We start from the raw sequence: 123,653 nt of genomic DNA, 5'->3' as shown, positions 1-123,653 counted from the left end.
CTCTGCACATTTGTCTGCAGAGACAGAAATCGTGTTACAGAAAACATATACAAAGAATTACTGAAACGTGGCAGCACCAATCACTCTATGGAATTTAAAAACAGTTGAAAACCATACAGACTAAGGAGTTTCTGTTCTAATGAACAGCTGAATGAAGACATGTGCAACCACAAGGGGGCGCTCAGTCCCTCTAGCTCACACTAATCATCATCAGCACAGTTCAGAAAAAACACCATGTAATCTCCACATATCAACTGATTCTGGGTCAGATCCAGCTGCATCTCTTTAAATCTGAGTGGCAGTGACTTTCGGATGGGAGAGTCTGTACCAGAATTTGTCCAGAGTTCTAAATGATTACAGCTGGTCTGCATACACTCTGAAGACCCGGCGCACATTCGCCTGACCATAAACGTACGATCAGTCACTTACCAGATCCGGCACACATTCGGTCAAAGATGCAGTTCCACTATACAGTGTTATTTTATCACTTGTCACCCTCATCTTCATGACTCCGATTCTTAGCCAACATTTTCTACGTGCCTCTCCAGGAGGTTTGAAGTACCCAGCTATGAAGACCCACAGTAGGGCTGTAGAGCATTCTGCCCAACAATATGGATATGTAAGCTACTAGACAAGAAAAGAAGGTGATTCAGCTGTTAGGGATGTGGACCGATGACCCGGGGATGCTCTGAGTAAGATACTATCCCGCAGTGGACCATCCCCAGTACATGGGAGCTGCCTCAGGCCAAAACTTCAGCCACACAACTCTGAGTACAGGCCATCTGTCCAAACAACAGGCTTTAGGAAAGGCCAAACCCTGATATTGAGCTGCAAGAATTGGGACAGCGCCATCTGGCTGTAGGGTTGACATAGGGTCTTAAATACTGGCAGAAGACAATCTTAAGTAGAAACATCTCTAGTGTCAGTCATCTGAGCTGCCACATGCTTTCCTGATTTGGAAAGTTTCCATTTATAGAGTCAGAACTGACCTCATGGGCAACTGCATGACAAGCAGACACAGCCTGCGGCCTCTTGGCCCCCACGCAGCGCTGCAGTGGATAGCAGTGGCAGAGAGAAGGCAAACGCTCAACAGACTTCTTGGCTTGGGTGTGAAAAGAGGGGCAGCGGCATGTGGTCAACTCACATGCTGAGCACGACATACTTTCATCAATATGTGCCACATGGTGGTCATATCCAACGTGAAAGGTCATCAATATGTGCCACATGGTGGTCATATCCAACATGAAATGTCATCAATATGTGCCACATGGTGGTCATATCCAACGTGAAATGTCATCAATATGTGCCACATGGTGGTCATATCCAACGTGAAATGTCATCAATATGTGCCACATGGTGGTCATATCCAACGTGAAATGTCATCAATATGTGCCACATGGTGGTCATATCCAACGTGAAATGTCATCAATATGTGCCACATGGTGGTCATATCCAACATGAAATGTCATATGTGCCACATGGTGGTCATATCCAACATCAAGTGCCTTCAATATGTGTCACGTGGTGGTCAGTTCCAACAGGAAGTATCATCAGTTTATGCAAAGTGGTGGTCAGAACATGAAGTGTGATATGTAGCCCAGGACTCGGGGAAGGAATGAGCATGAACTGTATTATTTAAATTTGTATGTCATTAAACCCAGTATTGCTCTGGACCAGGGGTGGCGAACCTGATCCACGGAGGGCCGGTGTGGGTAAGGGTTTTTGGGATGACCTCTCAATCAGCCAATAATAAATCAGTGGTTCTCAACTCTAGTCATGGGGACCCACTGTTATTGGCTGATTAAGAGGTCACCCCAAAAACCTGCACTCACAGCGGCTCTCCATAGATCAGGTTTGTCACCCCTGCTCTGGACGTTCTGGAGGAGTTCTGCAGGTCTGCCAGCTTCCTGCTGGGCTTGCCTCTGCTGACAGCCCTTAAGGCTCAGGTTACCTTTGCCTGCAGCAGCTAAATAGGGCCCCCGCTCTGCTCCACCCTAAAAGCACAAGCCAAACTGGGCCCAATGGCACCCCAGGGTGAGCTGATTGCACTGGCACCGGCATTGTCCCTGGGTACCTCCATTGTACATGGCCAGTCTTCAGTTTCATCTCCACCTCGAGGTCTTGGGGTTCCTCCAGAGCTCTACAGAGCAAAGTCCACACACTGCCCTGGAAGACAGAGATCCAGGTGGCAGGACTGCCGACTTCACAGGACAGGGACAGGGTCGTGATCGTGGCCCTTCTCAGGTCGCCTCACTGCGTGTGGCTGGGGCTGCTCCATCCCAGTCCAATGATGCCACGCCAGCTCACCACAGTCAGCCTATTGTCAGGTTCTTATGAAGCGACCGTGTTTACCTGCATACTAATATTTCAATGACAATCTCAGCAGAATCCTCATCTTTTAGTGATAGCAATGTCACGGCAAAGTTACTAGAAACACCAGAGCATAATGAAACTTTCCAGCCGGGAACTCCAGGGCACTGAGGCTATACATACTTCTCTAGGGCAGCTCTATAAAGCCACGATGGGTTTTGACAGGCCTAAGCATGACTGGGTCACATTGCTGGAGAACAGCTACATTCTCCAGTCGAATGAATCACTGTGATTCACTGGAAATAAAAAAGCACAAACGGTACCTGGAACAAACAGATCCGAGACGGAATCGTGACAAATCCAGAATCTGGACAGGAATCATGTCCGGCCTCAGATCAACTCGAGAGAAATACAATCAAGGATGACAGCTGAGAGACACGGAGCAAAGCCAACTGACAAAATGGCGGATAGAGCAAACAGGGAGAAGGTACAATGAGAAAATGCAAATTAGATTTTCCATTTAAGCATTAAAAAAAGAAAACAAGGCCACTCACCCTGACATGTGGATTTACGATTAACCAGTATACTAATGCAAAGGTGTCAAAATGTAGTCAACAGAGAGGACCTGAGACAGGAAGGTTGGACAGGAAGTCCAGTCGCCCCTATTTGCACAGGCATCCTTCCAGGGCACCCAAAAGTTCACTCCTACAGCCACACTCCCAGGTTTGGGTTCTACAGCACCGTCAATATGATCTTTATGATGATTCTGCAGTCACCATGAAGCAACGGTTTGATGCATTGAAGACACACCTTTGGAAATATAGTCATTTACAACCCAAATAGAAAATCTGTCATTTAATGCAACATAACTGTGATTGTATTACAGTTCAAATTGGAGGAAACCAAACCGTCAGAGAACTTTCATACAGGTCATATATTACAGTGTGCCTTTTTAATACAGTAATGTTTGTTTTGAAAACAAAAACTTATGGTTCTGCAATACAACTCTTTCTATAAATTCTTGAACATTTGCACATTGAAAAGCTCTGGCCTTTATTTACCACTTATTTAATTACCAAGCTTGCCCTGATGTTTATTCCCCAAGGTTGCTAGCAAGATCATGTGCCATGTCACAGTGCCAACCTGTGCTGTGCCAGGACTGGGAGGTCGCGGGTGCGGTTCACTGATGCCACAGGGCAGAGGAACGGGAAGGGTGCGAGTGTGCAGGTGTGGAGAGATGAGCGGCTGGGTACACGCGTCGCCTTAACCCTACACTACACAAGACGCAAGTTCGTTAAAATAATCTTTATTTCTCTGGGCTTAGAAGTTCTCGTGATTGATTAATAAAAAGTGTGGTCTCACCCCCCCCAGGACTTGTGCCTCAAGGTATGATGCACATAAAATTTCCCGACTGAACACACAAAAGGAAAAAAAGGCATTATTTCATGTGGAGTATGATGTGACTGGAGGAGTGGCAAATTAATTTCATAATAGAAAGTGGCTTTTGGTGTGTAAAATGTTTTATGTGAGACCACAGCTTTTATTGATGATGTCACACGACATGCTGCTCCTAAGCATTCTGCATCTCTTTGCCAATCTTGTAGCTCAGAATCTTGTTCCAGTCGATCTTGGTGCGCGTCACAGGAAGCTGCCGGCGCAGGGCTTTAAAGGTCGTGTCCGACATGGTCTGGTAATTCTCGTTAATGGCAGTCTGAAGCAAACCAGGACAAAGCCTTAGCAACCTTCGGCATTGACAGGAACAGCAGTGTATCCATGATAATACCAACACAACTGCAGGTTGTTACAATCGTACCTGGTAGTCATTCTCTGCTGCTTCCATGATCTTGATGAATTCCTTTGCGGTCTGAGCCTCATTCTATATATGAACATATATATGAGCATAAACTTCAGTCTGAGTGCTGTTAACCAAGACAGATTCATGTTTTTCTGTATACACACACATACACACACACATATACATACATATATACACACATACACATATATACACATATATACACACATACATATATACACATATATACACACATACATATATACACATATATACACACATACATATATACATACATATACATATATACATACATATACATATATACACACACACATACATACACACACATACATACATATATATAAACGTACTGTACCACTGTTATTGTACGAGTTACAGGGACGAATAACTGTCACCACTTTCAAAGGAACTTCTGGAAGTTCCACCAAGAGACAATCAGCTGCCAAAGCAACCTTCACATGTGAGGCCTACAGCCCAGTGCCATCATACATCTTCCTGAAGGCCCAGACGGTCTGTGTACTGGGGTAATGCACAATACACCCCAAGCCCTCCTCATGAGGTTATTTGGGAGTAATGAGGGTTTTTAATGAGTGCTAAAGAGCCCAGTTTGTTGTTAGTACCTAGAACTGGGTTTAAGAGGAAATGACCTAGTCTGGTCTGGAGAATTGATCCAAAACAGAAAAATCTGCCAATGAACTAAGCTGGACAATATCGCAGAGTTAGGTAATCATATAGCACTCATTCCAATACTGCACCCCAATTGGTCCTACACATCTCGTCATATTTCACCGCAATTTGTCCTATGTCCCACCCTGCACCTATGGCATAATCATTTCTCTGTTCTTTGGAACACATAACATAAAATCATATTTGAAAAATAGGAAAGAATCCCTTTAAGGAGGGATTGCAGCTTAAGACCCACTCACCGAAAGATTCATGGGCTCCTGGACTTCCTTGTGGCTCACCAACTGCACATTGCCATCTTCATAGTAGTGAACCTGCAGATCACAGACAGCTGCTCATCCTACTCCTTCCACATCACCTCATCCAGTGCACCATCCATTCCCTCTCTGAACACCATTCTCTGCTAACACTGCATCCCACCTTCAGTCAGAGATTTTCTACATATGAAAAAATGTTTCACCAACATTTCATCAGAGCCAGGAAGCTATAGCAAGCTTCAGCATCCACCCCAATTGACACAACCCCCCCCCCCCCCCCCCAGTGAAACAGAACATGCCAGTACCTGGATCTTCATGATCCCCACAATTTGAGTAGAGGACGGGGTGATGGTGAACTTCCATTCCGACCTCCAGCGTCCATTCCTACACATGAATAGTGGCACAGTTCATGGACAAAATCATGTGATGGTCAGCAGTTTTACCTGATGGTGAGATGGACAACTCTGGCCCACCTTATGCAATCTGTCACCATCAAAGACAATCAGGCTGGATTATGGCCACCTACTCAGGCATCCAGAGAGCGTGAGGGAGTAAGAAAGGCACATACCAGAAGTTTTTTGGTTGAAACTGATGGCACTCTATGCACACAATGATGGTTTGATGTCCATCGATAGTCTTCCCATAAATCTATAAAACATTTTAAAATTGAACTTCCATCTACGGACAAGCGACCAAAAGTAGATAGTAAATGCCGTGCCCCCAAAACAACCATGCAAAGAAGCAGATGTTTCATAGATGGCAGAAACTCAGCTTTTGCCTTAATGAGGACCTTCCTGACTAAATCACATTTGTGAGGCACTTTACATGAAACTTACTGCGCAGACGCCGTAGGGATAGTGCTCCTTGACGTAGGCTCGCACGGCAATGTCCACGGCGTTCCTCCAGCTTTCCATGCCGCTGTCTGCATCATGGGGTCGCGGGTCACTTGCCTCTTTCCTCAGGTGGTCAAACTTGAAGGAGATCTTGTTCTTGGGGTCCAGAACGCGGCCGTTGCCCAGGTCTCCATGCTCTGTGATTAAGACCTGAGGGAGAACACGATGACCAAAGAAACAGCAACATACTGCATGCAGTAAGGTCAGAGATCTCAATGTCCTCCTGAAGGTATCCTCTCAACCTTCTAACTGTTGCCTGCCCATTACTCATTAGCCAACTAGACTACCCCTAAACTTCAGCAAGCAACATAGATCACAAGTCTAGTCCGATCTGTTCCTCACCATTTATGAAGGTAATTAAGGGCGCATTTTTATGCCTCACCTGCTCATCAAAGCCTTCGATTTTCACTGGCGTAAACTGATCCAAGTTGTACTGTGCAAATGCACTGAAATGCAAAAGATAACGAGTGCCGTTGTGATTAAAGGGCACTTTATGATCTGCACGGGCGATATTCAAGGAGAACCTCCAGAGTAAAGTGAGACGTACTGTGCTGCGCCTTCCCTGAGCAGATTGTCATTATTAAGCAGCAGCCGCACATCTGCAAGACAGAAAATCCAATTCACAAGAGGTCTAGCAGCTCAGTGCTAGCTGGCACACATGCGGGACCCGGGACTGTAACAAGCCAGCGAGAGGATGGCGGAATGGTGCTTCAGCGTGAGGAGGCCCTCCGGGGGGAGGGTGTTGGGGACGACGCTTTCCACGAGAAGATAAATCCAGGAACAGTGAGCATTCCTGCTATTAGGACAGAAAAACTGACCAAAAGAAGAAGAGCAAAGACAACAGGTAACATTCATTTTCAGGGGATGCTGTCATTCTCCCAGTTTAATAATCAGAGTTCTTTAGCAGAGCTGTGAGGAGACAAACTGGGTCTCTAATTCCCTCTCTCACTGGAACTAAAATAAAAAAGAAAAAAGAAAAAAAAAATTCAGCATTTTCCCTAAACTGTAGTAGTACAATACAGAACCAGCATCAGCACTTCCTCGGTAGCTGGCTGGCTTGGCTTCAGCAAAATGAACCTGGGTTTGGCTTCAGTCGCCACACACTCGGGAGACCTCCCCCATAGGCACCCCAGGGGTGACAGAGAAAACCTCCCCCCCCCCCCCCCCCAAGCACTGGTGGTGACAGACAGGGCAGAGCCTGCTCTCCCATGAACCACACTTTGGTATTACTATGGTTTCATGCTCGAAACTCACCATTGAAAACTTCATTGAATTCTCCAGGAGGGGCGTGGATGACGAAGTTTGCAGCTATGCGCACCTGCAGTGAGATGGGGGAGGAGGTTAGTTTCTGGGCAAAAGAGAGTACGAGGCACGATCAAAAAGGGCAGCTGACAACGAGGAAGACTTTTCCTGCGACAGTTCAACAAGCTCAGCATGCTGTGAGACTTCCTGCTACTGCAGCCAGAAGTGAAACCAACATCACAGCTGCCGGTTTGCCGTCGCAGGAGCTCAGCACCATAAATGGTCATGAAGACGTTCCCAGGAATGCGACACCACTAGCACGTGGCAGGTAGGTACGCAAAACACACCACACGGCTACCGGCAGCGTCGCGCTAGCTGACGCGTCTCTGGAGCACTTCCCACCTCCATGTGCCTAAGGGCTGATTTAGGAGTAATGACCTATACAAATAACTTGATACATTAGTAGATGACATCTGACCCTCTGCCCAGGTACAAAGCAGATGTCTGCTGTGTCAAACTGACTGTGGTGCCACAGGGAAACGCTACAGAGCGTGTTTAGGAACACCTCATATAGGCTTTGGTTCCAGAAAGGGAAAAAAAATATATCTGAATAGTGTGGGTGGGAGACCTCATGGATCGATAGTATATCAATGTTTGTTTGATAGGGTCTGTACACATTTGCGCATTCAGATTAACACCATACTGGACTCACACATCAGGCCCTTAAAAATGAGTCGTTAGCAACTGGACTAATACAGGATAACAAAAATAACTAGAGATGCACCTATACCATCTTTTCAGACTGAATGCGAGTACAGATGCTGATACCGATTAAGGCCGTGTAATGCCTAAAAAATAATTTTATTAATAAATGATGATGAAATCCCCTCTACTGCAGCGGGGCACTTCACATTTTATCAGCAAAAAAAAAATTAACAAAATGATACATAGACAAGCCAGTAAACAGTCAGCATTAAGACCTGCTACCCAGGGGTGGGGGGAGGGCTGATCATGGCGGTGCTGATCGTTTTTTAGTCTTTGAGGAATACGATGGATCAGCGGGTTAATTATGATTTAAAAACGTCACTAAAATCTCTAAAGCAGTGGTTCACAATCTTTAAATTGCGCGCTACCTCAAAGAATTATACTCTCCGCATTCCACCATCTGGACATTTTGTTTGATCAATGCTGGGTAAGAGCTTCTGTTATTTTCACTGAGCGAGGTTTTGTCATTTGACCTTTTCCATCAGTACTAGTGTTTCCTGCATGTTATTGCAGGTGTTGCTGTTGGTGACAATATTGTTATTCTCCTTATGCTTCGTTTTTAGAAGTTTAATTACATTACTAGTGTTGCACAAGCCTAATTTCACACCTCCTCTTGATAGTTTAGTAGAGCGCAGTTTGCACCCTGCTATGCTCTGCAGTATTTCCACTCCGCAGATATTATTCCAGTTTATTTTAATCGTTAATGATATCTAGTGGTGTAGCGGTTCTGAAACAGAGATCGAAACCACGGCACATTCATGATCGTGTTTCGGTTCTGGAACCGCGATTTCCACAACCCCAACCCCCCAACCTGCTGCCCAAGATGCAGCCTGTCAAGTTCTGTTACATGACTAATGTTTATTGTGAAATTAATTTTACAACACTATAAATAACATGTAAATCACTAAATTATCATTCTATTTAAAGTTAGGGAAAGCTATAAATCAAATAGGTGAGGTGTTCAAACCCAGGTGTGAGGACTCTTCAGCCAATCAGTCGTCTAATTTCATTTCATGATCATGACAGCCCTAACTACACCTATTTTACCATCATAACTGTGTGAGTCACGTGATTATTTTGGTCTAATCAAGACTAAGAGATCACATCTGTAGCAAGGGCTAGGCTAGTTTCATTCGATCAAGATGGATAACCCTGGGACTGCAGATCGCCTAAGCACATTCCGGTCAGCGTTGTCAGAATACTTTGGTCATCCAGTAGAGGACAGTATTTTACTTTATTTTTGTTTACATGGTTATTTACACGAAGTTAATCTAACATGTTCTTTAGTTGTCTTCTGTTTAGGGTTGAAGTCGTTGATAATTTATATGAAGTATTATCCGAACTAAAAATCGAGGTCTGAACCGAACCTTGAATTTGGAGAATCATTACACCATTAATACCACCTAATCACAAATCAGAAATGTATCAGTTATAGGCAGGGATTGACATAACTTGTATGCAAATACGCATTCACCTTTAAAAGCGATACATGCGGAAACTGATTGTTGTAACGGTGTGAATGCATACATATTTTATGCACTCACTCTAACAATCGATTTCCGCACGTATAGCATTTAAAGGTGAATGTGTACAAGTTATGTCAATCCCTGGTTAAAGACACTGACACATAGTCATGAGGACAAGTACACAAGCACGGTGTCAGACTCGATACTGGTGCATCCCTAGAAGTAGCAAGCGTGCCGAACGTAATTGCAGCAACCTAAATATTTTAAAATTGATTTGTGGCAATAGAAAAACTGCCTCCTCAAAATATGACAATTTGCAACAACCGATGCCCCCCACCCTTAAATAGATTTTGTATACTTCAGGGTATAACGCTTATTCAGCTCAGTACACTTTCGGGATCCCCTTCCAGACAGGAGAGACACAGTACTGCCGATCTCTGATCAGGTCATCACAGCAGGATTACAAAACATATTCCTACCACCAGAGCGCCAGGCTGTGGTTCCACTTAAATGACATTAAATCCCCAGTTAATGTGCCTTCCAGCTGACATACCACCTCACTCACTGTAACAAAATGCTAACTGGTTCTTCACCACATTCTCGAGTTAAAACCTATCCCACAGGAGTGCAGACCAGTTAAGTGTCATCACAAGGCCGAGATATTCTGCAGCAAGCAACCAGCAGCTAAGAAACTAAGAAGCATCATCATGCACAGCCATCCAGCTGCAAGTTTACACACTTCCTGCACAGCTGCATTCAAGTCCAAAGTTACACCACACCCAGTACAGCGTTTGCATTGCTTGTCAGGTGCTTCAGCGAGAACTGGGTCAGCATAACACACCGGCAGCTGTCTCGGGATGAGACTGGCCAAGGGCTGGGTGCTTGCTTGGCTGGGGAAGTTGCTTTGATTTATTTGGGCAAGGAGCCCTTATATACACAATGCACTTAAAGGCAAGTGCTTCGCTTGAGACAAGGACTCCCCCGTGAATAACTTAAGACAGGTAAATGCCAGGCTGACAGTCCATTCTTCTAGTTTCTGTCAGATACACATCTGACATGATTTAAGTCAAATAGCATGGCCACTTATGAATGGACACATGAAACTGCAGAAATTCCAATCATTTATGGAGCATGATACACCTAAAATACCAAAGCCGAAAAGAAGCCAAGCCAACATGAGAGATTAGATGACATAGCCGTGCCTTTACGTGACCTAATTTAGTCATGCAAGTTCATGTGCGTATTACTAGCACACGTTTCTAATATGCAAAAGAAATCCATACAAGAAAACATCCACCATTAACACAGGTTTGCCACAAGCTCTGTATGACAAGGAAGCAACTGACCAATAACATAATCCATTAGACACTTTTAAATATTCTCAGTGTGTTTTGCAGCATTTAACGCTATTTAACGATGCTCCCTGATTAGTCATTACTCCTTTTAGACTGCCAGTCACTGTCAGTGTGTGGGAGCTGAGCCTGCAGCCAGGAAGCAGCCCGTAGCCTGACAGAAAGACCGGCTTTGTGGTGCTGCACAGGGACAGGAAAGGCGATGATCCTGAGCTGCACGAAGGGTTTCAGAGAAATTACCGAAGTGCATGACAGCTCCGTCCTCAAGTTAACATCCGGAAGAGAAGGCGTCAAACTCATCTGCCGATGGGCGGTGTCACAAAACTGGCCAGATGTGTGCACACCCCAAGGGTGAGGCGACTCCCCGGGCCACTCTAAACCCCCCTGCAGACCTGGTGACCCCGAACCCCCCGGCCGGAAGGGGGCGATGCCTGTCACCGCGGCGCGGCTCCTATTTCTGCCATAAGGCCGTACATGGATAGAGAGAAACCAAGCGGGACGAAACCGGGCTGGGCCTTGCCGAACCGGAAAGAGCGAAACACAGCAGAGCCGAGTGAAACATGCCGAGCCGGGTTAGGGTTGTGTAAGACAGTCGCACGGAGCCCCGGCTGACAGACGGAAGTTGGGCAGAGACTGCGGAGCTAAAAATACCAGCAAGCCCAGCCGTCTGCTTTCTTCAGAACCTTCTCCGGTGGATTCAGCACGTAATACTCCACACGACAACCACTGTCCTGAACACGCTTTCTTCGCCGTCAACGTCGCGGTGCGGTAAAATGACAGACCGCGTCCTACCTTCTCTTCGTCGGATATATGCTCCTCAGGATCCGCCATCTTTCCCTTCCGGCATAAGCGGCTCGCCCCAGCCCTCGTGACGTCAGCGCGTGCTCGTTCGGCGCACGCAAAGCTGTGTACACGGCTTTGCGCGCACGTAAAGTCTTTATGCATTGCGGACGCGCGATTTTGATTGGACCCCGCGTCCACCGTTCTTGCGTTGACCAATTGGGCTACAGTGCGCGCAATCAGGAGGATAAAAGCAACGCGCGGCCTTTATGAGGGAATAATTCGATTGTATGTGAATTGTATGGAAGGGTTCGTACGTTTAATCGTATCCACTCTATGTTTAAAAAAGCATATATTACAGTTTTTCAATCATTTATAAGCCTACCCATTATAGGAAAAATCTATCTATGTTGTTTTTTCGGATGCAGTACCTTGACTTTGAGCTGCTGATGGAATTCGGGCATCTAGTAGCTACATTTGTAATGAATTAGTAAACCATACATTATCTACGGTTATCATCGGCGTAACTTAGATTTCTTTCTTAAATTTTTCTTTTATGCTGGATAGTTTTTATTGAGGCGTCTACATGATGATTGTATTTGCACAGTGAGAATAAAAATATATTCTTTATTGTAGTTTTACAAGTTACTAACTAGCAGGATGCCCCTGTACATTCAGTGCTGTTAAATTTCAAAACTTTACAAAAATGACGGTGTAGTGTGATCATTCAGACCTCCTTCCTGTCGTTTCATATTCCGGCCATTAGGTGGCACAAACATCTAATATTGAAACACCGGGGTTTAAAATAACGCAAGAATAAGCCAATATATTAACTAGACTTTAAACTAGTAACTCACCCTACTTCCACTCCCGAACCTTTTCTTAATGGCAATAGGATGAGATACGCTCAAGAAACACAATAACATTGTTAATTAAAGAGTGATTCAGTTCTTTCTGTTAAACTAGCATGCATGCATACTTTGGCAAAAACATGCAGCTACAGTAACACGTTTTACAGTCACCTTTAATTTGACTCCAAAGTATCAATTCTCAGATTCCCATAGTTCTCAGTATAAGAGACTAGAACTGACTGTAGGCTGATCAAAACCTAAAAAAGTAGCTAGTCATCCTTTGTGTCAGTTCAAGGAAGGATTGAAAGGATTTATATCACAATACACTGATAAAAGAGGGTCTTTCTCACACATCTTCATGATATCTCTACACTCTTGAATAATGGGATGTTACATGGGCAGCTGTTCAAATGGCACAGGGGGTCATTTACACTGCACATGTGCCAGAGCTTGGAGGGGCTTTGAATCACCCCCAGGCACAGGTGTCATGTGATCTCTTCCATGCTCCCATGATAGCCCCTATACCTCAGCATGACTGAGGCACCATGCAGCATCGCATGATCTCTCCCACACCCCGGCAGGACAGAGCCACCGTACTACATTGCATGACCGCCCCCCATGTTGCTGCGAGACAGAGCCACCACATGACGTAGTGTGACCACTCCAACGCCCCAGCGGGATGGAGCCGCCACATGCTGTATTGTGATTGCCCCCATGCACTGGCATGACAGGGCTGCCTTGCAACGTCGCATGGTCTCTCCCCGGCACAACAGAGCCACCGTATGACATTGTGTAATCGCCCCCACGCCCCGATGTGAGAGAGCTGCACGGAATAGTGCAATTGCCCCCACGGCCCAGTCTGACAGAGCATTGTGTGAAGGAGTGATGGAATTACAGCCGCAGGAGTGCCCCCTCACTGGCTCTCTCAGCTCTGTAGCAGTACTCCTCTTTTTTCTCCTTTGACATCTCCCCCACCCCTCCTGGGCAGGGATTGGCGTGCCTCGGCTACCCAGCTTCACACGCTCAGGCCCCACAGAGACAAACAGCTGTTCATCTTGGTAATGCTGAAGAGAAAAGCTGTGAAGTCCTGAAAGTAAAGGGGCCAATGCTAAGAAACTGTAAATTACTGGGTATGTTATCAATTTTTCAGATGTGCAGTTTAAGCAGGTGGGAATTAGCTTAACATTACAGAAACACATGGCCCACCTCTGAACAGGGTGATTCTGCGTGCTTCACTTTTTCTTTTCACCAAATCCAACATACTGTCTATGTGAGAGAGAATCACATTACATTGACACAGTCATTCAAACTGAAAAGTCAAATGTCAGTGTATTACAGAATTGAAAAGCTCATTAGGAATAGAAATTGCATTCTGGATGCACATGTGGAGAGCCCCGGTCAGCCTTAATATTCTGGTCGGGCACAGAGCTGCGTCCTTCTGCCTACAACATAAAGGAGTTTGTTACTGATGAGAGTGATCAGGGCGGGCAGCAGAGCAACACAAAGCCTGCACAGCCTCTCAGCACACCCCTGTTAAACTGTCACAAACAGGAGCTATAGATCACCATAACAACTGACCGTGACATTAAGACACTCGACTGTTAAAGGTCAAGCAGTAACAGGAATGACAGAGATGTGCAAACGGACAGGGAGATAAGTCAGTGTGCACAAGAGCATTAACCAAAAGAAACAAATGTTAATGATGGATGTGAAATGTTAAGGTCTGTTTCCTTTGACCAGCACCCTCACACATGCACACAGACCTGTGGATTGTCAGGTGATATTAACCTGGGTACCTTTATACCACAAAACAGCACAGAAAGGACAAGGAGAAAAGGGCAGTTATTACAAAGAAGCTCTATTACAGTAAACCATAGAGCGCGTATAAGATAGTACCATCGATCACAGATCATCCCAAAGGAGGAGACAGCTCTCAATACAAATACTCCACGTCAATGTCCCAAGTACAGGGAATAAGCCAATGAACAGATTTACAAAAAGACACTTATTTCAAAAGAGTGGCACTTCAGTTAACAGTACAGTAGCTGTCCTTCCAGCTGTATACACATTCATACCATTTCACAATATACAAACTAGGAAATCAGACAAATCCCTGGCATTTTTCTCTAATTTCTCTCATAAAAGTACAGCACTTTCAGTTCATTGAAATATTCAAAGAATGATGGTCTCACAGCTACTCTATAAGCAGCTTATACAAACAGTATAAAAAACAAGCGAGAGAATACATATATTTTCACAAAAAAACATAAATTCCTCAATACTGTCTCACATGGTATTTACAGGACATCAAAATAAGTACAAACTGACCAGTGTACTGCAGGCAAACCTAGTAATATGCTTTTTCCAGGGATTCCAGTTTCATAAATACTACAGTCTGTACAGATACCAGAAGCACTGTGAGACTTGCGTCAGTACAATGGACTGGAAATGCATGCATAACAAGAATCTCACAGTCAGCAATACTCAGTAGACAGTACACAGTGACTGTAGACCACACAAAGAGGTTACATTTCAGCCCCTCCCATCCCCATACCCCTTACGATGGTCCCCCAAAAGTCCGGCACAGGGGAACAGCTCTGGCTCTGTGGTGATAAGTGCCACTCAGGCTGAGAGAAGCCCCACTCATGTCGCTCAGGTGCAGCACAGCCTGTCCAGGTTGCCCTGAGAGGAGATCAGAGAGGGGTAGGGTGTGACCTTGTCGATGTTGACATACGTGGTGTTCAGCGTGATGTAGTGCTCGCCGCTGAAGCTGGAGAAGATGCTGGCAATGCGGGACGCCAGCTCGGAGAAGGGGGGCCTCCGCTCCGGTTTCGGGTGCCAGCACTCCATCATCAGGTTATAGCTGTGAGGGATTGGATGCCATCTTGAGGGAGGGGCTAAGGTCCGGGGACATATGTCTGCCCGTCACGTTTTTAAAAGCTCAATGTGTTTGCGTGTTTGTGTGAGTGTGACCATGCATGTGAGCGGTTCTATGGTACTCACAATGTAGTGGTGCACATGTGTGACCATGCATGTGTGTTCTTCTGCGATACTCACAGTGTGATCATGTGTGCATGTGTGTGTGACCGTGTGAATGTGTAGCCCTACGGTACTCATAGTGTGACAGTGTGCGTGTGTGTGAATATGCATGTGTGTAGTCCTGTGGTACTCACAGCATGTCAGGGCAGAACTCGGGTTGCAGCAGCCGCCGCCCCTGTAGCAGGAACACGGTGATGTCGAAAGAGCTGATATCTGAGTAGGGTGGAGCTCCTCGAGTCATCAACTCCCATAGCAAGACGCCGAACGACCACTGTGTGGAAAAGGGGCTGAAGTCAGATGGTCTCTCATAGTGCGGAGTGCTGCAGTCTAGCCAGAGGTGTCTCTCACACAAACACACGCACACACACTGGCAGGCAGCTAGAGGCTCAGATGGTCTCAGATGGTCATTTCCTCACCACGTCTGACTTGGAGGTGAACTTGTGTGTTTGCAGGCTCTCCAATGCCATCCATTTGACGGGCAGCTTGACGCCGCTCTTGTTGTGCACGCTGTAGTACTCCTTCTCGTAGACGTCCCGAGCGAGGCCAAAGTCGGCCACCTTCACTGTGTAGCTCTCATCCAGCCTGCGAGGGGAAGAAGGTTCATGCCACTTGGAGTTGAGCCAAGCCGTCATCCACAGCATACACTGAAGAACCCATCACTTTATGTGAGATTGGTTAACACAAGAGACCAAAGGTAGCAGCTTAAATGCACTGCAAATGAAAATCAATCAATCAATCTATCTATCTATCTATGAAATCTGCCCACAGGATACCCAGTACTGGAAATGCTGGGAGTTCTGCTCACATGCAGTTCCTAGCTGCCAGGTCTCGGTGGACAAACTTCTTGCTGGCGAGGTATTCCATGCCACTGGCGACCTGGAGCCCAAAGCCCATGAGGTCCTTCACTGTGGGATTCTGTGGAGATGAGTAGAGGTGGAAAATGGTGAGGGGTCTCAAGACAGATGGCCATAGAAGGTACCAGCTAGTATGGGTCTTGGTGTGTGAGAGTGCACGTGCGTGTGTGTGTGTGTGTGGGGGAGGGGGGATTGTGAGCATGTTGGTGCCTCAGTGTGTGGATGCGTGAGGATGTAGCTGTGTGAGTGTGTCAGTGTCTCTGAGAGTGAGGCTATGTAAGACTGCGGCTGTGTGAGGGTGTGGGTCACGCACATGTTCCTCTTTGCGGATGAAGTTGCGCAGATCACCGTGCTTCATGTAGGGCAGAACCACCAGTGGCGAGCCCTGGGGGGGTAGGCAGATGCCTAGCAGCGACAGCACATTGGGGTGGCTGAAGTCCTTCATAATGATGCCCTCCCTGAGGAACTGGGTCACCTCCTCCAGGTCTGTGATACCTTCCCAACATGGAGAGGAGGCTCTGATTCAGGCTGGTATCTTAAAGACGGCAGCAAATACCACCATCTGGGCTGGCACTCACGGTTCAGGGACTTGATGGCGCAGTGCTGCTTCAGGCCGCCTTTCAGCAGGGTCCCGTGGAAAACACAGCCGAAGTGCCCTGAGGGATCCAGGAGAAACATCTCATAAACCCACCAGGGGCCCAGGCCATCACGTCCTTTCTTACCCCCTTATGAGCTACGGTGTGAGAGAGAACTAACAGAGCAGATGACGACACTCTAAAGCAGGAAACCACACTCTCATCTCAGCACCACCAGCTACTGTGCTCTGCTCTAAGACCCACAGCAACGAAAATCCGCAGCAGCTGTTTGCTATCAGTAGAAGTGATCATGTGATCCATACAACCAATCACTATCGTGTCAGTCACTTGTCACGTCGCTGTGACATATTCGAACTTTGAATGCAGCCTTAGAAGGATGCAGCCTCAAATTCGAATACAGGCAACGTGGAGGCTTTTCACCAAGCGTCTTTATGCATACCTGCAGTACTGCACAAAGGCGGCGTCCGCATTCGAGGGATGCATCTTTTAAAGGAAGTGGTTTATGAAAATGTAGCCTTTGTAGTATGCATTCTTCGAAGGTCGAACAGAAAGCGCTGTCAAATGGGACGGTCAGGGCGATGGATAGTTTCCTATTTGCATCACCAGCTGTTCCCATCCCTACCCTTAAATCACGATGTGCCACTTCTATCACATTACCAGGACACACCCAATTAACCTCTGCCCAATGAACCTTGGGATACAATATGCATCAGGTACATTCTGAGTGGAATATGGAAAGAAGGACGCATTTCTAGACTGCATTTGAAGGAGACTGCAAAATGGGGCAGCCTTGTCGTACTGCTGTGACGCATTTTGTCTGAATTCGGATACAGCTGTGGTCTTGCCTGGCCATGTTTAAGGCCGTTGTGGATACGCAGTATTCGTGCGATGCAGCTAAGCATCACGAGATACACGGTTGCCGCCATTGAAAAGTCATATGACCTGTCCGTCATTCAGCAGTAACACTGTCCGGCTATATGCATTGCAAATCATCGCACAATCACATCACATATCCTGCCTATTACGTTCCATAAGCCTCACACAGGCATTTGTCTAAATTATTAAGAAACAAACAGTAGCTACCTCAAGCTCCGGAAGATTTTTATGCATTTTTACCTGTGAAAACAATCAATATCATGGAGCTCGCAAAGTCTCAAAAAATATTTATTTATCTTGTGTTTAATGCTGTACACTGTACCACAATGAATGCTTAAAGTACAATGTGCTTGACATTTGGTTTTAGAGTTATTATCTCGTTCATTTATACAAATGCAAGCTGAATGGAAAGTGTTATTAGTAACCATATATGGAAATACATAATCTGAAAATACAAGGGGTGTGCATTGTTCCCCACAGTTAGCCCGCTCAAACACAGAGTACTGAACTGGATTTGTACTCTCTGCACCTGAAATCTCCAGTTCTGGTTATTACACCCTTTGTACCATGAATGGACACTCAGGACACCTGACTGTAAGTGAATGAACATGGATGGATGGATAAACATACAATGTTGTTGGTCAGCAGAAAGGTCCAGGATAGCAAGCTGATCTGAGCCTGACTGGGAACTCGGGGCTGATGCAGGCTCTGAGAGAGAAAGCCTGCGGTGATCACAGGCTGTCCGCCAGCTTGGGTTACCCTGACAAAAGGCTCACTGGAGCGTCTCACCCACAGCCCTGGAAAGTGCTTTGACATGGATCCGTGGCGGGAAGGATGGGGGGGGGGGGCAGCTTTGAGGCTCAGAAATGCTGCAGGGAACTGTAATTCCTGCCAGGTTTTCACCATAAAAGACAGATCCGTATGAAAGCAGGAGATTAGGTAAACATCTTTGTTCACAAGTACAATAAGAAAAGTGGTAACACGATCTGGCTTTATGTAAGCCTGCAGTTAAAGTTAATTAGGTCAGCATATTGTGGTCTCTTTGGTTCAGGCTTATGTCTGGTGATTTCTCCCCTCATTAGCTGAAGCTAACACCTCTAAGCTAGAAACTGAGTTCATTACCGGGGCTGTATGCGTGTCTTCGTTTACCTCGCCCAATGATCTCATGCAGGTGCACCAGCAGGTCCTGGTGAGGGATCCCCACGTGCTGCAGCGCCCCCAGCAGCTCGGGGTGAAGGCTGCCAGTGTCGATGTTCATACCGGCGTGCAGCAGGGTGGTGCTGTCATCTACCTCTCCGGCAGCTGGGGCATGTGCCGTGTCCGAGTGGGTGTAGGGGGGCGGTCCGCAGGACTCAGCCTGGGATGCTGGTGTGCTGGGGTCTGGAAGGTGGGGGTGACAGGTCAGCCAGAGCCAAATCCATGCCCCTTGTCATGAAGAGAGCAACTGAGACCTGCACACACCTGAGACATGCACACACTCCTGTAAGTGTCTGTCACACTATGACCCCAGACACACTCCTGTAAGTGTCTGTCACACTATGACACCACACACACTCCTGTAAGTGTCTGTCACACTATGACACCATACACACTCCTGTAAGTGTCTGTCACACTATGTCCCCAGACACACTCCTGTAAATGTCTGTCACACTATGACCCCAGACACACTCCTGTAAGTGTCTGTCACACTATGACACCAGACACACTCCTGTAAGTGTCTGTCACACTATGACACCAGACACACTCCTGTAAGTGTCTGTCACACTATGTCCCCAGACACATTCCTGTAAGTGTCTGTCACACTATGACCCCAGACACACTCCTGTAAGTGTCTGTCACACTATGACCCCAGACACACTCCTGTAAGTGTCTGTCACACTATGACCCCAGACACACTCCTGTAAGTGTCTGTCACACTATGACCTCAGACACACTCCTGTAAGTGTCTGTCACACTATGACCCCAGACACACTCCTGTGTCTGTCACACTATGACACCACACACACTCCTGTAAGTGTCTGTCGCACTATGACCCCAGACACACTCCTGTGTCTGTCGCACTATGACCCCAGACACACTCCTGTGTCTGTCACACTATGACACCACACACACTCCTGTAAGTGTCTGTCACACTATGTCCCCAGACACACTCCTGTAAGTGTCTGTCACACTATGTCCCCAGACACACTCCTGTAAGTGTCTGTCGCACTATGACCCTAGACACACTCCTGTAAGTGTCTGTCACACTATGACACCACACACACTCCTGTAAGTGTCTGTCACACTATGTCCCCAGACACACTCCTGTAAGTGTCTGTCACACTATGTCCCCAGACACACTCCTGTAAGTGTCTGTCACACTATGTCCCCAGACACACTCCTGTAAGTGTCTGTCACACTATGTCCCCAGACACACTCCTGTAAGTGTCTGTCACACTATGTCCCCAGACACACTCCTGTAAGTGTCTGTCACACTATGTCCCCAGACACACTCCTGTAAATGTCTGTCACACTATTTCCCCAGACACACTCCTGTAAATGTCTGTCACACTATTTCCCCAGACACACTCCTGTAAGTGTCAGTCACACTATGACCCCAGACACACTCCTGTAAATGTCTGTCACACTATGTCCCCAGACACACTCCTGTAAGTGTCTGTCACACTATGACCCGACACACTCCTGTAAGTGTCAGTCACACTATGACCCCAGACACACTCCTGTAAGTGTCTGTCACACTATGACCCCAAACACACTCCTGTAAGTGTCAGTCACACTATGACCCCAGACACACTCCTGTAAGTGTCTGTCACACTATGTCCCCAGACACACTCCTGTAAGTGTCTGTCACACTATGTCCCCAGACACACTCCTGTAAGTGTCTGTCACACTATGACCCCAGACACACTCCTGTAAGTGTCTGTAACACTATGACACCACACACACTCCTGTAAGTGTCTGTCACACTATGTCCCCAGACACACTCCTGTAAGTGTCTGTCACACTATGTCCCCAGACACACTCCTGTAAGTGTCTGTCACACTATGTCCCCAGACACACTCCTGTAAGTGTCTGTCACATTATGACCCCAGACACACTCCTGTAAGTGGTAAGTGTCTGTCACACTATGTCCCCAGACACACTCCTGTAAGTGTCTGTCACACTATGTCCCCAGACACACTCCTGTAAGTGTCTGTCACACTATGACCCCAGACACACTCCTGTAAGTGTCTGTCACACTATGACCTCAGACACACTCCTGTAAGTGTCTGTCATACAGCACTGGCCAATTAACCAGCTCCAATTCTTACCTATCTTACCTATCCTTTGCAACATTTGCATTATCTTTACGTTGCACTTTGTTTACGTATTTATTATAAATTGTATGCAAATTCATTATGTTTGTGTATTATTTCTGCTTACTGGTGGCTAAACAGAACATGAGGCTTGCATTGTATAGTGTAACAATAAACTTTCATGTCTTGAAACAAAATGTCAGTGGATTTAACATGGCAATGCAAGTTTCTCATGCCTTCAAAAGAAGGCAGTGGGGGTGGATTATTAAGATGATTGCCTATGGTGACAGAACACAGAATGGATAAGAAATGGAGCACATGAGAGCATGGGCCCTGACAAAGTGACACAAAGACATACCCTCAAGCAAGGTAGTCCTATAGTCCAAAGATTCATGGGAAAGCATCTCGTTGGTGGGGCTGATGCTCCTGGCATTTGCCAGCATGTCCAGGTGTGGGATGTGAGCACGCCCATCATACCAAACCATGCCCTCAGACACATCTACAGATGGAGAAGAAACAGAGGAACCTTCTCTGTAGGTAGACCTGCTCTGTACCACACAGAAAGGCCTCTTCCAAGTGGACTTTCTTCATAAACTCCACTAAAGCTACGAATCTCAGATGTCACTTGTACCTTTAGAGAGTGAAATACTGCTGCTAAGAATAATGAATCACATCTAATGGAGGGGTTTTCACTGCAACTGGTAGAGTAAAAGACACTAAGAGTAAGAGACCCTAACCATAGTCCTCCAGCAATACAGACCTTCCACGGTCTTCTTCTTCCGCACGCAGGCGTAGAGGGTGCAGAGCAGCAGGAGCAGCAGGCTGACGGAGGCCGCAGCCCCGAGCAAGAGCATGTAGCCCTGCTCCTGAGCCAGCAGCACCTTGCCCAGCATCACTGAGGAGGCGGCCTGCTTCCACTGCGTGCAGACATGCGTCGGTCAGACCCATTCCCATCAAAGACACTCCCAAGAAATGAAAAGAGCGGATAAATCATAATATCAGCCATCTGTCCTACACACAGACAAAATCACACACAACTGCAGCCCACGATTTTATCGCTCTGATGTCGCCAGCCTGACCTTGACCCTAAAACTGGGCAGTCAGAAGGAGATGAAACATGAAAAATGAGATTTCCAGCTTCAAAGTGACATGGCCACTGTCTGCACAGGGGCAGCATTGCCCCCCAGGCATCACGCCCATGGCTGGGGGAAATTTGATCATAGATATTGCTGCACTTTATCTTAGGAGACAGACAAGCTTATTAGGTTTGCTTTGGCGAAATTAGGTTTAGTTTTTTTTGTATTGGCATGATGTGGGGGGGGGAGATGGAGGCAGATGTCAGAGGGGTCGCAGGCTTGACACTGGGCTGGGCATTTTACCTGCATGGAGGGTGACCTCAGGAACAGGGAAGCATTTTAACGTTAAGGGCATTTCAATAACAGCAGACACTGAATGGAGATAATGTGTCAGTTAACATTTCAGTATTGCTTTCAGCCTGAGGAACGTCAACCATGAAGGCATTTCCAGCAGTACCTAAGGGGTGTGTGAAATGAGCAGCAGCAAGAGTGGAGGTGGGGAGTCAAGACAGGAGCCCATCGATTATCATGAAGGCTCACCTCCACCTGCAGCTCCCTGGTCACATGTCGGAGCTCTATGGGGACGGTGCACTCCAGAGTGTTCCCCACCAGCAGCACACTCTCACAGCTCTGGTTGGCCACCCAGAGGACCTCCCCCTGTACGGCCTCCAGGTCCACATGTGGCACCTGCAGAAGGTGGAAGCAAGAGCTTTACCTGAAGAGAGGAGCTCTGAGCCTCCCCTAACCCAAAGAGCGGAGCTCTGAGCTTCGCCTAACCCAAAGAGCGGAGCTCTGAGCTTCGCCTAACCCAAAGAGCGGAGCTCTGAGCTTCGCCTAACCCAAAGAGAGGAGCTCTGAGCCTCCCCTAACCCAAAGAGAGGAGCTCTGAGCCTCCCCTAACCCAAAGAGAGGACCTATGAGCCTCCCCTAACCCAAAGAGAGGACCTCTGAGCCTCCCCTAACCCAAAGAGAGGAGCTCTGAGCCTCCCCTAACCCAAAGAGAGGAGCTCTGAGCCTCACCTAACCGAAAGAGAGGAGCTATGAGCCTCCCCTAACCCAAAGAGCGGAGCTCTGAGCCTCCCCTAACCCAAAGAGAGGAGCTCTGAGCCTCCCCTAACCCAAAGAGAGGAGCTCTGAGCCTCACCTAACCCAAAGAGAGGAGCTATGAGCCTCCCCTAACCCAAAGAGCGGAGCTCTGAGCCTCCCCTAACCCAAAGAGAGGAGCTCTGAGCATGCCCTAACACAAAGAGAGGAGCTCTGAGCCTCCCCTAACCCAAAGAGCGGAGCTCTGAGCTTCGCCTAACCCAAAGAGCGGAGCTCTGAGCTTTGCCTAACCCAAAGAGAGGAGCTCTGAACCTTGCCTAACCCAAAGAGAGGAGCTATTAGCCTAACCTAACGCAAAGAGAGAAGCTATGAGCCTCCCCTAACCCAAAGAGACGAGCTATGAGCCTCCCCTAACCCAAAGAAAAGAGCTATGAGCCTCCCCTAACCCAAAGAGAAGAGCTATGAGCCTCCCCTAACCCAAAGAAAAGAGCTATGAGCCTCCCCTAACCCAAAGAAAGGAGCTCTGAGCCTCCCCTAACCCAAAGAGAGGAGCTCTGAGCCTCCCCTGACCCAAGGAGAGGAGCTCTGAGCCTCCCCTAACCCAAAGAGAGGAGCTCTGAGCTCGGAGCTTCGAACTTCACTCCAACTCCATACAAACAGTTTTATGAAGATAATCTGAAACGCTAACAGGCTGCAGGACAAAGCAAATGAAACTCATTTGAAGGAGGACAAAGAGAAGCTTCTCGCTGTGGGGCCATTTGGTCCTCGCCTCTCACGCTTTCCCACATTCCGCTACCCCGGCCTAGCTTGGACACACAGAGCTGCACCTGCTCCCACACCGTGAGTGGGCCTTGCACCCCCACAGAGCGGCAGCCACACGCCAGCCCCCGCCGAGGCACATTTGTGGATTTCACAGACCCCACCCCCAGCCCGCACCCTCTCCCCCGGCTGTGTTCGTAGAGTGATGTGTTTGCCAGGAATCGCTGTGTGCTCAGTTTGTGAGACAGATAAATGCATGCAGAGTAATTTTAAGCTTGGAGGCTCCATACCATCTATACTGAACAGCTTTACTTCAATTCTATTGATTTCTAATTAGCGTCTTTCACAACTCAGTCACCCCAAGCACATCATGTGTGGAGAAACAGGGGTGGGGGGGGGTGAATGACCAGGGGAAAGTGGCCTGGAGGGAACAGCTAAGGGACAATAGCCAGGGTGAAATGGCTAGTATAATGTAAAAGAAATATAAAATAAACAACGATAATTAAGTAAAAATTCCCCAATTGGCTTGGGGTCAGCTGCTTTACCTTAATCTCTAAGACGTTCCTGTTGCCTTTGGAGGTAAGAGTTGGCTTCTCAAACTCCTCGAATTTGGGGTCCTCCACATACATGAAGGTCAGCTGCCCAGTGGAGTAGCCGTCCAGGACGAAAGAGACCTTGGTGATGACTGGCGGCTCAACTTTGAGGTCCTTCAGGGACGGCGTGATGCAGAGGATTGCCCTGTGATCCAAGCCCAGCGTGCAGCTCTGCACACATGAGATCATCAGCATTAATCCATCTCCAGCTTGACATAAATGCAGCATCAGACATCTTCATATGGCAGATGTCTGTGAAATTGACCAGACCAGAATCCATTGGAATCGGGCTAGGACATGGTCAGAGTCTACTGGAACCATGGTGGACCAGATCAGAGTTCACTGGAACTGTGCTGGACCAGCCTAGAGTCCACTGGAATGTTCAGGAAGCTGGAAGCAGTTTGTTTTCCTCTCCTCAACTGTCTCCTGATTCTTTTGTTCTTCACACAGACATTTAATATTAACATGTATTGTCTATTTGTACTGCTGGATGTCACTAGCTGTTACTAACGTGGTATGAAATGTGTAACTGGAAGGGAATCAATGATTCAGACTCAGCGCCTGTTCTGCTACTGCCACAGCTTGCTCAGCCCGCTCATCCTCAAGCTGGACCATCTGTGCACCAAAGTACCCGCCAAAGGAAACATGCACCACATTTGCATTTCTACCGACCCTTCGTGTCTCTGACTAACTACCAAAACAAATCAGGAGAATCAAGAGAAGAAACAGCTATGGTCAGCAAACTCAAGGCGACTTGCATAAACAGGGTCATAGAGCTAAGACGGCTTCCCAATTCTGCCTCTAACTTAGGTAATCAAATGAGTGACAAGGAGAAGGGCCGACCTGGCTGAATGTCCAAAGCTCTGGAAGCCCCTAAAACATAAGGATGAAGTGGAAAGCTTGTGAACCTCCTCTGGCATGCTGTCTGCCAAATGGCAGAACATTCTAGAACTTATCACCCGCCCATGGAAGATACAAGGGGCTGGACTATCTTCCTTTCTGTAAAGCACCATTGCTGTAGCCAGCGAAGAAGACTACTGTGCCAATGAAGACTATGTGTATATGCGTGCACACAGAAATACCGTGAAATATCTGTCCAGAGCAGATTACGCACCATTTTACAAACGCTGGCAGACCCCCCCTACCCTGATTGGTCATGCTGAACATGGGCAACACACACATCACTCAGTATGGGTCAGTGACCTCAAGTGGCATGGCAGAAAACTGACCATTCATGTGTCTCGGCACCTTACTGTGCTCGGAATGATACAGAAAGAGCATAGCAAGAATGAAACCCAATCCCTGATTCTGCAGATCCCTCCCAGCCAGCCTAACCCTAACCCCCACAACCAAACAGAAAAGCAGCATCCCTGGGAATCTGAGCGAGCGACCCAGGCTGCCTGAATGGTGCTGCTGATAGTGTGGGGTTCACTTTATTCTCCCTCGGCCAGGAAACAGGGATACAGGGAGACAGGGATACAGGGATACAGGGATACAGGGAGACAGGGAGACAGGGATACAGGGAGACAGGGATACAGGGAGACAGGGAGACAGGGATACAGGGAGACAGGGAGACAGGGACATAGCAAAACACGGAGACAGGAAGTAAGGAAAACAGGAAAATAAGGAAAGAAGAATAGTAGGGAATCAGTGAGATAGGGAAACAAGGAGACAGGCAGAAAGGAAAACAGGGAAATAGGGAGAACATTCTGCCCCTGGAACCCGGGGGGGAAGGAGGGCATTACCATGGGCCCCTTTTGACGTGATGGCAGCTGAGCCTGAGCATCATGTTTCAAAGCGATGGCAGGGAAACCTGACCCACACATGGACCCTGTAACAGCACCTCAGTGGGGGGGTGAGTGTGGGGGTCAAGGGAAGTCTACGTCTTTCCAGCACGGGGAGGTCTGAATATCTCCCCTGAAGGAAGCTGCGACGGACCCACTGCACTCACCACCTGGAGGACAGCCCTGTCAGACCCCAGGGTCACGAGCATCTGTGGCTGGCGGGCAGACTGCAGGTAGGCCCCGCGTGCCGTCACCGTGCTGCCTCCGCTGGGGGGGGGTGGGGGCAGAGCCACTGTTAGAGGCATCTCTGCAGGTGACTGTCTAGATGAAGTAGACAAATACCGCCCCAACCCCCTATGCTACACATCACTCTCTGCTCCCTGGCTTTTGCTCTCTCCATTGTCCTTCTTACACAAAAATGTTCTGAGGGCAGAACGAAATATGATTGGTTTAGAGAGATAACCAATTAGATTGCAGAGGAGGTGGGTCCAAGTAATTAGAGGAGACAGGACCATCTGATTGGTTGGCCTCCTATAGGGTTGGACACACCCCTTTGACAATTTGATTAGTTCTCTCTCTGGACCAGTCAAATATCATTCTGCCCTCAGAACATTTTTGTGTAAGTAAAACTCCCATGAACCTGTAGTTAGGGAACACTCCCCGCCCCCCACCTGATGAATGAGCGGGCAGGTTGCAGGCCGCTGATGTAGGGGTCCCTGTTGTACACGAAGGGAGAGGGTGCGTCATACTCGGCGGAGTCCACTGTCAACTGGATGAGCTGGCTGGATGGTGAGGGCTGTCCGGGGGTTCGACAGACAATCATGGTGGCTGCCATGCTGCAGGACCAAAGGAAGGAGCAGAGATCAGACAGGCAGGAGAAACAGACTTCATCTCTCCCAGGGGGAATTCTGGAGCATATAGAGTGAGGTATGTAAAGTGCCGACAGAGACAGGCAGTGCAAAGCAGGAAGAATTCAGAGTGCAGACAATGGAGTGCTAACAAGTTCCTCACCTTTTAATCTCACATGCTGCCCCGCCGATGGAGACACGCCTCACAGAACCGCTGTCTAAAAATCTCCCCCAGAGGGTAAGGACCGTCCCTCCTGATTTAGGGCCAAAGCCAGGGAAGATGCCCTCTAATGCGGTGTGCTAGGATTCAGAGAGAAGAGATGTCACACCACAGCCGGTATGGAGACACACTCCAACACAGAAATCACGCTCACGTCTGGGTTTCACAATCATACCACAAAGGAGAATCCATGGAACTCTGTGACCTCCTGCCCGCTGCTGACTGTAACCGTTTCCACCTTGGAAACATTCACATGGCTCAGCATGCAAACCAGACTAGAAGGGACGGAACAGATCATATAGCATCACATTAACAGACAGTAATCATATTAATGGTTAGCTGTTTTGCCACATTTCACTGCCATTATACTGTACAACTGCACATATTAAAAAACAAAAATAAACAAATAAAAAAGTCTAAAGCCAGGGTTGTAAGCATTTCTTTGTGAAGAAACCCACCCACTGTTATTAACACGGATGGGACTGTGCTAATACACAGTTTCGGACATGATGCCTTAGAGTAAAAATGATTCAGGCCAACGTGTCTAACTAGATTAGATGACTGACCATTCCAGAAAGCTTATTTTTCCCTACAATTAGTTATTTCTCAAAGTTCTTCCCAAAATGCCGAGTGAGGAATGTCCAGCTCACTACTTCCTCCCAGGGGCTGGTCAGTGTGGTTCCCTTGCTTGCGGGGGTAGGGGCATTACCGGTTACTGTTGCTTTCCTGCATGTCCAGCTTACAGGGTACCCTGCCGGCTTGGACTCGGATCAGTCCCGGGTCGAACCTCTCACTCTTGTTGAAGCCGAAGTCTCTCCCACAGATCGTGAGCCTGGTTCTTGCGTCCATGGGGGCTTGTTTTGGGGAGATCTGCAGTGTGAGCCGACACATGCAGACATGAAGGACCTGCATAGTTGGCGTCATCACATGCACTGTTTCTAAGGACCAGTAGGGGGCATCCCAAGAACGACGGGACAGCACTTCATAACAGCCTGCTGAGCAAGCATGAATCCAAGGTAACATGCAAGGCCAAAGGCCTTACACATGATCTAAGATTCTGCAGGTGTCTGAGATGGAGCCAACTGCATGATGAGAAATCTGTGTTTTACATTCCGTTGGACATAAATTAAGGTACAGAAGCTTCAAAAAGGAGCCGACGGAGGACCTGCCAATTTTCCCTGTGCAGTTAACTGCTTTCACACCTCCAGGAAATAAGCTGCACCAGTTTTTTGCCTGAATCATCCTTCTTTTTCATTAGGTATGAGACTGCTACCCAATAACCAATTTACTGGAATATTCCTGCAGGGATGAAGAATCATCCCCAACTCGATGAAACTTTAAAATGACACAAAATCACTTGAGAGACGCTCTGCATGAGCATGACAACAAGCAGAAACATTTGGAGAAAATATCTGTCAGGTTCCCACGTTCCATGACCCCTTGATAGTATGCGCCATTCAGTAGCGGTTACCATGGAAATGGCAGGAGGGCAGGAATTCCTAGCCCAGTGTGTGGCGCAGTCCCGTGGCCGGGTACAGCGGTCCTGGCACCATCCACAGCCCATGAAATCTGGGGCCAGGAGGCAAGAGCTGCAGGACAGCAGTTGTTCACAGCCTGGACCCACTAGGGGAACCTTGGTGATCTGGGAGAAAAGAGGGGCATGTGATCATTACCGAGGGGGGGGATCTGAACCTGACCTTGACCTAGACAGACCTAGGCAGGCAGGTAGACAGAGAGACAGACAGGCAGACAAGCAGGCAGACAGAGATACTGACATAGAAACATTAAACTCCCATCTTACACGTGGTCTGTTGTAAGGTTGAAATGTCAGAGCTAAAAAGCCATTATTACAACGAGACAGATCAGGAGTGATTCATCTCCCATTTTCATACAGCTCACTGGTTCAAGGTTAGTCACATGGAACACAATAAGTTATTTAAAGGCAGACAGATGAGTGGCTCTCCCTGAACATGAACACAACATCTGTGTGCTTGCAGCCAGGGGTCATGCTTCATCTGATGGCCGCACCTCCGTGCCGCTAATCAAGGCTCTCAGGACATGCCAGGAACGCTTGGCCCAAGGCCAACCCATTCACCTTGTTTCCCGTCACCAACAATAAGGAGGCATCCAGCTGGGGAGCGGTAATCAGGGCCACTTCAGGGGACACGGGCCGTGGGTCAAGGCGGAAGTCCACATGGGGTGAGGTCCTCTGCCGGGAGCGGGAAATCACGACCTGTGAAAATGCCAGGTAGCACTGTCAGACAGACACAGGGGTGAGAGGGTGAGACGCAGCCTCAGACCACACTGGGGGTAAGAGGGTGAGACGCAGCCTCAGACCACACTGGGGGTAAGAAGGTGAGACGCAGCCTCAGACCACACTGGGGGTAAGAAGGTGAGACGCAGCCTCAGACCACACTGGGGGTAAGAAGGTGAGACGCAGCCTCAGACCACACTGGGGGTAAGAGGGTGAGACGCAGCCTCAGACCACACTGGGCGTAAGAGGGTGAGACACAGCCTCAGACCACACTGGGGGTAAGAGGGTGAGACGCAGCCTCAGACCACACTGAGGGTAAGAAGGTGAGACGCAGCCTCAGACCACACTGGGCGTAAGAGGGTGAGACGCAGCCTCAGACCACACTGGAGGTAAGAGGGTGAGACGCAGCCTCAGACCACACTGGGCGTAAGAGGGTGAGACGCAGCCTCAGACCACACTGGGCGTAAGAGGGTGAGACGCAGCCTCAGACCACACTGGGCGTAAGAGGGTGAGACGCAGCCTCAGACCACACTGGGCGTAAGAGGGTGAGACGCAGCCTCAGACCACACTGGGCGTAAGAGGGTGAGACGCAGCCTCAGACCACACTGGGCGTAAGAGGGTGAGACGCAGCCTCAGACCACACTGGGGGTAAGAGGGTGAGACGCAGCCTCAGACCACACTGGAGGTAAGAGGGTGAGACGCAGCCTCAGACCATACAGGGGGTGAGAAGGTGAGGTGCAACCTCAGACCATACCAGGGGTGAGAGGGTGAGGCACAGCCAAACACCATACAGCAGGTGTGAGGGTGAGACAGTCCCTGACCATAGCAGGGGTGAGAGGGTAAGACACAGCCCTGCACCATACTGAGTGTGAGAGTGTGAGATCCCCTGTCTGAGGGGGAACCACAAGCTTTGAAATGGCCAGACACTACAGTTGGGTACGCCCAGCCATGCTCTAGTGAAGTCTGACTAACATTCACTTAAGAGTCGTCTTTGTCACATATCATCTAATCATTCTTCCAAAATCGAAAGCCAAGGATTCTCACATCTGCTGTAAAGTTACACCCAGTCTATAACACTCTAATGAATGTGGATTATGTATTGAAATCTGAGACAGTGAAGCATCTGGCACTATTACTGGGAACTACCTGCGTAACTACGCTGCCTGGCCAAAAAAAATGTTTCCATTTGAATTTTCAGTTGGAGCGCCTTTAGCTTCATTATGGCACACATTCATCATGGCACTGTTTCCACAAGCTTATGCAACATATCAACATTTTTTTTGTCCAGATTTGCATAAATTTCTCACCAAGATCTTGTATCGATGATAGGTGAGTTGAACCACTCTGTAAAGTCTTCTTTAAAGTAAAGTCTGAAAATGATTCCTCACGCTCCTGAACCATTCTTTCACAGTTTAAATAAGATGAACCTGGGCATCACCATCCTGGAATACGCCCATACCATCAGGGAGGAAAAATCCTTGGATGGTGGATGAAGGTGTAACCTGGCCATTCAGTAGATTCAGGAACGTCACTTTATTGCTGTATAATGTTGCTGGGCTGTAATATTAATCCAGTCATTGGCTTTTAAGTATTTGCTGATTTAAATTCAAATGATGACTTTTTTTGACTGAGCGGTGTATGTCTAGCAGGACATGGGAAACACACCATTCTTGCCAAATCAAAGGAAAAGCAAACCGTTGAGACATATGCACTGAAGTTGAGGATTTCTGTGGATGAGTCATGAGTCATGGATGAGTAAGTTTGAGAAGTCTTGGCACAGAATAAAGGAAGTATGTTGTGGTTGACAGCAACACAGATCCTTTACACTCAAAATATAAAATTTGAACAGTGTAAATCAGGATTTTGCCATCTTGCTCATTGTCTGCTGCCCCCTGGGGAATGGGCTCCCCCTTGGAGTCTGGTTAGGGTTAGGGCTTCCTCTGCTGCCCCCTGGAAGATGTCCCCCCCTTTGGGTCTGGTTAGGGCTTCCTCTGCTGCCCCCTGGAGGATGGGTTCCCCCTTTGAGTTTGGTTGGACCACAGCTTCACAATCACCCTCTTAGACCATTGATAACGGAAAATAAATAATCACTGGTGAGTGTGGGTGGCCTGGTTTGCAGGGCCTGGCCTGCAGGGTGGCTACATGGGTGAGGCTGTGGGGCATCGGCGAGGACAGGACCTGGCGCTGCTCCCACCAACACCTTGTGGGCCAGGCCCACAGGACACCAGCGTGGTCGGGTCCCAGCCTGCAGGGTGTTGTGTGGACACGGCCCAGCCAATAGGGCGTCAGCGCGGGCAGTGCCTAGCCCACGGGTCCTCCCCCTGGAGGAATTGGACTGGCTGAACTGTGGGGGCCTGCGGCCCCTGCCAGCTGTGCGGGTGACCTTGCTTCCTGGGGCCAGGCCATGACAGTGGCAAGATGACCTCCGACAACTGGCTGAGATATGCGGTGCGGTGGCAGTGGGACCCTGTGGACCACACTCATACTATTTGGCCTTAAGTCCTGTGCCGTCCAGCTGTTTCTCTGCCTTGATCAACCAGCTCTAAGCAGGATTTAGGGAATTTATGGCGCACATTACAGAGGAATAATGTCATGCGTATTTATAACCTGATCCACTTGGAAATTGAAGAGGCTATGCTGAGTTTCAGTGTAAACAGCTGCTTTACATGTTCTGTCAAACTGCCCGAGATGCTGTTTGCTACCCTTTGGACAACATCCAAGGAATTTGTACAGACAGGAAATCCTAACCTGCATGGGAACCCTGCAGCTTCCTGCTGAAAAGGGGGGCCGTTCTTACCCCCAGACTACCCTCCCATTGGACTCTCTTGACAAAAGGTTCACCCCCAGGCAGACTACCCTCCTCCCAGACTCTTCTCACTAAAGGTCAGATACTCTGGACCACTCTAAACAGACTACCCTCCTGCCTGCAGAGGGTTGGACTCCAGCTGCATGCCGCTGGGACAGACAATGAGCTGCTCTCATATTTCTGTCACCATAATATAAACTCAGAATCCATAGCCCATGTGTGCCCTGTATGATGATGAAACACAGGAGATTACTGTACCTGTATAACCCGGCCCGTGGAGGTGCCCAGGCTGGCCACGGTCTGCCCCCCCATGGGGAACACTGCGATGGAGGTGAGCAGGACATTGCTGAACTGGCCGCTGAAGTAGTCAAGCCGCGTGATGGTGCTAGTGAGTTCCAGCTGGTAGTCATCACCGTGCTGCCCACAGCTGGACATGTCATACGCAGAGCTCTGTAAGACATGCCGGCAGGAAGCTGGGTTACTAGGCGCATTGAACACCCAAACCACGCGCACACATACACCATACATGCACACACACACACCATACATGCACACAAGCACACACACACATACACCTTACAAACACCACACCATACATCATACACTCACCACACACACACACACATACAAACCATACACACTCATCATACATACACACACACACACACACAGACACATACAAATGTTATTCTGTCAGTCTGCTTACCAACAAAGTCTTTGCAGAGGTCTGTATTCATTCACTGACTTGCCTCTGCCATTAACACATTACACCAAGTCATCCAGGCGATGGGGGTAAATCTCTCCAATTTCAGGAGAATGGCAACCTGCCAGGACCGAACCACTGTGGTCATTCAGGGGGGAATCCAAAGATTAACAAATAGGCCCATTCAAATGCTCTAGGACTCGAGCACAAACGTGACTAGAGAGAAGCTTCCAGAAGAGTATTCCACTGTGTCGGGGAAATTGCATCACTCATTTTAACGTGAAGAGGCATGTGAAGGTGTTAAGGGCATTTTGAGTGTCAAGCTCAAGAGCAGCTCTGCTTGCTTCAGTAACCTTAATGAATACGGCACATTAATGGGGTCATGTGACCTGTGATTTCACAGACAGGAATGAGGCAGGCAGTTACAAATGGGACAAGAGAACCGTGTAAACTGTAAACAATGTGGATTTCCACCTGGGGGCGGCACTGTAATGCCAGCTCATCCATGAATGATCACACTTCATGTGCCAACGTGCCCGGCAGTCATGGATTTTGACGTCAGACCTAGGTTGGCACTGTAGAGCAAATAAGCTCTTAAGTCATGTTTATGAAGTGTGGTATAAATGTTATATTAAAAAAATAAAATGTGAAAATTTTGACCAATATGAATATATTTTCCCTAATATAGCTGATGCTGATGACCAGCTAACCTCTGAGCCACCAGTCATTAGCATTGAGTCTTTAGTGCTTGCTGAGCTTGCTGGTGCAGATTAAATGAAAGATGTCACATTGTGTTTTATCCTCATGTCCAACATCTGTGATGAAAACTACATCAGCACAGGCATGCATGCAGTGCAGAGTGTATGAACCAGGTGTATCACTGCGGTGTCGAGGCATGTTACTGTCTGGGGTGTTTTCCTGCCTTGTGCCCCAAAACGCCCAGGACAGGCTCCAGATTCCCACAACTGGCTACCCAAGAAACAGCTGCACGATGGATAATTTCCACAAAAAAAAAAAAAACAGGCAATCACCATGCCAACCACAGCTCAAACAGAATTTGATATATAACCTTTTGCTTTAGACTACTGGCAAGCATTTCTGCATGTTTCAGAAGGTACCAGTGAGAACACAGAACCAGCAGAGTGTTAAAGCACCAAAGATGCACATCTAGCCTGCTTGGGAAGGCTGTTTCTGCCTCAGCCTTGGTCTCACTGGAGGAGAACTGCAGAAAGAGCCTTATCACCCGCAAATGGGTGCCAATGTGCCCTCAGTGCGGTGATGACAGCTTGCATGTGTCATCGGCAACATCAGCTCTAGAGAACAGCTGAGCGAAAAAGAACAAGGAGGCTTTTTGGTTGCCATTACCTGGTGATGAGAGATGACCATGGGCTGAAAATTAACTTTCTGATGATCAAATGTATACAAATAGAAGAGGGATAAGGTACTTTTTCACCCATGACCACAATAGGCAGTGATAGCAGAGGTCTGCCATCTTGATGACCAGCTGTCTCCAGACTGACTCCACCAAACACTGCATGCAGGCAGGAAAGGGCTGATCCCACACCTGGATCGCAGTGAGTGGCCTGGCCCCCACCCTTCTAACCACATTGTGTCATTTGGGATGTCGGCATGACCGCATGTTTACCTGCCATGTTTCAGCATGCCTGAGGGCTGGAGAAATAGCGGTATGCACAACCGGCCCCACCCCCACCCTGAGTCACCCACACCAGTCCCAACATGAACAGCAGAAGGTATGTATTGAAGACCATGCTTAAGACCATGCTGAAGACCACACTGAAGTCGGCGCTGAAGACCGCACTGAAGATGGCCCTCAAGACCATGCAGAAGATGGTGCTGAAAACTTCTCTAACGACTGTGCTGAAGACCACTATAATGACCACTCTGAAGACGGTGCTGAAGATCATGCTGAAGGAGGTGCTAAAAACCAAGATGAAGGCAATGCTAACAACCTCACTGAAGAGGGGGATTGAAGACCATACTGAAGACTGTGCTGAAGGTGGCTCTGAAGACCATGCTGAAAATGATGCTGAATGTAGCACTAACATCTGTGCTAACAACCGTGCTGAAGACCGCATTGAAGGCGGCTCCAACTGTTGTGCTAAAGATGGGGCTAATTACCATGCATTCCAATGCGCTAATGATGCTGCTAAAGATCACGCTGAAGGCGGCACTGAAGGCGGCACTAATGACTGCGCTGATGACATCACTGAAGGCGGCACTAATGACTGCGCTGATGACATCACTGAAGGCGGCACTAATGACTGCGCTGATGACATCACTGAAGGCGGCACTTATGACTGCGCTGATGACATCACTGAAGGGGGCACTTATGACTGCGCTGATGACATCACTGAAGGGGGCACTTATGACTGTGGTGATGACATCACTGAAGGTGGCACTTATGACTGCGCTGATGACATCACTGAAGGTGGCACTTGTGACTGCGGTGATGACATCACTGAAGGCAGCACTTATGACTGCCCTGATAACGGCACTAATAATGACGCTGATGACGACACAGAAGGTCAAACTAATGATCTCGCTGATGACGACGTGAAGGTGGAACTAGTGACCACGCTGATGACAGCACTGAAGGCATCACTAATGACCACGCTGAAGTTCTCTCACCCGACACTTTGTTTTTATCACATCACAGTGGCACCTGGAAACCTCTCTAAAGCCATCTAAAGTTTCCCTTTACAGGGCAGAGGCTCAGATGGTTGAAAACAACCCTGGAACACAACCAGTGAATGGTCAGCCAAGGTCCAAAAGCTCATGTTTCAGACAGGCACAGAACTCGCACCCTGACCTCGTCACAGCAGGACACTCGTGCTCGCAGGCCAGGTCACGGGCCAGGTCACGGGCCAGGTCACGGGCCTGATCTGCAATCAGTAACCTGTTTGTTTTTTATAGCACCACTGGGAATATTCTAATTTGGAAATGATGCGCGTATAATTAAACGACTATCAGCCAGGAGTCCCCACGTCACAATTGCATTACGCACTGTGATTCCTCATGTTTCAGATTCGATTTCAGACCAATTTGCTGCTGGTCGCTTTTCTCGAATCAATCGTAACACAATGATAATTCTGACAGTGACCGCAGATGTCTTATTCTGTATTGTCAACTTCCTTACAAATGACCCACTGTGTCCTGCAATTATGAGCAAGATCAGGCCAGTACCTCTGTCTGTTTAATTAACGGATGTGGCTTAGAAGGCGCATGCAGTCTGATCGATGGCGTTAGAATCCACCGCTTGTCACAGGGACCATCCATCTATCTTTGGTTAGTGTGTGGAGCACCTCCAGCTTTGTACTAATGAACTGCGGCCATATGTAACAGGAAATGGGGGCGCTTTGGTCTTTGTGCGTGACTCCACAGCAGCTCGCGAAAGCCGCCTCTCAGTGTAGAAATGGCGCCAAGTGAGGACTGTCTATTTGCACCATCACCTAAATAACAGCTCTACTGACAGCGAGCCCTGACACTTTCACTGGCTTTGTGTAACTGCCATGAAAGGAGGGTTTCACCACTTGCACTAGGAGAGAATCAAATCCCCATAGTGCAGCACTGCATATTATGACAGACAGACAGACAGACAGACAGACAGACAGACAGACAGACAGACAGACAGACAGACAGATAGGGGCTTAGGCTCTTACCGAGTTGTAGCAGAGCTTCTCGTCAGAGCCCCTGAAGTGATACAGCTGCCGGGTGTGACACCTCTGCATGTAGTCCCTGAAGAAGACGTTGACGTCCCGCAGGGGGATGACACAGACCGCCGAGCTGGCCGTCGGCTCCGGGGAACTAGGTCGGCTGCGGGAGAAGGCCGCAAACAGCACCTCCTCCCCTTCCGGTAGGCCCATTTCCTCCCTGAGAAGCTGGCCAGGCTGTGCCACGTGGGCGGCTTGCAGGATGTTGAAGACCTCGACACGGGCCTGGCGACGGCGCCGCTTGCGGGTCAGCATGCATTCAAAGGGCAGCTCGGCGTAGCGCCGCAGTTCCGACTCGCCGGCACAGGTGCGGGTGATGCGTGAGTGGAAGGCACGGGAGACGCGGTCTTCCCGCTGCACGGTGAGGAAGAAGGCATGTGGGCCGCTTCGGAAGGCGTGCACATAGCGCACTGGGAACTCCAACGCCAGCGGCGGCAGCACGTCCAAGTAGGAGCGTCCCGAGAGGAAGTGGAATCCATCCTGTGTCTCCTTCATCTCCCGCACGGAGATAGTGTGCAGAGGGGCAGCCCGTGGCGATGCCGGCGCCAAGGCTGAATTTGCTACAAAGAAGCGGACCACACCCCCACTCTCGACGCTCAGCACCTGGGTGCCCTCTGGACCAGCGATGCAATCCGGGCAGCCATACTGCCCCCTGTTGGACTTGGGGGAGAACATGCAGACTGGCTCAGCGTGCCGATGGCTACCGTCCAGCATGTGGCGCTGGCAGACGCCGCCCAGCGCCGTGCCACAGCTGAAGAGCTCTTCGTCGTAGAAGGTCTCCACCAGAAGGACCATGTTGGTGTTGTTCCTCAGGACGCCAGAGGATGTATTGCCGTGCTCTGGGCACGCCTGGCAGGGCAGGCAGCCAGGGTTGTCCAGCACTGGACCACTTTGGTACTCCCAGATTACCCGCAGGTCCTCACTAAGTGAGTAGATGCTGTTCACTGCACCCACATATATACGCCTGTCATGCATGAGCACGCTCTGGATTGCTGTCTTGCTCACAAAGGTGGGGAGCTCGTACTGGACCGAGAGATTGAGGCGGGAGCCAGCCGGAGGGTCCTCACATGGCCTGGCAGTGCCGCCTCCACGCCGCAGGGGGCCCAGGAGGAGGAGGACACCAGTCAGCAGCATGGTGGAGACCCACATGACGTTCCTAAGAGCCAGCACGAACCTGCACTTTAAAGCTAGTAATATATGTATATATAAAAAGGGGAGAGGAAATCAAAATATGAATGGCACCTTTTAGCATATTAATAATGGAAAGTCAGACTCTTGTGTACATAGCATTACTGAGACCAGAATAAGAGAAACAGACGAGTGTAATCTCCGCCCCCCACTCCCCACAGCGAGGACATGCTGACAGAAGCCTGGATGGCCCTTTGTTAGTCGGCTGGGTCTTTACGGGCCGAGAGCCTCTGTATTCCGAGGGGAGTCAGCGCTGACTCCTACTGACTCAGCGGACCTGTGGTTAGGAGTCGCTGGGCAGAGCTGAAGTGGGCACAGCCTGCGGTCCCACTGATCATCTGGGGAACTTAATCAGATACAGTAACGAACAGAAAGACGGGCCAGACATGGGGGGGCAGGGTCGTATTTACACTTCATTTACTTTCTGCAGTCTTACTGAGGACAGCTACAGACAAAAACAAGAGCTTTCATTGTGAAGGACAAGCAACAAGTACAGCAAGGGAATAGCGGGACAGAGGGACAAGTACTGTTTTACCTCTTTACACACCGCCCGTGAAGTGTGTTCAGGTAAATGCTGTTTTACCTCTATACACACCGCCAGTGAAGTGTGTTCAGGTGAATGCTGTTTTACCTCTATACACACCGCCCGTGAAGTGTGTTCAGGTAAATGCTATTTTACCTCTTTACACACTGCCCGTGAAGTGTGTTCAGGTAAATGCTGTTTTACCTCTATAGGCACTGCCTGTGAAGTGTGTTCATAACATAAGAAATGTACCTGATTTTACAACAAGCCGCTTCATCTTCTTGAAATAGACTGCGGTTAAAAACCAGCGAAACTGACGATATTACATGACAATCACCGTCATTTTGAAAAGCACATGGGGGAGCCGAAAGTCCCCCTCCGCTTTCATAAAAGGAGCCGAAACACCTAGTGCGTTTATTTTATAAAATGATTCTCCTCAATATCTAAGAGGCATAAACGAAAGTCCCGTTTTTTGCAATAAAAAACTGTTTTGAACACAATTTCACTGATCGATTTGCTTTTAGTCACGTTTTTATAATATTGCGGTGTTTAAACTAAATTATAGTAATGGGATGTACCAGGTGAATGGTGTTGAGTAATAAATGCGCTTACCAGGAACTTGCAGCCTTGAATCAGAGCATTATTGCTGCCGGTTCATCTGACGGTCCAAATAAACATCGAGAAACGTCCAGTATGGGGTCCAAACCCGCAAATCAGAGTCTCTCCGCCCGGAGTGGGACCAGTAGCGCCACTGGGACTCGATTCCTACCGCAAACCACCACCACCACCTCCTCCTCTCGCAACGAGCCGCGGCTCCTTCTGCCTCTGGCGGCCGCAGCCGCAGGTGAGATGGACCGGATTTGCCGTCGTATGAGTCACCGCAGAAGCCCGTTAACAGCCCACCGACAACAAAGACGGGGAAAAGGGCGAAAGTGGCACCATCCTGTTAGTGTCACATGCACTGCTGTAGTGTGTGAGGAAGTGTCGAGTCCACACTGGGATTCAGTATGTAAAACCGCGATCTCTGTGGTTAATCATCCCACCGCTAAATATATGACCGGCACTGGAAGTACAGTGCAAAACGGGTCACTTTATTTTGCGACGGTAAATGGTGCAATGAAGTACTTCTTTGCATATTGCAGGCGTCGATAATTACTAAAGACATCGCATGGTGAATATCTGACAGGAATTTCATATTAATTTTCCCAGTAGGCTACAATGATAATATCGTGGTTGTTATTGGCCGTGAGATTGTGTGTTTCGGCAATTTGCCGTGGCTGCAATGCTAGAGCTGCTATGTCTGCGTAAAAGTTTGCCTCTGTTATGGAAATGATCTCAACTTCGTTAACAAACGTCAAAATTAAGGCAAACTGCAGCTGGAATATACCAGTAATATAACGTTGCAACTGATTTAACTTCTCTTGTTGTTTGTACTGAACAGTATATAAATACATCCACAAGGAAAACAATGGTGGTGCTTTTGTTAAGCTCTGTGTGGCATGTAGCACATTTCAGTTGGCTGAAATCCATTCTACAGCCTGCCCCTCGTATATTTTGGTTCAGTTGCTGTATGTCCTGAAGATGACGCAATGTGGATGATTCCATCTTCCACCCACGCTAAGCAGAACCAGGGGCTCTGGGAATACTAAAGATATAACAGGAGTTTCAAAACACACTTTGAATAATGGTGTCTGATAAGCAACTTCTTGCGACTATGAACGTCTTCCACCGAACTGCCACAACTGCATTTCCACACATCATATACCAGGAATCTCCGGGAGCTGGACAGGTGCAGAAGCCAATTCACCGCAATGGATGGAGGAAAGAACCGGTACATCGACGAATGCCAGAGAAACCGCTGCCCTGCGAAAGAATAATCTTCAGTACTGGCAATATGCAGTATTTCTAAACGCGGCTTTGCTGCAACCTGCTGGACAGAGCAAGGTGACGTGCCTAAAGTACAGTGCGGCTTTCCAGTGTCAATCTATCCCTTTTGTTGCCTAGGATTAATATTCCCATTTATTTAATAATTTTAAGTCGCTTATAAGGAATAGAAATAAAATGTAAACTCTGGACATACAGATATGATGATGTTATTACCAACATTATTACCGGTCAGATAGAATCAGCGCACCCCGACTACCCTGGGGTGTGAATCTTATCACATACCTGCTACCCTGCAGAATGTTCAACATATTATAAAAATCCAATTTCTCTCTGTCAGATTTGATCAAATGACACAGATGTTTTGTCCTACGAAGAGCATAGGCATATTGTACTTTAAATTTCAGAGTAAAATTTAAAAAGCAATTTAAGTTTTCAAAGAGCGTGTAATCGCACAAAACCACAAGCAGTACAACTTAAAACAGTGCTGTCAGACTTGCTTAAAACATTAATACAAAATTATCTGATGGACTACATGAGCATGATGAGGCTCTAACTGTGAGATATAAGCCTGCTTACTGATGGGGTGTGATGAGTCTCTAACTGTGAGATATAAGCCTGCTTACTGATGGGGCGTGATGAGTCTCTAACTGTGAGATATAAGCCTGCTTACTGATGGGGCGTGATGAGTGTCTAACTGTGAGATATAAGCCTGCTTACTGATGGGGCGTGATGAGTCTCTAACTGTGAGATATAAGCCTGCTTACTGATGGGGCGTGATGAGTCTCTAACTGTGAGATATAAGCCTGCTTACTGATGGGGCGTGATGAGTCTCTAACTGTGAGATATAAGCCTGCTTACTGATGGGGCGTGATGAGTCTCTAACTGTGAGATATAAGCCTGCTTACTGATGGGGCGTGATGAGTCTCTAACTGTGACCTGTGAGGGGGCATGTCAGCAAGGACTTGTGGGTAATCATACAAAATTCGGGGCCCCTCAGTCTCTGAATTTCCCAGGTGATTAATACTTTATACACAATATTGTGATGATTTATCTGGATCATACTTTGAGGGGTTTTGTATGAAGTCTTCTCATTATCCAGGTGCATCATATAAAGCTGTCTTTTCCAAATCGAGTTGTTGTGGTTATCAGTCTAATTCCACATGGTTTGTATTAGTGATACCAAATGAAGCTTCACGAACTATTTGCTGTATCTTTGAGTCCTTTATGAACAGAGAGCAGTGAATTCAGAATAGACAGCAGATGTTTCATGAAGCTTCATTTGGCAGTCACTAGTTTCTATACCTAAACCCTGCCCGTTTGGCGCTTGATTTAAACATTGTTTGTGTTGCATTTCTGAAAGCTCACCAGAAGATGGCAGCATCAGCTACATCCAGCATATACAGAAATCAGAATCATTTTTTGTCCAATGGACGAAAAGTACAAGGAATTTGTTTTGGTGGTGGCAGGACTACATAATTTCATACTCTTAAGACAAAAAAAGACACAAAACAATAAATATGATAAAGGTAAAAAGAGATACAGAATAAGAAAATGTGCTGATAATTAACAGGATGACATACAGCAGGGGTGTCCAGTCTTATCCGCAAAGGGCCGGTGTGTATGCGGGTTTTTGGGGTAACCTGTAGGTCAGCTGGTAAAACTCAGGTGTGAGGACTCTTTAGCCAATCAGTCCTCTAATTAGTAATCTAATTAGGCAGTTGCAGCGAGAACCCGCACACGCAGCGGCCCTTTCTGGGTAAGACTGGCCACCCCTGACATATAAGCATATAAAGTAGGGTGAGCACAGTTTGGGATTGTGCAAAAAGGCTTAGCGCCAATAGGACTATAGAATACAGTTGGTAACTAAATATGGAAAGGAGTGATAGGGGCCAGTGAGCTTCTCATGCGGCCTGGTTTTGCAGGCAGTGGCCTGGGGAAGAAGCGGCTCTGATGCTGAGCTGTGCTCGTATTTGGTGCTCTTACTCAGCTTTTGCCAAACCGGGAGATGCTGCCAGAGGTAGCGACCTGGGTGTGAGGGGCCAGCCAGTATTTCCCAGCTCTCTTTCTCATCCTAGATGCACACAGGGAACTGGCAGCCAGTGATCTCCTATCCATGTCACACGAGTCATCGCAGTCTTTGCTTAGAGAGTGGTGATGCAGTGACAAACTAGACAGGCATGGAGAATGTGAGCAGCCAAAGCTCATACTGTAGGAATGTCTGAAGACACCTTTAGTAACTTTCTGCCCTGTAATATACTCTGTCACTGTCCTCACCAGGAACACCATGCTGACTCATGATCTGGTATCTGTTTATTTTGCAGCCCCCTTGTGTAACCGACGCAGCCGTGTCAAGCAAGGCAGCCTCCATCTGTCATGCTGTTTCTTCTCGCATGAATTCTTTCCAGGAATAAGGTGTGTGATCGCCGTAGTGAAAAGATGGGAATACTTATGGAGACATTAAGGTCCACTGCAGAAGATCTGGGCTTTAGAAAAATGCTCACCAGATCAATGCGGTTACAGGCTAACACACTGCGATAAGTTCTGTTCTGTCTGCTCAGTGGATTCTCTTGTTATAATACAGTACTGTGCAAAGGTCTTTGGGAGTCCAAAGAAATGTTTAAAGCTGTTTATCTGGGTAGCAAGTGTACTTTGGCTTAGAACAAAAAACACAATTTAACATTAGAACGTGTGCAAATTAAGAGTAACACAATAAAAACTAGTAATAATTTCTTCTGTTTTCTCAAAAGTTACTGATGTCTAGTTGGATGGCTAGATGAACACTGCTTCAGTTCCCAAACTGCTCCTCAGGGGCAACTCAGCTGTTCCATGATTTTGTTAAATTTCAACAACAGCTCAATTAAATAATTAAATATATTGGTTTAAAAAGTCAGTGACAGATTGACTAGCTGTATGAGGTGTGTTAGTGGCCAAGTCAAAAAATACATGGCTGCACTGGACGGTCACTGCAAATACTAGGATGAATTTAGCAGAGGTTCTGAAATGGCGAAGCTGACACACTTTGACAGGCATAATATCACAGCTTTAAATAGTTAATCCATGTTGTTGCTTTTTCTTTTATTTTTATTTTAGTGTCTTTTATTCGTTCTTTTTTAATTACTGCTACTTGAATCGAGTTTTACTTGTTTTTTAAATTTACATTTAATGATTACTTTTATTTGATCTTGTTTTATGCGAAGCACATCGAAAGGCCATATAAACAAACTTGGCTTCCCTAATTTCCAGGGAGTCTCTCAAATCTGAACTGAAGGTGAATTAAGTGAGACGTGAAGTGACTTCTGTCTTTCTGCTTCTTTGAACATTACGGTGAGAGCAAAACTGAGGTGAACGTGAGCGTTATCATTATCGTCCCGCAGACCTACAAAGCTACCATCACCAGAAACTCTCCCTGTATGGAGAGTCATCAGACATCAGACATGGGGGGACATTTTTAAATAGATTCATATGATTTTAACGGTGTTGTTACCCAGGCCATGCATCCAGCCACCTTCCAGGCTGCTGATCCAGAGCAATGCAAGTGTGTTTTAATAAAAGATATTTAAAGTATTTGACTTACAAGCCACTAGTAAAGAAGTGGAACAATCTGCTTGTGATTATGCTTTTAATGTATCTAGCTGTGATGCTCAGTAAAAGCACAGTATTAAAATAATCACTTTTATCACAAAACATGGTCAGATTACAGGAACAGCAGTCAAACAGAGTGTGACTCCTGTCAGATATAAGGCAGCCCCAGGTCACAAGGTCTGCACATGCCAGGTTGCTTTCTCTGACAAAGAGCTGCAGGTTTTCACAGTTGTTAAATAATGCTCATATACATGGTGGATTAGACTCAGTAAAAAGTAGCAAAAACTCATTTCCACCTTGCAGAGGTTTCACTGGGGGGAGGAATCTGGTGATTCTGGGGCTAAAGCTATGCTAAGTGGTCCTGAGCTAATGCTATGCCACTTAGTTTAGGACTAAAGCTATGCTAAGTGGCCCAGGCCTAATGCTATGCTATATGGTCTAGGGCTAATGCTATACTGCGTGGTCTGGAGCTAGCGGTACGCTAGGCAGCCCATGGATTAAGCTACACAAAGCAGTCCGGAGCCAATGTTACACTAAGCAGTCAGCATCAAATGTACCGTAACGTTCATGGAGTGCAATGGACACATGGGTCAAGCCAGGCCGAGGATACGAGCTTCCAGTTTGACATTATGGTGTAGAATGTAGCGCACAAACAGGTTCCTCTGCAGTGGCTAAATATGATCACAAGGAGGGAGCGGCAGGCACATGCAAGTGTGTGTGGGAAGCTAGATGGACAGCCCTGGGACATCCCAGAGTGCTCTGGATGGTCTGAGAAGACCCTAAGTCCCGTAGTGACAGCAGAGGAAAGAAGAGAATCAAAGGAAGCCATGGATTTTGCTCTTTATCCATGTTGATGAATTTAGGCAGAGAGAAAGCATTCACTGGCAAAGAGGGGCAGGTGACCGCTAGGCCCCACCTCCCTCTCAGTTGTCTGCCCTTGTGGGCAATACCAAGTGCTCTCTCTGGCAGGTGTGGTGCTCCTCATGGCTGCATCCTCCTCACACCTCCTTGGTGAGGCGCATGTGGATGCCACTGAAACACTTGCCAATGGCCTCGAAAAAGGGGTCGCAGAAGGTGTGGATCCAGATGGAGTAGACCCGGCTCATACACTGGATATTGATCAAGTAGCTCTTGACACATGGAACAGCAGCCCAGATGTGCAGGAAGGAGAGGATGGCGAAGATGATTCCCCAGACCAGGGCCAGTGGGATGCCCACCAATGCCGTCAGCAGCCGATAGCACCAGTACTTGGTGACGGTGAAGGTGGTGAAGCTGGCCTTCCACACGCCGTCGAAGCTGTAGGTGCCAGCGGGCTCGGCGATCACATCCTCAAAGTCCACCTGGAGGAGGAGGAGAAAATGTCATGGAGATGAGGACACCATCCAGCGATGGACACTGCAAACTGTGAGGCGCTCACATGGATGACAGCTTCATGTTGTTCACACACAGCTGTTAGAAGGTGTGACCATGTTGTGGACCATCTCTCCACTGGATCGGGCAGACAAACACATCAACCTGTATCCGCTGCTGAGATTAGGATAGAACATAGTTTAGCATATGCCTTTGGACAGCATGACCACGATGGCTCGAAGCTGGTGATACTTGGTGGGTAGTCAAATGTTACTTATCAAATAATCAAATTTTGCTTATCGAATATTCAAATGTAATCAAATGTTGCCCCATGACGTGACATGAGATGCAGCCATTTTGCTTCTGAATACACTGTGCAGCTGCTTCCACATCCTGAACTTCACAAAAACAGCGACCATTTATCTGTACCTCCCACTGCACGATCTTCATGGTCAAACAGTCATACTTATAAAATGATGTTTTACGCCACTGAATGTATGCTGGCACGACAGATGGTTCTCCTTGGCTGAATTTGTCAGATTCAATACCATGAAGGTTAATTCGCATGCAGCTGTGATTGTTTGTGCAAAGCCAGAGCCGACATGACGTTAGTATCTCTGGTGGCAGAAATGTTCTCGCTGCTTTGCACGCCGCATTACGATGGTCTGCACCCTGCGCAGGGTTATAATTACAGGTCATCCCTCATTCCACATACACATCTCTATGTTTACCACTTGCGGCTACTTCAGTGACATCATGTCAAGCAAACAGTAACTTTTCCCATCTGTCTTTCTAACAAAGCCCACGCAGCAAACACAGTATTTACTGGCTGTCCCTTCAACGAGCGGTCATACTGACTTCGTTTTTACTGGGGCGCGGTAGGCGTGATTTGGCGATTGGTGCGGGTTTACGGTTAAATCCCTGGGAAACGCAGCGTTAGCCGCTCGTGTGCATTAAATGTTATTTCTTTTATATATAGTGGTTTCTATATTCAAGATGCTGATCTTGGGATTTATTGACGCATGTGAACACCTTGCTTTCAAATGTCATCTGTGTTTACAGGATCTTCCAAAGCTAACTTTATTCCCATACAATATAAGCGTGTTGTAGATTAATACAATATTACAATACTACAATATTGTATTGTAGATATTACAATTAAAACTACCACAACCTACACTTAAGGAGCTCCGTTTCATTATTAAAAGTTTTTAAATTAGTTTTTTTCAAGTTTTAAAAGTAAAAAAAAAAAAGTTTAAAAGCCTTGTGCGTTAGATGCGTCCACATACCTTTACAACATGATCATTTAAGTGCTTGGGATCCCGATTTACGAGGTCTATCTCCTTCGTGTGCACATCTTGTAGCGTCTTCTCGCTCACGTCGCTATCCATGTCTGTTGTTTGCACTATATATGCTGACCCTTGATGAAGGACGAATTGAAAAACTATTTAAAAGAAAAGTGTAAAGACGGAGCTGCTGTAGGACTGGAACGCGTCCGGCTTTGGAATGCTATTAAATGCATGGAGGGGGACAGCGCCACACCCCTGCGCAAAGCGCAAGGGATCATCCGCAAACTGAGCTCTGCTGCCGCTAAATGTAAAGCCATGAGTGATATGGTTACAACCCGTCTGGATTATTTGGTTGAAGGAGCAAATGTGGATAACCAGGCGACAGTCAACCGGTAAAAAGCAACCTGGTAAGATCAGCGAATGACAGGATTCCTGTCTTAATTTGGCATTGCGTTTTGCCCTTGTGTTACACCTGCCAGTATGCGCCCTACTACAGGTTTATCCCGTTTCTTTCCTCTCTGCTCACAGCCTTCTCCTACACAGCACGCTATCTTGACCAAGAGAATCCAATTTGCATCTTTCAGTGGTTTGTTTAACTGACCAGACATGAAACTCTGCCTCACGTGATACTCAACATCAACTCAGGTATGGAAAAAAAAATCATATGTCGTGCAATAACACATTTCCTATAAACAGATTAGATAGATGAATGGATGGACGGATGGACGAGGCTACTTCTTTAATCCCAAGGGAAACAGTTTACAGTTCAAGCATGCTCTGTAGCTGCTGGTGTCCCTCAATTATAACTGTGCTATTGACACAGTCATCCAGTTCATTAGTAAACTTAGGTTTAGTTAAATGGTCAGGCCCATAACAGGTACAGATGAGCGCTCAGTACATGCATCAGTGCTGAAAACACACCCACAGGCTGTTTTCATACAGGATCCTTAGTTTAATGGAAACCGACTGTCCGAACACTGAGCATTTTTGCAGTTTCCATGACATAACTTCTGAATTGCAGTGTTTGACAAATCTTGACACAGTTCAAAATTAGTCACCGTACAGCAGTCTAGTCACCTTCACCTATTTTTATTTCAACTTTATCTGAATAGTGTGCTCATAATTTGTTGTAAAATAATTGTCAAAAGCAGAAATGATATCGGTGCAATGAACCAATAGCTAATAATGGAAGAGCAGCCTGGAGAATGATTATAGAGTCAAGAGTGCTGATTATATTAATGCCAGCTTGAGTAATAAATGAATAACACAAATATCAGGTAATTCAGTTAAAAACTACTGACTGCATAAAAACCGAGAAAGACAGTTTTACATTCATTTCACAGGAAAGGTGAAAATACAGGTCAGAGTTAAATAGTTTTGTATAATACTTGATATATCCAATAATTATAGAATGAATGGGTGCTCTATAAATATTTCTGTACTTTGTCTTCAGTACAAAATACGTCTTCAATAAGTTACGATTTTCTTGTTGAGGTCACACCTGTGATCAAAATGTATCAGCAAACTTTCGAGTCTTGTCACTTTGGTCATATACGGTACCAACGCGTTCCTGACGAACAGTCCGAGACAGAGACAGTCACAAAACGTCCGCTGGCTATTTTCTGGTGTAGTACTTGCGTTTGGTTAAGGAGATATGCACATTGGCACACTGTCAGATATTTCTGTTTCACAGAAATACAGTCAGAACTTAATTATTATTGCATCATTTTATCTTTACAATCACAGTCCTAACCATCTCAACTCTTTTCTATGATGAAGTAATGGAATGTTGTCAAACAGTTTGGTCACAAACAAATATTAGGTCAAAAATGAGCAGGTTTCCCTTGGCCTGCACTTCTGCCGGATCTCAGTTGGGTTTGGCAGTTTTCATGTCCATTGTAGACAGACATCTGGCCATGCTTGTGAACACAGGAGCCACAAAGGTGTCCACCAAACTTCTCCAGACTGTCTGGACCGTCGGCAGAGCCATAAACCACGCCTGCACCACTGGGATCAGTATCCTAGAAAATATCCCACAGCATATATGAATGATTAGAGTCATTAACTTCGCCAAACGCTTCACAGACCCTTTACGGCTAATTACCAGTAAGCCGCCTCCTACTTTAAATCAAGGCTGTATATATTATAATTGCGGCCTTGCTTTAATTAAAAGGCAGGTTAGCTTTATTCTTCATGACCTGAAGCTTCCACAAGTGGCGTATTCACTGGCCACTTAATTTTTCACGGTACTTTGGCGCATTAGGGACCGAATTCGCCAGGAAGTGCCATACCAGATATGAAGGCAGCTGAGAAGGGCGAAGAGGGATCCCGCAGTGAAGGACAGGAGGACGGCGAGCAGCGCGCTGATCAGGCGGTACGAAGCGTATTTAAGCAGCTCAAAGAGGGCACTGCTGGAGACCCACACCGAGTCAAAGCTGTGCAGGGCGGCGGGCTCGCCGATGATGTCCTCAAAGCTGATCTGCCAACGGAATCGAACTTACACGGTGCACGACTAATACAAAGCAACTAACTCTGAACGCAGAGCGCGTCGGCAACGTTTGCCGCTGTTGCGCTGCTGCTGCTGATTGCGGTATTTTAAGCGTTATAGAACAGAAAATCTTTATAGTAATTGCACGTGTATAACGAAACTATGTTTGCTTTCTCCACTAATGCTATACATGACGAAGTAAATAAAGACATGAACATAGTCCTAAATATAGATGTGCGCAATATATCCTCAATAGCGAACCAAAGCGAAGTAGTGCATCATATATTGGGTTCAGTTAAATGTAATAGTGTAGTTTTAAAAACACGAGCAGCAGTCATATTGCTTGAAAATTCGCAGCACTGTAAATATATGCAGTGCCAGGTAATTATGAAGCTATTCACTTCCATTCTCATCAAAAGTGAAACTACATAGCCTACGACAAAGCGGTGATTTAATAATGATTGATGTTCAAGCGCATTTACCTTGAGTGTACCCAATTTACCTTCATACGCATATTTACCACGAGTATACCCTGTTTTGTTTGCCTGGTTACCTTCAGGTGCGCGTTCATTTCCTGCGGATCCCGGTCAGCAGTCGCCGTGCAGTTTTTCTGTTTCTCGGCCAGAATCGGTTCCAAGGTCCGGCTGAATTCATGTTGGTCCATGAGGACGCTCGTTTCGGACCTCTCGTTCTCGAGCCCCATGTTAGTACAGGATAAACTGGGCTGGTCACTTGACACTGGCCGGACCCCCTCCCCGGGTCACGCACGACTCCCCTTGCGCTGTTTATCTTTATACTGTATTTAGAAATGTAATACTGGGACAACTATTATTATTATTATTATTATTATTATTATTAATAATGATAACAATAGTATTATGAGTAATAATAAGAACAATAACAAAATACGTATCTAAGAAAGACGTGGATGGATTAAAAATATGAATAAATAAAATATTGATACTTAAAAGGGAATTTGCAATGGAATGAGTATATTTTTACCCATGGGTACGTTGAGGCTCACCATAGGGCGGGGGGAAGTTAGAATGATTCCAAGGGCCTCTGAGTGACAGGGGGCCTAGAACATTCGGAAAATAACTGGATTGCTCTGGACTGGGGGACCCAATATGACATGCCTTTTGGGTACGTCACCAGTTTCTGTGAACTGCAGAAGTCACTGGTAAAGGTACCTAAACACGGCTGGTTCACAGACCCGCCCACATGAGATATTTGGGCCCCAGACGGCTGGAAACTCAGAGCTGTTTGTAATGTTACGCCAGCTGGAAATATGCAAAGCCATTTAACTGGCAGAAAATGTACTAAAGCTGCCAATAATTCCGTGACTAAGGAATGAACGCAGTACGTTAAAAAAATACAATCCCAAGTTTAGGTAATTTTTTGACAGAACACAGTTCTTATTTATTCCACAAATAATCAACAAATCAATAGTTCTAATAAGAACTTTCTGAATCAGGAAGGATTATACTGTATCTATAAATGGCAGCATTCAGACTTGATGGGATGGCGTTGCTTAGCAATAGGAAATATTTATCACAGAGAGAGCTGTGTTTCTGGCCAGCTCTGTTGGGGAACGCAGTGTAAATTTCACGCATTTGCAGAAGTGCACAAAGATGGAGTTATAAAGCTCAGATGAGAGACCACAGGCTGGACTGGGTGTGTCAGTGGTTATAAGCTAGGATGCTGGCATCCCTGTGTAAGACCCTCAGCATGGGGCGGGTGGGGTTCCCCTTACATCACCCAGGGGTGTCCCCCACTGCGGAATGCCAGACGAGGAGGATTCCCTCTCCAGACACCAGCAGGATAAAATTAGCCACTTAGAGTTAAAGATGAGGTTTTCCTTTCTTGAACTTAGAGAGTTTGGCTGGAAAAGAGCAGAAATGTCGGCTGGTTTCCCTGAACCACAATGTGTTTCACAGATGAGAAATGATGTAGAGCAGATATCGCAGCCTAGTGGTTGCATACCTGAAATATTGGTATATTGAGTTGGGTGTTGCTGACATGCTGTGAACTTGGAATAAGATGTTCATGTCCAGGGATCATGGTCAATTTGACTTTAGACTGAGGCATTTCCTGACACATCCCTGGGTCCCTCTGACACATCTTCATTGTTGGGAAGTAGAACAGCAGCAAATGACAGCAAAGCAAAATCAATGCACAATTAGACTGAGAATCACAGAGGTTTAACATTCAGTATGACTGTAAAAAGCAGCATGTTCAACCGATACAGAACAAGCAGAGCAGCCTGACCACAGAGCCTCTGAGGGGAACAGAGATCACAGGGAGGCAGCCTGAGCACAGAGCCTCAGAGAGGAGCAGAGATCACAGGGAGGCAGCCTGAGCACAGAGCCTCAGAGGGGAGCAGAGATCACAGGGAGGCAGCCTGAGCACAGAGCCTCAGAGGAGAGCAGAGATCACAGGGAGGCAGCCTGAGCACAGAGCCTCAGAGGGGAGCAGAGATCACAGGGAGGTAGCCTGAGCACAGAGCCTCAGAGGGGAGCAGAGATCACAGGGAGGCAGCCTGAGCACAGAGCCTCAGAGGGGAGCAGAGATCACAGGGAGGCAGCCTGAGCACAGAGCCTCAGAGGGGAGCAGAGATCACAGGGAGGCAGCCTGAGCACAGAGCCTCAGAGGGGAGCAGAGATCACAGGGAGGCAGCCTGAGCACAGAGCTTTCTGACTAATTTGCTTATGGAGTTAAATGCTAAACTAAAATGAACAAAGAGCATCCTAGCATAGATGTCAGGGTATTCTAAATGAGTTTGGACAGTATGAAGTGCAAGCGAAGTGGTGCAGTCTGTGGATGTTAGCTTTGTAAGCAAACTAATGTAAGCAAACTAATTTTAGTGTAGACAAGGGGTGGTGCAGGCCTTGATGTTAGATAATACCAGCCTTTCAAAGCATTTCGTGATTACTGCCCTGACAGCAATAGGCCGGTAATCATTTAGGCTAGTGATGGCGGATATCTCACACAGTAGCAAAATTCCTCACTGCTTTGTGTGTTTGGATCAGAAATTCTTTCGATGAACGACATAATGTTTCTCTATTGAAGAACTTACTTTGACAACATTTAAAGATATTGAAATACATTACAAGGTGACTCTGGTTAAATGAGTAGAAAGTTGTTTTTTTGTGTCTAACCCCACATGTGGCTGATTCAATTAGAATAAAGCCAAGCATGACAAAATGTGAGACACTCATTGTTCTGGTAAAGCTCTTCATTCACGCAGATCCACATGAGTTCATGAGTCCACACCAGCCTGCCGCTGCCGATCCACAAATGCCTCAGGAAAACCTGGAGTGGCCATGGGGGTCTGCAGGACTCACCCGTAAACAGAAAAGGGTCCATGTGAATCACCAGATGGGTTGGTGTAAAAAAACACCACCTCAGCCGAGGCAAAGAGCATGATCTGAACTCTCAGGAATTCCAGCAAATTCAGTGTATTTACATTTCACATTGATCCGTCAACAGCTGCTCAAGGCTCTAACCAAACAATACTACTGCAGGGACTCGAACCAGGAGTTTTCAAGTGTGTCCGTAACCATAACAGCTAGACTTTCAGGATCTGGAGGCCGGTTATGGACACCCCCTCTGCCAAATGTGGATAGTTAAAAGGATCAGATGTTTAATATTACACTTGATTTTGATACTCTTCTGACAGTGGGAAGGGGGCTTATCTTAGCCAATCAGGCGTCAGACTGCAGGAAGGAAGCCTGTGCTGCACCTAATCAGTGTGGGGTTCCCCTATTCAGACAGGAGCTGAAGGGCTGATTGCCTTTTCATCTCTTCATCTACAGTGAAACAATTGCCTTGAGGACACAATGGGAGTTGTGTGTGTGTGTGTGTGTGTGCGTGGGGGGGGGCTGCTGTATAATGTGGCCCCACTCTGATGATGCTGTGGATGCAGTGGCCTGCGTTTCATAGCACACTGGCTAAATAAAGCTCTCCACCATGCCCACAATGCTCCCCCCTCCCCCCCCCAACTAAACCCACACAGTTTTTCCTGGCTGCTTTTCAGGAAAGAGCAGGCGGCTGGAAAGTTAGAGTGTACAATAAAACACACAAATACTGAGCCGGTGAATCACAGGGCCAAACAGAACCTCCTTTATCGCGAAAGAGGCTCTGCTTATCGGGCCTCAAGCATAACGACCATCCAAAGCCAGAGCAGCCCCCCACTAGCCTTGAATAACTTCAGCCCGCCGCAGTCCAGTCACTCGGTTCGTCCTGGTTGCTTCGGCTTTGCAGAAAGGAACCTTTTCCATGGTTTTTACTTCGAAGCAGTAATGACTCATTTTGGTCTAGAAAAACAGACCCTACCTGGATTGTATGGCCAGCACACATCCCTACCCTCCAGGACCGCGATTCAATCTATGCAAATGATGACTTAAAAAACAACCCACCTCGCCTTGGATTGTACAACTGGTATGAATTCCCACTTCCCAGGACCACAATTTATAAACAGAGCCTCCCTGCCTCAGACTGTAAGGCCGGCACACATCCCCAGCCCCTAAGCCCACCATTTATGCTTAACAGAGCCTCCCAGCAGGTCCTCCTTTGCAGGAGCCTCCAGTAGAGGAGATCCCCACTCGCAGCGTATCCCGACAACAACACGCAAGATCTGCGTCAGTGAGAATGTGCGAAACCCATGGCGTGGTGTAAGGTTTGCGGAGAATGTGCCTCTCATATGCGACTCTCTGCATGTCAACTTTATTCTCCAGGAATGTCCCACCAAATGACAACACAGAGGCATAGTGAGAATCAGGCAAAGACGATGCAAGCATACAATCCATGAGCCCATTTCTGCAAAAAATTGACAGCTGAAAACAGTTTAAATGACCCACTGGACAATTGAAAATATATTAATAGGCAGTTTACATGATTTAATTAAAGCAGAGAATTCTCCTCAGAGCCTTGGAACCTGGCTGGATCCTGAGACACTCACATCTCCACAGGATGCCAGCGATGCCCTCTGATGTCTGTGGGGGTTGTTGTCAGTAGTTGTGTGAGATGATGTGTATTGGGGCTCCGTTTCCCTGTAATGTGACACGCAGCCACACAGAGGCGGGGCCTGGGGCTCGGTTTCCCCGTAATGTGACACGCAGCCACACAGAGGCGGGGCCTGGGGCTCGGTTTCCCCGTAATGTGACACGCAGCCGCACAGAGGCGGGGCCTGGGGCTCGGTTTCCCCGTAATGTGACACGCAGCCGCACAGAGGCGGGGCCTGGGGCTCGGTTTCCCTGTTATGTGACACGCAGCCACACAGAGGCGGGGCCTGGGGCTCCGTTTCCCTGTAATGTGACACGCAGGCAGAAAGAGGCGGGGCCTGGGGCTCCGTTTCCCTGTAATGTGACACGCAGCCACACAGAGGTGGGGCCTGGGGCTCCGTTTCACCGTAATGTGACACGCAGCCACACAGAGGCGGGGCCTGGGGCTCCGTTTCCCCGTAATGTGACACGCAGCCACACAGAGGCGGGGCCTGGGGCTCCGTTTCCCCGTTATGTGACACGCAGCCGCACAGAGGCGGGGCCTGGGGCTCCGTTTCCCCGTAATGTGACACGCAGCCACACAGAGGCGGGGCCTGGGGCTCGGTTTCCCCGTAATGTGACACGCAGCCACACAGAGGCGGGGCCTGGGACTCCGTTTCACCGTAATGTGACACGCAGCCGCACAGAGGCGGGGCCTGGGGCTCCGTTTCACCGTAATGTGACACGCAGCCACACAGAGGCGGGGCCTGGGGCTCCGTTTCCCCGTAATGTGACACGCAGCCGCACAGAGGCGGGGCCTGGGGCTCGGTTTCCCCGTAATGTGACACGCAGCCGCACAGAGGCGGGGCCTGGGGCTCGGTTTCCCCGTAATGTGACACGCAGCCGCACAGAGGCGGGGCCTGGGGCTCGGTTTCCCCGTAATGTGACACGCAGCCGCACAGAGGCGGGGCCTGGGGCTCGGTTTCCCCGTAATGTGACACGCAGCCACACAGAGGCGGGGCCTGGGGCTCCGTTTCCCCGTAATGTGACACGCAGCCGCACAGAGGCGGGGCCTGGGGCTCCGTTTCCCCGTAATGTGACACGCAGCCGCACAGAGGCGGGGCCTGGGGCTCCGTTTCCCCGTAATGTGACACGCAGCCGCACAGAGGCGGGGCCTGGGGCTCCGTTTCCCCGTAATGTGACACGCAGCCGCACAGAGGCGGGGCCTGGGGCTCCGTTTCACCGTAATGTGACACGCAGCCGCACAGAGGCGGGGCCTGGGGCTCCGTTTCACCGTAATGTGACACGCAGCCGCACAGAGGCGGGGCCTGGGGCTCCGTTTCCCCGTAATGTGACACGCAGCCGCACAGAGGCGGGGCCTGGGGCTCGGTTTCCCCGTAATGTGACACGCAGCCGCACAGAGGCGGGGCCTGGGGCTCGGTTTCCCTGTTATGTGACACGCAGCCACACAGAGGCGGGGCCTGGGGCTCCGTTTCCCTGTAATGTGACACGCAGGCAGAAAGAGGCGGGGCCTGGGGCTCCGTTTCCCTGTAATGTGACACGCAGCCACACAGAGGTGGGGCCTGGGGCTCCGTTTCACCGTAATGTGACACGCAGCCACACAGAGGCGGGGCCTGGGGCTCCGTTTCCCCGTAATGTGACACGCAGCCACACAGAGGCGGGGCCTGGGGCTCCGTTTCCCCGTTATGTGACACGCAGCCGCACAGAGGCGGGGCCTGGGGCTCCGTTTCCCCGTAATGTGACACGCAGCCACACAGAGGCGGGGCCTGGGGCTCGGTTTCCCCGTAATGTGACACGCAGCCACACAGAGGCGGGGCCTGGGACTCCGTTTCACCGTAATGTGACACGCAGCCGCACAGAGGCGGGGCCTGGGGCTCCGTTTCACCGTAATGTGACACGCAGCCACACAGAGGCGGGGCCTGGGGCTCCGTTTCCCCGTAATGTGACACGCAGCCGCACAGAGGCGGGGCCTGGGGCTCGGTTTCCCCGTAATGTGACACGCAGCCGCACAGAGGCGGGGCCTGGGGCTCGGTTTCCCCGTAATGTGACACGCAGCCGCACAGAGGCGGGGCCTGGGGCTCGGTTTCCCCGTAATGTGACACGCAGCCGCACAGAGGCGGGGCCTGGGGCTCGGTTTCCCCGTAATGTGACACGCAGCCGCACAGAGGCGGGGCCTGGGGCTCCGTTTCCCCGTAATGTGACACGCAGCCGCACAGAGGCGGGGCCTGGGGCTCCGTTTCCCCGTAATGTGACACGCAGCCGCACAGAGGCGGGGCCTGGGGCTCCGTTTCCCCGTAATGTGACACGCAGCCGCACAGAGGCGGGGCCTGGGGCTCCGTTTCACCGTAATGTGACACGCAGCCGCACAGAGGCGGGGCCTGGGGCTCCGTTTCACCGTAATGTGACACGCAGCCGCACAGAGGCGGGGCCTGGGGCTCCGTTTGCCCGTAATGTGACACGCAGCCACACAGAGGCGGGGCCTGGGGCTCCGTTTCCCTGTTATGTGACACGCAGCCACACAGAGGGGGGGCCTGGGGCTCCGTTTCCCCGTAATGTGACACGCAGCCACACAGAGGCGGGGCCTGGGGCTCCGTTTCCCTGTAATGTGACACGCAGCCACACAGAGGCGGGGCCTGGGGCTCCGTTTCCCCGTAATGTGACACGCAGCCGCACAGAGGCGGGGCCTGGGGCTCGGTTTCCCCGTAATGTGACACGCAGCCACACAGAGGCGGGGCCTGGGGCTCCGTTTCCCCGTAATGTGACACGCAGCCACACAGAGGCGGGGCCTGGGGCTCCGTTTCCCCGTAATGTGACACGCAGCCACACAGAGGCGGGGCCTGGGGCTCCGTTTCCCTGTTATGTGACACGCAGCCACACAGAGGTGGGGCCTGGGGCTCCGTTTCCCTGTTATGTGACACGCAGCCACACAGAGGCGGGGCCTGGGGCTCCGTTTCCCCGTAATGTGACACGCAGCCACACAGAGGCGGGGCCTGGGGCTCCGTTTCACTGTAATGTGACACGCAGCCACACAGAGGCGGGGCCTGGGGCTCCGTTTCCCCGTAATGTGACACGCAGGCAGACAGAGGCGGGGCCTGGGGCTCCGTTTCACTGTTATGTGACACGCAGCCACACAGAGGCGGGGCCTGGGGCTCCGTTTCCCCGTAATGTGACACGCAGCCACACAGAGGCGGGGCCTGGGACCCCGCTGAGTGCTGCCTCACCCACATCCATCTCTGTGAGTTGGAATGCAGCATGTGCCCCCAGTACTGACAGAAGTCAGGGCACCGCATTTCTCCATGAGGGGGGCCTCCCCCACTCACTAGGATGTGGAAAAACGGAGAGGAGGATGGGCTGTACGGGAAAGACATTTGGATGAGCCTGACCCTTGCAGCACTAGCTCTGTTCCCACCACTGCTGTCTTTGGAATGGGATGATCATTCTTTGACTCACTGACCTCATTCCTAGAATTTATCTGTACTTTTACATAAAGCTGCACCCGGCTTACTGAGTCATTTGTTAGTTATTGGGGTTATTGGGGGGATTGATTGCGATAAAAAGGGGACGCAGCCTTTTATTTATATTTTACTCATATGACCTTCGACATGTTCGAGATTCTTTGGCCAGCAGATGGCATTAGAAAAAAGTATATTGGTTAATAATCAAATTTTCTGATGCAGAAATATGGAGAGACAAGCCAAAAAAATTATTAACAGATGCTTTAAATGTAATTGGGGTATAAAAATAATCCCATCTGCTCTGTCTGTTTTTCTGCACTTCCGCATAACTTCCAAATTAGTGCCGGTGCTTGTGGTCAACCAATCAGCAAGCTATCACTCCCTAGGAGCACCTGCTAGACGAACAGTACCTAGTCTGGAGCAGGTACTAAAAACTGGTTCTGGAACTGCCTCCGAGGAACTACAATCAGGCCGACTTCCTGCGGTGTGAACACGCCGAAAGTTCCTTGTTCTGGAAAATGGATCTTTTTCCAGAAAAAAGTTCTGGCATTTTGAAAGCACCTGTAATTAGCATGTGGGAAAAAACCCAGAGATTCTATTTGGGATTAACACTTTTCCTTCCTTTCATTTAACAAAATGTCAGCATCATGCAGCTTTACTGTATGTCGTACTGTATATCAGTGGAAAGTCACTATGGTGTCACACCTCAAGCTTCTGGACGGCATTCCTGCCCCCCTCTAGTCAGTGATGGAGAGTTTACAACCATGTCCTTCATGTGCCCTAGCCTTTCACCAAACATTCTGTGCTATAGTCCAATAAAATAAACTGAATTTATGTGTCAGTATTTTCATTTGTAAATCAGGCGATTAAGGCTGGCTTCCGGTATATACAGAGGTGGGCAGCTGCCTGCCTGCTATTTTTTCCAGAAAAGAGGAAAAGAAATCATGCATCCACTACTGCACTGACATATCTGAGTAACACCCTGAATCACCGCACCGGCGTGTTCAAGCCACCCCCCAAAATACTGGGGTGTAATCAGGGAGTGGGTTGGGGGTTGAACCATATCACTGCATTTCAGAAAAGCCAGCAAAACGTGGAGCATCAAATTATCGCAGATCTTTCTTCCCACTGAGGGATGATTCATCTCCCAGCGAAGGAGAGTAAGGTGGTACCAGGCAGAGGCAGTGTGAACATTCCTGCTCGAGTTACACAGGCATTATGTGAGCACATCAGACCCGACCTGCTGATTCTGCCTGTGTGTGTATGGTGGAGCGGTGCAGGACGGGTTCCGCTGTGGCCCATTTTGAGCCCTGACACACCGGCCGCATCCCCAGAGGCGCAACAGAGTCACAGTTCTTTAAAAAGAACCATTTCTCAACTCTTGACCATAAAAGGCACCCGTGCATTCTTGTGAAAGATCTTTTTTCATTCTGAGAGTTTTTTTTCCTCATCTGTGCAAAGTTTCAGCCTGGATATCAGAGCTAACTGTACAGTCCTCTGGGGGGAATGTCTGCTACTTCTGTGTGCATTTTAAGGTCAAGTAGAGCAGCTAGAACCAGATACATGGTGTGGAAAATCACATGGCACATGACTTACAACTTCTGAGCAAGGATTTTCATTGCAATACTGTCACAGTACAACCTGCTGTGTATTTAGCACTGTGGTACCCATTGTGCAATACTATTTATTTCTAAAGTGTTACTACAAAAATTCATAGAGTATTTTCCTGGGCATTTGCACTCTTACTGTTTCTTGTCATTCATTTAATCAATCAATCAATCAATCAATCAGTCCATCCATCCGTCTGTCTGCCTGCCTATATCGCTCTGTCTGTCTGCGTCAACCTGTCTGTCTCTGTCAGTCTGTCTGTGTGCCTCTTCCTGTTTCTGCTGTCTGTCACTCTCTCTCTGTGTCTTCCTGCCATTCTGATGCTCTGCTGCTCCGCGCCTCTATGAGAATTGTGGAAAAATGTATTCATTAAGAATGACTGTTGTTTTAAATATAATGGCAATGTGAATATTGTCTGAAGTTAGGCAGATGTTGCATTTCCTGTTTAAGGTTTAAATGTTTGAGAATAATGTCTTTAGATTCACGTGAATACCTCTCTACCAGCCTACATCACTGTATATTCCCTGAATGCTCTCAGTGTTGCTGATGATTATTTCTGCTGATCTGTGTAATTTTCTTACTTGGTTCTCGCTTTGTTTGGCAGACATTGGGTAGCTCCTGCTCCAACCTTCTTGCACCTGGATATTCACTGGAACCTTAAACTAGCTGCACTAATGCGCAGCCAGGTCCTTGACTGCACGTATGTTCGTAATGTACTTTTTCCCTCACCAGTACGACACACTGGACAAAAGCAAAAATATAAATATAAATGTAAATGTAAATGCAGATGAAGAGAGTGTGTCCATTAGGCTGTGGGTCTGGGGACTAGACAGAGTGGTACTGACATCAGAGGGAATCCCTAATCCTAACCAAAACCCCTAAGCCTAACCCTAATCCTAACCATAACCTCTAAGCCTAACCGTAATCCTAACCCTAAACCATAACCCTAACCCTTTACACTCAGCATGGAGCACCAGCCAGTAAAAGTCCCCTTTCTAAACCACCTCCAGCCCCTGTTCAGATGAAACTGGAATAAATATCTTCACTATATAGGCAGAAACTAATTCCAAAATACTCTTATTTGACTGACACTGAAACATTCTTGGGACGCATAGCTCCTTGTCAGGCACACAGAAGTGTTAGTGTGAGACTTTACGCTGCAAATATTAAGGCAGGAGGCAGAGTCGGTTCCTGTAGGGTGAGTTTCTCTCTCGCAGCACAATGAGAGGAAACGGAAGCCGTCCGAGATGCACTTCCTCTCTTCAGTGCATGCAGCAGGCCCTGCTGAAGTGGTAGGGGGTGATAGATGGTGACTAGGAGGCGAACATCACCACAGCTGACCTTGCTAATAAAAAGAAGATGCTCTCTAACATTAGGGTCAGGGGTAAGGATTCTTTCAGACGTCAGGCAGAGGTCAGGGGTAAGGATGCTCTCTGACAAAAGGGTCAGGGGTCGATGGTAAGGATGTTCACTGACATTAAGGTGGTTCAGTGGGGAACACTGGTGCCTCAGATCTTCAGGGTTGGACCTTTGAATCCTGCTTCCACTGTTTCCACATGTGTTTTCACCCATCTCCCCAGCTTACACCAGCAGGCTTCTCAGTACAACGACCTAAATCGGCATCTCTAACTTCTCTTCGTATCTGTGCCTTATTACTGTATTGTTTTTCTTTGCTTTGATTTGGAGTAATTTCTCTACCTCAACCTCAAAATGAAAAACAGTGTCCCCTGGTGGAAGAACATGCTTCACAAATAAACTTCCCATAACCGGATCATGTTTACCTCCCTGCCTGTGGCTCCATCCTGTGGAAAAGACTGTAACCCGTGCAAACCAGAGCAGACTGTAACCAGAGCAGAACAGACGTTAAATGGAGCACGGCCAACTGCATCCAGCCACTGAAATACTGAGCACAACAGTCTGGGCAAAGATGGCAGAGCGTCTTGAAGCCCATATCCCGCTGAGGCGCACTTTCCAAGGCCTGTCATTTTCATTTACTTCTTTTCTGTTTTGTTTCCATAGTTGGGGCTAAATATATTTTGAGGAGCCGTAGAGATGTGGTGGATGTAGCTAAGTCAGAAGAGCATTGACAGGCTCCGGCCAATAGGGGGCAACCCTGGCACCCAGCTTCCATCACTGGAAGAAATCCATCTCACCCGGTGCAACCGCAGAGCTGGAAAAATAACCAAGGACCCCTCCCACCCTGGACACAAACTCTTTACAGCTCTGCCATCTGGCAGACGCTACAGAACCCTGTACATACGCACAACCCAGCTGAGGAGCAGTTTGTACCCCACATCCATCACACTACTGACCTCACAGCACTGATCTCAAACAATACCAAGCAGTTACCCCACATGTGTAATTTTCATAATTATCTGCATTTAGTACACTAGAAAACTCTACCTCTGTGAACTTACTTACCAGCACCTTATCGTGTGTATATATATATTTTACATGTATATATATTTTTTACATCTATCTATCTATCTATCTATCTATCTATCTATCTATCTATCTATCTATCTATCTATCTATCTATCTATCTATCTATCTATCTATCTATCTATCTATCTCCCTCTGAAGCTGTTCCAGGTTACAGACCAACTTCGCTGGATTTATTATTTAAAAACAATGTGTGTTACATTAACTACAAATAAAATGCTTACTAGCTGCACTGAATAAAATTCTTCTTTCTTTATCAGACTGTGCTTGTTATTAATGATTGCTCACTAACTAATTGCTTATTTGCAACCTAATTTACGTTACTGCAACGTATTTATTGTTCGTAACTTCATATGTTTTCTGAAAGAAACTTCTCAGCAAATGCCTTCCCTCGTCCAAATTTCTTTGTCACTATATGCGCTCCTTAAATTATGCTTTTAGTTTAGGTTTCATTTGGATTCATGATTGATCGTTTGCATATACTGATGGTATTAATATAAGGCTGATTATTCGATTTGCTCACCGGAGGATCAAACCACATTTGCCTTTGAATCAGGGGAGGGGAACAAGGGGGCAGCAAAGGAAACAACAGGCAGACAACAGAACTTTTCGTGTACGTTTATTTATTTGTATAATAACAGAAAGCATTAAAATTAGAAACCCAAATCAAATTTTTGCGGCGGCTTTTGAAGGGGCCACTTCTAGGCAGGACCCTGGTTAGTAAGGTCCACCATCACCCACGGTCCCTGGTTCATGTTGAAGCGTCTGCTACAGGCCGGTTTACCAGTAGAAGAGGATGAGGAAGGTGATGGGATTCTCGGTGATTTTCTGCTGTTTGCTGAGTATTGCGCTCAGCAAGAAGCTCTTCATCGGGTAAAAGTCAGAATTCAAAACTCTGCTTATCGGGTTAGAAATGTGGATGCAACAGTTCTCCGAAAATGCCGAACCAGTTATGACGGTTCTGATTAGTAATTGTTAGTGGTGTAAAATTTAACCGATACGAATAGCAAAGTTCATGAATTGAAATGGAGACTTATGTGTTTATTATGATTATTTTATTTATTTATTTATTTCCACTGATTGCCAAGCTGAGGAACCTGAGTGTAGGTATATGTGGGATTTCAGTTTATATTCACTGGGATAAAATGTTTTTTTCACAAGTTTCTTTTTTTCTATCTATTTTATTGGAAAAGGTAATAAACACAATGATATGTAGTTATGAAATGATGCATTTGTCTTTTCTGTGCCATAATGTAATAAAAAAAATACTTGGGATTCCACATTTATGAAGGTAAGCAATGTAGTTTTTATAGAACTGGGTTATTTTAAATTTATAATGGCAAATGAATGTATACATTAAACAAATGTTAAGAACTGTATCAGGTCGCATTGAATTGTAAGAGGGAGTTCTGTATTAATATGTTGTCCCTGAATCGTATAGTAGCCCATGTACCTAGATGCGATTCAGTTCGTTTTCTGAGGAAGAGATGCACACCTCTTTTAAGTCATTGTGATCTCTGCCTTAAATAGTTTTTCAGACCAACTAACTTGACCACAAAAATAACAGGTGAGCTTTCTCATGCTCCACATGAGGGAAGTCCCACATATAACGCGATCCACAAATGTGCAAATAGATATTTTACAAAACTCAAAACATGCATATTTGTGGATAGTTAAACGTTTATGGATCAGGGTGTATGTTTGTGGATAGTATTCTGTTGGTTACAAATAATAAAGGCCAACTGTACCACATCAAATGTGATGTATAACCTCGCAAAACTGTTATCCAAATAAAGAAAAATGCTGCCATAAAAAGTGTATTTTGCTACACTATGAAATAATCCGCTTCCGGGGTACTCTCCGGACCCCCCTTGTCACAGTAGGATAAGCGGTTTGGAAAATGGATGGATGCATGGATACTTACTGAATCAAAATAGTGTCTTACAGATTTTTGAGCTGTTGCATCCGTAGTTCATTGGGTTAGAGTTAATTGATATGAGGGATCATGAAACAGAGGTTGTGTGTTCAGTGTTGTTTTGGGTTCAGTGACCAGGTGTTGCGGATCACTGCTGAAAGTGAGGAGCAGTCTGCATCTCTCCGCAAGCAGTATGATGAATTACAGCAGGACATGGAGGTAGCAGCATCTATCCTGCACTTAACCTGTACAACACCTCTGCCCTCTAAAATAAAGTGTGGATCTTGCCAGAAATTTCTAGACCTATACAGACGCTCTTCTACTTATGAATGAGATGCGTTCCGAACAGCCGTTCGTAACTTGAAATGTTCGTAAGTCGTTATTCGACATCATTTTAAGGGTACACGCAAGTACAACGAACTAGGATGCTGGGAGTTCGCACGCTACGCTACGCTGCGGCGGGGGTAGCGTCCAGAAGTCATACTAGGCAGAATTGGCCGACAGAAAAAAAATTGTTACGGACAGGAAACGGGAGCCCAAGGAACACAATTTGAACTTGCAGTCCTCCGTTCGTATGTCGGAAAGTTCGTAAGTAGAGGAGTGTCTGAATTTTGTTTTCATATTAGCGCGTGGGAGTGCGGAGTGCTGTTCAATGTTATTGACTATTCCAATGTGTTAATTAAATACTGCCGACCCATCGTGGGGCTTTGCCATCCATACCCCCACAATCTGGAGGAATCGCATATTTGTTTTGGTTCTTTTTCTTTTAAGTTCATCACTTTGCGCTCCGAAGGAACAGAGCATTCAGAACCACTAGAAGCACTATGCTATGGACCCTTGATTTTAGTACAGTTTAGGGTTTAGAGGTAGAAAATTTTGTGTTTGAGTCCACCAATTGGTGACCACTGAAGTGCACTGTGATAATTCGCAATGTTTCTTTCCTGTTATCTCATATAGGCACAGTTGGACCTTTGGAGTGATTCAGTTAGGGGGTCCCAGGTGATCCTGGACATGCGCATCCCCTTCTCCAAGCTCCAGCCCATGAAAACATTTCTGAGTTCTCATGGCATCCAGTATGACATCATGATTGAGGACATCCAGGTAGTGACGGCTTCGGCAAGTCCCACCGTGAACGTCCAAGAACGAAAGCATGCAAAGTATTTCATCATTAGCATATCGCTGCTTTGTGTTTTTAATGAAGTATTAATGCAAATCTTGCATGCAGAAAATGAAGTCACTGCACATACTACACACATTTGCATTTGAATTAACATCTACACGTATCTGTGTTCACTTCAGTGTATTTTATGTGGTGCCTTCCAAAGTCCGTAAAGCACTGGAGAGAGTCTAGAACAGATCCAGCGAAGTAATTAACAAAGGACAGCATCCTGCGTTACACAAAAAGGCTTTACGTTGCACAGTATTTAGATTCTGAGCAGCAAAGCAGCGTACTGGAGAGAGTTTGGAACAGATGCTGCAGCCCTGTGGTAGCTGGGCCGTCAGTAAGGGCTGAGGCCTGCATCCCCTCCTGTGGGCAGAACTGCGTCAGCCACGTCCCTGTGTCATTCCAAAGGCTCGCCTGGACGAGGAGATGGAGGCAGTGGCTCGGTCCTCTCAGAGAGAGCGTGAAACGGGGGCCTTTGATTATGGCTCCTACCACACGCTAGAGCAGGTAAAATATGCGGTGCTTTCTTCTTCAGGGTGATCTCGGTGGTCACCCAATCACATTTATTCATTTCATTGACATCTTTACCTAAAGCCGTTTGCAGGTCTATGCCAACGGTAGCTGTATTAAACTGACTTAGAGCATCAACACAAGTAAGTAGTTGTCATTACTGTACATAACTGTACTGCCCTGTACATACTCAAGTGTCTGTGGGGCATTAAAAAGTCTTAATACCTTAAATTCAAAATGAAAGGCCTTAAAGTCTTAAGTCTTAAATTTTAAGTTTACTAGGTCTTAATTTTTTTTGAGATCATAAACATTCATAGTAGTCCCCACTCATCCTCAGTTTCAGGCATCTGCTGGAGGGTCTTTAAACTCATCCTCCACGGATAAGGGGGGCTGCTATGTAGTCTGACCATTTTTGCTTTTTGAGCAGATGTGTGTAGTAAATCTTAACATCTATGAAAAGTGTCAGTCTCTGCTGTAATGAGAGAGTGGTCCAGCATTTTGAGTTGATGGCTGTTTTTTAAATTATAAGCAAATTGTAATTAATATTAGAATGTTTGCACATGTGCTTCACATTCAATAGCCTAAACTACTTGAATTAGGTTACAGGTGATCTGGGCCAGGAAAAGCATTTCGAAGATGGATAGTTGTCAATTTTATTGGCACGGAAGGGTAACGCTGGACAGTGGGTTTTGCCTAAACATAGCTTTCCATCCTCTCTGTCTGCCCCTTCTTTATGGGCGGTGTCTGCGCTGTCATCGTACGCTTACACTCAATCATTCACTTGGCCATGGTGTCCTCTCCAATTCTGGTGGTAGCATAATATTTGTGCAGCATCGGTTGTTTATATGATTAATCTGCACAGTTAGGTCTGGCAGAAAAACTGTAAATGAGAAACTAATTTTGGTCAAAAACTAAACTGGTCAGACCCTGAGCCTGGCAATGCACTCGTGCCGCCATCTTGGTCTGTGCAATGAGGGCATGACAGCAGGTTCATTTCCTCTGTACTGTAGTGTTTCCACTGCATTCATTGGCCTGAAAGTCCACCTTGGAATTCTCCGTCTATTTTTATCCATGTCTTACAGATTTATGAGTGGGTGGACAGTCTGGTGGCTGAGAATCCTGAGCTGCTCTCTAAAATGACCATCGGCGAGTCGTATGAGAAGCGTCCCATCCATGTGCTGAAGGTACCGTGGAGTTAATGGATTCTTGTATTGCAGAAAAAAGGGGACATTTTTGTTGACAAATGCATAGGTTTCCAGCTTCGATCAGCCATTTTATTGTTTGCTCAGTACTCGCTTCGCGTCTCCCCCGATGTCCAGTTCAGCACCGGCTCAAACCGAACCGCCATCTGGATCGACTCTGGCATTCATGCTTGTGAGTGGATCAGTCCTGCTGTCGGCATCTGGACAGCAAAAAAGGCTTGTAGCTTTTCCAACATACCCCTTTGCTTTAGCTGCACACCTGGGGGGGGTGGAGTCTAATTCTGATTTGCACACATGATACACTGTCAGCTTGTGACAGAGTTTGGCCAGGACCCCCCAGTAACCACGCTGCTGAACAAGATGGACATCTTCTTGCTGATTGTTCTCAACCCTGATGGCTATGCCTTCTCCCACACCTCGGTAAGGACCACAACTGAATACATGCTCTGCATTAGAGGTTATAGATGTCAACACTCCGTACTATTCTGCAGAACCGCATGTGGCGAAAGACCAGATCAATCAGCGCCAACTCGTCCTGTATCGGAGTCGATCCAAACAGGAACTGGGGGGCGGATTTTGGAGGTATAAGCCTGCTTAGATACAGCAGCATCATGGGTCAGTGATATCCATCCATCCACCTTATCTAGTACTGACTTAGAGGGGGTTTGTGATCCTATCCCATGCAGGAAATCGGGACTCCACCCATGAGGGGATGTCAGTCTATTTCAGGGTACACACACAATGAGCAACTTTACAGATTTCACTTATGCTAACTGCCTATCCTTCAGTGGCACAACAACACTGTATCAGGCAGAGGAAAGCTATGCAACACAGGGAGAACCTACAAGCTCCAGGCAGGGTTGGGACTCGAACCTCCAACCCTACAGGTGTGTGGCAGTGCTTCTAATGAATGTCCAAGTACACCTGTATGCAGTATTTGAGCAGGAGATACAAAGCAAGACGGCTATTAATACCAGCTATAAATATCAGCAGCAAGTGCAACATTAAGAGCATTCAGGGAACATGGGATGGTATGGGATGGTAGGGTTATTCTTGGAGCAGATGGGTCTTTTGGCGTTTCTTGACCAAAAAGTGTTTATTCAACAGATTAGCTAGTAGGATGATTCCAGGTTGGACGGCTGATTGCAGCACCTGACCATGCGCTGCTCCGCCCATCCAAATTCAGGTCCTGGCTCTAGCATGGACCCCTGCTCAGAAACCTTCAGCGGAACCTTCGCCCATTCTGAGTCAGAGGTCAAAGCTATTGTTGACTTTATCCTGGATCATGGCAATTTTAAGGCCATGGTCACCATCCATAGTTACTCCCAAAAGCTGATGTATCCCTACGGATTCAGCTACAGTCCTGTTCCCAACGCAGAAGAGCTGGTAAGCAGTGTATCCCAGTCATCTACTTTTGACAGGCTTGCTGTTTTGGCCACAGCTGAAAGCTGACTGGATCATTCTGTTTTGAATTGCAGCATCACCTAGCCAAACGGGCAGTGGATGCCCTCAAATCCCTTTACGGGACCAAGTACAGCTATGGAAGTATCATCTCCACGATATGTATGGCCAGAGAATCTCTATCCTCTTACATAAATGAGATGTTTATGAGAAGGGTTTAGACATGCCAATGTTCAGGAAATATTTTCCAGCAGGTATTTAAGCTTTATGGCAAACATGGCATTATCTACACTCTTGTACAGATCCAGCCAGCAGCACGATGGTAGACTGGGGCTACATGAACGGCCTGAAGTACTCCTACACCTTCGAGCTGCGTGACACCGGTCGCTATGGTTTCCTGCTGCCAGCCAGTCAGATCATCCCCACAGCACAGGAAACATGGCTGGCCTTGTTCACCATCATGGAGCATGTGCGAGATAACCACTATTAAGAGAAACGCTGAACTTCTTATTGCTGAAGTAAAGAGCAACTTCATCACAAAATACTCTTGAAAAGTTGATTTATTTGCCGCTTGTACAAGTGTGAGTACAGATTCATTTCCGTGTGCTGGTTACCACATATCCGGCGTCTCCTTTTTAAGACGCGTACTTATTGGTGAGAGTGAAGCTTGTGGTCTGAGCACAGGGTCAACTGTCCATCCAACAGCCCAGGAGCATTTTTCGGGGGGTTAAGGCCCCAAGACAGATGTTGCTACTTTGCCAAGCAGAGGATTTAAATTGGTAACCTTCAGACCACGGGCACATAACCCACAGAGACACACAGTGCCCCCCAGAACTGAGGCACTGTTGATCACTGTGATAAAACCTGCCCTACACACAGATGAATGTAGTTATTACACTGTGATAGGAAGCAGGTGGCCAATCGGCAGTTGTAAGCTTCTATATTTTACAGTGTTTATGTTTTTGGGAAACACAGATGGTCATCTACCTATGAACTTACGAACTTTGAACTTACGGTCCTCTTCATTTGTATGTCTGAAATTGTGTTCATTGGGCTCCCGTTTCCTGTCCGCAACATCAGAAAAAAAAATTTAGGCCAATTCCGCCTAGTACGATTTCTGGCTGCTACTCCCGCCGCGCAGCAGCGTAGCGTGCGTACACTCAGCATCCTAGTTCTTCGTACTTGTGTATACCCTTAAAATGATGTCGAATAACGACTTATGAACATTTCAAGTTACGAACGGCCGTTTGGAACATATCTCGTTCATTAGTAGAGGAGCGTCTGTATAGGTCTAGAAATTTCTGCTAAGATCCACACTTTTCCCAACATGTAACATGTTAGTTTGTCACGATAACACATGCAGATTCAAATAAACACACAGGGTAAGAGGCAGGGAACAATACAAAACGGACAGAATAAGTGGTTAGAAGATTGAAAATAATAATACACAGATTAATACCCATTTAGAGTGATACCTGGATAACCATTAACTACCTTTGGAACCTTAGAAAACCAGCTGTGTGGAAAGAGATGTTTCCTCCACTCGGACGGATTATGGGTTATTTTTTTCTAAAAATAAAAATGTCTAATTTTGCACAGTGTCGCATGGTGGTGGGACTGACTGAGCCAGTGTGTTGCTGAAGGTCTGTTTACAGGAGCAGGCTGGGCTTGAGAGTTGACAAGTTATTAAAGGGCACCCTAACTATTAAATTAAAGATTGTAGAATAAATCAATACCCTACTTCCATCTTTGACCTTACTTTGGTCATTTGTTTCTGCCCTGAATACAGTTTATATATTAAAGGCATTAAGTTGACTGTTAAAACATTTTGGGTTGTTAAATTCATGAATGATACTGGTGCCTTTATTTTGGCACCTGCAATGGAAGAGAGACGAGGGAAATGAGAAAAATCATGTTAAGCTGTGGTTGCATGTGGGTAGTTTCTACTCTGTAATCTAATGCCATAGTGAGTATCCTTCAGAAAACAATGGCTGTGTTACATGTTCTTTACATGATTGACGTTTGTCAGTGATGTTTTATACACTGCTCTATATATATATATATATATATATATATATATATATATGCTATTCAGCTTATATACCTAGCGGTTTACAATGTTAAGTGTTCATATTTACATGCTGCTTATATGGCAGTACATTAAGTTCCTTTTTGTATCTTTTTATCTAGTTTCACTCCAATTCAATGTTGTTATCTTGACTTGTCCACAGTGTATGAGGTTATTAAAGGAGCAAGCACACTCACTCGTTTGACTCTAGAAAAGGAATTTGGCTGGCTCTTTATCTATGTTAACACTTAGGAGGTAAAACACATAGAGAGAACAGTACATTTGCTATGCATAATTTAAACTGAGAAACGTAACGCAAATAAATTTCTATTGTCTACCTCGTGGTAATTAAAAGTGAATCACCTCCAGACAAAGACACAACTTAACTTTCTGGATCATTCTCAGTAGTATTCCCACACATTTCCAGCAAACCCCCATCCTTGACTTTCATAATAGAATCACCCAATTTCCTCAGTTTGAAGCCAGAATTGACTGTGAATCAATTAAACAGTCATGTTTCTTGTATCATTAAGCAACCAATAATGTACCATCAGATTACATTAACTTATCATAATTGATAAATTATATGGCTGTTCTTAAAAATAAACATAGACATACATAGGCAACCTTCGCCATTTATGTACATTAGGTACTAAGCAGCAAATAGGTGAGATCAATGAGTCTGTACAGCCAGTCAAAAATAGTTTGACTTTTATTTTGGTTATTATTGGCTGGATTCATCTGATTATCAAAAAGCTGCTCCATACACCTTCAGGAATCCTACACACCCAAACCTGTGTATTGCAAGGTCTCTGTCTGCTCTGTTGTGTCCCTGCTTGTTCTGTTCCAGTCTGCTTCCCTTTGTCTCTCAATTACTCACAAATGTCCCTTGTTTAGTCCTCGTCTTCCTCGTGTATAAGGGCCCATTTATGTGAGGTTTAGTCATTGTCAATGTCAGGTAGGGCTCCTGCTGCCTTGTTGCCTTGCACCTTAGTCCTGGTCTTAGGTTAACACTAGACCTCCCTGCTTTGGACCCATTGTGGCCTCATGCGTTTCCGGTCTTCTTTGTATTGCTGTTCACAAATAAACTTTCCTTGTGCACCCAAAGGCTGCATGGAAAAACGTTAACTTGTCTTAAAAAAATTCACGTTCAATAAACAAGGCATGACAGCTTTAATATACATTAGCAAGACTTTACAATCGTACTATCACATAATGTTTATTAATGGATTGCTCATCAATGTATATTAATGCTTGTTGCTTACTAAAGTTCTGTGAATGTATTATAGTGTACTTAATGAAAACGGAAAAAAAAATCCTTATTCTTTCATATATTTCTTATATATATATGGAACTAAAAATTACAGAAAAAATAATTTTATTCACACTGCATGGAAAATTAGCCTGAAATAGCAGGTGTGAATCTGATGTTACAATCTTGAAAGGTTGTAGGGACTGATGTGGGAACTGCAGCAGCTGGTGTGTGTTTGGCAAGGACAGATATGGATGAGGTGGCAGGATAACGCCAAGGACACACATGCTTATAAACATGCCCGAGAGCCAGACAGAGCCCAGCACCCATCATGAGACTCTTTGTGCTGACCAGTCTGTTCGTGGCCATTTTTGGCCTGAAGACTTTTGATGGGTAAGTGATCAAATGATTCCTTTATCTCTGCTCATAATTAACGGGAGTCCTCCGACTAAAGTGCAAGTAACTGTGAATTATTTTTTAACAAGTTGTCTTGAATGTACTGAGAAGCAACCCAGTAAACATAAAAGTCAACTTTATCATCACTGTGTACATGCACAATGAGATGAGGTAGCCAGCTCTCAGTCAACGCATCACACACTCATAAAATATAGGGTGGAATGGAATAAATACTATTATTTATTAGTTCATTTATTTCATTATTTATTTAATCACTATTTATTATTAAATAGTTAAGAGCAAAGATCATACACACACACACATTTTTTTCTTAACCCAGTGCTTTTTCTCCAGTGATCAGGTGCTGAGAATATTGGCCAAGGATGAGGTGCAGATCTCGTTGCTGCAGGACTTGACTCAGATGGAGGATCTGGAGGTGTGGCAGAACTCACATGGTAGCATGTATCTCCCTATCTCATACTCCAGATTTACATTCCCCCCAGCACGCCAGTTAAGAAACAACAGCATCTACAAACACTGCCGTGGTTAAGAAAGGTAGCTGTGCAGTGCTTTATTGAAATGCATTTATTAAATTAAACAAACGTACACTACATTGTGGACAAGAAGCAGATCATGAAAAAATACCACAGCATTAACCGCTTGTGCAGTGCAGTACAGTGCTGCAGTGTAAATAGCTAATCATGGAAAGCAAATGAGTTCAAAACAGCCTTTTTACTTCTAGTTGGATGTTTGGAGAGAAGCAAGCCAGCCTGCCCTCCCTGTGGATATTCATGTTCCTTTCCACAGCATTCCGATGGTCAAGGCCTTCCTGGAATTCCATAACATCCAACATTCCATCATGATCAAGGACCTACAGGTACAGGAAAGATGCTAAGACAGCAGCTTTGAAAAAGGAGGAGATATGAAACATGGAAGTTTTTTCCCTGCATACATTGTAATGACAAAATGACAAACTTACAAACTTTTGTTGTGAAGGTTATCCTGGATGAGCAGCAACGTGAGATGCAAAGTCCTCATTTCACAGAGCCGAGGAGCACAGACAATTATAACTATGCCACGTACCACACCCTAAGTGAGGTTAGAGACCACAAACTCTGTGTGAACTGGCCATTTGGTCCAATAGCAGGAGATCAATCATCCTTTAATATACTTTTCTCATGTATTCAGATCTATACTTTCATGGACATGCTGGTGGCTGAAAATCCCACATTGGTGAGCAAGCTGCAGATTGGAAACAGCTATGAGAATCGTCCGCTATATGTACTGAAGGTACCTCATCGTCTGGGAGGGAGGGGAACTTAAATGTGTATCTGCAGTCAGGGAAATGAGCCAGTGCTGACCAACGCAATGAACTCACCTTTGCGATCCAGCCACATCTTACTGGTAATTTGTAAAATCTCTATTCTCACCCGTAGTTTAGCACCGGTGGATCAAATCGCCCTGGCATCTGGATCGACACCGGTATCCATTCCAGGGAATGGGTCACCCAGGCCAGCGGAACCTGGTTCGCTAAGAAGGTGAGCATCCCTTCAGTGACGTTCTCACTCAGCCACAGCCAGTTGTTATATCACTGCATGGTCTCTTTCTCAGATAGTTACACAATACTCACTTTCGATATTTTGAAGATGATACCGGCATAGTACATAAACATGTACACATTTGTCCGGAAGTAAAGCAGCAGGCTCTAGGCGTTGCCTCTGCAACCCTGTACTCATAATCTAATTAGAAGATGGATGATGTATCAGTCACATCATGCTTTTATGACTTCAAATGGTTGACTGTCAGTACAACAGATAAGTATTAAGAACCACTTTAGAGATTTGAGGGAGAAGTTCTTGAAAATATTACATCTGAACACGAGCCCTGGCCCCACGAATGAAAAGCCCATTGCTTTATATATTCAGCTATAGCTATCCAAGACATTACAAGGAACCACATGCAAATTACTACAAGTAGCTACAAAAATAACATAGTTCAATAAATTCTGTTGTTCTATGAACAGATTGTGAGTGACTATGGGCATGACGCCGCCCTCACTGCAATCCTCAATGAGATGGACATCTTCTTGGAGATCGTCACCAACCCCGACGGCTTCTACTACACCCACACCACTGTAGGTCCACCAAAGAGGTGCCCACTAACACAATCACTCAGCTGTAGCTAAGAATTTTGGTTTTACATATAATACGCAATGTGCGTTTATAGAACCGTATGTGGCGTAAGACCAGAAAGCCCAACTCTGGATCTACTTGTGTTGGGGTCGACCCCAACAGAAACTGGGATGCTGGATTTGGAGGTATGCAGTATATTCCAATAACGGTGTACTATAGCAAATCTGCGCATCAGAGGCTAAACACTTTCTGGTTCTGCGTGTTCCCCTGCACAGGTGCCGGTGCCAGTGCCAACCCATGCTCCGAAACGTACCACGGACCCAAGGCCAACTCGGAGCCCGAGGTCAAGCATATTGTAGACTTTGTGAACTCACACCAGAACTTGAAAGCCTTCGTGTCCATCCACAGCTATTCTCAGATGCTGATGTATCCCTATGGATACACCCGGACTCCAGTGCCTGACCAGACTGAGCTGGTGAGTCAGCCAGAGTTTATCCTCAACACTAACTCTAACTAGGTATGAAATGGGTAATGACTTTTCAGAAACACTCTGATGTGGTTTTAAGTTCTCTTGGTTTACACATATACTTAAAAGGACATTCAAAGTTTTCCTGAAACATGTTTCTTTATAGCATGAACTCGCAAAGAAAGCCATCACTAAGCTGGCATCTCTCTACGGAACGTCTTACAGATACGGGAGCATCATCAACACCATCTGTAAGTAACCTTTTTCATGTTGGTTCTCTTACACTTTTGCCAAATTCCGGCAGCTGTTCTTCATCTGTTCAATGTCTCCATCAGACCAAGCCAGCGGTGGCACCATTGACTGGACCTACAAGCAGGGCATCAAGTACTCGTACACCTTCGAGCTGCGTGACACTGGGCGCTACGGCTTCCTTCTGCCGGCCAATCAGATCATTCCAACAGCAGAGGAGACCTGGCTGGCTCTGATGGTCATTATGCAGCACGCCAAGGACAACATGTACTGAACTGTAACCTCATCACGGCAGCATCTGCTCAATGGGCACAGATGCATAGTCATACTGCATTACTAAATGATCAAATCCACCTTTGCCAGAATGACAAATAAAGACACTACATTAGTAGCTAAGACTGATCACAGTACACAGAGGGTGCTGTCCTTTCCTTTAAACCATTAGAAAATGCATTTTATTTAAGCACAATCTTGGGAACAGAACTTTTCTGTAAAAACATGTTTTTAAAGGTAAGTTTGCTTCTTTTGGAAGCAGGCAGACCATTATTTCACACAGCAAAATAGAGCTATAATTTTAACCTTCTTGTGGACAAAGAAAAGTTACACTGTGATTTAATGCCATAATCATTAGTGTAAACACAGTCTGCATGCTGAGAATTATTATTAAATTTAACTGAAGCTTAAGGACTAATCCAATCAAGCAAAACACTAAGAACAAATATTCAGTAAAGAGAATCATTAAATAGCTACATGTAAACCAGTTACAAATATAAAAGCAGGTTTGTAAGGGTGAAGTGCGAATGTTTTGTTAGATAACGTATCTTGACATTATTGTAATATGTTTACACCTTTGCTAGTCTGATGCATAGTATAAACACAAACCTGTTATATACGATCAACAAAAACAGACTTCAGCAACTGTAAAGCATGATCAAACCGAAGGGATAAAGCAAACCCGGGAAGCATAAAAGCACAGGTGAGGCGCACAAACAAAACCTGGAAGTCGGCACAGAACTGCGCAGTTACTGGGAATGCACAGCTTCGTTTGGGAACGTTATTTCCAGGGCCTGCTGCTCTGTGACCTGGCGCTTTCTGAACCCGTCACTGAGGGAGTTTTCCGGAATCTTGCGCTGGAAGTTTGGGACTCAGCACGGGAGACGGACATTCGGCTGAGCCGACCTGGAAGACATGTGTGTGTGTGAATGGGCAGATGCACAGAGACGCAGACACACAACCGCTCTATCAAAGACATAAAAGGGCCTTAGGTGAAAATTAAGTGGAGGAGAGGGGTCACAGCCCTGTTCCCAAGATAAATCATATGAGCTGAGCAGCACGACACCCTTTCATGGGTCTGAAACCTAGAAGAGAGACATTCTCTCTTCTCAGATGGTATGTTTAGCTGATTCCCAAGCTACTCACTGCTGTTGTCAGTCGATATCAGCATCTCCTCCAGCTGGATCTGGATCTTGCTCAGATCTTCATGGGTGAAGCGCCATTTCTTCTCTGCGGGGTGGGGCGCCTTCTCTACAGGGCGGGAGCTACAGTGCCGTGGCTGTCCAGCATTTGAGGGAGAGGGCAGGCAACGGACTGGGATGGTGCCCGTGGTCATGCCTTCCGGAAACTTCTGAGCGAGCACCTTCAGCCCTACAAGCCAAAGGCAGACTGCTAAGCCTGCAGTGTCAGTGCAACCTTTGTTTTGTCTGACTTGGAGAAGGCATCTGAACAACCTTCAGCAATAACTGACCCATGCCAGGCTTGAGGGTCAAAGGGAGCTCACCTCCAGAGAGCATGAAGAGGTTCTCGAAGCCTCGTTCGCACATGGTAGTCGCAGCCTGGGAGGCGATTCTCTCATCCTCATCGTACAGAATAATAATCTTACCAAGAGCATTTTTCTGCAGTGCTCAGTTAAGGCTTAATACTATTTGTGGGTAAATAATTGTAATTGATACTTTATTAATCCTAGCAGGGAAATTCTCTTTACACCTCCCCCAACTTACTCTCTGTAGCAAGCTGGCTACAAAGGGCAACCACTTGTTGTGGCACTCAGGGAGCTGGGTGTTAAGGGTCTTGCTCAAGGACATGCAGACATGGCAAGGCTGGGCTCGAACCAGTGACCTTATAATCACAGGCACAAAGGCTTAACCCACCGAGCCAACACTGCTCCCGAATATCACATATGGTAAAGTCATCACACGTTAACGAGACCATTTCAGACAATATAAACAGAAAGCACACTTAACGAGACACGAACTTCTGCAGATGCTCAGGGCTCATGCACACGTGTGGATACGTAGTCCAGCACCTCTTTGATGTAGGGGTTCATCGTCCGCGATAGAGTAGCCACGGGGTAGCTGTGAGCTGCCGAATGGGAGAGGCACACGTGTGAGAACGGCACTGCAGGCCGGGACCATGGCCCCCACTGGGCCGAACAACCTGCAGCTCACCGCTGATCACGTGGCACTGGTCGTACTCATCCCTGTCGCGCACGTCCAGCAGCAGGTAGGGACAGTCTGCGTAGGGCGACTCCCAACTCTGGGGGCCGCACACTGCCGCAAGTTTCACACATCTCTCTCCATCCAGGTCCAGTTCACCCACGCCGCTGATGACGCTGTAAATGAAAACGCATCTCTCAATGAACCAATCTAGGGTCACTCCAAGATCCCCCCCTAGATCCCCCGGCTGAAAAAGAGTAAATAAGTTACCGGTCCGCTGAGGAGGCTATGGTTACAGCCAAACACAGGGACGTGGCAGCGCCAGGGAGAGCTCGATGAATGCAGTTATTGCATTCATTGCCGTGCAGACAGACACGGAGGGATCCGTTTACGGGTCACAGAAGAGACAGTGAGCAGCTTACTGATGTTACCTTTGTAGCGTGGACCGTGGGGAGAGTTCCACATCCACATCAACACTGTTATCATCAAACTGCACAGGCGTTGTCGGCAGACAGCTGTAAGGGTCCTCAGAAAGATGATCCTCGGGAAGATGGTCCCCGTGTGCTTCGGGTGATACAGTGGGGATGTCTGCAGATGGAGACAGGACTTACGCTGCTGCATTACTCTAATAGGGCTCTACAACTGGAGCACTGCAGCCTTAAAGCATGTTAATGAGGTAAACTTCTGCTTCTACGGGCATACACTGAGCAACACTGCTAACAAATATGCTGTTAGTTTATAAATAGTAGTGAAAATAGTACCATTTAGATTCTGTGTTTCTCCATTAATCTCATCATCTGACACTGAGGCAACCTGAATGACCTGGAGAAGAACAAAAAATACACATAAAAAACAAGTGTCTGAAAATCACAAGTAAGCCAGAAAGCTTTTGGGTTACTGCAGGTACATCAGGTCATGGTATATGCTCACCAGCTGAGCAAAGGTGGAAACCTTGAGTCTTCTAAAGAGCTCACCCCTTCTATATCTGTAATCTAGAAGCCAAACAAAACAAGCTGCATTTAGTAAGACTTAACAGAACAATTGAAAAGTACCTTAATACTCTAAACTCTTTTCCAAAGATATTTCAACAGAACATCTCACCTGGACCTTGGCACTCATCACTTGCATCATCACCTACATCTTCCCACTCCTTAATGAGATTCATCCCGGTGCAGATTTTTATACTGTGTATGAAGGACGTGCAAGAAACGTCCCCATCTGCATGCTTGCTGAGGCCACCTCCACAACAGGACCACTCTCATGAACCACCTATCCCACCCAACTGCCTGCTGAAGACACCTGTAACTCTCTTTTAACCCCCACATTCTGAATGTTACAGAAACAGAACACCCAGCTTCATGTGACAGAGTATGCCCCATTTCCAAGGCTGACAGGAAATTGAGTATGAGTAACAAAGCAACCGCTGTTCCCCATGAAGGAATCAGTGTTTGTTATCCCTGAGAAATCAGAACAACCCATAACAGACAAAGTGTTTGAACAAAGAGCTCCCTCACAGAGCCAGATAATTTGGCCAAGAGACCATCAGCAGAAACCTCCTCCATTGAGCTTTAGAAGAGCACTGTGACAATAACCCTTACAGCGCATGGTACCCAAAACCTGCCGGCCAAACATGAAAAGGTGTCCATCTGCAATGCAAATTAAATGCTGCATTGAAGAAGGTGTGATTACATGTCCCAAGTGAGGTTTCACGCAAGAAGATCAGCTTACTCCGCTTCATCTCCTCCAGCCTGTCCAGGTACTTTGTCAGGCTGCAGCCTGAGAAATGAAGATATGGATTAAAAGACAGATGCATCTCCCATATGCTGCTAGACAAACAGGCACAGATGTAATCAGCCCTCATTCTGAAAGGACTTCCAATCAAAGAGTACTTTGTGCTCTCCTGTCCGTAAGACATCTGAAAGCTCACTGTGTAGACATTAGAACAGAGAATAAAAATACCTGTGTCGAGCCTTGATTTCACATGCTGATATCTGGGGTTCTGTGGGATTCTCCTCTTTAGGTACTGAAACGTAAAAAAAAAAACACTTATTCTACCATTTCGTCCTTCAAGTGTTACGATAACTTGCCCCGTGTTTCTTTTAATTTATTTTATCCACATCTTCGCACTGTACAACACCCTCCTGACAGCGACTGCTTATTACTCCGCGTTATCTGTCATACAAAAACAATATTTTGTATTTTCACAACTGTGCAGCGAGCACAGCTAGTAGTCGCATGAAATTTCACACCAAAGAGATTAGATTTGTAGTTAACCAGCTGTTGAACAGCATTGCTTTTTACGCGACAAAACCAATGAAATGAACATGTCCCCAAATTACCGCTAACAGCCCAAATTATCGTCCCAAATGCCGTTTACCTCTGCATTCCCAATGCTTCTTTTAGCTGACATATTTTTCAAACGGAATACTCAACTTCCACATCCAACAAAACCTTAAATTATTGGCCAGAATCCTGCCGCCGTCCAATCAGAGCGGGCGTAGTTCGAAGGCCGTCTTACTCCGATCAACCGTTTAGTTTAGTTGCTTAGCAATAGCTGATACAGAGTCGCCCCCCCCGCACCGCTGCGAGGCTGCGCACTGTCATTGAGTATTTGCATTGATATTTCATATACATTTTATTTAGCGTGCGCTTTTTGTCCAAAGCGACGAGCAGGTAAGGCAAATAGCAATAACAGACATTCTGTGTTATTTTCAATAATATTCAGCTGCGTGCAAGCAGCTTGGAGTGACACTGTATCCCTACCTACATGAATAAAGTATGATATACATATGGGCGCACGTTAGGGAGGGGGGGGGGGTTAACCCAAATTTACACCATTAGATAGTTTGATACAGTTTTGATACAATGCCATCTGTGGCAAACTAGAAGCATATTTGCTTCTGTCCATCTGTTTTATTTGTATTTTCTCCCTTAAAGTTAAAAATGTTAATTTAGCACCTCAGCACATTTGAGTAGCACAGCTTGCATACAGTGATGCCTGTGCGCACGAAAACGTGTATTTCTGCAGAGATGTGTGACAGCAAGCAGCGTTTTACCATCGTAAAGCAGATAGCTCTGCACCATCACAACGTGAGCGTTATTTGACTACTAAACATGGATAAATTAATAACGTGTTTATAACCGATAACAAAGCAAGGCAGATACTGAGGTCAAACTAAATGAGGCCAAAATTCACATTAAATTTGCTACGGATATGACTCAATATAACCCACAGTATGTCAGAGTATGATACGCGGTATTTATAGAGTGTGTCGATTTAGATGGAATCCAACGGATTATTTGATTACTTGTCATAAAAAAACAGATTCTTCTTTTCCTTTCTGTTGACATCTGTATCTTAATAATAAGACTTTGGTAATATATAGTTGTTAAAATTAGGAAAGACTGTCTGTGTATGACAAATGAATCTATATGGAGAATGAGGCCAGACCTCCATGCTTGTGAAATAAAGAAGGACAAAGGCAGTAACTTGTTTGGCCTGTAGGGGGCAGCAGACACCTTACCATTCGCCATTAAGACTTATTTCATGCTCTCTACTTGCCTGTAGACAACATACGGCCTAAACGCACCCATTTATATGGGTTTTGTATGCCATCACAGCTATAGTTTGCCTATATGGTTCAAGACCAGGTCTATCCCGGCACAAAAAGGAATTGGTTGGCAGAATGATTTCACTGTTGGGCCCTTGAGTAAGGCCCTTAAACCTAATTGCTTCGTTATCTTGCTGACACTGCTTCCTCAGTTGTACATTGCTTTGGTCAAAAGTTTGTAATAATTAAATGTAAAATAAATACCACTCACAGTAGAGCCTAGGGTTACCACATTCAATCCTAAGAAGATCACAGCTGACAGTTGCCCCCTGTCCTTACAAGGAGAGGGGATTGAGATTGTCTAGGACTACAAGTATCTGGGTGTCCACCAGATAGCAAGCTGGGCTGGTCTAAGCACTGCACAGCCCTTTAAAAGAAGGGCCAGAGCAGGTTGTATTTCTTGCAGAAGCTCAGCTCCTTCAGAGTCTGTAACACCACACTGCAGATGTGCTGAGTCTTTGGTACCCGGTGCCTCCTTCTGTGCTGTTGTGTGCTGGGGCAGCAGTGAGAAGGTGGCAGATGCCAACAGGCTGCGTTGGTGCTAGAGGAGGAGTTGGACAATGTGGACACTGTCTAAGAGGAGAGACTGTCCAGTCAGATCAAAGACAATGATGTTAACCCGCTTCACAGTATGGTGCTGAATGCTACTGAGGACACTTCAGCCAAATTATGGACAGTGCCACTCACCTGCTTCAGTGTGGTGACTGGATAGAAGACCATATTCAGTCTCAAATTGCGCAATATAAAATCCACTGAATGCCAGCCAGCCCATTTGTGCAGTAAGACCTTATCACTGTGTCCGGATGGGTCCTGGGGTGGGCACCATCTGAGCTAGAGTCCCGGTTCAGTCCCATTGAGAACTGACATCGTGGATGAGACTCACAAAATGTAGCATTGTGGATGCAGCCTTCAATTTGCCACCCTACACAGGCCAGCCTGTGGCATTTTGTGAGTCACTCATGGACTTTGGCTTGACCTTAATCACAGCTTATACCTACCTTTTAGCAAGCAAGTCCACTCTTTCTGTTTTCAGCAATGTTAGCATGCCCAGGGGGGTGGGCAGCCAGTTCACCTTGAACCTCCAGAGGATTTTTTTTCTCCCTGCTTGGGAGTTTTTGGTTCCTCTCCTCTGTTGTCATCTTACTTTCTTTGTTTAATTTCTTTATTTGTCCTTTTCCCTGTTTTTGTATTACTCTCTCTTAGTGATGTTGTAATAATAATAACTTATACTTTATTGATCCCTGTGGGGAAATTGTCTTTATTCCTCCCTCAACTTGCTCTTTTGTAGAGTAAGCTGTCCACGAAGGGCAGCCACCTATGGCAGCACCCAGGGAGCTGGGGGTTAAGGGCCTTGGGGCGCCCAGGGAGCTGGGGGTTAAGGGCCTTGGGGCGCCCAGGGAGCTGGGGGTTAAGGGCCTTGGGGCGCCCAGGGAGCTGGGGGTTAAGGGCCTTGGGGTGCCCAGGGAGCTGGGGGTTAAGGGTCTTGGGGCGCCCAGGGAGCTGGGGGTTAAGGACCTTGGGGCGCCCAGAGAGCTGGGGGTTAAGGGCCTTGGGGCGCCCAGGGAGCTGGGGGTTAAGGGCCTTGTTCCAGGACCTGCAGACATGCTGAGGCTGGGTTTCAGCTGGAGACCTTCTGATTAAACGCACACAGTTTAGCCCATTGAGCCACAGGATGCCCCCTAATGTATCACAACACATCCCTGTAAAGCGCCTTTGGGCAACTCGGTTGTGAAAAGGTGCTATATAAAAATAAATTGAATTTAACATCTGTTTATTTATGTTTCTAGAGCATTATTTCTATACTAATAATCAAATTCACTACCTATTCATTACTTGCAAATATCTATATGTGACCCTCCAGTACAAAACTGTACACTTGGGTCAAAAATTTGAAATTAGGATTATGGTATCAAATGAATGAGCACAAAAAATCCTCAAAAGATATCTAAAACTACGGCCATGCGACTTCCGTACGGTTTTGTGCTGGATGGTCACATATATAGAAATATGCCCAGTATTCCAGATGACCAGACCAGCCCAGGACACGGTTCTTTCTTCACCCTCATGGTGGTGGCACAGGGTATGAGGGGAACTTAAACACCGGCTGGTTTTCGCTGTTGAACAATCCTTTTTTTACCCAGTGTAAAACACATATGACCATTTTTTTGGCCCACAAATTAATCAGCCTTTTTAAAAGACGTGTACTATTGAGGTCCAGTTGCCACAAGGTGACGCTGTGCACCAACATTCAACAGCGATCATCCATGCACGCAAATCTCCAACAGAGTACAAACTATTGTGAGTCAGTGCATCCTTTGCTAAACATTTTTAAATGATAAATTTTGGAATATAGCTTCTATTCAATAATATCACAAAAACATATCGCAAGGTAGGTATATATGTACATTGAATAGTTAATGGTCTATTTCACATATTTTTTAATTTGCTGCCTTTTAAAATAATTGTGTTGAAGAATGCAATGAGGTCAGAGTAGTCGCAGTTTCCCTGTGCAGAATGAGTCATATGTGTCGAGGATGATGATCCACACATGGCGTGTGCGTTGTGTGATGATCCATATATGGCGTGTGCGTTGTGTGATGAGCCACACATGGCCTGTGCGTTGTGTGATGATCCACACATGGCGTGTGCGTTGTGTGATGATCCACACATGGCGTGTGCGTTGTGTGATGAGCCACACATGGCCTGTGCGTTGTGTGATGATCCACACATGGCGTGTGCGTTGTGTGATGATCCACACATGGCGTGTGCGTTGTGTGATGATCCACACATGGCGTGTGCGTTGTGTGATGAGCCACACATGGCGTGTGCGTTGTGTGATGATCCACACATGGCCTGTGCGTTGTGTGATGAGCCACACATGGCGTGTGCGTTGTGTGATGATCCACACATGGCGTGTGCGTTGTGTGATGAGCCACACATGGCGTGTGCCTTGTGTGATGATCCACACATGGCGTGTGCGTTGTGTGATGAGCCACACATGGCGTGTGCCTTGTGTGATGATCCACACATGGCGTGTGCGTTGTGTGATGAGCCACACATGGCGTGTGCCTTGTGTGATGATCCACACATGGCGTGTGCGTTGTGTGATGAGCCACACATGGCCTGTGCGTTGTGTGATGAGCCACACATGGCGTGTGCCTTGTGTGATGATCCACACATGGCGTGTGCGTTGTGTGATGATCCACACATGGCGTGTGCGTTGTGTGATGATCCACACATGGCGTGTGCGTTGTGTGATGATCCACACATGGCGTGTGCGTTGTGTGATGATCCACACATGGCGTGTGCCTTGTGTGATGATCCACACATGGCGTGTGCGTTGTGTGATGATCCACACATGGCGTGTGCGTTGTGTGATGAGCCACACATGGCGTGTGCTGTGCATGACGAGCCATGCGTAGTATGTGCGGTGTGTGACAAGCTTGATGTGGTGCATATTTGCGTGTGTGGTGCAGCATGTGTGGTGTATGAGGAGCTATACATGTGTTTGCTTTGTGTAACGAGCCACACATGGTGTGTATTGTGCATGACAAGCCACATGTGGCGTATGAAACACGCAGGAGGGGTTTTTCTCCTTTATGGGCCTGACAATGGAGACATCAGTGCTAAGCCAGCCTACCAGCTCAAACTCTCCTGGTCACACCATGTCATACCGTGTCACACCATGTCACCTTACACCAGTGGCAGTGTTTATGTCATGGCTCAGAAACAGCCGGGATCCTTTCCTGTGGATATGAAGCAGCCCGGAGGTGTGGGTACCAGCATCAAGGCCGCAGCACGCCAGACTGACAGGTGATGACGCAGGCGTCTAAAGATAGCCTCCCCAAGGAGGCTTGCTCTCTTTCACGAGGAGAGATTTCCTTACAGAAACAGCAGCCATGCTCTGCAACAGAGACACATGGATGACAATGAACCCCCCGGAGATGCGGCAGATTACAGAGGACTGATGTGTAGCCAGAAAGGCGCTATATTCCCAGGTGAACATCAGAGACGGCAGGGCGGGTGTGGAAGCCACTTAATGCCCCAGTTGTCATACAAAGTGGTTCCCCTGCACCTGCATGCCTGCCGTTACCGGAGAGTGCAGAGCTCATTACTTATTCACGGACCCAGTAGCTGCTCTTTGTCGCTATTGGGGCTTTTGCCAGAATGTGCCTGGAGGTGTTGATTCAGAGCGTGAGACTCATGCATCATGTGTGCTGTGCTTAAATCTTGATTCTCTCCAGTTATTATATCTCTTTGGGAGCCGCTTAACTCTCAAGGTGGAGTTAAAAATTCACTGGCAGAGTACAGAGGTCAGGAACACAGTCTGCTGAGAGGATTTGAAGCTGAAAATCTATACTTCCATCACATCTTGATTGCTTAATTTCTAATCCATTGTGGTGGTATACAGAGATAAAATTACAAAAATTGCATCAGTGTCCAAGTACTTATAGATCTAATGTAGCTACTGGGTAATGTAGTTTTAGGTGCTTGCTCAGGAGTAATTGGATTTTCCTAAGGATAATCTGACGGACTATTATTTAGAGGACTATTTGTGTATTTGTTCTGCTTGTCATTTATTGAATGTGATTGATTATTTTTATTTTTAGAATTTATTTCTGGTGGCAAAGTTAATGTTTTAAAAGCTTTGTATTATCTTTTTATTGATAGACCTATTGTTAGTCACATGGTTTGATCCAGCAGGATATAAGGCAGCTGCACAAGGTTGTCTGAGGTGCAGAGAGAAAAACAAGAGGCAGAATGTAGTGATGTGTTGGTTCAGTCATGGTGATGGGCTTTACCCCAGTAAGGAAGGGACAGTTAAGTTTCCTTGCTTAGTTTGCACTTATTTTGGGCTACATTTGTGTGGTTTATTTATTTATTTATTTAAATTTTCTTAATTTATTTGATTGGGGCCTATTGGCCCTTGGTTGAGGGATTTAATGGATAATAAAACAGGTGCCGCCTATCCTGTTTTATTTTAGGATCAGGCCTTCAGATTTATCCATCTGCCCAAGGGCCAGCACACAACATACTATCACACCCAGCTCACTGTGTTGGCCTGATCCTCCTACTTCCTCACCGGCGTGGCCCTAACCAAGCCATGCCTGATTATCTGTCGTACCTCTTGTTCCTACCTTCATGTTAACCATTCACAGCTGCATTTTGTTTGCCCCTTCGTTCGTCTAGTATTTAAGTGCTTCCCAGTCCTGTGCTCCCCAGATCAGCCATTAGTGTTGCTCATCAATGTCTGTCCATGCTCTGCCTTTCCCAGCTTTCCCTATTTGGATTCCTCAGGATCCTGTTTTTCTATATTACACTCCTCAGTTTAATAAAACTTGTTTGCCCACAACTTCTGCTCCCATTTTTAGTCCAGCTGGTTATGACAACATGTTGGAAGCAATTAATGCCTTTCAGTTCTAATCCTTGTACTACAATACAAAGCAGTTAATATTTTTGATGGTATCTTATGTGGTAATGCTCAGTCACCTTTTGAATATATTACACAGTAAATATCAAACTGAAGCGTAACTTAAAAACAAAAAAATTGCTAGTTAAACTGCAATCGTGATATTTGTCAGAACAATTGCAATTGGGTGAATATACTGTATATCTGGTTTGGGGTAACTTATGAAATAGACCGGCATCCTGTCTAGCGTGTCCCCTGCCCTGCACCCTGTGATGGTCTGGCATTCTGTCCAGGGTGTCCTCAGTACCCTAGGTTCCAGACTCAGAATAACCCAGCAAACCAACATCCAAACACAGTTAAATATGGCCCCAGCTGGAGCTGTATGATTTCCCCTGTTAACTCTGCTGTCTCTCATTAGAGGCCCTTACCACACCATGCTGGTTTCCTGTCTGATTTCCCCTGTTAGCTGTGCTGTCTCTCATTAGAGGCCCTTACCACACCATGCTGGTTTCCTGTCTGATTTCCCCTGTTAGCTGTGCTGTCTCTCATTAGAGACCCTTACCACACCATGCTGGTTTCCTGTCTGATTTCCCCTGTTAGCTGTGCTGTCTCTCATTAGAGGCCCTTACCACACCATGCTGGTTTCCTGTCTGATTTCCCCTGTGCTGTCTCTCAGCTGTCGCCCTAACCACAGTGTTGGTTTCCTGTCTGATTTCTCTTGTCTGTGCTGTTTCTCATAAGAGGCCCTAACCCAGAGGTGACCAGTCTTACCCGCAAAGGCCCGGTGTGTATACTGGTTTTTGGGAAAATCTTTGTCAGCTGTTTAAACCCAGGTGTGAGGACTCTTCAGCCATTCAGTCCTCTAATCAGTAATCTAATTAGGGAGTTGAAGCGAAAACCCACATATACAAGATGCCAGAAGTCCAGCAAATTGCCACCTGGGACAAAATAAGCAGATTGGGTGGAGTTCCCCAGACGGTAACACACTGTTCAGGGGCTAAACCGATTTACTGTAGGTACCTCTGTAAAACCACTCTCTGAAACTGTGTAACCAAGCTACTTGTGGTAGCTGGTGATGTGGCACATTAACATTATTTTCTAGAAGATCTGTTTTACAGTTTTTCCAACTAATGAGAAGACATAGGACAGCTTTTGCAAAGGTCTTCCAGAACAGAAAAACTCGCCAGTACAGCAGCCAGTTTAGAAAAATGTAATCAGGTTAGCTAATTGTCCTTAAGTCTGTTTAACAGACCGTTTCCCATCCAGAGTGCTTCTGTTTCCTACCCAAAGCAATTGCTCATTCATTCTCATTGTAGCTGTCGTTTTCATCCAAACTGCAGTGTGACTATAGGGTTAATTCTCAGAGCAGCAAGTAAGCTGGGCATGACGGAATTATGAATACTGAATAATGAATTATTGAATGCTTATAACACCTGCTAGTCAAAAAACATTACATATTAGGCTAAAGTGTGTGAAAGATGGTTGCTGTCAGTGTTCACAGTGAAGCAGGAAGGACAGACGGTCAGCTCTGAGTAGAGGTGAGACAGCCGCCCCTGGATGACAGCTAAGTCTCTGCTACCTCAGGAGAACGACCGGATGTGGTATCGCTCTGAAGCATTAATCCAAACACCAAAACAGACATCCCAGTAATTCGAGGACACTTCACCACAGATGTGGCCCCTGTTACATAATAACCGTTATCCTGCTCTCAATAAACAAATGGGGACTGTTACCCATGATTCTCTGGGGTTATTTCCAGATTTCTTCCAGACCTATGTGAGGAAAAAGTGTCTGTTAGAGAGTGAGAGCAGACTGGTCAGTCCTTACAGCCTTTGCCAGTGATGGCTTGTCTGTCAGAGGCACACTTAACTGTCGCCCCGCGGTTCCTCCCACTGTTCCTCCCGCTGTTCCTCCCGCTGTTCCTCCCGCTGTTCCTCCCGCTGTTCCTCCTGTGGTTCCCTAGAATTTGTGTTCTCCTCATCAGGGCCAGAGGAGCCACAGACCAGCAGAAAAAGCCCCAAAGTCACCAAAAGTCATTATTAAGCATAATTTATGACTTGCCATCTAAGCTTGGTATAACAAAACATTTCCTCTTCTTCCATTGTTTGTTTATATGGTTTCTCTTTATATGTAAAGATTTGCATTTTTGAATATATGTGTTGAGTTTGAGTATATATTCGCCATATATTTTGCTGTGAGCTGCCAGCGACCCCTTCCTCGCAAAGCTTGTGTATATACAGGTTTGTCTGCATGTGCCAGGACACAGTCCAGCGAAACATACTGAGATGCTGCCTCCCTGAGCAGAATGAAATACCATGCAAACACATCACTTCAGCATTTATTCAATCTTGTATAACAAGGAAAAAATACAGATGGGTGAATGGATGATGGTAAGATGAACTTAGCCAAGGAGTTATTGCATCTGATTACTGTCGGGGTCATTTCCCACAAGCCTGCCTCCCCTTGCCCTCCGCCTTCCCAGGAAGGCAGAAGATAAGTGTCCGGATGAGCTGCAGGGACAGAGCACGGGTTTCTGCTGATAAGACCGAAAGCCCCATTGTTTCATAGGCATTCAAAAACACTGGTCCACCCAGCTAAGAGGGAACAGGAAGAAAACGCCCAGCAGCGCCCTCCACAGGAAGTGTGTGCCATGATTCACAAGGTCCTCAATCTGCAATGAGAATGAATGAGCAATTGCTTTGGATGGGAAACAGAAGCACTTTGTTTTGGTGTTATGAGAGATTTCTGCTCTCAGAGATAAACACAAAAATACTCTATGAGCATTCTTTATTCTTTGAGTTATTGCTTCTGCGTATCACTTTTCAGTATTTTATTTTATTGCTTATTACAGCTACCTATAAAAGATATTGACTGTGATGGTGATACATTTAATTGGTATTTACCGATTTGTTATAGATGCTTCACATGCACTGAGAAGAGCTGAGGTATGAATGAAGAGGTTGAAAATCAGACATCTGGAGGAAGATGGGCACTTCAGCCACAACAGAACCCACTCAGGGTTTGGAAACAGACTGATGCCCCAAATGTATCCCAAACACTGAAAACAAGCAAGAGACAAAGTTTATTAGTAGCTATGGGAAACCACATGGCACCTAGATGTGTTAAGGACAGAATAGCTACAGGAGAATGGGTTAGAAACAAGTCGTTAGGGGTAATTTCAGATGGCCAAGAACTCATGATTCTGCAGAATTTAATCTTCTTTAGGATCCAAGAGACGAAATAGCATGGGGACAAGTTAGTGGGATAAACATAACTTGTTGAAGTTAACAGCTTTAATCTTTATATATGTAATGCTAAATTTCTTACCCGCAGCCAAACAAGCACAGGCTTGTAACGTTAAACCAGTTAAGTATAGTAGTATCCGCTCAACCCAGGCATGGTAATTGGAGACCCACGTGACCGTGGGAGTGTTACGCAGCTCATTCAGTGACAGACTGTTACATCCAGAATGGACAATCCCTCTCACCCCCTGCACGTGGCAGTGGGAGCGTTACGCAGCTCGTTCAGTAACAGAATGTTACATCCAGAATGGACAATCCCTCTCACCCCCTGCACGTGGCAGTGGGAGCGTTACGCAGCTCGTTCAGTAACAGAATGTTACATCCAGAATGGACAATCCCTCTCACTCCCTGCACTTGGCAGTGGGAGCGTTACGCAGCTCGTTCAGTGACAGACTGTTACATCCAGCACGGAGAATCCCTCTCACCCCCTGCACGTGGCAGTGGGAGCGTTACGCAGCTCGTTCAGTGACAGACTGTTACATCCAGCATGGAGAATCCCTCTCACCCCCTGCACGTGGCAGTGGGAGTGTTATGCAGCTCGTTCAGTGACAGACTGTTACATCCAGCATGGAGAATCCCTCTCACCCCCTGCACGTGACAGTGGGAGCGTTACGCAGCTCGTTCAGTGACAGACTGTTACATCCAGCATGGAGAATCCCTCTCACCCCCTGCACGTGGCAGTGGGTGCGTTACGCAGCTCATTCAGTGACAGACTGTTACATCCAGCATGGAGAATCCCTATCACGCCCTGTACATGACAGTGGGAGCGTTATGCAGCTCATTCAGTGACAGACTGTTACATCTAGAATGGAGAATCCCTCTCACCCCCTGCACGTGACAGTGGTAACGTTACGCAGCTCATTCAGTGACAGACTTTTACATCCAGAATGGACAATCCCTCTCACCCCCTGCACGTGGCAGTGGGAGCGTTACGCAGATCATTCAGTGACAGACTGTTACATCCAGCATGGAGAATCCCTCTCACCCCCTGCACGTGGCAGTGGGAGCGTTACGCAGATCATTCAGTGACAGACTGTTACATCCAGCATGGAGAATCCCTCTCACCCCCTGCACGTGGCAGTGGGAGCGTTACGCAGATCATTCAGTGACAGACTGTTACATCCAGCATGGAGAATCCCTCTCACCCCCTGCACGTGGCAGTGGGAGCGTTACGCAGCTCATTCAGTGACAGACTGTTACATCCAGCATGGAGAATCCCTCTCACCCCCTGCACGTGGCAGTGGGAGCGTTACGCAGCTCATTCAGTGACAGACTGTTACATCCAGCATGTAGGATCGCTTCCGCAGGTTCTTCATTCTGTCTGCCTTTAGACTGTATAACACCACAGTCACCTAAAGCCCATTAAATCTCTCCTGCTGATTGTTCACTACATATGAATGTTCTTTACGCTTGTTCAATATCCTCTGTATAAGTAACTTATTTGTTTATATTCACTTGGTGCAATATCTGTATGTGCCATTGCATCTGCACAATCATCCTCTGCATGTGTGCAATATGTGCAATTATGTGTACATTATTTTTAATTATTTATTCTGTCGTTATAGTATTGTTTGGTTTGTTCTCAATTACTCTTTATCTTTAGGCTGTTGTAAGAAGTATTTCCCCTCTGTGGGATCATTAAAGTCTTATCTTGAGCCATTTATTACACACTTGTGGATTTTTATATATTTATTCCACCTGTAAAATGAAATGTTACAGGCCACGGTGACTCATCCGAATTCGTAGCTCATTCTTACTTTACTGTACGGCTGTGCAGTAAGGATTCCCTGCTGCAGAGGCTCTCACTGTCTTTGCCGTGGGATGTAACCACGAGCACACTGTCCCATCCCCCGTACTCCACTTCTCTCCTTCGCCGTGTTTGCGCTCGCCGGATCCGGAGCGGAAATTCCTTTCCGATTTTGTGAATGACAGACTCATTAACAATTCATCAACACAGCCCAGTTGCCGAGGCGACCGACGTTCGCGCCGTCCCATTGGCTGACCGACATAATGTAACCGCTGGAATGTCCCCTGTTCGTATCCACCGAGGAGGACGGGACTGCGCAGATGGGCATCTGCACAGCTGGGGAACATCTGGACGTGTGCGATTTGCGGCTGCAAGTCTGCGTCTCACAGGGGCACGTTTGGGCATGACAGTGTTTTACTGCGGCACAGAGGGACGTCGCTGGAGCAGTACTATTAACGTCATTGATAAATACACAGGCGCGCATGAATGAATGGTAGTTTAGGGTGTCCTATATGTCATCCTGTTTCGTCATGTGTCGGTATTTGTCGTTCTCTCTGCATCTAAGGCTGCTCGAATTGTCACGAAAATAGCAGGAATAGTGAGTGATTACGCAGTGATTTCTGCAAGGGTTCAAATCACAGCAAGGCGTGTTTCCTCCTCATGGTTACGCTGTTCCAGAATTTAATGTCTCACTTTCGCCTCGGTGCCCGATCGCCTACTAATGCTAGATAGGCAAAGACCTGTCCATTTCGACACGGTGATGGCGATCAGCAAGACGGCGGAGTGGCTGAAGGAGCAGCTGGAGACGCGCAGCGGCCGCCTCCTGCTCATGGACTGCCGCCCGCAGGAGCTCTACAACTCCTCGCATGTGGAGACGGCGATCAACGTCGCCATCCCGAGCCTCATGCTGCGGAGGCTAAAGAACGGGAGCCTCCCCATCAGGTCTCTGCTCGCTCGCGGCGATGACCGTGAGAAATTTGCCCGGAGGTGTAAAACGGACACAGTGATCTTGTACGACGAGTCTAGTAGGGAGTGGAACGAGAACGCGGACCGGGGCTCGGTGCTGGGGCTGCTGCTGCGGCGGATGAAGGACGAGGGGTGCAGGGCCTTTTACTTGGAAGGTGCGTGTTCGGTCACCGCACTTTACACCTTGCTCTTTTATATACACCTTGCTCTTTTATTAAAGCCGCTCGTTTTCACTGTATTCTGTCATCTTGGCAGCCGTGGACCCAGACGTTTTTTTCCTCTTCGTACCCGGAAGCTTTCTTTCTGTCTTTCTTGTCTCATGCACCATTCTGTATAAATGATGTAGTAATGGTTTGTCTCACACTCTTCTCACGTGCCTGGGGCTTACATGGGTTTTGATAGGCGCTATATATAGTAAACTGGAATGAGCTGAATCTTTATACGTCGATGCAGGTGCGTTATACCAAGGCTGTAAGCCATTACTTTCAGTTTTCTAATAACGTGACAGTCAATATATGTATCTTGTAAACAACGAGTTAAGTCCTGACAGATTAGGATCTTTTTCTGTTCATCCTGATAATATGGCATAGGAAAGCATGAAATTTCTCATTTTCAATCCCACCTTTTCCACATTTGATCCTTGACTGTGGTTTGCCAAACATTCCTCATATACATTCTGCGCATACTGTCAGATATGAATTATTGTGGTCTGACTTTAATTAACCAGCGATGTGCCTGTCCCGTAGGAGGCTTCAGCAAATTTCAGATGGAGTTCCCCTCACTGTGTGAAACCAATCTGGACAGCTCATGTATGAGTAGCTTCCCTCCTGTCCCAGTTCTGGGGTTAGGCGGACTGCAGATCAGCTCAGACTCATCAGATTTTGAGTCGGATGTGGACCCCAGCAGTGCTGCAGATTCCGATGGGAGCCCCCTGTCAAACGCCCAGCCCTCGTTTCCTGTCGAGATCTTACCACACCTCTACCTGGGCTGTGCCAGGGACTCCACCAATCTGCACGTTCTGGAGGAGTGCGGCATCAAGTACATTCTCAATGTGACACCCAACCTACCCAACCTGTTCGAGAACGTGGGCAGATTCCGATACAAGCAGATCCCTATCTCAGACCACTGGAGCCAAAACCTCTCTCCGTTTTTTCCCGATGCCATCAGCTTCATCGGTGAGTGAGGCCAGGGCTTTTAGTGAGAACAGGACCTTTAATGTTGCCCTATTTCAGTGCTATAACATAAAGGATTTCATTAACAGCACATCTTTATAGATATACACCTATCGGACGGCTATGCAGTTCACATATAATCAGATTTTTTTTGGATGGGCCAAGAAGTGCCGCAGGCAGAGTCTGAAGCTTCCTGTCACAAAGACGGTCACCGGCAGGGTGTGGGGACATCCTGTGTCCCTCCATCACTTCCTGTTAGCGTGCAGGGTTACAATGGCACCATTGTTAGTGACACATGAGCGGAAGGACGACTCATTTTATAGATCTTAATAGTTAATTTGGCCATGAGGATTCAAGGTTGCACAGAACATCGTGTTTATATTTAAAATGCAACATTAACTTTTAGAGTTTACTCAGTGTTACATATATACAGGTTTGTAGTTTCCAGGACTCGCAGCCCCCTTTCATAGTGAGTTTGTGGACAAGAGGGGGCCCCACACAAATGCATGGTTTGAATTGCAGTAAACACCGCTGCTGTGTATATTTCAGAAAAATTAGTCGCCTCGGTTGTACTAGTTTCATTTGAGAAATGTGCCCCCTTTTTTCTGATAACTTAGTAACATGTTTGGAAGATAATAGTATGGTCTGCATGTGGCTCTTCTCAGACTAATGTGGTGTTAATGTCTCCTTCTCCAGACGAAGCTCGTGGTAAGAAATGTGGCGTGCTGGTCCACTGCCTTGCAGGCATCAGCAGGTCTGTGACTGTCACGGTGGCCTACCTCATGCAAAAGCTCAGCCTCTCCATGAATGATGCCTACGATATTGTCAAGATGAAGAAGTCCAACATCTCCCCCAACTTCAACTTTATGGGCCAGCTGCTGGACTTTGAGAGAACCTTGGGCATCAGCAGCCCTTGTGACAACCACATAGCACCCCCTAGAGGACCACAGTCACTCTACTTTGCCACCACCCCCACCAACCACAACGTCTTCCAGTTGGACCCCCTGCAGTCTACGTGAGACCCTCTGATCCACAGCACATGGCCTCTGATCTCTTCTGTCACTGGGTCTTGATTCGATTGGCTCCAGGCTGCGGAGCTTGGTGGCTGAGGGACATGTGAGGAGGAAGGTGGAGAGAGACACCTGCTGATGGAGACAGGCTCTCTTTTCTGCCATTTGCCTTTTTGTTTTTACCAATCTCTGCAGGATTTGTCTTCTGTGAAGACCTGCCTGGCTAGAGACAGAACTCCAGGGTAAACAGATGGAATACCTATGACTATTATTGTTTAAAATACCAAGACTATGTTTTACTACACTTTAAACATGCATACATGTAAAGACTTTTGACATCTCGCTTGATGCTTGGATTCATACCATTTTACAGTTGCACACTTCTGTCATTTTTATGTCCATTTTCTACATGGAATTTGACACTCTTAGTTAGCAAAAGGTTTTCGTGGGAATGCATGAATAATTTGACATTAACATTTAAGGAAAGATTATCAGAAGTTATTTCTTTGAGCTTGTTTCGACAGCATGCTTTGGAAAGCGGTGCTTGGTCATCAGTCAGGTGGGCATTTGTTCTAGGCCTGCTGATCATGGTGAAATGATTCCCGACGCATGATGGATCTGCTATGAAGAGTCCATTCTCACAAGATTCTGTAAGAAACCCTGAATGGACCATGTGGATGTACCTCCACTACATCCGCAGTTCTCTCTCCCAAATGTCGACATGACACCTCGCGATCCGTAAGGTATTTACACTCCTTGGGAATTTCCCTTTAAAAGGGGAATGTTGCTGTCGTCACATCTTCCTGTCCTCGTTCTGTGGCAGCACTCTGAGCTAAAAGCTCACTCCCTCACATTGACTGGAGTGATGAGGATTTCTTCCTAAGATTGTAAACAGAATTTAAATTATTAATAAATTATTTTGCTTATATGGATGTTCCTTGTTATTTCTATGAGGACTCATGTTGAAGTCATAGATCTACGGTAAAGTCTTATTTTCCCAGGCAAAAATTCCATATGAAATATTGTTTGTCCAAATGCAGACAGGAAATTAATGCCAGAAATGAATGGTCATCATCCTGTACTGGGTAAATAAGGGTTGTCACATTAAAGCTGAAATCTTCTTTATTACAGAAATTTATAGCCTCAATCTCTAAATTTCTAGCCATTTATAGTGGTGAAATCCTGTATTTGATGGTTCGGAACTGATTAAATCCTTTGGCCATTTCAGATGAATATTGTTTGACTGAATAAACAGAACAGTTGAGCAAATCAAGCATGAGACTTTACAGGAGAGAAGCAGAGCTTTGCTTGTGTCTTTCTGACAAATGACCAGGAAGTGAGGAGGCTGTATGTGCTGCTGCTCATTACAGTCAGTGTCAAATGTAAAATACAAAATCTAACAGTTACCTTATTGTCTATCAGTTTCTCATATCACTTACCTTGCCATTATGTGGTGTAATTCATTTTTAAAGTGACTAGGTAATTGTACATAAGATAATTATTATTGTCAGCTGAAGTAGGTCTTGTAAGAAGGTCTCCTTCAGCATGGGAGCACATGCAGATCTCCAGGACTTTCACTCTGTGATTCATGGCTCAAGTTTCAAGATATCACAGTTCCCAGTAAGATAGGGAATGGTGCATTAAAGTACTCTTACCGGCTACCAGGAACCACGACAACCACATTGTGCAAGGAGAAGGAAGTACAAACCACAAGGAGAAGGAAGTACAAACCACAAGGGGAAGGAAGTACAAACCACAAGGAGAAGGAAGTACAAACCACAAGGGGAAGGAAGTACAAACCACAAAGCAGTACAACAGTAACTCTGTAAAATAACACAAAAATGTTAAATGAAGCCTGACGTCCTGGAACCAAAGTTATTCACGACAGGTAACAGCAAATACACTGGGAACAGAAAACAAAAATCACAAAATATATTAGTAAATCATGTCCACTTAAATACGAACCTGAGATCCATGCTACAAATCCCTTAGTTTGATCAACCAGTGCTGAAACCAGTTACAACCAACCCCAGCTTCGTTCCTGGGAATATGTTGTGGGCTGGGCCAGCCATACTGGACTGGAGAAAAAAATAGCAAGAATATCATAGGAATAATAATGTATGAAATTGAAAGTTTACGTTTATCAAATGAATCCAGAAATAGGCTGATTTAGGTAGTACACTATGGCAGTACGGCACAGAAAAAGTAAGTATGGCATAACAGAGAGAAGGGAGGTACTGCTCTACTATTTTCTGAGCAAATATACACTTACTTTTTACTTTTGCAGAGGCCTGTGTAAATGTACGCTTTCTTTGTGCTCCTTAAGGAGCAGGGTTGGTACAAAGGATCAGTCAGTAGTCACACACATGCACAGGACATACTTTTGGATGATCTGTTTGTCTAATCTTCAGCTCAAAGCACCCAGAGATGATTCTTGCATGGCACAGGGTGAAGGTTCGGTCCCAGCAGTGGGGACAGCAGATCCTCCTGGCTTATTTATTATTGATCAGCTGACACTTCCTGTTTGTAAGGGATAGGAGCTCATTCACCGTCTGTCCAGCAGAGCATGAGCTCCATAACCTCCTCCACTCAAGCATGTACTATATAAGCCGCCAGGCCATGACAGACTCGGGCTCCCTGCTGTATGTGGCTGTTTGCTGCCCCTGATGGGATCAGCCCTGCCCTCTCCAGTCTGTGGTTTCTCTGTGCAGCCAGCAGGTTTTGTGATTATTCGTGGCCCCCACATTTGCTTTCCTTCCTGTATGTATGACCCACTGGTGTTTCTGTGTTGTGGATTGTAGGTGTTTTCTTGCTTGTGTTCCCTACGCATTTCCATAAATATTTCTTCCCAACCTAGATAGTCCTTGTGTTTCTACCTGCCATATTTTGAGCCCTCGTGGTCTTCGTTAGTCCTTTTCATAAAATCCCTTTGCTGGTATTAAGCCACACTCTTGGTCGTCCCTTCCATCACCACAACAGCCACATGGTTCAAGATGCAGAGTGTTTTCTTTTGTCATATGCTCATGAACACGAAGTAAACACAAGCACAAATGCAAATGAAGGTGCTTCAATAAGACAAATATGAACTTAGTTATGCAAATAAATGCAAAAAGACAGTGTAATATAAACAGTGTAAATTCCTATGTTGGTACTCTTAGGGTTAGATGCTGTCCCAGTTTGGCACTTGTGCTGAAATGTCAGAATCTAATTTGCAAACAGCAAAGGATGCAATGGGCACAGTTTAATGCTGCAGTAATTTTATTAAAATGCATTTTTGGCCACTTCCTCAATAAGGAAGGAATTCTCAGTACTGAGAATAACTGGCAATTGTGATACCCAGTGTTAAATGTCAGCTTACTTTAAAAGTAAATTTGTTGGCCATGAAAATGTCTGCATTGTATATAATCTGTAAATAGGAGAATGTTTTGGTATTAGCTAGACAAGCAACTGAGGAAGAACAAACCCTCAAACCTGTTTTCTTCGTTTTGGGATCCTGAGTAAACACATGAAATTTCGCTCAAATGCACCACCTGGTGTTAAGGCCAGCTCAATGATTTCAGTAAAACCTGCTGTTCTGAGGGCTCCATGGTAGCAGCTTCCATCTTATCATGTAGTATGTTAGCCTTCCTGAGATTAACTGTATAATATACTAGATAAAGGTTCAAATTCCCTGCTTATGGTTAAGGTTAGGGCTGGGTAGGGGTCTCGTGCTGCATCATATGTCAGTGAGCTCTGTGATGACTGGAAAACACATTTACAGTCAAATGACTATATGCAGAGCATAATAAGCATTACATTTTGTTCCAAAGTTAAGGAAAGTCTTACTCTAATAACAAACTGCAGTGATTTCTGGGAAAACATGGCAAACCTGTTCTTACGCAAGTTTCATGCAGGTCAATTTCTGGCAAAATGCCTTAGATGAAAGTGTTCAAAGGACAATGAATATCTGTAATATCAAAATCTTTTAATCCTCTGGACTGAATGCCAGAAAATACCAACCCATGTTTCACATAAAAAACCTGTTACCTCCTCACCAGGCTGAAGTCTGGAAAGTGCTTCTACAGTCTCTCCATCATACTTTTACTTACATCATCCTCTTACTGTATTTCTTTCTGTACAACAGGCTCGTAGGAGTGTGTACTTCGGCAAATAGGAGTGTGTAGCATTCGGCAAATGCTCCTCACTTCAGAAAACCGTGTGAATACCACGCATAAACACTTAAGTGGGTAATCGCAAATTAACATTATTATTTCCCCAACAATATCATATAAAGCTAAGACATTTTGCTCCATATATCAGAATGTGTTAATTCACGAAAATGGCATTAAAAACTCAATTTCACAAGTTTGGGAATTGAAATCCTGCCTTTGGATGTTCTTAGAGTCTATGCCTTTTAACAGTGGAATCAAGGAATATTTAATTAGTGCATTTTCATATTGATATTGTATTGTTATACAATGCCATCAATAGCCAGTTTACATTAATGATGTGATTAGGATGGACAATCCATGATGTGGCTCCCAAACAAGAATAAAGAAATTGAATGAATTATAAACCTGGTTGCGGCTGACCATTGGCCACTCTCAATCCCGCACAGCCCATTAAGCCACTCATTGGTCTGGGGAACTGGAGAACACACTAAGAGTCAAGGACAATGGGGTAACCAGCGACATCTGCTGGCCAACATGAGACATGACACAACAAAAAAGGGACAGTGCAGAGGCCAATAGCAGTTATAGCTTGTATGTGCCCGCCTCCCTCACTCACAAATTAGAATCAGACACTCGCACACACGGAACCCAGGCAAAGGCGTGAGCCAAAGTCCCGCAGGTGTGAGCTGACAATGCTAACCACAGTGCCGCCATGCCACTCCCATTGCCTCACTCAAATTATATTTTTGTCTTGCACAGTCTAAGTGTCTCAGGGTACATTTCACTACATGTTGTACTTGTATAATCATGTATGTGACGAATGAAGTATCTTGTATCTCTTGAATCTTGTATTTTTTAAATCACAGAAACCTCAAATAAGCATTTCAGATAATCAATATCCAGATAGAATTGTGTGGAAAATGCCCCAATTAAAACAGCCTGTTCAATTTAAACATTTTAGCAGTCATGTCATATTGTGCTGTTGGTTGTATTAACTGACCTTCTGTACAAAGTTCTTTACCATTGTTTTGCTAAGTCCAATGTTTTAGCATGAAACTGCCAGTGTGATGTAATTAGTTATTAGTCAGCTGCTAGCTTCATCATAGTTTACTGTAAAAAAGCCATTTGCTCATTACTGAATAGATAAACTATCAAAGACATTAGGATGGATTTTATAAGTAGGCTAGTTGGTTTACAATGCACTCGGAATAGGCTTGTGTTTCAATAAAGCAAGATATTAAGTCGCACTGCGCTGTCAGAGCATTCTGCACCCTCATGATGGATGTTAGTCACTTCAGTGTCAGCCAATTTCCAGTTTAGCTTCATGTGATAAATGTACTTCCTGGATGCATCCGTATTAATAAAATATATCTAGCTGAAACTATTTAGGCTCTTTGGATAGAAGTAATAAAGTTAATTTGAGAATGTGACATGTTTGTCTAATGATGTACCATCGACTGTGCTGGGCCTTGGTATTGGAAGACCTACCAAAGATGTCAACATACTTCACATCAACTCTTCACTACTCCAGCTCCAATTTTGACAACATGGCCAAGGTATTTTTGCTTCATTTCTCTAGATCAGAAGGCAGCAGAAGAACAGTGTACAGTCTATTGTGGCAAAAATTAATTTGGCAACACCCCAGTTGCCAGTGGTGGGCAGGGTTCCGCTAATTCTGTAACCACTAATTAGTAATGCAACTATTTTGTTAGCGGATTTGTGTTTCTGCTAACTTTGAAAACCGTTTGGACCAGTTAGTTTCCTCTAAATTCGGTTCCACTGACTATAAATACACAAACATTTTTTCCCCATTATAACCAGTCAACCACAAAACAAGAGACTAGGGGCAACAAGGAACAATTGAGGGTAATCAAAATCAAACACTAGGAACTAGAGAAATGGAAAATACAGGGAACATAGATGAAATGATTACAAAACTAGGTATACAGTAGGATAAACAGATACAAAAACAAGGACCAATACAAAAGTACAATACAAAACATAAATGCAAGAATTAACAAGGGGAAAAACCAAAAGTATAAAATATCCAGCCCATAATGGTGGGGAAGCTCAGTTCTCAGCTGTCTGCTTAGCCCATTCAGCCATGTAGTGAGCTAAGGAGCGGGGGAACAGACCAGCGAAACAATGGGAGACATTTGCTGGAGAAACAAGGTCAGGCGAGAAGGGCTCTGGAGAAGCTGCAGAGAAGTGCAGACACGGGCTCCTCTGCTGGGCCAGGAGTTGGAGATGCAGGCTACTTGGTTCAGCTTATCAAAGGCACAACAGTACTGTATATGGCAGTAGAAGCAGATGATGAAATGAATGCCAAGTAAGTTACTTTTCTCAATCAAAAGCCATTTCGTTCTGTTAATGCCCAAGTCATATTGATTATGATTTGGTCATTTTGAGTTTTGCATATTACATCAATATCTCCCAACTGCTCAGCCACATGCAAGTTTCAAGGTGAAGATGTGGGTTTGCCCCCTTACCATCGCACAGGCCCTTGACATTTCCTTCTCTCTATCTTCTGATCTGGCGACTTTTTCGATGTATATCTATTTTGGGAATAGTGCTTTTTGTTATGCTGATGTGATTGTAGGCATAATGCAATGCCATTCAACACACTTTTTTAAATTCATTTTTCACTATATTCACTATATTGTCAATGCATGAAGTACAAGTACTCAGAGAAATATATGCAATTCGGCAAAACAGTGCAAAGGCACTGGAAACAACAGTACAATATATATTTGTGTGATAAATAGATAATTTAAAAATGTGTGTCTATACATGTTCTTGTTGGTAATAAATGTGCTTAGGTCTCGAAAAATAACATTTTGTTGTGCCTCTACCTCAGACTATTCAAAATTCCTCTTACTGGTGTCAGGATTGGTCCCTGTTCTTAGGTTAGGGTTCTTAGGTCCTTGTGTGTTGTCTTGGTCCCCAGGTCGCAGATTGGCTTAATGGGTTAGGAGCAGCTGGGTATCCAGGCTTCCCTTCTTGTTGTGTTTTTGACGCTGGACTGAATTAAATCAGGTATTGACAAGATTGCAATACCTCTACGGCACCAAAAAAGGCCTGAGAGTAGCGGATGACTGATCTGTTCATATTTTGCTTACTGAGCCGCTACATTCCTTCTCTCTGCAGGCTGGTAGGGGATTGGCTGGTATTATAATTGCTGTCCTGGGACAGATCGCACTGGGAACATGATGCACTCTTTGCTGCCATTCCGAAAGTCGGTCACCAAAGCACCCCCTCTGCTTACATTTTCACTGATAGCCCCTCTGCAAATGTCAAACCTTCAGATGAGCAGCTGGGGACTCCATCCATCCATCCATCCATCCATCCATCCATCCATCCATCCATCCATCCATCCATCCATCCATCTATTTAACATGTGAAAGAAGCCCCATTAGCGTGTGTGTGTGTGTGTGGGGGGGGGGGGGGTCATGTTTGCATGGTAGGAGTGCTTGAGGTTTTTCCAGACATAGAAATAATTAAATTTCATACAGCTAATGGCCCATGATAAACGTCAAGAGCAGAGCCAGCTTTCCATGGCCTTTCCTGGAAAATGCCCTCAGATGTCACATTCCTCTGTGTTCATGGAGGTGGCAATGCTGGTAGGATGGTAGGAATGCTACGGGAGCAGGGGGGCTGGCTGGTCTTATATGAGAAAGCAGCCGTAACACGTCACGTAACCAGTCTGTCCTCTGGCCCAGTAGTTCCTGACTCAAACTTGACTGGACTTTACCTAAACATTACATTATGTTATGTAACACTGTGATTGACGTCACACACAAAATCATCCCTTTAAAAGTTTTCCTGACGAGTTTGGTGAACATCAATAGGCAAAGCAAGGTCACCTTTCCAGTAGCTGAGGAATATCTGGAATGCCACAAACCTGACTACTAACATCAAGATCAGGATCTTCTCTACCACTGTAAGATCTGTGCTACTCTGCAGAGCTGAAACATGGAGAATAGCCACCGAAACCATGAAAAGAATCCAAACCTGCATCGACACCTGCCTCAGAAGGATCAGAAGGGTTCACATACACTGGCCCAACACCATCGGCAACCAAAAGCTGTGACAGCAAATGGCTCAGCAGCCAGTAGAGGCAGAGATCCTACATAGGCACTGAAGATGGAATAGCCATACCCTCATAAACCTACATCCAGCACAGCAAGGCAAACCCTCACCTGCACCCCACAGGGTAAGAGAAAAAGAGGCTGACTAAAGAACACTTGATGTCACGACAGAAGCAGATATCAAGAGAACAGAACTCATGTGGGGATAATTGGAAGGACTGGCCCAGGAGAGATATGTCTGGAGAGACCTCGTTTGTGGACTATGCCTCAATAGCAGCCACAGGCGATGACGATGATACATGAAAATTAAATCATACTTTTTACAACACAACAGGAAGGAGTGCCACACTACATGGGGTAGCCATCTTGAAGATATGTATTATGTGAATGTATCACGGTTAGGCAGACATGTCCTGTTACGCATATGGACATGTTTGAGCATGCATTTTGCCTGGCAGCAGATGTTATATTTGCTCAGACTGGCTGTAATCTTCCCTGGAAGGGAGGACCCCCCGTTGATAATGTAACGGGATTGCATTAGCCGACGCAGCACGTCACTAAGCTACGCTACACACCTGGGGTGTAATCCTGTCAAAAGCTTAACTTTCAAGTTAACAGAATATAAATGAGAAGCCTTCTCAGTATTCTCAACATTAACACATCTGAATAAAACCAACCAGAAGTAAACTTACTGGCACGAGATCTGGTGATGACATCGACACTTTAATTATTCTGCTGTAGTGCAGATAGAAGACGGCTTTTTACTGCATATTTTGCACTAATAAGAGAACTTGGAAAAAAAAATACTGATAGTAATCAGTCAATTAGCCCACAACTGTTAGTCAATTGGCTAAATTGGTGACATACTCCATAGTACAGAAATCCTTGCTAATAGGATTTCAGTTCCTGGCCTCTGTGGATATTTATAGATAAACCTACAGGCCAAGAATGAAGCAGTTGAACAAAGACAAACATGAATCGCACTGTAAATGGATTACAGGGCTCTTTTGTTGGCCTTTGGAGCCAAATATAAATAGTTACTGCATCCTTGTTCAGACATGTATCACATTCATGTATCATGTAACACGTTTATGTATAATATGTATGCATCACAATGTATCATATGCATGCATCACATTTATGTAACGTACGCATTACATGTATGCATCAAGTTCCTATATCACATGTATGCATGACATTTATGTAACACGTTTGTGAATCATATGTATGCATCACATTTATGTTTTACATGTGTGTCACAGTCACAGGGGCTTTGGGTGGGGATGCTGTAAAGCGCTTTGAGACGATGTAATGTTGTAATAACGCGCAATACAAAAATTAATTTGTTTGTTTGCTGTTGTTTTGGAGCGGGTGCAGCTCACATGCTTTACACATTTTTATTCCTGTTGCTCTTTAACTCAGATCTTTTATATTTTGGTATATGCTTGTCATCTTTACATGTACATTTATGGCATTTGGCAGAGGCCCTTAGCCAGAGTGACTTAAGTGCTCAGACGTCTCACCAGTTAATACATTCTGATGCTGCTTCAGTAAAACCTGGCTAAGACAACTATTACTCTAAAAGACTCTGTTGGGAAGTAATACATTTTTTTTATGATAATAATATAATCCCGGAAGTGCTAATTCAAGTACTTCCGAAGGAGGTAGATTTTTAGTCGTCATTTGCAGGCGTCCAATGACTCGGCTGTTCGAACATTACCGGGGACTCCTTTCTACCGCATGGGTACCAAAACAGAGAAGACTAGCTGCATGTCTTCCTTGTGCCTTGTGAAATGGTGGGACCAGTCGAGCGGTGCTGGAGGAGCGTGGCGCAGTGTGGCGTTCTTTAATGTTCTTTAATATTCTTTAATGTAGGAGGGTGCTCATTCATTTTTGGCTGTGTAATACGCTCTTGAAATGTGCTCTATAAATACATTTCGCTAACTTTCTTACAATGGAAAGTCACAAGAATTTACCCGCTGCAGTAATGTTCTGGGTTTTGTTGATGTATTTGAATTGCACATGTAATGTAGAACAAAACAATAAGGTAAAGCAGTGGAGCAGCAATTGAAATTGTCATAATTATCTACTACTATTAGGGGTTAGTGTACCAAGGGACTACCCATGACCAGCACATGGAAATATGTCAGTCTAATTAATGAAGCAATCATACAGAATTTTGTTGAAAGGTTTCGAATGTTTTGAAATGCCACAGATTTTGTCCAGTTCAGCATAGATGATCTTCTGATTGTCTGCCTGGGGCCTGTATCATGAAGCAGGATTTCTTGCTTAGCCAGATCACTTGGATTTAAGGTAGTCTGGGCTTAATGTAAGTGAACAAAAAGTCCATTTAATGGACTGGATTACCTTAAATCGAACAAGTTATCTGGCTTATATAGAAATCCGGCTTTGCTATACAGGCCTCCGATGCATTGGTTTGTGTTTATTTTCTAGTGTTCATTCAGCACTAAGGTCTTCAGGAAGTACGCAAGTAAAGTGAAATCTAAATGCATACAATTACATATTAATTTATGTAAGATAATAAACTAGCTTTTCAGCAGTCAGGCACTAAATAAAGCCAGTTGTCTCTCAGCTGTTCAAACTGAAGTGTGTGACATGTACAGTATATGAAAGAGACGACAGGTGAACACTTTTGTGATGAAAGTTGAAGGATGTGACTGCATTAACACAGTGACAGACCACACAGTTAAACATATCCATGTGTGACCAAACTGAAGTGCTTACATTAGATACTCATTTTGATATAGACAAAGGTTGCAGGAATACAGTTTTTAGTCTATGAATAGTTGGGTGTGTATTAATAAGATGATATGTAACGTTTTGAGATCTATGTGTAACACAAACATTTGGTGGACTAATGGCTGTCTGCCTTTATACTCGTTTGTGACCCAGCCTCAGCTTGAAGTGCAAGAGGTCAAACATTTCCTGTTGGCTACAGAATGTAGGTCAAGAAATGTGACATTGGTCGGCCATTGAACTTGAAGGAATTGTTTCCCTATTCTGAAAGTGCTTCAGCAATGGGCTTTTATACAATGCTATAATCAACCAGAAAACCACCTCTCCCGGCATGATTCCAAGTTATGCAAACTTAACAGAGCATAACTGTATTTAGCTTCAGCAACAGAGGAATCTGTGTATCTGTCTGTCTATCTATGTCTATCTATGCGAACTCCACACACATGGATGGAACATGCAAATTGCACGCACACACACAGAGAGAACTTGCAAACTCTGCACACTACTACACGCACACAATTCAGGAGAACATGCAAACTATACACACACACACACACACACACACACATATATGGAGAGAATTTGCAGACTCTGGACACTACCACACACACACACACACACACACACACTTTGGGAGAACATGCAAACTACATACAGACACATACTGTACAGAGAGTACTTGCAAACTCCACACAGACTTGGGGGCGTGGGAGATGCAGAAACTGAATTCAAATCTGGAAGCATGAGGCCACCTCATTACATTCAGAGGAAAGTGATGCAGGACTACCTTTCTTCTTTGGCTGGAAATGTTCGAGCAAAAATTAGCAAGAAGGAGCCACTCCTTCATTTTAAGGGGCCTTGAATTTAGCATCGCAGAGATGTAAGAATAATGAATAATGCTTGCCTGTCATTGGCGGAGCACTGCGTGAAGACTCCAGCATTACACCATTACACCTTGCATCATGCTTTACCTTTAGAGGATTTTATTTGTCATTTTCATCATTACAATGCTACAATACATAAGAAAAAACTCTGAATATGAAATGGTTCGTCCTGACAGTTCTGGAAGAGACTGACAGAGCAGAAATCCTGTGAATGATATGAAACAAACATTGGGACTAAATTCTTTTACGTCACACTATGCGATTTTGCCCCAGATTTTCTAGCAGGCTAAATATCTGGACCAGTCAGTCACTCCAAGTCCTGTAGTGTGAATAGTGCTGCGACTGGCAATGAGTGCAGTGACCAGCTACAGCCAATGAATTCACAAGACACAGGGTGCGGCAGTTTAAAATGGTGTAAACAGTTTAATTTGTTTAGTAAATCTTCTTAGTGCAAAAGTTTACAATTTACACAGCTGAAGCTTTGCATGTAGACACCTTGTGTCTTTAGTACTTATATGTATGTGATAGTGTTTCCTGAAAAATGTATTATACAAAGGTTAATTTTCCACATGTTTGTGAATGTCAAACATATCTGTTGTCATTTTATTAAAGTGTTTTAACAATTTGTAGTGTGACACTGATCTGAGTAGTGCCATTTCCCCATGTCATTTCTCAGGTATTCTCATGAAAAACTATAGCTTGAAGGCCAGTCAGACTCGTTGGGGATTCCTCCTGGTGAAAGATCTGGCAGTGTGTGACCCTCTGTCTGATCTCTCTTGTAGTGTGTGACCCCCCTGTCTGATCTCTCTTGTAGTGTATGACCCCCTGTCTGATCTCTCTTGTAGTGTGTGACCCCCTGTCTGATCTCTCTTGTAGTGTGTGACCCCTCTGTCTGATCTCTCTTGTAGTGTGTGACCCCCTGTCTGATCTCTCTTGTAGTGTGTGACCCCCTGTCTGATCTCTCTTGTAGTGTGTGACCCCCTGTATGATCTCTCTTGTAGTGTATGACCCCCTGTCTGATCTCTCTTGTAGTGTGTGACCCCCCTCTCTGATCTTTCTTGTAGTGTGTGAAAGAAATTTGCCGTTGCTCACAAACCACAATGAAATCACTCTGGGATTTGAATAAGTGACCTACCAATCGCAGTCACAGTGTCTGATCCCACTAAACTACTTTCCACCTTAAACAGTGTCATACAGATCCAATAAAACAGCAAATAGAGGATTTATACACATGCAAATACACATTGTATGACTACTCAGTGAAATAGATATATAACATAATTCCATACATTATCTTGGAGAAATCACACTAGGCAGACATGCCTACTTCAAAGGCAGACATGATCTTTGGTTGTTGAGCACCCTTTAATTGGACTGCATAATTAAAACAGTTCCTCATTCATTCTGGAGTGTCAATAGCTTCTGTTAGAGTACTCCCAGAACTCCCAGAACAAAGGAGACCTCAAACCATCAAACAATTTGGACATTTTCCATTAATAAAAAAAATGCCAAGAAAAATTCTAAAGTACCTTCAAGCTGCTCAGACACCCCTAATAAATCTAATAATTCGCTGATTAAGGTATTTGAGCAAGGAAATCTGCAAACTGTGCTGGATTCTGGCCCTCCGGGACTGGAATTTGGCAACCCTCGTCGTATTATATTAATGCTCTTGCAGAGTTTCTCTGTAGGGGTGTCTGTGCCAATGAGGGTGTCCCCTCCCCAGAGGCAATTCCAGGGACTCTGGGGGCCATAGGCCAAAAATTCCATGGGCCCCCCAACTCCCCAACCCCCAGTATGGTAAAATATATTGCCTTTATTTTACTACGAAGTGTGAATAATATCAACAAAGACCATTTAATAATCACAAGGCCTTTATTTTCACTTTCGTTAAAACAATACACAAATAAAGCATATTTTTCGTTTCAAACAGAATGTCATGAAAATTACATTTTAAAAAAATCATTCAAATTAAATCCTGAATTTAGCAGTTTAACTGTAAATAACAGCTATACATTTGATGGATTAAATCTAGTTATTTACAAAAAAGTCTCCCAAGCATTTGTTTGTTTGAGAGCTCGCAGTATTGGAATGACGCCAGGGAAACGATGGGGAGCGGCCGTTGCGGATGGGATAAATTGTGGTATATATGAAAATACATATGTATTGCTTGCCGGAGGAAGACTGGTGTGCACGCTGGGGGGGGGGGGGGGTGGTGGGGGGGGGGGGGGGTCACAGAACTGGCTCCCCGCGCTGCTCCCTGCGCGCCGTGGGCGGTTCTCCGGAGCGTATAAAAGCGCCTGTGATTAAACTGCATTTTCACATTTCATCTGCGTCTCTCTCCTTCCCAAATGCGGACATACACATCTATGCACACGTACAAAAAACTGACTATCTGCGCTTTTCTTCTCCTGGATTGACGTTGGAAAAGCGGGATATGTGCGGTCGCAATTATGCGCGACTTTTTCCTCCCTTCGGAAATACGATAAAATAGCTAAAATCGGCTTCTGCGTATTGTAGGGGACGCGCAGCTGTCTTTCCTTATGAAGAAGGCAAAAGTAAGTCGGTCAGTTCGTACTTGTACATCGGCCCGCGGTCACCCTTTTGGTGTCATTTAAAGCAAAATGTGACATTTGCAATTTATTATTTACCTGTTGAATGACACCAAGCTATGCGGATTCAGAAGTGTAAATAACTTTTCACTGTGGTCCATTCAGATTGGCAGAAATGTGACTTTCAATAGGGCAGTTGTGTGATTAATAAATAACCTAATTATGAGGAAAGCTTCTTTGTAGCACCCATGTTAAAATTATTAAGACGTATATGTAATGCATATATCGTAAGATTCCACAGATTATAGAAAAAGTGGCACAGAAGATTTTTCACAGAATACAGATAAGTGACATTAATATTTCAATTTCCTCTTTTGATAGCTACCAAAATTAACACTGTTAAATGAAGGCAACGAATAGTAAATAGGCTCGTTAAAGTGTAAAGTAGTCGGTCTCCGTGGGCGTTTGTCGGGTCGGTCTTTCTGTGTCTCGTGAGATAGCTGTGCTAGTGACAAACTGAAATACTTAATGCAAAGGAAATAATTCTAACGGTAAAAACGCAAGTGAATATTACTGACAATTGGTAGCAAGCAATGATCATTATCGTTCACTATCTTTGGCGTGTCAGTTTGAATAGTTGTATGTTGAATCGATCCTGAATGATTTTCTGTCGATTATATAAAGAAATAACCTTGTTGTACAGTAAAAAAAAACCATCTTAACTGTACACACATAGTCATATAAACGCTCCTTAAGGTTATGAATGAAATTTTGTTTTACCAAAATATTTCTCAAATATTAATTTCGTTAGCATCATGACCAAAGATATCCCAGAAAGTACAAAGTACAAAATGATAATTGTACTGAGTTGCACGTAAAAATAATGAATACTGTTTGAGGAGTACACGGACAATATCTCCTTTTATTATGCTGCTTGATGGAATAGCAGCTGTACCTCATCTGACACTTAGCGAAGGCTTCCATGGCATAACAGAATTATTCCTTTATCTATTTTCAAGCTACAAGTGTTGGGAAAACTATTGAAAATGCAGTCAGGATTTCCTCGGCACTGACTATACAGCCCAGGGATTTCCCCTTCATTTATCCGTTTCCTTCTCAGAGTTATTTAGTAACTGGCTCAGATTTCATATCAAAACAATGTCTTATCTATAGGGCTCCTGAACAGATTAGGCAAGAATGCAGATACTGATAAATGAAATCTTAATCAAAAGACAGAAATGTGTTTTGATGCTATATTTCAGTTATGATCACGCACTCGCGTTCTGTCACAGAGTAATTTAAACACTGGCCACAATCCGCAGATACTGTAAGGTGTATTAGTTTGACATAATCGTCATTTCCAAGTTCAGGCTGGTATAAATCTGAATGAACGACAAACAAGTAAACGGTGCTACAGCGAATTTTTAGAGTAGTACTCTAAACATAAACAGAAAACAAACTGATACTACTCTTTCATTTCGAACACTGTCCTCCTCTGTTAGCAGGGATTTCGCCTGTTAATGACAGATTACTCATGCATGCACGCGACACTGCTGTCTTTGCTCCATCAGCTCCTTCGCGGCTCTTTGTGATCCATCCCTGTGATCAGTATTTGACGATGTTTTCACTTAACATTTTCTGAAGCTTCTTACACGATCCGATGTTCTCACCCAGCACTACATAGACACTCATAGTAACGTGACTGTTTAATTATTTTCCAGTAATTTTATACTTGTGAGCGTGGGAACTTTGTGTTGTATTAGCTGTTACTGTTGAAATCCATACACCTAATCTTTTGTCTATAACCAAGCCTAGAGCTTAAACCAGGAAGCACAGGATGCCAGCCGATCACAATAGAAGGCCTATTAAAATTTAAAGCATAATTAGCAGCAGATGGTTTTTCTGTTGAAGCCAAAATTCATTAATTAATTTATTTGTACGCATGTGGGACATTCCCTGCTTCTATATCAGGTTGTTCAATCATGCCTTTTCTCACAGTTTCCTTTGTATGACTACAAAGCTCATTTTAAGAGGACGAAACTTGCTTTATAGCTCACAGACTGAGGTTATTAATCACATGCGTATTACATATGGCCCAAAGTAAGCAAAAGCGTGATCTCAACTCTGATATATATAACACTTCAGCTTCTGGGACCATCTGCATTGCAAGCTTTATTAAGCTCCCTGCTCTAGTTCCTGCGAGCCTGAATGTACCCAAAAGCACATTAATGAAAATCTAGGTATATCAATTTATATTCTATTAGCTGGCTTCCTGCATAAAATGCTTACTAGTCCATCCCATTATGTGATTTCGGAAAAGCCTCAAAGATCTTTAGCTGGAAGATGGGTTAGTGCTGGTACAATAAATAAGATATATTACTACCTTAATGTGTGTCATTGGTTAGCTTAGCATTTTTTTTTGCGCATTATAGGAGAAAAGAGGACCTGTTTAGCAAGTGTTTGGTGAGTCTATGGACTGTGTATGACTCAGTAAATCACAACATTGTTTTCAAGACAGTTTGTAGTGTATACAGCATTCTATGCATTACTGTACATGATCAAAGTATGCAGAGATATGTGATATTAGTTAATCGTTCTGTAAATGATATCTTCATATATAATTTAGCAAAACTACTTTTCGTCTGGGGCTGTAGTCAAAACAAGAAGCCGATGGCAGGAAGCTTTGCATAAAGAGCTTATCAGACAGGCACAAAGCTTGGACCATATGCCGGCACATAGCACTACTTGCTGTTTGCAAACACATGATCCTTTAGCACATCTGTAATGTGGGTGTCTGTAAATCTGGTTATCCTTTGGTGTCATCTTATCTGCACAGCGCACGATGCTTCTCATTTATGAACTGAACAGTCGAGCCCTATCATGGAAATCAGACTTTGCTTTGCTCTGGGTCTGTAATCTGCTGATTACACCTGGGAAGTTTGCACTAGGGGCTATAATTGGTACAAGTAGGGCAGAGTATCCTGTGTGGGCAGTATATAGCAGAGTATCGTGCAAAGGTATCCAGTTTGGGCAAAGTAACCAACAGGGTGCAGTATGGCAGAGCATCGTGCCTGGACAGAGTATGGTGCCTGGACAGAGTATCTTGCCTGGACAGAGTATCTTGCCTGGACAGAGCATCGTGCCTGGACAGAGTATGGTGCCTGAGCTGAGCAGACTAGGGCAGAGTATCCTACATGGTGTCTGCATGCAGCATTGATCTTCTGCCAAACTATTGGGTTTCTCTGAAGCTACATATGCTGCTGAAAGTGGAAGGGGCTCTTTTCTGACATGCATCGATGGTGGTTGAGCTTATTGAAATATTAGCATTTTAACCAAATTGCACTTGCTGGACAAATGGCTGGATAGCATGGCTTTTGTGTTGTAGTTCATAGCAGAGTGTTAGCAAAATTAACTCATTCCTGGTACATTTTTCCAGTTCTAAGCTTTGCATCCGGTCTATAACCAATAATCCAGCAGGAATCACTCATTTATAGCTTTAAAAGCTGATGAGACCCAAGATCTTTTGTTATGTGTAACGTAAATTTGATGTAACCCAGTTTCATTTGGCTCTGCGCACTGGTCTGCTGTCCATTCTTTCACTCATGGCTGTTGACTCATAAATACATGGGCAGGGTTTAAGCCGCACTCAAAAAGCCCCATAGGTGTGATGCACGTCGCATGAGTTATCTTCAGCTTGCTATGGTTTGTGGTCTCATTGCTACAAATGTGTATGTTATAAGAGCAAATCTGCCCCCCTAATGGTCCCATAAGCCTGCATCAGGGTGGCACCACACCATGAAACACTGCACGTAGCTATGAATGAACGTAGCGAGCAGGTCCTCCAGTGGGCAGAGTTATGAACAGACCGAAAAAACCATAAACACTGTCAGTCTTGTTATGGTAAAATGCTAATGCTGTTTAAGCTCAGGTATAGCTGAAGCTTAAGATCTGTAAATGATGTTAATTATGAACTACTTCAGCAGCCCTTTCGTTACTCAGGATTCACCTTTCTCTTCATCTACTTTCTCTTCATCTACCATAATTGTGACTTTATTCCTGCATGTGAGGATTTAAGGCTAGGACGAGAGTACAGATATGAAGAGCGAGCCTCACCATTTACACTGTTGAGTTACTATGACACTTGTGATATCTAATGCTGTGGTGACAGAGCTCCTCTGACTAAATAAGTATATTTTTTTCCAGATATGTCCTTGGATCAAATCAACAAGCAGAAAATAAGTGCTGTTCTACGTGTTCTTTTGTTTTTCAGATTTGGATAGTCACTTTTGTGCATTTATTGTTCTCCAGTTCATGTTTTGCTCCATCCAGTGAAATCAGACATATCATTACAGATGATGACAAAATAATCTCTCTGTTGGTAAGACCATCCCCCCCCCAGTGGGATTAACAGTATGCAATTATTTAATGTTTATTTTTTTGAATGGATGTTGCTTTGGCTATATTAAGGATGTTAATTTTCTGAGTTAAATAGAAACCTCTTCCTCGCAGAAGCAGAATATTCCCAGAGATTACAGGATGGCTGTCTGTTTCATCCCCAAGGAATTGGTAGGCTTCTCTTCTGACCCGTAAACATGAATGCTAACTCAGCTTTGTGTATTTGCCCTAATGGCTATGAGGTGACAGATCTTTAAAGAAACTTGGCTCTTTAGGTGACGTGACACTGTCCTAACCCTCAGTCCCTCTTTCCCATCTGACCTCGCTAGAGCCACATGTGTTGGGTGCAGCTCAATGTGTATCACTTGGAGGGAAGTTTAAAAGTTCTGCAGGACAAGTTTGGGGACATTTCGTCCAACAGGGACAATCTCAGCATTGTTATCCGAAGGCTACAAGATATGCGGGTTAAAATTGAATACCTGGTAAGTCACGATTATTTTATTAGCTGTCTTGTTTTTACTCATCAGAATCATTCTATCCAAAGACGCATTAATTAATGAAGCATTTATAATTAACTTCAGAACTATTGGCACCCTTCATGAAAATGAGCAAAAATTTATATATAAAATGAACCATACATGTAATGAGTGATATTTTGGGCTTAAACAAATAGGCAAGCATCACTCTTTTGGCTCCATAAATTTCAGTATATTTCTCCTATGGCAAGAATGACAGCAATCATTCCAACAACTCATTGAGATTCTAAGACTTTCTCTTTTGAACTGCCCTCTTCATTTGAGATCAGACATTCATTTGGATCCATGTCTGGAGACTGAGAGGGCTTTTGAGTTTGTGTTGCTGCAACCATTTCTGTGCCGATTTTGATGTGTCCTTCTGGTCATTGTCTTGTTGGAAGACCCAACCACGGCACAGTGTCAGCCTTCTGGCAGAGCCAACCAGATTCTGGGATAAAAAGTTTTGGTATTTAATGGGATTGATTATGGCACTGACCATAACAAGACCCCCTGGACAACCTGCCTTTGTTTCTAAGCTGCTCGCAAAAGCCAGCTCTTTTGTGTTCGTGAACGTAACATACAGATCTTGGCCCATCAAACTCATGGAATAAATGTGAGCCATCGGTATGTTTAAATGTTGCAGCATGTTTGGTAATAAGCCGGATGGAAGTTTATTTTGTCAGATGAAATTAATTAAAAAGAAAACTGTGTTACAACTTGTTTAAAATTGTCTATTAATAATTTACAAAGTGTTACAACCTAATTTATAACCAGATTATAAACCATTCATAAACCCTTTATATGGGTAACCTAATTGAAAAGTGGCACCCTAAACTCAACGTGCATGCTTTCATCTATGGTTCTCCACTGCAGTCAGTAGCCAATTGTCCGCAAGTCTCACAGCCAAGTCTAGCATGAGTTTGAGGTATATGCGACGATGCATTGAGGTATATGCGATGATGCATTGAGGTATGTGTGACGATGCATTGAGGTATGTGCGACGATGCATTGTATTGTTGAATCGCACTCCATTGCAACAGGTGTGAATTGTATCATCTCAATAGTAGTTGCTTCATATATTTCTTTAATATATTGGATCGTTGGCACTGCATCACAATGTGTATCACATCGCCTCGGTGATGAAGATGCACATCCCTAGAATTAGGTGCTGTTCTTTCTATGAAGTTTGCTTATTTTTCCAAACATGATGGTGTGCATGGCCAAAAAGCAAAATTTTTTGCCTCACACGATTCCAGCTCTAACTTCCATGTTGCTTGGCAAAGTTCAGATTTGTGGGATTTGTGAATTAGTGAATTTGTGAATTAGTCATGAAAGGGCTCCTTTCGTGGAACTCTGGTCATGGAGGTGGAGTCTCACTGTTGATTTTAATATGGTGAAATGAATTCACCATAGGTTCAGCCAAACTTTGCGGTTGTTAACTATGATCTTTGGGCTCCTCCTTGCCTTCTACTCACTGTGCGGGGGCTGGCAATATGTGGTTCCATGCTCTTCAAACATATTTCCTGTGACCTAATGTTAACTAAATGGCATCCTTTTTCTAAAACCATTTGTCCGATTCTGGGTCACAGGAGTCTGGAGCCTGTCCTGGAGACTACTAGCTCAAGGCAGGGAACAACCCAGGATAGTGCCCCAACCCATCACAGGGCACAAGGCAGGGAACAACCCAGTATAGGGCACCAACCCATCACAGGGCAGACTCACACATATACCCGACGGCCAATTTCATAGCTCCAGTTAACCTCAGCATGTTCTTAGACTATGGGGGGAAATCGTATTACTCGGAATAATCCCCACAAAAACATGGGAAGAACATGCAAATTTCACACACATGGAACCAAGCTGGACACTCAAACCCTGGTCCTAGAGATATAAAACAACAACAGCTTTTATTTTCATTGGAGTTGAGAGCTGTTTGGGTTGACCAGTGTAAACAAAAGGATTTGACCTGCGTTACCCCAGTGAAACACAAAATGGTCATAGACAGCAATAAAGATCCCAGAGACTAAAAGTAATATCAAGACACATTTTTTTCCCCAAAGATATAAATTTCTTTGGTTTTGTTCCTAATTTTACCATGTTTAATTAATTAATTAATTTTTCAGAATTAACAATTTCAAAGACAAAACAATTTGCAAGAATTATTTATTAAATGAATAGTTAGCAATTTCTTTTGAGGAAAATTGGAATCATCGTATATATTATACATATTATGTTAATGTTATTACAATTTTTATTAAGGGGTGCCAATATTTCTGGAGCTGACTACATTATTTCTGCTTTTGGCCAACAGGAGACAATGATGCAGGACTTCGCCTGCCATTACAGAGAAGAATCCTGGGTAGCAGAGCATTATTTCGACTTTGTTCATGACTTATTAAACTCTAACACTTATGAAATTAAATCTGAAGACTGTGAATCCCCCCCCTGTCCCCCGCCAACCCCTCCCACCACTCCAACAGGTGAATATTTACATAGTTTCTTTTTAATTAAGCAGACACTTTTATCCTAGTCAACATACTAAGAATCAGCCAGTCCCTGGGGCCTTTGGGGGCTTCGGGCCCCTACTCAGGGGCCCAACGGTGGAATCATTCTGCTCTTCCTGGGTTTCAGCCAGTGCAGCATCATCACCCACTGAGCTATACACCTTCCCCATATGAACGTGTCGTAGTCACACCAGAATAATAGCTCTCCCTTACAACTGAAGAAAACATATCAGATTTGGCCAATATTAGGTTTCATGACAGTATTTAGATCCTGAACAGTGTCAGTATAACTCAGCAAAAGCTCTGGTTTGACTTCATCATTCACATGTAATTTCTGTATGTGAATATTCTGTCTACAGGATCTCCTGACCAGGCTCCAAATAAGATCAGCTGTAATGTGTCAACAACAGACTGCGATAAGCGTAAGGACATTCCGGCTTTTAAGGGTGTTCAGTTTTGGACACCTTTCAAGCATCATGAAAGATGGCCTGTTGGTAGCCAGGTCTGATTAAAAGAAAAGTCTTGATGAAGATGTTATGGTATGATGCAAAGTAGAGAATGATCTTTTGCACAGCGGGTGAAATTCAGCTTTTTAAACTGTATGTGCTGGAACACAGAAAAAAAGGTTGCATTTTGTTTTTTTTTAAGTATTTACTGAATGTTATGTGTTAACATTGTTCCCTGTTTACTCACAGAAGCACAGGCTCAGCATATATCAGAAGTGGTTGGGAAAAGTCTCCTAATCTTACTACTAATTCCTACAGCTGCTCTCATATTTTTCATTTATTGGAAGGTAGGACATTTTTAAAAGAAAATAAGTTGTTTGAAAAAAAAAATTCTGCAGAGTCCAGAGAATTTCACAGCAGCTCCTGTATATTTCCCTGTGGGTTAAGCAGGCTCTGCTTCTTTTGGTTTAGCAGATCAAACGCAGAAAAGAGGAGCCTCCAAAGAGGCCTGCTAAGCATGAGAAGCTGTGTGACACCATCCTACACGCAGCTACGCCACCTGTAGACCAAGGATGCTAGACTGCAATACAAGTAACCATCATCCTTTATCTCCATCTGATTCAGATCTGCAAAATTCATATCAGTTGAAAAATGAATATGCAAATAAAATAAAATTACATTTTTGATGTAACTAAAATGTAATTTATAGATCTTAAGAATTATGTAGCAATTGCTCAGTTAATTCTTTTAATTATACATATAAGAAAGATGTTTCTCAAACATGCTAAATGACTGCATGACTAATTGTAGTTAAATCTGATTTTTATTAATGTAGAAGTCTTAAGAACAACATCAAACTTATTCAGCTCTTTTTATAATAGGTAAGAAACATTCAGTCTTTCATGCTTAACACAGTTCAACAATTTCACATGGCAGGAATCATTGCTTTCTCTGTGTACTCTGACTATGTGCTGATGTGGTATCTTTTGTCATTCAGTACAGATAAGATAATCATCTCCATAGTTTCAAATAATAATTCTAAACAATTAAAAAGCAACTGTTTCTTTCTGTCTTTGATTCTCAGGTGGCTGCAGTAAAAATCGTATCTCTGCCATAAAGGACTCACTTTGCCGCCTTACGCAAGAGGGCACATTCAAGGCAGCGCATCTACATCTGACCTCAGGACAGATACTGACACTAAAAAGGAGCTGTTTGTCGACACGGAAACCCCAGAAAGCCGGAGAGAGGCCTCTTCTACCTTTAACTCCAGCAAGGAAAGGCCAGCATGTGCTAAGAAGATCTGGGACAGATTTTTAAAAGGGAACAATTAATGAACTCACATCAAAAGTCAGGATGTAATTGTGATGTCACAATGGAGAGATGCTATGCTGGTGGCTGTCACCATTGTCAGCCGTCGGTGTTTCGGTGCATGCTGGCTGAATGCGTAGGGAGTTTTTCATTGAACACAGTGGTCCAAAATGTTCCTTTCTGTTGCTATCTGAAATATATCATTTATTCCTCTGAGCCCCCAACAATCAGAGCAGACCATATAGAATGTTCTCAGCTGTCGCAAAATAATGTACTTCTTGATAAATCTTTCTATTATAGTTATTATAGAAGGTTTCTCGTGTAATTTCGTATTATAGATACCTTTATAATGCATTATAAAGAATTATAAACACAACTATAACTGATTATGAAAAGGCATAACGTTATAGACATATTTCTCATGCATTATTAATGCTCTATGAAGCTGTCACCTATAATGCACTATAGATGCATAAGCCATTATAATGGATTATGAAGGTATCTACACTGCATTATACATGAGTGCTTTAAGTACTGTAAATTTCTTTCTGACCACAGTCTGGAGGGGCTTTCTGTGGTATATGAGCACAGGCTTCCACTGCACTGGGGGTTTCTTTTCATACATACAGTGTGGTTTGTTCAGAATGAAATGTTGTTGAAAATTGTCCCTCAGATGATGTCTCTGCTCAGCGCTGACCAATAGCACAGATTTTATATTTATTTAGATTAAAGATATGTGTATGACAGTAAAGTGCAGTATTACGCTAATATGACTTACATTACACCAGCTTTTCGCACATATTAGCACTACAGCAAACAGTGACACAGCAAGCAGTGCTTTGTAAGTCTGCACTGCACACATCAGCATCTCCCAGCCTTAATGGCTGAAAAGGACCTGTACTCAAAAGATACACGGAAGCTTCCAGAATTGCAGCGTTACATTATTTTCAGAGCATGACCAGCTTGCCTCTTTCTACGCTTCCCACCAGCAACGTTTGAGTGCACTGCAGGACTATTTTAAAGGAGATACAGGCATATTAAACACCGCAAAGCCTACATGCCGAGCTGGCCTGGACCAAGCAGGGCGATGTCCTCATGGCAATGTCATGGGCAGAGCTAATGCCAGCCTGGAGCGAGCAGGGCGATGTCCTCATGGCAATGCCATGGGCAGAGCTAATGCCAGCCTGGAGCGAGCAGGGCGATGTCCTCATGGCGATGCCGTCGGCAGAGCTAATGCCAGCCTGGAGCGAGCAGGGCGATGTCCTCATGGCAATGCCATGGGCAGAGCTAATGCCAGCCTGGAGCGAGCAGGGCGATGTCCTCATGGCAATGCCGTCGGCAGAGCTAATGCCAGCCTGGAGCGAGCAGGGCGATGTCCTCATCGTGATGCTGTCGGCTTTTTCAGAGAACACACTGCTTTTGTGCCTTTGGAGATCCACAGCAGCCATTCACACTGTCACGGTTAAAGGCTTCAGATTTCAACTGCGCTTCCTTCAGCGTAAGGCACGCCGCGGCTCTGTCAGGGGTGCCCCACTGCTCATCACTGGAGCAGAAAGGGCAAGAATTGCAGATTGTAGTACGCTGTAGAAAGTAGCATCTGCAGTCTGGACACAAGTGTGGCTTTCAGCTGAGGATCTGACTTTACTTGTCATGTGACTGGGCACCGCACCCCTGGCCTTCCTCATTTACAGGGCCGGCTGTGGCCTCTCTGATGTACTCACCACAATGGCGTGAATGGCTTTGTTGTGCGAGGGGCCATTCTTTGAATTGGCTGGATATGGGTGTGACCGGAGTGGCAGAGCGTCTCTCTAGTCAGAAGCAGAGAGCGGCGTCCTGCTCATGATGAATGTGTGTGATCGTCTCCATGATCCTCAAGTCCATCTTTGGACTTTGTCACTAAGGCATGTTTATCAACCCCGAAGGGACAGATAACATCTCACACAGTCACCACTAAAGTAAATATCTGTCGTTCTAAGTCAGTGCCACTTGATAAGTGCTTATTTGCTCGTTGAGTGTGTGTGTGTGTGTTCATTGATTTGTCTTTTTTTTTTTATAAATTTACCTAAGCTGCTGGAAATTCCACTCTTTTGCTAATATGGCCCTGAAGTTTTTCACTGATGATATTTATGCAAATACATGGAAAAGGAAGCTATGGATAAATATACTGAATACCTAAACAAACTTATCAAGAGTATAAGGTACAGATGTACAGTTTTCTTTTAAATAGGAAAGAAACTAAAACACTATAATTGTGGTCTAGCAAATATGTCAATCTGGTAAAAAAAACAGCAAGAGTCATTTTGCAAATCGCCAAAAATGTCAAAAATACTCATTTTTCTGGTTTAATGAGATGTGTACTGTCATGTGAGACGTATGTTCAGCACATTGTTTTAGCGTGTAAGGTGTGTGCTGTAATCTGAGACGTGTGATCAGCACATTGTTTTAGCGTGTAAGGTGTGTGCTGTAACGTGAGACGTGTGATCAGCACATTGCTTTAGTGTGTAAGGTGTGTGCTGGAACGTGAGACATGTGATCAGCACATTGTTTTAGCGTGTAAGGTGTGTGCTGTAACGTGAGACGCGTGATCAGCACATTGCTTTAGCATGTAAGGTGTGTGCTGTAACGTGAGATGTGTGATCAGCACATTGTTTTAGCGTGTAAGGTGTGTGCTGTAATCTGAGACGTGTGATCAGCACATTGTTTTAGCGTGTAAGGTGTGTGCTGTAACGTGAGATGCGTGATCAGCACATTACTTTAGCATGTAAGGTGTGTACTGTAACGTGAGATGTGTGATCAGCACATTGCTTTGGCGTGTAAGGTGTGTGCTGTAACGTGAGACGTGTGATCAGCACATTGCTTTAGCGTGTAAGGTGTGTGCTGTAACGTGAGACGCGTGATCAGCACATTGCTTTAGCGTGTAAGGTGTGTGCTGTAACGTGAGACGTGTGATCAGCACATTGTTTTAGCGTGTAAGGTGTGTGCTGCAACGTGAGACGCGTGATCAGCACATTGCTTTAGCGTGTAAGGTGTGTGCTGCAACGTGAGACGCGTGATCAGCACATTGCTTTAGCGTGTAAGGTGTGTGCTGCAACGTGAGACGCGTGATCAGCACATTGCTTTAGTGTGTAAGGTGTGTGCTGTAACGTGAGACGCGTGATCAGCACATTGCTTTAGCATGTGAGGTGTGTGCTGCAACGTGAGACGCGTGATCAGCACATTGCTTTAGCGTGTAAGGTGTGTGCTGCAACGTGAGACGTGTGATCAGCACATTGCTTTGGCATGTAAGGTGTGTGCTGTAACGTGAAACGTGACCTCCCTCCACAAAAGCATGTTGGTCTGTGTGGGCTTTGCACTGTCAAGATGAATGAAGAGAAGGAGCAGCCTGGGAAGCAGAGAAAAGACAGTCAGAGAGAAAAGAATAAAGCAGAGAGTAAGACAGAGCAGTAAAGCAGAGAATATTGCACATAGTAAAGTGGAAAGTAAGGCAGCTGTGTACACTGTGTGTGTATATATACACTGTACGTGCACACACACACAGACACACACATAGACATTCCATTGAGTGTCATCCGATCGTATTTATGTCCAGGGTCATAAGCCATTCATAGATAGACTGGGTTCCATAAAACCCTTAATAAAATCTCACTGCTGGATCGAGAGACAACCAAAGGAGACGCAGTGAATATTAGCATTTACCACGTGTGCAGCTACAGAAACCCAAACAATCCAACTGCACTGCCACTATACAGGCGTAATTAAATATGTGTGATATTGCTTCTTATATTCTACTGTATATTTGACCTCTCCCCTATAATGACTGAGATACATCCAGATTGACTTATGTTTTTACTTTTGGAACATAACTCAGACATGTTGATGGATACTTGTATATAAAATTGCAAACAGATGTACAAAAACATGAATAAAGCATGTTTATCCAACTCCTGGTTTGTTTTACTATTGAAATGTCTCCTGAAAGAGCTATATTGAAATGTATAGCATAAGTAAGCAAATCAGTGTCTTACAAAGTACAATTCTTGTGCAGTCATTAATGTAGATCACGTTAAACTGAAAAATGCTGCATCTACATAAAATGTTTCTGTAGTTGTGAATGTATATATCACTGTTTCTATATGGTGATGCACAACGACAGATTAAATCCTGTATAAGGTCACTTTCCCCGCTCCGTCTTCCTCTGCTGCTTGGCAGGATTTTTGCTTTATCTTTCTTCTTGTCATGATGCTTATTTGAACAGAGATGCCTTCTGCCACAAGTAGTATTCAGAGCAAATGACCTAGAAGTTCACTAAAGCTATTCTGGAACATAACGCCTGTGGATAGCAGCGCAGGCCTGTCAGATTCACTGACAGCTGCTTGTAGCTGATAAGATGAATGCGTCACCTGGATACCTGTGATTTCGTTTTCTTGGGCACTCAGTCGTTTGATTGATTTATTTCCTATATTTACCTATTCAGAAGAAGAACAAACAGCACAGGATGCATGGTTTCGAAGTTTATGTCTATAAATAGTCACACCGGAAGCTGCACCCTTTGCAAACAAAGCAAGGCAACGTTCTTAGCTGAGCACTTTGGTTATCAGTCTCGAATGGATGGGAGGGTGACTGATGCTGAGAGCTAATGCCAATGCTGTTCATTCAGTTAGTCGCTGTTTTCATTCAGTTAGTCGCTGTTTTCATTCAGTTAGTCGCTGTTTTTCCCGTACCTGCTGAATGTGTCCCAGTGAGACAACGAGTTTGTGTCAGCTCCTGCAGTTTTGCCTGTTGTTCCTGATTTTGCCGGAGCTTTCTCTCGTTTTCTGTTTCCCTGATTTGTGATGTTTTGGGGGACCAGGCTTTGGAATTATGCGCAGGTATTTGTGGTGGATGGTCTTCTCTGTTCCTGCTTCCCCACCATTCCTCAGTGGTTGTGGACGTGCTCACATGGCGGCTGGATGGCTGCCATTTATGTCTGCTGATGCGGGGGCCTGATAGGGGCCACATAAAACTCTGAAGCACAGAGACACCCCTAGAGCCACCACGCTTTCAATACCTTCCTCACCTGCCACCTTCCTAACAGTCTTCTGCCCTTAATGCCCCTGCTGTATCATTCGGCCTCAATTCTGTCGATGATCGGGCACGTCACCCTATCTGCTGGCCCCTGCAGCGTCATTTGGGTGTGGGGGGGGCCCACAGAGGTGGCTGACGTGGACGTGGCCTTTCTGAGGAGCTGAATCGCAGCCTTTCTGAGAAGAAGCCCACGGTAACAAAAGGCATTATCTGCCTGAATGTGCAATGTCCGTGCTGTGGTGGGAACCGGGACGTCAGCTCTTGTGGTTTAAAGTTACTAATAGCTTCCACCAATGGAGTCTTGTTCAGCGTCATGCTCCTGCCCTTGTGGGGTGGGGGGGGGGGGGGGGAATGGGCCCCCAGCTGTGGAGCGGAGCCTCAATGTGGCGGCCATCCCACGGGACGTAACCAAAGGCAGCGCGCCCACTTAGCTGTGCTCTAATACTCCTGTGAAAAGCCGCTAACACCATCTTCCCATGTCGATTCTCCCGGCCCAGCACTGGGATGGAAGACGGTGAGGGACGGCCCTGCAGGGCAGCTCCCCCGGGCCCGGACCCTGTGTTTGCCGACGCAACTGCCCCTGGGACCAGGATGCACTGGGAGGGGTTTCTGCTTACATTGCCTCCCGGTCTCTGATCCCTCTGAAGGTTTCACCTCCTTCTTTGCATGGGGCCTCTGCGATTTGGCTCCCCTACTGGGCACAAACAGTTACTACACTAAATCTAGTTGCGATTTTTTTCATTTGTGCCAAAGCAGTGATATGATGTTAAACAGTTTCCTCCAGGATAATAAAAGTATTCGGATTAAGTAATTTAAGATGTTAATACGAGCTAAAGAGGGTCAGGGCAAACTCTACAGGGGGATAAATTATGA

General features: G+C 45.5%; 9 protein-coding genes across 69 annotated transcripts; 4 read left to right on the top strand and 5 right to left on the bottom strand.

The window, feature by feature from the left end:
- Positions 1 to 3,600: 3,600 nt before the first annotated feature.
- On the bottom strand, positions 3,601 to 11,705 carry LOC125738369 (F-actin-capping protein subunit alpha-2). Its single transcript, XM_049007262.1, has 10 exons — positions 11,581 to 11,705; positions 7,218 to 7,281; positions 6,511 to 6,562; positions 6,346 to 6,409; positions 5,907 to 6,113; positions 5,639 to 5,718; positions 5,376 to 5,454; positions 5,056 to 5,127; positions 4,124 to 4,186; positions 3,601 to 4,021 (listed from the first exon to the last, which is right to left on the bottom strand). Exons 1-10 carry the CDS (start codon positions 11,617 to 11,619, stop codon positions 3,881 to 3,883), a joined length of 861 nt encoding a protein of 286 aa, XP_048863219.1. The 5' UTR covers positions 11,620 to 11,705; the 3' UTR covers positions 3,601 to 3,880.
- Positions 11,706 to 14,257: 2,552 nt separating this feature from the next.
- Positions 14,258 to 39,353, bottom strand: LOC125738365 (hepatocyte growth factor receptor-like). Of its 2 annotated transcripts, none has more exons than XM_049007246.1 (21): positions 39,222 to 39,353; positions 36,848 to 38,085; positions 32,723 to 32,914; positions 29,500 to 29,637; positions 28,876 to 29,046; positions 28,114 to 28,274; positions 27,580 to 27,679; positions 27,348 to 27,484; positions 27,008 to 27,172; positions 26,504 to 26,603; positions 24,505 to 24,723; positions 22,697 to 22,843; positions 21,841 to 21,997; positions 21,439 to 21,579; positions 18,934 to 19,164; positions 16,891 to 16,968; positions 16,626 to 16,807; positions 16,264 to 16,373; positions 15,875 to 16,040; positions 15,593 to 15,729; positions 14,258 to 15,282 (listed from the first exon to the last, which is right to left on the bottom strand). In XM_049007246.1, the coding sequence occupies exons 2-21, from the start codon at positions 38,045 to 38,047 to the stop codon at positions 15,072 to 15,074; spliced, it is 4,143 nt and encodes a 1,380-aa protein (XP_048863203.1). In that variant the 5' UTR covers positions 38,048 to 38,085; positions 39,222 to 39,353; the 3' UTR covers positions 14,258 to 15,071. The 2 variants fall into 2 exon arrangements, with proteins under 2 accessions (XP_048863203.1, XP_048863202.1); XM_049007245.1 differs by having other exon boundaries at positions 36,848 to 38,054; positions 39,222 to 39,351.
- Positions 38,419 to 69,502, top strand: LOC125738366 (carboxypeptidase A1-like). 10 transcript variants are annotated; one of them, XM_049007255.1, is made up of 13 exons: positions 39,345 to 39,453; positions 40,378 to 40,553; positions 42,818 to 42,908; positions 47,246 to 47,362; positions 64,586 to 64,729; positions 65,202 to 65,300; positions 66,386 to 66,487; positions 66,623 to 66,721; positions 66,815 to 66,925; positions 66,997 to 67,087; positions 67,692 to 67,891; positions 67,984 to 68,068; positions 68,209 to 69,502. In XM_049007255.1, exons 5-13 carry the CDS (start codon positions 64,640 to 64,642, stop codon positions 68,394 to 68,396), a joined length of 1,065 nt encoding a protein of 354 aa, XP_048863212.1. In that variant the 5' UTR covers positions 39,345 to 39,453; positions 40,378 to 40,553; positions 42,818 to 42,908; positions 47,246 to 47,362; positions 64,586 to 64,639; the 3' UTR covers positions 68,397 to 69,502. The 10 variants fall into 10 exon arrangements, with proteins under 10 accessions (XP_048863210.1, XP_048863214.1, XP_048863212.1 ...); XM_049007253.1 differs by lacking the exons at positions 39,345 to 39,453; positions 40,378 to 40,553 and adding an exon at positions 38,419 to 38,653; XM_049007254.1 differs by lacking the exon at positions 39,345 to 39,453 and having other exon boundaries at positions 39,993 to 40,553.
- LOC125738371 (caveolin-1-like) lies at positions 40,920 to 46,941 on the bottom strand. The gene is made up of 2 exons (XM_049007264.1): positions 46,718 to 46,941; positions 40,920 to 45,418 (listed from the first exon to the last, which is right to left on the bottom strand). Exons 1-2 carry the CDS (start codon positions 46,817 to 46,819, stop codon positions 45,077 to 45,079), a joined length of 444 nt encoding a protein of 147 aa, XP_048863221.1. The 5' UTR covers positions 46,820 to 46,941; the 3' UTR covers positions 40,920 to 45,076.
- Positions 47,649 to 49,974, bottom strand: LOC125738370 (caveolin-2-like). The gene is made up of 3 exons (XM_049007263.1): positions 49,759 to 49,974; positions 49,009 to 49,196; positions 47,649 to 48,738 (listed from the first exon to the last, which is right to left on the bottom strand). Exons 1-3 carry the CDS (start codon positions 49,906 to 49,908, stop codon positions 48,585 to 48,587), a joined length of 492 nt encoding a protein of 163 aa, XP_048863220.1. The 5' UTR covers positions 49,909 to 49,974; the 3' UTR covers positions 47,649 to 48,584.
- Positions 69,503 to 71,431: 1,929 nt separating the features above from the next.
- Positions 71,432 to 74,879, top strand: LOC125738367 (carboxypeptidase A1-like). The gene is made up of 11 exons (XM_049007258.1): positions 71,432 to 71,619; positions 71,977 to 72,058; positions 72,365 to 72,499; positions 72,619 to 72,720; positions 72,811 to 72,912; positions 73,059 to 73,160; positions 73,646 to 73,756; positions 73,849 to 73,939; positions 74,030 to 74,229; positions 74,387 to 74,471; positions 74,556 to 74,879. Exons 1-11 carry the CDS (start codon positions 71,558 to 71,560, stop codon positions 74,741 to 74,743), a joined length of 1,260 nt encoding a protein of 419 aa, XP_048863215.1. The 5' UTR covers positions 71,432 to 71,557; the 3' UTR covers positions 74,744 to 74,879.
- Positions 74,880 to 74,896: 17 nt separating this feature from the next.
- On the bottom strand, positions 74,897 to 79,391 carry cep41 (centrosomal protein 41). Of its 2 annotated transcripts, XM_049007259.1 has the most exons (11): positions 79,279 to 79,391; positions 78,861 to 78,924; positions 78,630 to 78,677; positions 77,832 to 77,893; positions 77,663 to 77,723; positions 77,333 to 77,489; positions 76,914 to 77,077; positions 76,760 to 76,827; positions 76,247 to 76,361; positions 75,889 to 76,113; positions 74,897 to 75,648 (listed from the first exon to the last, which is right to left on the bottom strand). In XM_049007259.1, the coding sequence occupies exons 1-11, from the start codon at positions 79,309 to 79,311 to the stop codon at positions 75,524 to 75,526; spliced, it is 1,122 nt and encodes a 373-aa protein (XP_048863216.1). In that variant the 5' UTR covers positions 79,312 to 79,391; the 3' UTR covers positions 74,897 to 75,523. The 2 variants fall into 2 exon arrangements, with proteins under 2 accessions (XP_048863216.1, XP_048863218.1); XM_049007261.1 differs by lacking the exons at positions 78,630 to 78,677; positions 78,861 to 78,924; positions 79,279 to 79,391 and adding an exon at positions 78,003 to 78,417.
- Positions 79,392 to 91,251: 11,860 nt separating this feature from the next.
- Positions 91,252 to 95,045, top strand: LOC125738518 (dual specificity protein phosphatase 6-like). Its single transcript, XM_049007530.1, has 3 exons — positions 91,252 to 92,092; positions 92,684 to 93,112; positions 93,806 to 95,045. The coding sequence occupies exons 1-3, from the start codon at positions 91,693 to 91,695 to the stop codon at positions 94,126 to 94,128; spliced, it is 1,152 nt and encodes a 383-aa protein (XP_048863487.1). The 5' UTR covers positions 91,252 to 91,692; the 3' UTR covers positions 94,129 to 95,045.
- A 13,280-nt stretch (positions 95,046 to 108,325) lies between these two features.
- LOC125738519 (kit ligand-like) lies at positions 108,326 to 121,657 on the top strand. 50 transcript variants are annotated; one of them, XM_049007578.1, is made up of 14 exons: positions 108,326 to 108,554; positions 112,819 to 112,926; positions 113,058 to 113,114; positions 113,273 to 113,425; positions 115,770 to 115,938; positions 116,322 to 116,384; positions 116,658 to 116,755; positions 116,880 to 116,999; positions 117,244 to 117,289; positions 117,493 to 120,222; positions 120,327 to 120,378; positions 120,587 to 120,638; positions 120,743 to 120,794; positions 120,847 to 121,657. In XM_049007578.1, exons 1-8 carry the CDS (start codon positions 108,540 to 108,542, stop codon positions 116,985 to 116,987), a joined length of 771 nt encoding a protein of 256 aa, XP_048863535.1. In that variant the 5' UTR covers positions 108,326 to 108,539; the 3' UTR covers positions 116,988 to 116,999; positions 117,244 to 117,289; positions 117,493 to 120,222; positions 120,327 to 120,378; positions 120,587 to 120,638; positions 120,743 to 120,794; positions 120,847 to 121,657. The 50 variants fall into 50 exon arrangements, with proteins under 50 accessions (XP_048863535.1, XP_048863532.1, XP_048863506.1 ...); XM_049007575.1 differs by having other exon boundaries at positions 120,691 to 120,794; XM_049007549.1 differs by adding an exon at positions 120,431 to 120,482 and having other exon boundaries at positions 120,535 to 120,794.
- The last annotated feature ends 1,996 nt before the right edge of the window (positions 121,658 to 123,653 follow it).

Source organism: Brienomyrus brachyistius, chromosome 3 (genome assembly GCF_023856365.1).
Source record: "Brienomyrus brachyistius isolate T26 chromosome 3, BBRACH_0.4, whole genome shotgun sequence".
NCBI lineage: Eukaryota > Metazoa > Chordata > Actinopteri > Osteoglossiformes > Mormyridae > Brienomyrus > Brienomyrus brachyistius.
The sequence above is the reverse complement of the archived record's forward strand: the minus strand, read 5'-3'. Positions and strand labels throughout refer to the sequence as shown.

Coding starts and splice junctions, on each gene's coding strand:
- LOC125738369 (XM_049007262.1), bottom strand. CDS start 11,619: ATGGCGGATCCTGAGGAGCATATATCCGACGAAGAGAAG. Junction 7,282..11,580: donor ATATATCCGACGAAGAGAAG/GTAGGACGCGGT, acceptor ATCTCACTGCAG/GTGCGCATAGCTGCAAACTT. Junction 6,114..6,345: donor TCGAAGGCTTTGATGAGCAG/GTGAGGCATAAA, acceptor GTTCTCCCTCAG/GTCTTAATCACAGAGCATGG.
- LOC125738365 (XM_049007246.1), bottom strand. CDS start 38,047: ATGTGGGTCTCCACCATGCTGCTGACTGGTGTCCTCCTCCTCCTGGGC. Junction 29,638..32,722: donor CCACGGGCCGGGTTATACAG/GTACAGTAATCT, acceptor GCATTTTCACAG/GTCGTGATTTCCCGCTCCCG. Junction 21,998..22,696: donor CCAGGGAGCTGCAGGTGGAG/GTGAGCCTTCAT, acceptor GTCTGCACGCAG/TGGAAGCAGGCCGCCTCCTC.
- LOC125738371 (XM_049007264.1), bottom strand. CDS start 46,819: ATGGATAGCGACGTGAGCGAGAAGACGCTACAAGATGTGCACACGAAG. Junction 45,419..46,717: donor TAAATGATCATGTTGTAAAG/GTATGTGGACGC, acceptor CTCCTCCTCCAG/GTGGACTTTGAGGATGTGAT.
- LOC125738370 (XM_049007263.1), bottom strand. CDS start 49,908: ATGGGGCTCGAGAACGAGAGGTCCGAAACGAGCGTCCTCATGGACCAA. Junction 49,197..49,758: donor AAATGAACGCGCACCTGAAG/GTAACCAGGCAA, acceptor TTCCGTTGGCAG/ATCAGCTTTGAGGACATCAT. Junction 48,739..49,008: donor CTCAGCTGCCTTCATATCTG/GTATGGCACTTC, acceptor GATATTTTCTAG/GATACTGATCCCAGTGGTGC.
- LOC125738366 (XM_049007248.1), top strand. CDS start 62,510: ATGAGGAAGGTGATGGGATTCTCGGTGATTTTCTGCTGTTTGCTGAGT. Junction 64,730..65,201: donor TCATGATTGAGGACATCCAG/GTAGTGACGGCT, acceptor GTCATTCCAAAG/GCTCGCCTGGACGAGGAGAT. Junction 66,488..66,622: donor GTCCCATCCATGTGCTGAAG/GTACCGTGGAGT, acceptor CCCGATGTCCAG/TTCAGCACCGGCTCAAACCG.
- LOC125738367 (XM_049007258.1), top strand. CDS start 71,558: ATGAGACTCTTTGTGCTGACCAGTCTGTTCGTGGCCATTTTTGGCCTG. Junction 72,913..73,058: donor GTCCGCTATATGTACTGAAG/GTACCTCATCGT, acceptor TCTCACCCGTAG/TTTAGCACCGGTGGATCAAA. Junction 73,940..74,029: donor CTGGGATGCTGGATTTGGAG/GTATGCAGTATA, acceptor TCCCCTGCACAG/GTGCCGGTGCCAGTGCCAAC.
- cep41 (XM_049007259.1), bottom strand. CDS start 79,311: ATGTCAGCTAAAAGAAGCATTGGGAATGCAGAG. Junction 76,828..76,913: donor CCAGTGCCACGTGATCAGCG/GTGAGCTGCAGG, acceptor CCCATTCGGCAG/CTCACAGCTACCCCGTGGCT. Junction 76,114..76,246: donor CCTCTTCATGCTCTCTGGAG/GTGAGCTCCCTT, acceptor TTTGGCTTGTAG/GGCTGAAGGTGCTCGCTCAG.
- LOC125738518 (XM_049007530.1), top strand. CDS start 91,693: ATGCTAGATAGGCAAAGACCTGTCCATTTCGACACGGTGATGGCGATC. Junction 92,093..92,683: donor CAGGGCCTTTTACTTGGAAG/GTGCGTGTTCGG, acceptor CCTGTCCCGTAG/GAGGCTTCAGCAAATTTCAG. Junction 93,113..93,805: donor CGATGCCATCAGCTTCATCG/GTGAGTGAGGCC, acceptor CTCCTTCTCCAG/ACGAAGCTCGTGGTAAGAAA.
- LOC125738519 (XM_049007532.1), top strand. Junction 112,927..113,057: donor ACAAAATAATCTCTCTGTTG/GTAAGACCATCC, acceptor TCTTCCTCGCAG/AAGCAGAATATTCCCAGAGA. Junction 113,115..113,272: donor GTTTCATCCCCAAGGAATTG/GTAGGCTTCTCT, acceptor TGACCTCGCTAG/AGCCACATGTGTTGGGTGCA.